The sequence below is a fragment of the Chrysemys picta genome, chromosome 2 (assembly GCF_011386835.1).
Source record: "Chrysemys picta bellii isolate R12L10 chromosome 2, ASM1138683v2, whole genome shotgun sequence".
NCBI classification, from domain to species: Eukaryota; Metazoa; Chordata; order Testudines; family Emydidae; genus Chrysemys; species Chrysemys picta.
The window spans coordinates 183,985,574-184,129,752 of record NC_088792.1 but is presented as its reverse complement, the minus strand read 5'-3'; the positions used below and the strand labels follow the sequence as shown (position 1 = coordinate 184,129,752).

The following is a 144,179-nucleotide window of genomic DNA, read 5'->3' as shown; positions in this document are numbered from 1 at the left end:
GTCCATGTCACAAAAATCACTATCTCAAAACACCAGAGCACTAACTGGGACCCTTGTTAGATGTCCCAGAAGATTGGGCATGGAGACTAAACTATTGTCTTGCTACTGTCTAGACATGCTGTCATGGTTGTGGCACATTAGCAGGAGGTGTAAGAAAGTTTGCATGGCTGGTACCAATGCTGTCCCTGCTGTATGGTTAGAGGGCTTCCACCACTGTGTGAACTGGGTTTCATTTTCTCTAGTTGTGTAGTAAGCTTCTTCTAGAAAACCTTTTTCTTTTTGGTGTTCTTTATGTAATCGGACTTGCTAGGGGAAAGAGGCCAGATTTCCTTTGTTTGTTTGTGCAGGTAAAGTGCCACGTTTATAAATTTAATGTCATATTTACCTCTTTGAATACATGTGAGAATATGGAGCAGGCAGACTTTATGCTCATATGATTTCATCACTTTGCATTACTGGGCATCCTCAAACCATAGGTTTCTTTTAAACTGTTGGGACTTGAAATCATGGACAATAGGAGTTCTCTTCACTTTCATAAGCAGCTAGTTTGGGGGTATAATATATGTAAATTGTAGTGAAATTTATGTTAATAACGTTGAAATTTATACTAGTAAAGGGTTCTTCCCACACTATTGCAGCGTATTTAGCCCTTTCCTCAATAACTGGGGAGGGAGGTATTCTTCTTACGCCAGGTTTAGATGGAACCCCGTCCAATTGTCTAAAGAAGGGTGTATGTGATCCAGTTGAAGGATTCAGTGTTGGGTCATATTTGCCTATCCTCTTCTCCCAATTAACTACGGGAAACATTGTGGAGCTGTATGTAGTGGAAGTGGTTTTATGGTGGGAGCTTTCTGTAGGTTTTTTGGGGGAGGGGTGGGGTGGTAGTGAAGGTTTTATGTTATTGGTTACTTCAGCTGGATTAGCACACAACCCTTTGCCTGGCTTATACTATTCTGTTGTATAAAGTATGTACATGTGACACCAAAACCATGTACACTATTGCTTGAGGAGTCTGTACACTGAACCTGCTTCGTATAATGCTCTGAAAGGCTTTGTATAGACTTCTGAGGCCGCTTCTGCATTTACAAACTTTGGCAAAATGGTTACATTTACTAATGATTGCTGGTAACCACAACCAATAGTTTTGCTCTTTGGAGGGGCATTGAGTTGCATTAGGGGTATGTTGTATCACCACAATTACAACAGGTTTCCTTTTGGGCAAGGAGTTTGTTCTTAATTTCTAGTGTCTGTAGTTGACCTTTATTGCCATTGCAGTTTCTGGAGAGGAATTGCTTGGTTTTCTGTGTTTCTGGCCTCTCAAACTTATTTTGTGTCAAGAAATTTTGTTAGGTTCATGTCTGGATCACATAAGATTTTGCATGTAAGTCTTGTTGATAGGCATTCCTGCACTCTGTTGTTTTTAATCTGTGTCCACAAACTTTCATGTGGCAATGAGTCTGTAAACTGAAGTGATAGTATTTCATAGCTTTATATTCTTGCTACTTATATATAAATATCAGTGTTTTGCTTTGGTTTGATATATTTTGTTAATACCAATTTTGTAACTGTAGTCCTAGTTCTCCTGTATATGACAGCATGTCAAATCTCAAACAATAGAGTAACAGCAAGGTATATTTTTTGGGTGTACTCAGAAATACCTAAAGCAAGTAATAGTAATTTCAAATATTTTTTGATAACTTTCCTCAGCAAATAGGTTGGCTTCATTAGCCCCCTATTTGCAGCCTGCTGGCAACCAGGTTTGTTTTAGGCAAGGGATAGAGACAGGGCCGGCGCAACCCATTAGACGACCTAGGCGGTCACCTAGGGCACTAACATTTGGGGGACAGTGACCGTGGCAGCCGAATCTTTGGCCGCCCCTGTTGTTGTCGGTATTTTGAAGGTGGGACCTTCCGCCGCCTCTGTCGGGAGCGGTATTTTGGGGGCGGGACCTTCCGCCGCCTAGGGCGGCAAAAAAGCTGGCGGTGCTCCTGGATAGAGAAGTTGCACTTATTTGAATAGATTGTATGCTCTTTGGGTTGGGGGTTTTATTGTGTGCATGTACAGTATGTACCAAAATGGGATCTGTAATGGGCTATACTGGCCCAGACAGAGGGGGAAGTCTGAGAGGCTGGGCTACCCCATTCCAGAAATTCTGGAGCAGACTAGGGCCAAGGAAACAGCAGAAGTAGATACTGAGAGAGAAGAAGTGATCCTGGGGTAATAGTTGGGGAAAGATGGGAGGTGGGGGAGTAAGGCAACAGGCTACTAGGCCTGGAACCAGGAGCTTTGTAGTGTAGGATGGGACGATGCTCCCCTCTCTCTCAGCTGACCAGGACAAGTTCGGTGAAGGAGGGCAACATGTAATCTGCCTCTTCTTCATAGTGGGGAGAGACATTAGTAGGAAAAGGACTTCTTGCCTCTCCCAGCCCAGGTGAAAAAGAATTGAGATGGTTTGACCTGACCCTTCCGGAGGTGGAGGAAGATTGCACCCTTGCAGAGATGCCTAGAGGAAAGGACTTTTTTATTAATTAAAAAAAAAGTGTTTGAATTCTGTTTGTCAGCAAGTCTTTTTTAATCACTGTGGAACTGGGTGAGGTTAATTTAAAGGGGCCAGCTGGGAGAAGCTGGCTTTAAAACTGTGTTCTGGTGCAGGATCCACATACCTGACTGGAATCTTTCGCTGTTGTGGAATATTATTTTTAATACCCTTTTTTGGATTTCTCCTTTCCTAATTTCTACGCTATAGTTGGTATAGACTGATATATTTACCACCTTCATCACTGTAGTATATGAGCACCTTCTAGGACAGGGGTAGGCAACCTATGGCACGCTTGCCGAAGGCGGCATACGAGCTGATTTTCAGTGGTACTCACACTGCCTGGGTCCTGGCCACCGGTTCGGGGGGCTCTGCATTTTAATTTAATTTTAAATGAAGCTTCTTAAACATTTTAAAAACCTTATTTACTTTACAGACAACAATAGTTTAGTTATATATTATAGACTTCTAGAAAGAGACCTTCTAAAAACTTTAAAATGTATTATTGGCACATGAAACCTTAAATCAGAGTGAATAAATGAAGACTCGGCACACCCCTTCTGAAAGGTTGCCAACCCCTGTTCTAGGAAGTGCTGTAAATGACTTGACTAGCATTTGTCATGTGTGATTTGTTCTTTAATACCTGAATTACTCCCCCCTTTACTGAACAGTAATGGGCAGGTGAGTTTAAAGTTGCTGCTACCATTGTTCTATAGGTCCAGCTCCCCTGGTCTGCCCTGGTCGGACTCTGCCCCATTGGTCAGACAGTGAGAGCTTAAGGAAGGATGGGAAGTAACTACAGACAACAGCTGTTGCTTACTCTCTAAGCAGAACAGTGGACTCTAGTGGCCAGAAGGAAAACTGCAGGCAGCTCTGCCAAAATTGAGCAAGCTGCTGCAACATCATGACATTCACTGAACTGCCCTACTGCATAGGCTTTTCTCTGAATTATTGACAGGCGGAGAAAATGACAAGCAGTATGTTGGCTGACAAGCAGTGACTTTGTGATACTAGGTGTAGATAGTGCCGAGATTTACAGAATGTTGCTGCGTGGGGGAGGGGATTGCTATGTCCAATAGGGGTTGCCCTGGTTCTGCAAAAGAATCTTGGGATTTGGTCCCTAGAATGACAATCAATCCTATTAAATAGCCTACATAACAACGTTTGATTAATGTGAATTTTTATAGAAATCAGACATCAAAATTATAGGAGTATTGGGCAGAACTATTGAAAAATTGTCAGTGGCTTGTGATGCTTCTTTTATATACATCAGGCTTAACAGAACAGAAATTTTCCTCTAATCCTAACACAACTTTTTAAATCACTAAATCTCTAAACAAACGTGGTATGTTGTCTGACTTAGCCATATCTGGATATAAATGTGGTTTTGTCTCGACCCTCAAATTCACTTCTTACGTCTGTTTCACTTTCGAAATAACTAATCTCATTGAAAAGCAGACACTTAAGACCTAGTCACTGAGCACAGCAAGTTTTCTAGACCTAGCACCTGCCTGTTTCCTCCCCGCCTTCATCTTTAGGACTTACTATGAATTTTCTAAGACAAGTCTACCATACTTTTTTCTGTATCTGAACTGTAATGCAAGACTCCTCTCAATATGACAAGGCCCCACCAGCACCTGCCTATGTTGGAGCAGAGCTTTATAACTCCTCACATCAGCCAGAGCAGCCACACCTGGAACTCCTGTTCTTCTGATGTAAGTTACTACCTCGTTCCAACAATTGCTTCCATCCTCCTTCTCCCTCCCTTCCCTCCCTCCTCATGTGCCCCTCCCCCATATGACCTGTACCAGCAGTGAGGGTGTTGATGGCACCAGGCTGAGAGAGATCCCTGAAGTACTTGCTCACTTCCTTCACATGTGCCCAGGGTATAAATACCTTCATTGCAGCTGTAACTGAAATTACTGTACTCTTCTTGAGTTAGCCTAGCTCGAGTGAGAGCAGCCACACGTCCAATTATACTCAAGCTGCAATGTCCACACTGGCACTGTTACATACTAGCGAGTGGCACTAAGACTTCTGGAGGCACATTCCATGGTCCTCTGTGCTGCAGTAAGCTGTGCTCCTCTGAATTCTTTCCTAGTGAATTGTGGGAGAACACGTCTGTCCTGTCTGGGCACATGGAGGGGAAGGCATTGGAGAACTAGCAGCACTCAAATGTAACTAGCCTGGGTCCATGCTACAAAGTGGTCATGTTAGCTGATAAGTTGTGCTAATTCAAGCTATAGCTTATGCCTTCTGGTGGGCCAACCAACTTGAATGAAAAGCACCACTGAACTTGAGATAAGGGTGAAGACAGGACTCATGTTAGGGGAAACACTCTTGTTATAACTTGAGTTAACTTTTCAGTGGGGAAAAAAGCCCTCACATAGGAGCAGCCTTCAGACTTTCAGCCTCTTGATGTCACCCAACAGCTTTGACTTTTTTTCTATAAAAAGTGGTGATGATGCCTTATCCACCTGCTGCCCCTTTCCCTTGTTCTCCCATCAGTGTAGTAAATCCATCTCTCAGGTCTAGTCCACGGTCTGGTCTACTCGACAGCGTTAGGTCGACATATGCTGCGTTAGGTCGAATTTATAATGTGTGTTTCTACATTACCGAGCCCTTTCCGCTGACCTAAAGGGCTTGCAAAATCGATGCCTGTATTCCACCTCTGCGAGAGGTGTAGCACTAGAGTCGACCTTCCCAGGTTGAATTAGGGGTAGTGTAATTCAACGGGATTGGCCTCCAGGAGGTGTCCTAGGGCTGGTCCACACTAACCCCCCAGTTTGAACTAAGATACGCAACTTCAGCTACGTGAATAACGTAGCTGAAGTCAAAGTATCTTAGTTCGAACTACAAGGTACTTACCGCGGGTCCAAACGCGGCAGGCAGGCTCCCCCGTCGACTCCGCATACTCCTCTCACGGTGAGCACTTGCGGGATCGATTTATCGCGTCTAGACAAGACGCAATAAATCGATCCCAGAAGATCGATTGCTTACCGCCGAACCCAGAGGTAAGTATAGACGTACCCCTAGAGTGCTCCAATGTGACCGCTCTGGACAACAATTTCAGCTCCACTGCACTTCAGCTAGGTACACAGGAAAAGCCTCAAACTTTTAAATTTCATTTCCTGTTTGATCAGCATGGAGAGCTCACCAGCACAGCTGACCATGACTGCCCAGGGCTGCAAACATGCTCCAGCATGGAGCATACAGGAGACACTGGATCGGATTGTTGTGTGCAGGCAGCAGAAGAAACACTGACATCTATGCCAAAATCCACAGGTCATGAGGGACAAAGGGACACACAGCAGTGCCACATGAAAATAAAGGCGTGCAGCAGGGCCGTCCCAAGCCATTTGGGTGCCCTACGCAGCCCGCCCCTCCCCAGGGTCTGGGAGGCAGGAACTGTAGGGGGGGGGCACTTTTGGGGGCCCCACAGGCCCAGAGTGCCCAGGGGATTAGCGGGGGGCCAGGAGCAGCCACCTGCTCTGCTTCCCTTGCCCTGGCCCCAGCTATGTTGCTCAGGGGAGGGGGTTTGGGGGAAGGGATCCCCCGCACTCACTGGCAGCGGCAGGAAGCGGAACAGCCCAGCCCCAGCCTGCTCTACTCCGCCAGCTCCCAGCCACGGTGCTCCGCTTCCCGCTGCCGGTCAGAGCCAGGGATGGTCCTTTTCCCCAGCCAGAGCGCAGGGCCGGTGCTACCATTTAGGCAAACTAGGTGGTTGCCTAGGGCGCCAAGATTTGGGGGTGCCAAAAAGCAGTGCCCCCAATTTTTTTACAGCGTTCCTATGCCCCCTCCCCGAGCGCGCAGTCGCCGGTCCACTTCTCCGGCCTCCCAGGCTTGCAGCGCCAATCAGCTGTTTGGCGCCGCAAGCCTGGGAGGGGAGGAGAATTAGAGCAGGGGCGGCATGCTTGGGGAAGAGGCGGAGCAGAGGTGAGCTGGGGTGGGAAGCTGCCACACGGCTCCCCGGGCTGGGGGGATGGGGAGCTGCCGCAGGGGTGCCTCAGGGCAGGGGGAGCTGCCGTGGGGAGGGGGTGTGCCTCTGGGTAGGGGGGGGGCAGGGAGCTGCCACAGGGCTCGGGGGGGGGGGGTGCAAGGTGGAAGTTTTGCCTAGGGTGTGAAACTTCCTTGCACCGGCCCTGCCTGAGCGACATGGCTGGGGCTGGGGCAAGGGAAGTGGAGTGGGCTGGGGCCGTATCTCTCCGCTTCCTGCTGCTGGTGAGTGCGGGGGGCAATCCTTTCCCCGCACTCACTGGCACGGGAAGCGGAGCGCTGTGGCTGGGAGCTGGTGGAGTAGAGCAGGCTGGGGCTGGGCTGCTCCACTTCCCGCTGCTGCTGGTGAGTGTGGGGACACCAGGGCCAGCTCTAGGCATCAGCAAACCAAGAACGTGCTTGGAGCAGCACAATTTCAGGGATGGCATTCCGGACACTTTTTTGCTTCGGCAGTTGCACTCTCTGAGGTGGTTTGTTTGTTTGTTTTTTGTTTTTGCTTGGGGCGGCAAAAAACCTAGACCCAGCTCTGGGGGTCGCTGGAGGAAGAGGTGGAATGGGGGCAGGCTGGGGGCAGAGCAGGGGGGAAGGGTAAGAGGCAGGGCAGAGAGTTGTCTGGGGCCCCACACCCCCGTAGGGACGGCCCTGCCACTTTCGGGGGGCGGGGGAGGCTGGCCGAGGGATAGGGCTGGTCGCCAGGGCTGATGCTGCCACATATGCAGCACACAGCTGCCTAGGGCACCATGAAATTTGCGGCAATTTGGCGCCCCAAATTTCATGGTGCCCTATACAGCCGAGTATGCTGCGTATGCCTAAGGACGGCCCTGCGCGCAGGCAAGCATACCAGAAGACAAGGGAGGCAAAGAGTTGCTCTGGTTCTGAGCCACAGACATGCTGCTTCTATGAGCAGCTGCATGCAATTCTAGGTGGGGACCCCACCAGTACCCCAACACTCTCCGTGGATACCTCCTAGGGGCCCCTGCTGGCCTCTGGCAACAATGAGGAGGACATTGTTGAGGAGGAGGAGGAGAATGCACAGCAGACAAACGGAGGATCCATTCTCCCTGACAGCCAGGACCTTTTCCTAACTCTGGAGCCAATCTCCGCCCAGGACCTATTGTTGCAGGACTGTGTTGGCGGGGAAGGCACCTCTGGTGAGTGCACACTTGTAATAACACTACAGGGGTTAAATGCAATTGTGTTTAATGTTTAATTTGAGGTAAATAATTGGGATACAGTGGCGGCCAGTCCAGCTACGCAAAGGGTGCTCCCAGAACAGCCTGTTTATGTGCCTGGGGATGGACCGGGAATCCTCCACGGATATCTCTAGGAAGCTCTCCTGGAGGTACTCTGCAATACTTTGCAGAAGGTTTCTGGGGAGGGCTGCCTTATTCCGTCCACCGCGGTAGGACACTTTCCCACGCCACGCTAGTATTAAGTGATCTTCCATCATTGCAGCACAGATAGCAGCAAAAGGTCCTGGTCTCTGCCCAGATTCCTGGAGCAACTGCTCCCTTTCCAGCTCTGTTACCCTCAAGAGACTGATATCGCACATGGTTACCTGGGTAAAATGGGGGAAGTTTCATAAGTGATTGCCCTGAAATAATCTGCCACTGTTTGCTGATCCCCACCAAAAAATGTCCCCGGGTATGCCCTGACACCTCCTACCCTTTCTTGTGTGCTTACCATGCCTGCCTGCAAATCAAAATCTGCTGCCCAGCGCTCTGCTATGTGTTGTACCTTACTGTAGGCACTTCTTTTAAAAGAAAAAATGTGGTCTGGTACCTCAGGGAATGTATTTACTGCTGTGAAGTGTTTCATTCATTGCAAGAGTTAATCTTCTGTTTTCAACAATGTCTGTTCTGTAAGTATCAGGGGGTAGCCGTGTTAGTCTGTATCTACAAAAACAACAAGGAGTCTGGTAGCACCTTAAAGACTAACAGATTTATTTGGGCATAAGCTTTCATGGGTAAAAACCTCTCTTCTTCAGATGATAGGATGTGCATCTGAAGAAGTGAGGTTTTTACCCACGAAAGCTTATGCCCAAATAAATCTGTTAGTCTTTAAGGTGCTACCAGACTCCTTGTTGTTTCTGTTCTGTAAGGCTATCCTTGTGGTTTTTTCCCTTGCAGCTGCAACCTTGTCTGTGGGTGCTTCCTCCACTCCAGCACAAAGACTGTCCCAGATTAGAAGACAAAAAAAGCAGACAAGGGAAGACATGTTCTGTGATTTGATGCATTCCTCTGAGACTGACAGGACCCAGCTGAATGCATGGAGGCTTACAATGTCAGAGAGCATGTGCACTGACCAAGAGGGCAGGAAAGCATTCAGGGAACAAGAGCGTAACACACAAGAGAAGATGTTGCGGCTTATGGGAGAGCAAACAGACATGTTGAGGTGCAGGAAAGGCAGCTGGACCTTAGAGTCCCGCTGATGAAGCAGCTGCCCTCCTCATCAAGTTCCATATCCTCCTCTCCCAGACGTCCTAGAATGCGGCGGGGAGGGGAGTTCCATTATCCCTTGAACTCAACTCCAGGGGATGGTTCATGGAGCAGAAGGCTTTCATTCCCACAGCTTTGATTGCTACACAGTGCAATTGTAATAAGCTACGTGTCCTTGCCCTTCCCCCCTCCCCCCGTGTTATCAGGCCCTTAGACCCAGGTTATCTTTGCTATTCATTGCTGTCTCTGTTCCATGTTTGTTAGCATAATAGAAATGTATGGATTGAGGACAAGAGGCTCTTTATTCACTGTGCACACTGTGGTTGGTAGGGGTTTAGTTTACAGGGCAGTACATGCAAAAAAGGGGCAGCTTGGTAAAGAACAACACACAACTGTCACATCAGTGTTGGATCATTCATGAAACTGGTTTTCAAAGCCTCTCAGAGACAGTGCGCTTCGATGTACTCTTCTTATTGCCCTGATGTCTGGCTGCTCGTAATTGTCAACAGGGTGATCTGCCTCAACCCCCCACCCTGCCAGAAACTTTTCTCCCTTACGTTCACAGATATTATGGAGCACACAGCAAGCAGCAACAACAATGGGAATATTGCTTTCACTGAGGTCTAACCTAGTGAGTAAACTGCGCCAGCACCCCTTTAAACGTCCAAAGGCACATTCTACTACCATTCTGCACTTGCTCAGCCTATGGTTGAACTGCTGCTTACTGCTGTCCAGGCTGCCTGTTACAGCTTCATGAGCCATGGGAACAAGGGGTAGTCTGGGTCTCCAAGGATAACTCAACATCCCAAATGGTAATTTTCCAGTCTGGGAAGAAAGTTCCTTCTTGCAGCTTTCTGAAGAGACCAGAGTTCCTAAAGATGTGTGGGTCATGTACCTTTCCCGACCGTCTGATGTCGGTGAAATGGCCCTTGTGCTCCACTAGCGCTTGCAACACTATTGAGAAGTACCCCTTCCGGTTTATGTTCTTTTTGGCAAGGTGGTCTGGTGCCAAGATAGGGATGTGCATTCTGTCTATCACCCTGACACAGTTGGGAACCCCATCGTGGCAAAGCCATCCACTATGTCCTGCACGTTTCCCAGAGTCACCACCCTTCTTAGCAGAAGTGAATTGATTACCCTGGCTACTTGGATCACAATAGATTTACCTGCTCCAAATTGATTCCCGACTGACCGGTAGCAATCTGGCATTGCAAGCTTCCACAAGGCTATTGCCTCTCACTTCTCAACTGTTAGAGCAGGTCTCATTTTGGTATTTCTGTGCTTCAGGGCTGGAGAAAAGTTTGCAAAGTTCCATGAAAGTGGCCTTACGCATTCGAAAGTTCTGCAGCCACTGCTCCTCACCACTGCATCACGATGTGGTCCCACCAGTCTGTGCTTGTTTCCTGGGCCCAGAAGTGGCATTCCACCATGTCATCAAGCCCAACTGCTGCCGCCAGCATGTGCAAATTGCTCCATTCCATGGCTTCCAGCACAGCTATTTGCGTGGCATCACATTCTTCTGCGCGGCAGCTCCTGGCTAGGCTCTGCAAATACCGCAGGACAATGCGCAAGGTGTTTGCAACGCTCACAAGTGTACAGCTGAGTGGGGTCCATGCTTGCCATGCTATGGTGTCTGCATGGGTAACCCAGGCTTAGGGAAAAAACAAAATCATGAAAATGATTGTTTGCCGTTGCTTTCAGGGATGTTTTTGTCCCATCAGGCATTGGGAGCCTAATCCAGAATTCCAATCAACAGCAGGAACTGTGGGATAGCTGCCCACGGTGCATCGCTCCGTCAGTCGATGCTACCCATTGTAGTGAGGATGTGCTCTGCTGACAGACTGTGCATCGACTTTGTAAAATTGGAGGTTAAATGTTGACTTAAATAAATTTGACCTAATTTAGTAGTGTAGACATGCCCTCAGCTACAGACCTATAGTGGTATAACTATGTTGCTCCGGGGTGTGAAAAATCCACACCCCCGAGCGACAGTTATATTCACCTAGCCCCCTGTGTAGACAGCGCTATGTTGGCGGAAGAGCTTCTCCCACTGACACAGCTACTGCCTCTTGGGGAGGTGGATTAACTACACTGATGGGAAAGCTCTCTCCCATAGGCTTAGAGCACCTCTTCATTCAAACGTTACAGTAGTGCAACTGCGCTGATGCAGCATTTTAAATATAGACTTGCCCACAGAGGTCTCAAACACACTAGAACTTACTTTGGTATAACTTAAGTTGCTCGGGGAGTGAAAAAGCCACCCCCCCGAGTGACATAAGTTACACCGAACTAAGTGCCAGTGTGGACAGCTCTCCCATCAGCATAGAGCGTCTGCACTAGCAGCACTACAGTGGTGCAGCTACATCAGTACAGCTGGCCGCTGAGCTGTAGCGATTCTAGTGTTGACTAGTCCAGAGAGGCAAGAGCTAAACTGACAGAAGCAGAGTCTATACCAGGACTTAGGTAGGCTTAATTACATCACACAGGGTGTGGAAAGTTCCATATCCTTGAGTGATGTAGTTAAGCTGAACTAACTTTGTAGTGGAGACCAACCCTTAGCTTTAAATAAAGGAAATGGTAGGAATAAGCCTGATGTTAGCAGGCTGTGAAGTGGCTGTATAATAGGTAACAAACTCTTGATTTGGACTTTCTGAGGCGTGCTGTTTCCTTGTGTTCTGCTTATATAAGAACCATTTTACATGCCTTTGAAGTATATTGGAACCAGTATCAACAGACAGGGAATTTCAAGAGGCTCAGGAGCTCTGGTGTACAAATGGAAAACGGGGGCTTGGAGGGAACTGGGGATAGAAACAATTTTGTCTGGAGAGAGATGAGTGTCTCTGGCTAGAGGCAATACTAGGAAGGGTGGGATGGGGAGCAGGATCTGTGGGCGGGATAATCATATGTGCTGCACTCATCCATTTACACCTGTGTAATTTTCTCCTTTGATTCTCATGTATTTAATAGGGCCATTGGGGAAGGCATCCTCATACTCTTTATTTTAATCTGTTTGATGTTACTGTACTCCATTTCTTTTGGAATTGAATTCCAAAAATGGATCAGCTCATGCCTCTCCCCCACTCCCCCACAAAAAAGTCTTTCAAGGGTTAATGTCTTCCAAAGCTATTTTTACTCTGTTCATGTGTTAAAGTTTATACAGCAAAACTTATCCTTAAGTGACTATACAAGGGGCCAATGCTTAACAGACATGGTCTTGTCATACAAGTGGAGCTGAATTGTACACAATGGGCCAGATCCTCAACTTCGGTAAATTGGTGTAGCTCCTCTAAAGTTGATTTACAGTAGCTGAGGTTCTGGCCCCTTTATGGTTGAAGCAGTTTCTCAACACAGGAAGTTTCTTAATAAAAGTGGCTTCCTGAACAGGCTTCACTGTAAAATAAACTGGGCCTTAAGAGGGGGCAGTCTGGCACTGTGAACAGCCTGCTTTTGCTTTGCCTTACCTGTCCACTATCTGATATCTTTTTTAAATGATGCCCCTGTCTCATACCCATAAACAATGTGATATAAAACAAAAGTGCTTTACACCAAATATCATAGGTGAATGACTGGCTGGAAAGGTACTACAATCTGCAGAAATAAAACTCTGCATTCATTCACTCTGATATATGGAATCGTAACATGTAATAGACTCAGGCTGATCACACTATATATAAAGGCTGTATTTATACTGAGTTTATAAAGGTTTAATAAATGATCAATAGAGATTTAAAATAAATACTCAATCAACTGTCATTGATTATTATAGAATCAATCAACTGTCATTGATTATTATAGAATCCAATTGGTTACAATTGGTTCTGTTAACCATCTATAACACCTTCTACTGATGAGCTCATAACCATTTATTACATATACTATTTGTATGTAACATAGATACATCTATTAATAATTTATTTACCTTTTATGAGGGAGTCTCATGTATGAAGATGCAGAGAAAACATATATGTGAAGTCAGACCAATGCGAAAATCACAAACATGGTGAGATATGGGACAGACAAGATTGTTTATGACCATTGCAGGCTTGTTTTGCACTGCTCATGTTTTTCGCATAAGGTATTAATGTGCCTTGCTTCCAGTTGGTTAACAGCAACATAATAAATCTAACGCTACCTAGCTCTGTCATGGACTATAGCTTCCCAGTTGCTGGGGTCAATCTGACAGGCTTTGAAGTTTGATTTCAGTGTATCTTTATACTGTTTTCATGGTAGCCAGTACCTCACATCTGACAATAATTAAAGATTTTGATATTGGGAATCTTGTCCCACCATTTGACCCTGCAAACAGACCAAAGCTGGCACATATAGAACTGATCAAGTTTCCTAATGTGGCAGCAATATGTTGTCCATGTCTCACAATCACACAGAAGTGTTCCAAGGATTACTAACTAACAGACATGTAGTTTAGTGCTGGTTTTGATGCTGCTATCATTCCATCGGCAGTGTGACAGCATTCCAAATGCAGAGCTGGCCTTGGCTATGTGAGGGGTGATCTTCTAATCCAGTGTGGCATTGTGTGACAGCATAATCCCTAACTAGCAAAACTTCTCCACAAACTTGAAGAGTATTGTTGATCTTAATAATTGGGCAGACATGTCCAGTTTGGTATAGAACTTCAGTTTTCTTTAAGCTGATTGTTAAACCAAAATGATTACTTTGCTCATGCAGTCAATCAGTTGTACTGAATGCCAGTAATCGAGTGAGCAACCAATGTGCAGTCCTCAGCAAATAAAAGCTCTTGAGTAAATATATGTATGAGCACAGAAGCAATGCAGATTGAACAACTTCCCATTAGTGCAGAACTGGATAAATATGCCTGTCAATGTCATGAAATGTTGTGAGTACAGCTGGAAAAAGGGCAGAAAAGAGCATGGGAGTCAGCACACAACTTTGTTTGGTGACTGAAAAGTGTGTGTGATACCTTGCTATTTTCCACCACTTGGGCCATCATTCCATCATAGATGGACCAAATGACAAAAATAAACTTTTCAGGGCATCCAAAGCCTAACAAGTTTCCAGCGTCCATCACTATTTGCAGAGTCAAAAGCTTCAACTGAGTTGAATACCACATAAAGACCATAGTTTTGCTACTCCTGAAGCTGATAGACTGTGAGGATCATGTCTATAGTGCCCTGTTCAGATGAAAATCCACACTGACACTCTGAGATGTTGGCTTCCACAAGATAGATATCAAGTCCATTCAATATGACCATTACAAGCATTTGCCCAGCAACAGAAAGTAGGGAAATGCTCCAGTGTCTATCACAGTTTGCCCTATGACCCTTATATTGATGGAGGTGGACAATATTGGCATACTTAAAATCCTGTGACATCAACTCTTGCTCTCAGATAGTGCAGAAGAGCCACGTGAGGTGCCTTGCAATGTGGTAGCAAGCCTGCTTATTGATCTCTGCTGGAATGCTGTCCAGTCCAGATACTTTCTCTGGTGACATCTGCTTGATTGCTGTTATGGTCTCTCATAAGATGGTGGCTAGTGCAAGTTCTTCTTTTAAAGGGCATTGGGAAGAGCAGGGGTGAAAGTAACTTAAAGGACTTACCGGTACACCGGAGTCCTGAGCAGGGGTGTGGCCTCAACTGGAAGAGGCAGGCCTTTCAAGATTGAAAGGCCCAGGGCAACGGTTGTGGCTGAGAGCCCCAGGGCCTTTAAATCACCCCAGAGCTACCAGCTGCAGAGGTGGCTGGGAGCCCCGGGGCTCAGGGGTGAATTAAAGGGCCCGGGGCTCTGGACGCCGGGGGAACCCTGCCACTGCTACCCGGGGGCTCCGGCAGCGGGCTCCGGCAGTGATTTAAAGGGCCCAGGGCTCCCTGCAGTGGCAGGAGCCCCGGGCCCTTTAAATCCCCACCAGAACCCAGCTGCCAGAGCTCTGGCGATGATTTAAAGGGCCCAGGGCTCCCCACAGCGGCTGGAGCCCTGGGCCCTTTAAATCACTGCTGGGGAAGCCGGTCCGGTCCAGCCGGTCCATACCGGCTTACTTTCACCTCTGGGGAAGAGTATTAATTACTTCCTCAGAAATGTTGGAAGGGTGACTAAGAAGTGAACTGAAATGTTTGGTCCATCAGTCAAGTATTTCTTTTTTGTCAGTTAAAAGCGAATTGCTGTCCAGTGTGCATACAGTGGTTATCCTGTTGCACCTGGGGTCATAAACACATGAAGGCTAGCTGAAAAGCTTCTGGTGTCTTTGTGGTCTGCTGCCAGTTGTAATTCTGCTGCTTTCTTTTCCCACCACTGGTTTTTCATTTGCTGAAGTCTGGTTTGAATCATCCGTTTTGCTCAATGATATGCAGTCTTCCTAACTGCCAAATCCATCTACTATGTTGATGCATAGTATGCAGTGAGTTTGAGAGCTGATATATTTTTGGAGTCATTCTCCTCAAACCCATCTTGATGTTTCCTCTTAACAAAGCAGAGAGCTTCAACAGCCATATTATATGTTGTGTCCCAAAAATATTTCCAGGCTGTCTGAACTTCCACTGAAGCTTCTGTAAGTGAGGGAAATACTTCAATGAGTTTCTATTGGAATTCAGACTTTGTCAGAGTTTTCCAGGCTTTAAATATTGGGGTTTTTATTTCACTGTCTTGAGTCACTATCTATGCTGTTGGAGAGCAATACAGAGGGACATTTAACTTCTCAGCAGTCTATGGTCTGACCAGCAGTGGATGCTTCTCCTGATATGACTGAACCTGAAATTGCAGAGATCTTTTTGCCATACAATAACATAATCGATGATGTACCAATGTTTTGAATGAGGGTGAATCCAAGTCATCTTATACTTGTTGGCCTGTTGAAACACTGTATTGGTGATGACTAGGTTGTATGTGGCGCATTTGGAAAGTGGTAGCAAGCTGTTAAGCTGTCATGAAGTTGGTAGTGGAAACTGTATCACATTGCCCCATGATGCGTAGTTACAACCAACCCTGGCATTGAAATTACCTAAAATGGTCAGCTTATAAAGTGGGACTGACCTGATGATGTTCTCGAGGGTTTGATAGACGTCCTCCTTATCCTCATCTGGATGGATCATTGTCAGTGCCTATGCACTGGTGACAGAAGCATAACATTGGCCTTGCTAAAGGTTGCAGAAGAGCATAAGTCGGTCATCGGTACCCTTTGGCTGTGACTTAAGTTTGTGAGAAATCAAAGAGGGCATGGCAAACCCCACCCAGTCATGATGCTTTTATTATGATCATATGTTTCCTGCTCATGAAGAGCTGTTGTAGGGCTGTATATAGTATTATAGTCAACAAAACAATTCACACTACTGTGGTTCTTTTGGGTAATGTTGATTGCTAATTTGGCTTCTGAACCCTTGAGGTCTGAGGATCACTGCAGTAAAGTGTAACCAGCACCCACTTCTTATAACTGTGACTCACCAGTAAGTCTTGTCTCACTGAATGCAGCAATATCTACATTGTACCACACCTATACTCTACAACCATGATACTCAGACCGCAGTGGTTTAGGAGCCAAATTAGTGATCAACATTACTCGAAAGAGCCACAGTAGTAGCTGGCTATACAGTAGAACCTCAGAGTTATGAACACCAGAGTTACGAACTGACCGGGTCAACCCCACACCTCATTTGGAACTGGAAGTACTCAATCAGGCAGCAGCAGAGACAAAAAAAGCAAATACAGTACAGTACTGTGTTAATTTAAACTACTAAAAAAAAAGGGAAAGTGTTTTAAAAAGACTTGACAAGGTAAGGAAATTTTCTGTCCTTGTTTCATTTAAAATAAGATGGTTAAAACAGCATTTTTCTTCTGCATCATAAAGTTTCTAAGCTGTAGTAAGTCAATGTTCAGTTGTAAACTTTTGAAATAACAATCATAACACTTTGTTCAGAGTTACAAACAACCTCCATTCCAGAGGAGTTCAGAACTCTGAGGTTCGATTGTAATACTATATATTCATATTTAAACAGTAGGACAGGAAATATTTAGTTTATATATCACAGCAAATAAGTTAATAACTCAGTGCGAGTTGATAATAGAATTGGTTAATAACATAGTCAAAGCATCCTGGTTGCTTAATAACTTAGATTGGTTAATTATTAAATCACACAGTGCTTTATTATCATGTGCTGCACAGAGCTACAAGAGACCTGTTAAAGAGCCACCTGCAGCTTCCGAGCCTCAGTGTGAGTATCACTGCTCTACAGAATATAGCAGTTCTACGCTCAGGTCCATTGCCTCCATTGAAGAGTGTGAGAACATTCCAAGTTGCAAGATATATTTGGGTCTTCCTTCCATTTAGACAGCAGACAAGCTAGATGACCACTCAGAGTACCATACCTGAGAGATATGGGTGGATTAAGCATTTTTTCTGGATCTTTTTTTCCATCCCCTTTCCCATTTGAGAAGAGTAACACTGTTCCTAGCTAGGGCTACTCTGACAGATATGAATGTGGGATCTGCTCCAGTTGATGCTGAATGACCATTAATCCCGGGCCTCCTGTGTGCAGGATTGTGATGAAGGACTTCACCAGTATCCTCTGCCTGTTCCCATCACCTCACCATAAGATTTGGATTAAGAGGTTGCAGAGTCAGTGTTGTGTTGCTGAATCACCTGCACTGTGCTGGATCATAGTGGGAAAGATGTGTGCAGTCCAGTCCACTCTCTCATCCACACAAGCCATGTACCATGCTGCTGTAGAAACTGTAATGAGTAGGGTAACAAACACGGATGCAGACTCAGGTTCGGAGTCCCTTCTTCTAGCAGATGCCATTGACCATTCATTCATGGTTCCTCTTTCTTTATGGAGTTACTTCTGGAAGGGCAATTGCATGCCCCTGTACTCTGCAGGCTTATTTGATGGCAGCCTACCTCTGGGTTCTGGGTCACCTTCCCAGGAGCAGCACCATCTGTCTTTGAGCGCATCCCCAGGTTGTGGATAGTAGAATGCTCTCTATATCTGGAGGGCAGCTATGCTATAAACAGGGAAACCTGTCAAGTAAGCAGTCCCGGACAATCTTATGGCAGCACCAACAGTGTGTGGTGGAGCAACAAGTGGTGCTGCTGATCTATAAAATATCACAGAGGCCCAATGACTAATTAACCCTTTATAAACAGTTAATAAATGTACCATTAATATAAAGGGTGTCCCTCCCAGGGTTTTAATTGTTAAATAGCTTTTTTTTCTATATTTTGGTGGAATAATAAGCATTTTTCAGGCTTCTGAAAACATAACCCCCTCCCCCCATGCTTCTGAAAACATAAAACTTTAAGTGGCATCTGCTGATTAGATTTTATTTAATCGGTAATAATCCAGATATCCCATCTTAATTCCACCAGCAAAAAAGATAAGAAAAATAATCAGTCCCTTTTTAATATTTTTTAAAAGAAAGGGGAGTTTTTGTTTGGTGCTGTGATGCTCCCAACAGTGACACAAGAACGTGAGTACGAACCTCAAGGCAGACTGTTAAAAGCCAGGGCACAAACCTCTAATTGGTTGTGAGTTCTAAACTTAGATTTCACCAACCAACTGCATCAAGAGCAAACTCCTCAGGCACTTTAACAGTCATAACACAGAGAGACAGACGGTCTCCTTGGGTGGGTACTCCGGTATGTCCTGCCACCCACCTGAGTGCATCTCTGTGATAGATGGGCCCTTACAGCAAGAATCACAGCAATATTCAGGTTGCTCCTGATCCCAAAAGACCAGTCACTTTTCCCAGGGCAAGTGCACCAAAGACAATGCTTGCAGCTAATCATATAGTAAACTATATGAAGACTTATTAAATAGGAAAAGGAAATTAGAGAATTATTTACAAGGTTAAAGCCAGCAGACAGACAAATGAATTAGTTACAGTCTTAGGTTTCAAAAGAAACTATAGGCTTTTATAATCGGCAAGTGCTATTTGACCTTTAGGGCTAACCCAAGCTAAGCAGCTGGGGATCTCTTACTCATGCCTGGAAACACCTTGTGCCTTCCCCTCCCCATCAGAGTCCAAGCATAGAGATACCTAATTCCTGTTTTTAATCCCCCTCCTGCCATGTGCTCTGACCTGCAAAGTCACTGCTGGGAGGAGTCCACGTGGACAGCAGAACAATAATAAGCATCTTTTGTCCTTTTGTTGACAATTCCTCAATCCAACTGTAAGGAGTTACCAGTTGTAAGATCCCCTCATAGCCTGTCTCCTCTTTTGGGAGGGGCATAGCAATTTCTGCAGAAGAGTAGCTCTTTATACTAATTACATCCCTCTCCTGTATGGCAATTCATACAGAGGCTCACAATATAACCACTCAACTATTACTTTACAGTATGGAACACAGCTATTATAAGTAAGATTAATGCATGCAACAACTCACAAGCATTCAGTTAAGTCTAAACATTAAACACTTCCTTATAAGTCTAATGCCTGTTATCAATATTAACCCGTAAGTGAGCCAGACTGATTGCAGCTACATATCCGTCAGTGTCCAGACATGGGGACCTTTGCACGCCTGCCAGTGTCAGAGGCACTGTGCTGAAGATGCAGGTTTAAATGTTATGTACGAGTCAAAATAAGGGAGTAAATAATTCTATGAGATCCCATTCTTTTTTCTTAACTTGTTTGGCATCTTTATGTCTTTGGATAAACAGTCTTTGCGTTGTACTGCATGTGCCAGAGCCTGTGTGACAGCATGACCTTTTATGTGGGTGAGGTAGTTTTTTCTGTAAAGCCAGGAACTACTGTGTACACTAATTATGTCATTGTCAAGAAAGGGATTGCCACTCAGCAATTTAAGCATGGCAGAGAGATCTCATCCAAGCTATAGAACACTGCACTGTGTAAAACAAGTTAACCAAATTGTGATTTCAGTATTTGTCAACCCCTGATGTTCAAAAAGCATGAGTCAGTCCCCCCAAAAATCATGAGATAAAAAAATGGTGGCTTTTGGCCTGTCTTTTCTGTTTTTAACTCTCCATGCCCATCCCTGTGTGTGTGAGAGAGACAATTAGTGCTGCTTGTGCTCCCAAATATATTGGGTAAGGTGATTTTGGCCCTTGCTGCAGGAGCTGTCACCCCGCAACTCCTGCCCCCTGTCCACCAATTAATTCTGGCCCTCAGCCTCCTAATCAATCCTATCTCCCCAGGCTCCCATCAGTTCAGCTGGCCAACCTCACCTCTGTTCCTCCTGGGGCCCTTCACCCTCCTGTCCCAGGCCTGGGATGGAGGGCTACAGTGGAGTTCTGTTCTCCCCCCTTCTTGGTTGAGGGGACAGCTCCAGGGGATCTTCACCCCCTTCCCACCTGCCCCCTTCACAGGCTGGGTGTTGCAGGGAGAAGCAGAGGAGCTATTCCATTGCTCATATTGGGAGGGGAGGGAACGGAGATGCCCTGAGTTGCTGGGCTCTTTCTGGTCCCTCCTCCCCATACACTTCTTGTGAGAATGGCTTCCAATTGCTGGAAAAAGTGGACAAGACCAGTGATAGGGGAAGAGCCAGGGCTGCTAAGTAGGAAAACTCAGAGTTAATGTACCTTGCGCAGCACTAATTTTTCACTGCAAGCTCTGTTACAGCTCTTCTAGGAGTCAGAGTACGCAAGGGGGCAGTGAGGCAATGGCAACGTGGTCACAGATCCTGTTGTGCAGTGGCTAGGGAGAGAGCTGTGGACTAAACATTGCATAGTTGCCTGGAGTTTCTGCGATTAGGGTCTGGAATGCATGGCCATTGTTGTTTTTCACGTCCTGCCCCCACCTGTTCCCTATTGTCTCAATCCTCTATGGACTGGGTGGGAGAGAAGAATGTGCTGAGTCAGTAGCTAGATTGGCGCTGTAGAGTTTGCACCTGTGACGCATGGCCAGAAAGGGTTAAACATCCTGCAAAATAAATGACTCAAGTTCAACCCTTAAATACATGTGGGGAGATAACGTGTGTGTTTACATATGTATGGGCAGTTGTCAACAAGGTAATCAATAGTCCCTGTCTATGCTGTATTCTGATAATTCAAAGATCAAAAGAACATGCTAACATTTAAATGAATTGCAAGCATGGGATATCTCTGTATTCATCTCTCTTTGAAATGTATAGGAAATCATCAGTGAATGGTGGAGGAACAGGTGAGTGTCATATGTTAATTCGTAAAGCTAAGTACCAGTGACAGACTGCTTTATGTTAATCTGTGTGAATAAGTAACAACAATGTTTAGGAAATAAGGGCCTATTGTTCCCTGAGGGACTCCAACTTCTCGAAGAAGACCTGAAATTGTATAAAAGATCCTTGGGTTCTGATCCTTTTTATCTCAGATCTGCTTAAACTTCATCAGGGGAAGTTTGACTCGCAAGATAAGATCCCAGTTAAGCTGGTACACCCTAGATATGATATTGGACATTGGACTATAACCTATGAACTAAATTCTAAAGGAACTCTGCAACTACAAAGCTCACCATCTCTGTTATGTATCTGAACCTCAAGAATTGAACTGATGTCTGTATGTATATTGCTCTTTTAACCATACCCTCTCCCTTTTCTTTTGTAATAAATTTTAGTTTAGTTAATAAGAATTGGCTGTAGTGTGTATTTGGGTAAGATCTGGAATATTCATTAGCCTGGGAGGTAATATCTCTGATCCTTTGGGATTGGTAGAACCTTTTCTTCTATATGATGAAATAAGATTTTCAGAAATCTTCATCATATTTGACTTGGGTACCTGGATGGAGACCTGAGGCTGGGTTACTTTAAGGAACTGTGTTGTTGGTTTCTGGACAACCAGTGAGGTAATAAAGAAGCTGTTCTATGCTGGCTTGGTAAATCTAAGTATTGAAAATATCCATCAGCTTTGGGGATTATCTGCAGTTCACCCTAATCAAGTGACCTCAGCTGGCCCCCACTGGGACCCCGGTCACAGCACCCCTCTGCATGTTTCCGGACAGGAGGCAGGACGTGTCTGACCTTGTCTACGTGGGAAAGTTGCACTGTTATAACCTAATGTGTCCATTTATATTGATATAGTTAAACTGGTGTAACCCTCTTTGTGAACTGTTTAGCTTAACACAACTGGGAACAGGGTGCTTAGCATGTTCTGAAAACCTTTATGGTGCCTCAGAGTGGACATCCAAAATCACTAGTCACTTTGAAAATATACATAGCCAGAGGGAGTTTTGCCCACAGTAGCACCCACAACAGTGAGCCAGAGTTGCAATCTGTAAGGCATAGTCACAGTCTAAACTATGAGCCACATTGTAGATTAAAACAAAACCCTCTCCGATCTCCCAGAAGATTGTCTCATAATAATCAGCTGGCAAGTGCACTGTGCACTGTCCATCTGTTACTGTGAAATGGGGTCATCTACTTCAGAAGCTGTTTTGCCTCTGGAGTGATAAAAGCAATGACCTTATATGAAGACAGCCTATTTCTGACAAGAGATTTTTAATAGTGAAATTTATTTTTGTTACCATTACATTGACTAAAATTGACAGAATTATGTCAGCCATTTGGACAGCTTTATCCTGGACAAATTTTGATCATGGAGCAGAAATTATGATGAAGAAAAGCTCTAGGACAGAAGTTCTCAAGTTCTTTCATGTCATGGACCACATCTTAATAGGAAGTCAGTCTCATGGGCCACTTCCCTTCTATTCACAACTATTCAGACCACCTCTCCTTGTATGTAGCTGCATAATATTCCTATGTCAGCTCCAGCAATTGCTTACATGGAAAAGTTATATTGGGATAGCGTTTGTGTATTTTTTGACAGCTTTACGGTGGTAAGCATCCTGTCCTTTGTGAAAAGAATTAAACACAGAGGGTCTGATTCTCTTCTCACATTTTACATAGATAAAACTCAATTGACGTCAGTACAATAGCTCCTCATTTACCCCTGCATGGGAGGAGAATCAGGCCGCCTGTTGTCTACTTCTGGTGTTCATTTCCTCTTCAATCTGTTCTGACTTTCTCAGCTGGAAACAAAGAGGGCCATCACTGTGTGAACAGAATGTGCTCCTCAGAACTTCTTGAGAACTTCTGCTGTAGAAAGCTCTCACTAAGATGTCCTTTGTGACTTGGCCATCTTTGCAAAAATAAAATGGTTGGGGTTTTTTCGGGTGCTGAAACTCCACAGCTTGTCAGTGATAGATATAAAAATATATGGTCTGTGCATATATGTATGCAGGTTTTTTTTCCAAATAATGTGTACAGTAGACTGAAAAGCTTTGTAAAACTTACCTCTTCTGCAAGGGTAGCATCATCTAGCTCAGCTGAAGATCATGCACTGAAAAGGGACACCCATTCTCAGAATCTACCTTAGTTCCAAAGGTGGTTTAGTGAAAAATGCTAACACAGGAAGACAGAGTGGTGGAATGATTCCAGAACAAAGTTTTATTTGCTATACCTGTATTACAGCTTTGCCAGTATTTTGACAGTTAGATCCCCTTTTCTCATGCACTAGATTTCTCTAATCCCCAAAGTATGTGATAGCGTCATGGCTTTAATAAGACAATAGTTGCTGAAACTTGTTAAATTGGAGTTAATCAGCAGGCTGCGTCACTGCTCAACAACCCTTTCTCCGGTGATCTTATAAAATAAAGAGCAGAGACAAGCGCACCACATTCCTACTGGCTTGGACAGAGGGATGGTCCCTTTTGGCTAAGGTTGAGCAAACTAGTTTTTGATAAAATAAGAGTTAGTTATGAGTGGACAGACTGCTATTCAGATGTCATTCCTATGTTAGGGTCATATTAGTCAGATGATAGTGAGCCTTATAATAAAAATATAATCCAATTCCCACAATCAACCTGTCCCTATTCCCAGCAGCCCTTGGACCTCCTCTGTGATTCCTGCTCCCTGGTGCTGTTTCTGGGGGAGTCTCAGTAACATTAATGCCTCCTTCCTGGTGTTTTCAACAGGTAGTCAGCTGGCCCTCTAACAACTTCAAGGAGCAGCTGACTAGCCCACTTCCCCACACTCCATTCTGTTTTTTGTGAGGACCAGCAGGATAGACTAGTCACCCCTCAAATCTGATGGGGCCCCCTGACACCCCCTTATTCAAATAATTGTTAAATAATTAGGATATGTTTTGCACAAAGTATGCCTTGTGAGGTATCATTCTAAAAGTCTTGATCTGCTAGACATTAATATCTCTTTGGATTGTATGTGCTAGCATTGTATGTGAAGTTATGAAGTTTGGCTATGTATGCTCAGTGGTTTGAGCATTGGCCTGCTAAACCCAGCATTGTGAGTTCAATCCTTGAGGGGGCCATATAGGGCTCAGGGGCAAAAATCTGTCTGGGGATTGGTCCTGCTTTGAGCAGGGGGTTGGACTAGATGACCTCCTGAGGTCCCTTCCAACCCTGATATTCTATGATTCTATGTGTTACTGAAACATGTTGTGAGGTGTGTCGGAGAAAAACAGAGTTCTCACTATTTGTTTAGGTATAGCAAGTCAGATGCTTTATTAACTCTCACAATTGCGCAGAGGGAGAGAGCTAAGCAGGTCTCTCAACAGGTAAACAATTACAGCAAGCATTTATACCTTTTGTTACAGACAATAATGAGCAACAGTTGCATTTTGTTTATACATAGGTCATTCTGATATCTTGTTTTGCTCACTAATGTAGACTCTTAGTCTACATTCCATATTATCTACACAAGGTCGCAACAACTTCTCACACAGTTCTTTCCCACTCGCCTCACACATTCCTCGCTTCTACAAATCTCGCGTTATTAGGGTTCCAGTTAGCCTAACTCTTGCTAACGAACTGTCATGCATTGCATCCCCTTCCTGTCAGTTCTTTCTCTGCTTCCACAGGTGGAAAACACCCAAAAGCAGACTTTCAGATACAACAGTAAAAAGGCCAAACAATGTTAATGGCTTATTGAGGAAATGCACACAAGCACAAGGATTACCCCAGGAACTGTGTACAATAGAAAACTCTCAGAGCTAGCACTACGCAATGGGAACTGTTTGACCCAGGTCACAGCAAAAGAGCTTTCCAGCAAGTTGGAAGATATAAAAGGGGGAAAATGACATCATGGGGGGACCTCACTCTCCCTGCAAGAGCACATCTGGAAACATCTGAGAAATAAAGACTGAACAGGGGGGAATTGATGGTCCCAGGCTAAAGGGATTTCTAGCCTGTGTATGAAAACCTGGGAAACCCAAGCTGCAAAGCCGAGGCACCTTGTGCCTTAAGAATCTGCCAGCCTGTTATCACTCAGGTAGGATATGAATTAGCAAATTCTCACCCTATCTAGTATGTTAAGATCAGTTTGTGGTTTTGTTTATTTACTAGGTAATCTGCTTTGATCTGTTTGCTGTCACTTAAAATCTGTACTTTTGTAGTTAATAAACTTATTTTATGTTTTAATCCAAACCAGTGTGCGTTTGACTAAGGTGTCTGGGGAAAATCTCAGCTTGGCTACCACAAGTGTGCATGGTCCTCTTCACATTGAGGGAGAGGCGGACCGGGTGTTAAACCCATATACTGGCCAGATTTGACCAGGGCAGGATGGTACTGCTCTGGGGTCCTAGGCTGGGAGGCTAGAGACCCTGCATGTGACTGCAGCTGGATGTGTCCCTACCAGTGTGAGTGCTAGTGAAGGTGAAAGCTTGGAGGACTTTGCAACTTGTCACAGCAGCACAGTGAGAGAGAGAGCCCAGGCAAGTGGGTCAGAGGGCTCAGTGGTACCCCATTTCCAGGTGGCACCCCGGGGGGAACTTGTCAGACCCCCAAACAGCAATTCTAGCCAAACTCTGCTCTGGAGGCAGGAAGAGACGTTGGCTTTGAACTACATTTGCACTTGCCCATATTCTGAGACTTACTGGCCCCACAGCATAAGTTAGGGCAGTGGCTCTCAAACTTTTTTCACACAGCAAGCCTCTGAGTGCAACCCCCTTATAAATTATAAACACTTTTTATATATTTTACACCATTATAAATGCTGGAGGTAAAGCGGGGTTTGGGGTGGAGGTTGACAGCTTGCAACCCCCCATGTAATAACCTCATGACCCCCAGAGGGGTCCCGACCCCCAGTTTGAGAACCCCTGAGTTAGGGCAATTTGGTGATTTCCCATGGCCCCAAGGGCCATTGCAGCTGCCAAGAATAACCAGCATGTAGTGGTAGTCTGACCACACCCATTCCCCTGAACAGGGCCCCTTTGCAGGGCAGGGCGAAGTTGTCTACACTGGCTCTACCCATGTAAGGAGAATTCCCTGGTGGGGAATTTTCAGCTAGCTCTTCGCTGTTTTTATAGCTATCAGGGCCGGCTCTAGGCACCAGCAAACCAAGCATGTGCTTGGGGCGGCACATTTTCAAGGGCGGCATTCTGGCCACTTTTTTTTTTTTTTGCTTCCGGCAGCAAAAGCCTAGAGCCGGCCCTGGCAGCAGCAGCGTGTCGTGCGCGGGGGGCGCCCTGCGGCCGCTGTGGTTCGTGCCGTGAGGGAGCAGTGCCCGCACCTTGTGGCTGGGCCGGGCAGGCTCAGAGCGGGGGACACTCGGGCTGGGGGCCGCCCCGCAGGGCGCACGGAGCCACCTGAAGGTGCCGCAGGGCGGCTGCCCCCCAGCACCGCAGCCGGGGCTGGGTGAAGCAGCCTGAGCCGCCCAGGGACCGCGGCAGGGCAGCCAGAAGCAGCAGCAGCAGCGGGGCCATAGAGGGCGGAGCGCTGCCGTGCGGGGCCCATGTCTCGCTGTCCGGGGCTCCACTCCCTCTGGGGCTGCCCTGCCGCGGCTCCTCAGCCCCCTGCCAGGGCGGTCCCCCGGCTCTGCCCTCCCGGGTCCTGGCTGATCCTGGAGGTGGGAGCCCTGGCTGGAGGGACCCTGGGCTGAGGCGCGGCCCGGGAGCCCCGCTGCTTACCCCGACCCTGCCAGTGCCGGACCGGCTGGAGGCGAGGGGGGAGCGGGCGGAGTCAGCACTGGTAAGGGGGAGCCCAGGGCTGGGGCAGCAGGGAGTGCAGGTGGGGGGGAGGGAAGAGAGAGCCCAGGGCTGGAGCGGCAGGGGGTGCGGGTGGGGGGGGGGAAGAGAGAGCCCAGGGCTGGGGTGGCAGGGGGTGCGGGTGGTGGAGGGAGAGAGAGCCCAGGGCTGGGGCGGCAGGGGGTGCGGGTGGGGGGGGGAAGAGAGAGCTCAGGGCTGGGGTGGGGGGCAGCCAAAAATTTTTTTGCTTGGGGTGGCAAAAAACTAGAGCTGGCCCTGATAGCTATCACATAAATACATGGCTTGCCTCTTCTTTTTCTAGCATATTTGTTTTTACCATCTGAAATATCTTGGATGAGATCATAGATAACTGAGAAAATGAGATTATTCCGGCTACTGTACCACATCTCAAACTGTGATGCTTTCCTCTCAGATCAATGAATTACTCTGCAATGTGTTTCAAGAGATGTAAATAGTTAATAGGTAAGGTGCCAGTAGATGGCATGCGAGTTTCTGTAGAGTAGTTCCTGAGTTTTGCAGGACCAATAAAACTTTTTGTGCATGGTAAATGGTTTCCTTTGTGCAGCTCTTTGCATCAGCTCTTAACACTTTGGTTTAAAGCATTCGCTGCTATATGAATAACAGGCTGATATAAGGCAGGTTTAATGAATGGTGTAGCAGCTTCTAGGCTTGGAACAAAGAGGCTCAGTCTCCAGAAAAATTAAACCAAAGAATGACGTCCTCTCTGCTAGAAGAGAGGACACAGGCAGCTCACCTGTTGCTGCAGGCAGTGCTGATAACTTTTGCATTTTCTCTCAGAGCAGCAGTAGAACATACACAATGTCTCACTGTGATGGGCTTTACAGACTCCACACTAAACTAGAGCAAGGCATGGAGCCATACTGGGCTGGAGAGGCCCTGCCCCACCCCAGCTGCAGGGCATGCTCCAGGTGCAGGGACAATTTAAAAAGGACACTGGTAGCCCAGTGGGACGGGAAAGGAGTTACAGGCTGCACCAGGAAGTGAGATTGATGCCTGGAGCTGTGGGCAAAGAACCAGTAGCCATGGTATGATTGCTCCGAGAGCAGTAATCTGTGTTCTCCCCATCCTCCTTTGGAGCCAAGAACCCATGAGAGGCCCTAAAGAATGGGACATTGTTCCCTGGCAGTCAAAGCAGATACTACTAAGGCTGTGACCATGCCCAAAATGGAGGAGTCACAGCCCGGTAGGAAGTGACCCAGGGGAATTTAACTTTCTTGGCATGGACCAACAAGTGATCCAGAGACTGCAACACCCCTTTTGGGCCTTGGTAGGGTGACTAAGTGTCCCGATTTTATTGGGACAGTCCTGATATATGGGACTTTTTCTTATGTAGGCACCTATTACTCCCCACCCCCATCCTGATTTTGCTATCTGGTCACCCTAGGTCCTGGGTTGGAACCTGGTGGAATGGGAGGGCCTGCATGCCCCTCCCCTGCTCCCTGTCCTCTCTGTTGTGATAGAATCCTGAATGGGGGGATGATGGGGGGCACGGGAGAGACTAAGGCCCACCATATATAACCTGGCATGGCCCCCTCCAGGAAAGACAGACTGAAAAGAACTGTAAAGCCACTTCCTGACTACTAGGCCAGCTGGCTACTGGACTGACTTGCTACGCTGATTTTCTTTCAAACTTACTTCCTGAGCCAGGTGCCCACTTGTTTGAAAACTTAACAAGCAGGTGAAGGAGGCTGGGAATTAGTATCTTAATAGTGAATGAGACATCGCTATAGGCCGTGAAACACCTTCAAAGAGAAGAGAAGCAACTTATGTGGGATGTGATTTTTAAAAAGGGGGAGCCAGTGGAGGGATGCAAAGAGAGAGATGGCATTGCCAAAGCAACAAGCTAGGAAAATGATCTTTGCATCAGCATTCTGAATGGATATGAGTGGGGCACGGCTGCATTTATCAAGGCCGGAGAGAAGAATGCTGCAGTAATCGAGATGTGATAGGATGAGAGCCTGAACAAGAGTTTTGGTTGTGTGGATGGATAGTAAAGGCTATATTTTAGAGAGGATATGCAGAAAGAATCTGCAAAATTTATCAATAGCTTGAATGTGAGTACCTATACAAGAGAAGTCTGAGTCGAAGATGCCAGGTTAAGGATCTGAGTGAGGGACAGGATGGTGATATTGTCGACAGTGATCAAGAAAGAAGATACCAGAGAGGGCTTGTGGGGGAAAATAAGACTCATAGACTTTAGGGTCAGAAGAGATCATCGTGATCACCTATATTCTGAACTCCTGCACATTGCAGGCCACAGACCCTCACCCGCCCACTCCTTTAATAGACCCCTGATCTCTGGCTGAGTTACTTCACGGGTTAAAGATTTCAAGTTGCAAAGAATCCACCATTTACACCAGTTTAAACCTAAAAGTGACCCATGCTGCAGAGGAAGGAGAATCTGCCAATTTGACCTGGGGGGAAATTCCTTCCCGACCCCAGATGTGGCAATCGGTTAGACCCTGTTCTTATTTGGTTTTCCAAAGTTTCAGTTTTCCTTTCTACAGTTATACTGTAACTCACATGACTACATATTTTAAAAAACCACCAGGATATATTTCTGCTAAATATAAACTTAGACTCATTTCAATATCTTTTAGCCACTGCTATTGGTTTTGGTGCAAAAGGAATCAATGGACAATAATATTACAGAAAAACAAATAAAAATGCAACCCTACTGAAAAGCCACTAGAAATACACAAACATACATACAAACACTATAAATGCAGTTCCCTCTTTTCATTCATTTTGAGAAAAAATGTAATAAACAATATTACAAAGAACGAGAGTTATTTCTTTACCTGAAGATGAAAACTTGCCCTGCAAAGCTCAAATTTATTTCCTGCATGTTTTACAATTTCACCTCTAGGTGGTAGAAGACAACAAACTCTAAGGTGCCTGTTTCCTGAAGGATAGCATAGTGGCTGAATGAAGAATAACTTCACCTATGGAAATACAGTGCAGAGAGGTTGAAAGTTGTGTTATGTCAATGGGGATGCAGTAAGAATACAAGTATCAGAGGGGTAGCCATGTTAGTCTGAATCTGTAAAAAGCAACAGAGGGTCCTGTGGCACCTTTAAGACTAACAGAAGTAGTGGGAGCATAAGCTTTCGTGGGTAAGAACCTCACTTCTTCAGATGCATCTGTCTAATTTACTCTCATGTGAACTAAACTGATGCTGGTAGCTTTACCCTGGAAAAATGAATCCTGTGAAAGGTAGAATGTATTCTTACTGAGGGTCCTGTGGCACCTTTAAGACCCTCAGTAAGAATACATTTTACCTTTCACAGGATTCATTTTTCCAGGGTAAAGCTACCAGCATCAGTTTAGTTCACATGAGAGTAAATTAGACATAAAAAATAACAATCAAAGTTTCTCTGCATTTTGCTGTCCCTCAAAGCGTTTCCCTCACCAGTTCTGAATAGCCAAGTCTGAGCAGCCTTTACTTGCCCTTGAGCTGCCTATGGACATCTTCTCATGTCTACACTTTCACCATTATTGTGATATGTGACCTGACCGCCCCCAGTGATGACTTTGTTGGCTCTATTGCTCCTGTATCCTTTCCTTCTGAGGGACATTCAGTTAATAGGGTATGTTTCCTAAAACCCTGGCTCCTTCTCCAAAAGGTCTGCTTTTAGGAACTTCAGCTTCTCATCGCTGTAGTTTGGCTTTAATCTTCAAATCACTTCCCCTTGTGCTGCTCTCTTCAGCACCACCATCACCTCAGGCTATCTTGTCAGATTTTTTTTATCTGCTCCACTTGACATAGAAGTAAAAAACAACCTCTGCAGTATTATTTGTATTACAGTAGTGTCAATGTGTAAAAACACATAGGAAGAGACTGTCCCTGCCCTGAAGAGATCACAATCTAAGTGGACAAGACAAACAAAAAAAGAAGAAAGGAAGTACTATTATCCTCATTTTGCAGATGGGAAACTGAGGCACACAGAAATTCAGTGACTTGCCAAAGTCACACAGGAAATCTTTGACAGAGTGGGGCATTGGACCCTGAGTTTCAGACCATCATTCCTTTCTTGCAAGTTTGGGAACAATTTGCATATGTTAATATACTCATTAGCAAAGGATAATGATATCTAGGGGCATGACCATATAGGGCAATGTGGGCACATGCTGTAAAATGTGGGCACATGCTGTAAAAATGACCATGTGCCCTGAGCAGGACACCTGCAGACCACTGCCACCAGAGAGTGATTCTCACTTGCAGGCAGGCGAGTGAGGATCTGGCTACCTAATTAACACTGTACATAGGCTGCTTTAAAGGAAAATGTTCAGATCTGTTGATAAATGCAAAATAGCCACATTAACCAGTGGATCTAATTTCCTAGAAACCTCAAAATAGCATGTGGTTTGGGGAACGGCTGCCCAGGGGATATATATTTTCTTTTTAGGGAAAAAGTGAGAGTATGATGAGGAGGAGGAAGAGTAAGAATTGATGTTTGGCTTGTAAGTTTGGCTTATACCCAACAGAGTATACTGCTACCAAGAACATCGGCTACTGCCACAAGAAGTATTTACACTGTAACTAGACAATGCAGTACTGTGTTGAAAGGGGAACTTGCTGTTCTTTTTTGTTCTGCTGACACATTTTCAGAACCTGACTTACCCTGAAGGTTCCTGGCTGACTCAGTTTCAGGCTCTGTGATGGGCTATCATTTTCTCCTCTTGAAATAATTACCAGTTGTGGTAGTTGAAACTGCAGTAATGGCCTAAAAATGGTGGTATGCAATGTTCAAAATCCTGTTTTATAATGTGTGAGTGCTACCATTTACAAGTCCAGGCAGAACTGTGCCCTTTTTTGCTTCATTATGATGCATGAAGCAGGCTGTTTTTATTTGGTTTCTAAATTTTGCTTCTTTTTTAATATTAGAAGTTCTGGCCCTGAAGCCCTATGGATGATTTCAGAACTTGTGATTGTGATTGTGACGTCACAGGAACCTGAAAGTTGAGCAACTGAGAGAAGTGATTGTTAGGTCTTGTGTACACTGTTTTTTTGCACCAGTCATCATCAATCCCAAGCACAGACATGCTATATCAATCGAGTGGTAATCTATGATGGTAAAGCAAATACTCACCAGCAACCACACACCACACAACAAAAACACTAACCCAGGAACCTATCCTTGCAACAAAGCCTGTTGCCAGCTCTGTCCACATATCTATTCAGGGGATACCATCATAGGACCTAATCACATCAGCCACACTATCAGAGGCTCATTCACCTGCACATCTACCAATGTGATATATGCCATCATGTGCCAGCAATGCCCCTCTGCCATGTACATTGGCCAAACCGGACAGTCTCTACATAAAAGAATAAATGGACACAAATCAGACATCAAGAATTATAACATTCAAAAACCAGTTGGAGAACACTTCAATCTCCCTGGCCACTCAATTACAGACCTAAAAGTCGCAATATTACAACAAAAAAACTTCAAAAACAGACTCCAACGAGACACTGCTGAATTGGAATTAATTTGCAATTTGGATACCATTAAATTAGGCTTGAACAAAGACTGGGAGTGGATGGGCCATTACGCAAAGTAAAACTATTTCCCCATGCTTATTCCCCCGCCCCCCCCCAGTTCCTCATATCTCCTTGTCAATTGCTGAAAATGGGCCATTTTCATTACCACTACAAACAGTTCTTTTTCCCTCCTGCTCACAAAAGCTCACCTTAACTGATCACCCTCCTTATAGTATGTATAGTAACACACATTGTTTCACGTTCTCTGTGTATATATATATCTACCTACTGTATTTTCCACTACATGCATCCGATGAAGTAGGCTGTAGCCCACGAAAGCTTATGCTCAAATAAATTTGTTAGTCTCTAAGGTGCCACAAGTACTCCTGTTCTTTTTTTGAATGGAGCTTGCGGACCACTGGTGGTCCACGGACCACAGTTTGAGAACCTCTGTACTAAAGCTTATCTTAAGCTGAAGACAAAACTATATTCCTTAGTAGAAACTTTCTAACTATAAGGATAGTTAAGCACTGGAAAAGTTTACTGAGGGAGGGATGCTTGTGGAATCCCCATCACTGGAGCTTTTTAAGAACAGGTTAGAAAAACACATGTCAGAGATTGTGTAGGTGTACGTGGTCCTACCTCAGCATGTGTGTGTGTGAACTAGACTAGATGACCTTTTGAGGGCCCTTATAGTCCTACATTTCTATAGGCCAAATGTGCTGAACATTTTAATTTTATTTATATTCTGGGTTGAATGTGTGGATCACATGGTGTTTATCAGTACAAGCTTGGTGTCATTAATAAAGTCAGGGGTAACAAGAAAAATACATAATGTGTCAGCTGTTTCCCAAAAAGTAGAAGTGTCATCTGACAGTAGGGATGAATAAACACCAACAATGACTAACTTTTGCAGAAGTGGGAGATAGCTCTTTCTGGTTATTCTCTCCATGCCATTTTAAAAAATGGAATCCCTTGGCATTTTTTTTGTACAATTTCCAATCCTGAAAAATTACTCTTCAGCCGTATATACCTAAATTGTGTGACAGTTTCTCCAGGTCCCATATTCCCTAGGGATTTTTGCCACACACAAATCGTGACGCTAGGCAGCTGCAAGGTGAGCATTTACCCTTCAAGAGAAGGAAAGAGAACTGTATGAACAGCACGGGACAATTTTATATGGCAAGGACACCCTTTCCCTAGTGGTTTATTTTTGATAAAGTTGTGTCACAACATATGATCCTTTGCACGATTAGTCCTAGAATTTTTTTATGACTCAGTGATTTACGCTGGATACAGGGCAGGGGGCATTAGATGCCAGTTTCCAAGCGAAGGGCATCCCTCGCTCCACCCGCCAGGCGGGCACCCCTCAGCCGCTGCTCCAGGATCATTTTGCCCAGGGGCGGACAAGCTGCCCAGAGACGCCTGCCAGGCAGCCCCCACTCTCTAATGGCGTGTGCTGGAGCTGGGGAGGGTCTGTGCTTCCCCAGAGGCGGGCGCAGCCGCCGCAGCAGTAACCGGGGCGGCTTGCGTTACGTTTCAGCGGGAGGGGGAATGGGCAGGAGCCCGGCGTGTGTTCAGCGCGAAGGGAAGCCAGGGGCCCGCGGCTCCGCTCGCTTTCTGCGAGCATCCAGCCGCACCCGCTGCCCTCTGCGCGCTTCGACTTACTGAGGCTCTCGGCTCCCGCCCTGCCCGGCCTCCGCCCAGCGCCCAGCGCGGAGTGATTGGCGGCTCCGCCTATGGGCACGTCCCTGCTGGCTGTGGCGGTGGGGTCTGGACGGGAGCCAGCTCCCCCTCCCGCCCCGGGCTGTTGGCTTGAGGCTCCGCCTGGAGGATGCTGCTTGGGCCGCCGCCGCCCTCCCAAGTTCCCCCCGCCGAGTAGGAAGCGGGGAGCGGGCATCGCAACCAACCCGCAGCCGCCGGAGGGGCAGAGCCTAAGCTCCGCCGCCGCTGCATTGGCCGGGCGCACGTGTGTGTGTGTGCGAGGCTCCCGGCTGGTCCCAGCGCTGCTGTGGCTCGGAGCGGAGGGAGGCCCAGGCGGGAGGGATGCAGGATGGCAGAGACACCCAGCGTCCCCTACCGAACCACGGGCTCCACCTTGCTGCACCCGCTCAGCCAGCTCCTGGGCATCCCGCTGGACCAGGTAAAACCGACACACATGACAGGGATCGGGGGTGCCCCAGCAAGGGGCCAGTTGTCCCTGGGGAACGGGAGGGAGAAGACGTGGGGAGGAACTAATAAACTTCAGTATGATGCGATTGGAAATCTGGGCTATACAAGGCTTGTTGGGGGCTCACTTAAACGTTTTGCAAGGTTATATGTATATCAGTACATGTGTGTCAGACCAGGCGTACAAGAGTAATTTGCAACCTATTAGATACACTGCATGGGGTATTTTACATAGGGCACTGTATAGGAGGTCAGTTTTCAGCAGATCAGTTATTTCGTATGACATTTTGCCAAGGTAGTCTGTATCAGAACCTCAAGAAACAAACCTATGCAAGGTCAAAGTGTGCAGATCAGATATCTTGTAATGGACATATATGTTAAAAGACATATAAGGTCAATTTGCAAGGGCAGCCAGCAGAGATCAGAAAGTCAAGAATCTTTGTGGTTTTTGTTTTTTTAAGAAAAAAGGAAAATGGACACAACATGTGCACAGATTGCAGAGCAGACACTACTGTGTAATAGAAAGCAAAGTGATCAAGCATTGAAGTTTAGCAGGTGTTTGGTTAGTTCCACAATTTTTGTTTATACTTTAAAATACATTCTGTTATCTGTCTTGTTAACACTTATTTGAGCTATTATTTACTTAGGTAGCTGTACATGGCTCTTTCCACTATTCTGAGTCATAGTATTCTTTAGGGCTAATGCTGCTCCAAGTAGTGATATTGACCTAAATAAGGGAAAGTTTAAAACTTTTTGGGGGATGGTAATGGTGTTGTTTGCCTCATAGTCACTTAGCAGCTGACTAACCAAAGCAGCTATTTGAATACATTTTGTGTCAGGGGACAGGGGTTGAGTGTTGTAGCTCATAAAATGCCAATTAATTCAGCTATCAGGGGGTAGCCATGTTAGTCTGTGTCCACAAAAACAACAAGGAGTCCGGTGGCACCTTAACCGGACTCCTTGTAATTAATTCAGCTGTTATTCCTTAGATTATACCTACTTGGAAGGGAGATTAGGGAAAGAGACTTCCGTAATAACAAGGGACTGTTGATCCCAAAAATACCTGTGTTGAGATGTGTAGTCAATTCTCAAAATAAAAAAATAGAAGAAAGGCATCTTACAGGAATGCAAGGGTGTTCAGAGCACTCATGGCATGATATATGTGGTTGTGCTGTCACACGTTAATTTATAGGCTCATTGTGAAATTGACCTCTAACAGGTAGAGAAAACATTGGTTGGTCTTTTCTGTTTATCATTTTTCAAGCATACACACACCTATTGCCCTTTCTGCATTCTTTCAGCAATGAGGAAGTTCAGCCTGGAAGTTTGCTATACCAGCCTACTGATGTGTTCAGTAGTTGAGATTGTGCTGTGAGATAAACCAGGGCAACAAAGATTTACTGTAGGTTTTGAAATCAACAAAAACCAGGATATTCTAGATTAAGATTGACTTGTTCTCTTTTACTCATTCAGTAGCTATGCACCGTTTTGGCTATTTTTTTTTTATAAATTAATAATAAAAAAGACATTTTCAGCCCCTTCTCCCTTCCCCCTCAACTTAAAACATGCAACTTTAAATTTGTGCAGGCTTACAGTTAATGTGGTTTTTTAAAGTAAAAAATAATGTTTTTAAAAGATTGGTATTTCTAGTATTTAGTAACTACAGGAAAAAACAGGATTTATTGTAAATTCTACCTGTAAACCTATCTGTGAACGTATCTGCTAGTCCAGTCTGCTTAGAGGCAGGACAAAGAGTTTCTTTCTTTTTCTTCCTTTCTTATTTTTAAAGATATTATGGGCTGGAAACATTTTAAAACAGTGTTAAAGGAACCATAGACAGACACTATGTATTGGCTGGGACGGCATACATCAATATACAGTACAAAGAGTATTAGATAGACTGGCTGACTGAAAAGTGAATAGCTTTCAAAAATATATTCCTCCCTTCAGTGAAGATGACATAAAGACTATATTCTCTATAGACAAAATTCACCACTTATCCCCCTCATTGCCCAAAGCCTGAATGGTCATTGTGTAGGGAACTTTATAGGGATTGTAGTGGGCATAATGAAACACACATACACACAAGAGGGAGTGGGGTAGCAGGTAGGGTGACCACCTTTGTTGGCTGGAAATAAGAGAAAAACACATGAAAAATAAGGGACAACACTTTATTTCACACTATTTCCCTTAGCATATCATATACTTGTCTCTCAAGCGTATGCTTGAGGGCAACAGAAAAGTACAAAGCAATTATCATAAGCTTCAAATGAATGTGTAAAATGGTCAGTGTCCCTTTAAATAAGGAATTGGGTGGTCACCCTATCAGCTGTGATGAGAGGGGCTCTTGAGGGTTCATGAAAGCCCCGTGTTATAATTCCTCCAGAAATTTTCAGAAAGATTGGGGTGATATGCTTTCCTCTTATGGAATCTGCTTAAATATTTCTGCAAGAAGACTGCTCCATGGGACTTATAAGAATACTTCTAAGATCTGATTTCAGAGTGGTAGCGTGTTAGTCTGTATCAGCAAAAAGAATGAGGAGTACTTGTGGCACCTTAGAGACTAACAATTTTATTTGGGCATAAGCTTTTGTGGACTAAAATCCACTTCATCGAATGCCTGCAGTGGAAAATACAGTAGGAAGATATATTTACAGAGAACATGAAAAAATGGGTGTTGCCATACCAACTATAACGAGACTAATCAATTAAGCCCACCGAGACTAATCAATTAAGGTGGGCCTAATTGATTAGTCTTGTTATAGTTGGTATGGCAACACCCATTTTTTCATGTTCTCTGTGTATATATATCTTCCTACCATATTTTTCACTGCATGCATCCGATGAAGTGGGTTTTAGCCCACAAAAGCTTATGCCTAAATAAATTTGTTAGTCTCTAAGGTGCCACAAGTACTCCTCATTCTTTTTTCTCAGATCTGATTATTATTATTATTTTTGCCTTTTGAATGCACCAGCTTGTGCCAAGTGTCAAAGATTTTCAGTTTCCCTGAGGTGGGACGTGCCCAGAGCTCTCCACAAGAGCTTTACACACCTAGCCTCACTTTAAATTACATAGATTGAGCTCTGTGCAATAGTGTCAATATAGATAAGAACAAAATGCAAACACCTCCAACCTTTGTGCTAAATATAAGCTTGTTTGTCAGGTGGTGTTGCCTCCTTCCTTTGTTGGGGGGAGAGGGATTTGTGTAAATGAAAAAATAAATACGGATTGTTCAGTTTTTAACCCCTTCTTTATGCAGAACTTGCCTCCCTGGCTAAAAGAATATAGTGTTTATTATAAATCCTATGTATAAAGGGAAACATCTTGTGGGAATCCTTTATTAAAATAGTAATGATCCCTCCATGGCTTCTAAAGGCTCTGGGCTGCTATAGGGGAAATTAACCTTCTGTGTCCTCTACATGCATCTGTGGCTATGGGTTCAGTGCGGCTCTTCACCCATCCTGCTCTTCTAGTGCCTGTCTGGAGCTCAACACTGCTACTAAAAAGGATTCTGGGAGTCTCCTGCATGCCTGCTGTGCATCCCCCACCAGAGCACAATGGAATTGTGGTAGTTTCTTTATATTGGGGCTCGTCCCTGGCCCATCTGCCCCTGGGAGAATTTCACCCTGCGATAAATGCCAGCACCACAAGCTGAGCTGGGGATGTGAAAATCAGGCTGTTTTTGTTTTCTAACTTTCACATGACTAGTAATAAAGATTCTGCAGTCTTCCCTCAGCTGGCCATTCTGTTGATGAAGCCTGAGTTAGAGTAGAATCTGGCATGTTCTTTCATAGCTGTATTGACTCTGTTGTAACAACAATAGGGGGAAAATGTATGTAGGTAAAATAATCAACTTGAACAAGTGCATGGAGCATATATGTAGAGTAAAAGAATGACATTTTTATATAGTTTTTTCCTCCTTTTTAAAAATGAAAATGATGAATTATGTTTCAAAATAATGCAGAGTTCTAAAGAGCATCTAATTAGTCAACACATCTAGAAATTATACAGTACTAAAACTATTACTGACTAAACACTATATTAATGAGAGATGCTAGCAAGGTTTGCTGGTTTACATACATAATAAAGAGTTGCCATGTCTCCGTATAAATGGTATATATTCTTTTTTCCACTAGATAACATATTCTTGTATTTAACAAACCTTTCACTAATTGGAGCATGATTCTGTGGCAGTACTTCTTTAGCTGCAAGAGTACCAGATGCAAAAGGGGATAAAAATAATACAGTGTTTAGGACATCATTATATCCCAGTAAAGGAAGCCTTGAAGTGTAGCTGATTTCTGTTTTAAAAATATTGGGCAACTACAATATACACCTCCAATAACATCAGGCAAAAGAACACTTTCACCTGGTATGCTGAAAGTCACCAGTTCTACCACAGCCCCTCAGCGTAAATCTGAGTCAGATACAGCAAATTAAAGAGCAGACTTGGAGTAATAGAAATGTTGTAGACAATATTAAATTATATAAGTAGATGTGCTTAACTGCACTGTACAGGTATGTTAAATGTATGTCTTCAAGGACTTGATTGTGTATTTTTATCCATGTACATGCCTAACCCATGTACAAATGTTGCAAATACAAACAAAAGATAAATATCGTCATTAGAAAAAACGTTACCACTCAAGACTCCTTCACACTATAGCCTATTTGATACCCAAATTCCTTTTTCAGCAGCCCCCTCCACCCACCATAAATGCCCATCTCAAAACCTCAGTTTAATCCTCCCTGATGAGTCTTTTAGCGTGCCCCCAACTTAGTTGGACAGTGCCTGCATTTGTTGACATTTAGCAAAGTGAGTTACAGAGTCAAGACCTCTTCACAGAGAATGCAGTGCCACAGCTTCCCCTCCTTTTTAAACCAGGGGGCTTTTAGCTTGAGTACCTCCATTGACTGCAGTTGCTGTGATATCACTAGGGAAGCAAGATGATCTTTCAGCCGGGGTTCAAACTGTTTAGGATTTGACTGTGTCCCTTTATCTGTGGAATTATTGATGTTTTCTATGTGTCATACATTGTTATTCACACACCTATTTTTTACTTGAATTCATTCACTGCAGCTGGACTTCGTGTTTCTGTCTTGGCAGCAGTTTAAATTGAACATTCACACAAATGATTACAGGCCAAGCATACTTCCATCTAAGTGTCTGAACAAAATGTATCGGGGACATCTTCCTGATAGTGATTTGAATGGCTTTTCCACTAAAACTGCTTAGTTGGAAAACAGTTGTGGAGAGGATGTGTGTTAGAGATTTTCCATTTGGATAAAGTATAAATCATCCTAAACTTTGGTCTCAAATGTGAAGTGAGCCCCCATACCAAATCTTTGTGGAAGCTCAGAAAACTTCAGTTAAATCTGTAGCTATCAGTTTTCAGTTTTGCCTCTATTCTGGCAACCTCCTGGTTCTTGCCAGGACTACAAGAGAGTGAGCTGAATTAACATCCACAAGCCTATTTATGTGACTTTTGTAGCCCAGCTTTTGAGGTCTAAGAGACCAGTTAAGAATCTAGTCTTTCGTAAGCTTGTTGAAATTCAAGCTGAACTGCCCATATTTTGAGGTTCATCTGTCACTAAGTTGTTTAGATTTTTTCTTCCAGGCAGTGTAGCATAGAGCAGGATGAAATGAATCCTGCCTTAATACCATGGAATGGACTAGATAACCCACTAGAGATTCTTTTTGCCTAAATGAATCTAAAATAATCTTAATTGGGATGCTGTGTATCAAAACAAGGAGTAATTGGAGAAAAAATGCAACAATTTATGACTGATCAAATTAACTGAGTTTAGGACTCTAGTCTTGTTGTAGGAGGGTTGGTCCCAGGATATTAGACAGACAAGGTGGGTGAGGGAATATCTTTTATTGGTCCAACTTCTGTTGGGGGAAAGAGACAAGCTGAAGAAGAGCTCTGTGTAGCTCGAAAGCTTCTCTCTTTCACTAACAGAAGTTGATCCAATAAAAATTATCTCACCCACCTTGTGTCTTTAGGATTCTAAACAGACCAGGATTTTTGACAGAGACGTGAGTGAGTTAGTAGATGACTTTAACATGAAACATACAAATACATTTTGTGGCTAAAAATTAAATTTTGTAATGGGTTCAAGTGGGACTGAGTTATATGACCCATACACAAATTTTAATACTGTTTTTTTTTAATACAGGAACTGTTAATGTCTGTCCTGAACTGTTACATTTCATTTAATTTTTAAGTTTAATGCGTTGCACTCTGAAAATGAAAACTTGATTTGTTATTTTGAATAGCAGTAGCACTGTTAGGTTTAAGGGTGAATAAAAATCAATGATTTAAAAAAAATAATTAAAAAATCGGATTTTTTTTATTTAAATTGGATTTTTTTGATAAAATGCTTTTTGAGGAAAAACCTATCTAAAGATAGTTAATATTAATGATTAACCTGTTGAATTGGAGATAGTTCACCTCCCAATGACTTCATAAATATCTGCTTCAGTTACCTTTGATAAATGAAATAACCAATCATTCATTTTCTGATATAGCTCTAAAACTAATCTGAAAAGTTTTCAAAATAAATCACTGTTTAAAAATGTATAGTGTGTACCTTCTAAAAAGGAAACCTACAGCTATCTCTGAGTTGTGAAGAATATGTATTAAGGTTATAACAACCAACAAGAATTCACTTTTATGTAGAAAACCATGATTAAATCGAGTCTTCCTGACTAGTGATTTAAATCAATTTGATTTAAATCAGATCCATCCTGTTAGATTTATTATTTCATTGCAAGACTCACACTCAGCTGGCTATAAAAAACTTGTCTGATATTCAGTTATTTGAGGAACAGTGTGTGCTAATGTAATCTAAAGACTGTATCCTGCATGTATATTCACAGAGAGGTACTGCTAAGCGTTCATTTGCTAGCTTTTGAGTGCTCAGCTGTGTAGCATTGATGCTATTTTAATGTAGTTAAAATGGAAGTATTGTTTATTTTTTTTTATATAATGCCATAGAGGTATATAGTATTTTACAGGAAGAATGAGGCTATGTTCCCTGCCGGGGATTGAGGTTACCCCCTGAGAATTATTCCCTATGCATGCCAATATAATCCTCTGTAATATTATAAAATGTTATACAGAAGACTAGAAGCCTTTGAAAATAAATGCCTATGGAAGATTCTGGGCATTTGTTGGAAAGATTTAATCACCAGCAAAGAGATACAAAAAAATCACCAACTAGAAGCTCATTTCCACCAGAATCAGAGAGAAAAGGTGGACTTATTTGAGCTATGTATTCTGTATGCCAACACACATGATATGTCTACGCAATTAAAAACCTGCGGCTGGCCTGTGCCAACTGATGGGCTTGCAGGGCTGAGGCTAAGGGGCTCTTTAATTGCGGTGTAAACATTCAGGTTTGAGCTGGAGCCTGGGGACTGGGACCCTCCCTCCTCATAGGGTCCCAGAGCCTCTCCTCCAGCCAGAGCCCAGCTGTCTACACTGCAATTAAACTGCCCCTTAGCCTCAGCCCTGTGAGCCCATCAGCTTGCATAGGCCAGCCACGGGTGTGTAATTGCAGTGTAGACATATTAACAGACTCCTGCATGCAGCTGTCAAGTGGAAATCCAACTGGTGTGAGGAAACAAAGGCATCTAAGAGAAACCTTAAGAAGAGCTCTTATCAGGGAGAGCTTAACAGTCAATATCAACACCGTAAAGCTGTCTGCAAATGACGGAGAGGAATGGAAGAGACTAACTTCCACTCTGTGTACCAATATCAGTTTGAGAAGGATGTAATAATAATAATAATAAGGTAACAATACAAACCTCTCTCTGACTTAGCAATATGTGCCCCATCTCTACATTGTTCTCATTCAGATGGTAATTTCAGCCTCAGAGTTCTTAGCCAGCATCTTGATATTATGCAAGTAAATATTTCCATGTCTCCTTATTCATTGAAAACAAAGTCTTTGTCCTGATAAATTTTCCATTTGGCAGGGAACAAAATTGCAATTGGGAAATAGCCTCTCATGAATTTTCCTACTTTGTGCACTTTCCTTTCCTTCTCATTTGTATTACATAAGATCTGGAAAAATAAATGTTAGGGATTTTGTATAGAATTTCCTGAAGTCCTCTCTCTACGTTAATCATAGTAGGACTGATTCACCAGTGCAAAGTGACCCCAAAGCCACTCTATGGCCTCCTCCAGTGTAGGGGCCTCCATGGCAAGCACAGTGCTATCTATACTTGCCCTGCTCCCCACTCCAGTTCCACAGGAGATGCCAATACTGGGGACTTGTTGGGTGCAGGAAGAGGTCTGGTTGTGGCTTTCCTATGCTCCGAATTCCCAGGTTCTGCAAGACCCATATGGATGGGCAGCTCTCAGGATAGCCAAACTAACTCCCAGTAGACCCAGGATAAAGGAGGTGCAAGTCTGGTTCCTGCGCCAGGGTCTCCACCAGTGTAGCGATGAATGTAGCCCTCCATTCTTATCTAAAATGATAAAATCATCTGCAAGGTACAAATGATGTCAACAAACTAGATTTCCTTCTGGAACCTAAGGCCTATTCAATGTCTAATGTACCATATGACCTAATCGCTTTTAAAAGTACTGGAAAGTATTTACATGCCAAAGTTACTAGGTCCCCTCCTCCTTGCCCAGTTAGTCTAAGGGCTGGTCTACACTGGGGGGGAGGGGGGATCGATCTAAGATATGCAACTTCAGCTATGCGAATAGCATAGCTGAAGTCGAAGTATCCAAGATCGAATTACCTGGGGTCCACATGGCGCGGGATCGACGGCCGCGGCTCCCCCGTTGACTGCGCTACCACCGCTCGCTCTGGTGGAGTTCCGGAGTCGATGGTGAGCGTATTCGGGGATCGATATATCGCGTCTTAATGAGACGCGATATATCGATCCCGGATAAATCGATTGCTACCCGCTGATATGGTGGGTAGTGAAGACATACCCTAACAAGTGGACTTAAATTGTAAGAGCCTGCTTGACATTCTAGAAGTTCAATTACATTCTGGCATGAAAGCTGCCATTGTCCTTCAGTAACGCCTCTGACATTCATTTAGCTCTTTCTTCAGAATATTTCACTGGCTGATCTGTACTTTACTTCTGTCAACATGGTGGATTTCAGTCTCTCCTCTGTAAGGGTTGTTTCAGTTGGTTCACACATCTTGTGCAATTTACTGTCAATTTGCAGGGTCACTTTGAAAAATAACTACAGGGAAATCGCTTGATCAGATGTTTCCTGCCCCAGAGCAAGAGGGCATCCAGTCATGCTCTTCTCATCTATTGATGATCTTAGTTTGAAAAATTCCTTTTCTGTAATCCTTGCTTTTGTGGTTTAGGACATTTTAAAACGGCTCTGCAATCTTATAGGTGAAGTGTGAAGCAAAAATGAAGGCACAATAAATTGAATTTGCCACTTCTGAGCTACAAGGACTTTAACTTTAACTTTAAAAGGACTTTAACTCAAACTTTAAAAGAATAGAAAACTTTTTTTTACTTTTTTCCTCACTTGAAATATATTGGGCCCTTACTAAAGTTAGGTGGGAAATAGTTTTCTTATCCTACAAGAATTTTCAAAATTTTAACATATTTTTTCCATCCTGAATTGGGATGAAAATTTGAAATCTCAAACATCTTCATAAAACAAAAATCCAAAACTTTGTTTTGTGTTGGGTCAATAGAAACATTTGTAAATATTTTGATTTTGACCTTTAAACATTGGTTTAATTTTTTTTTACTATAAACTAACTTAAATTTCAAAATAAAAAATCATTTCAAACAGAAAAAATATTGACATTTTGAAAATGTCGATAAGGGGTGTTTTGACAATTTCAAAACTTTTTTTTAATAAATTTTTCTAACCAGGAAAGTTACCTTTTCCTTAAATAGTTTGTTTTGACTAATTGGCGTTTTCCAATAAAAAACATTTAGCTGAAAAACTAGCTTTAGTCCTTAGTTTGCTTGATTTGCTGGAGGAGCCTGAGTTGGTTGATCAGAATGTCTATATATAGCGTGACCACCACCACAGTGTTTAGGCACCAAACACCGAAACTTTAAAAAGCATTGTTGCTGTTCAGAATCAGACTGTTCTCTCCAGTCTTCACTCAGTTATGTCATAGATCTGTGGGTTGTTTTGGAGGATGACATCTTGGGGTGGGTGGAGAGAGAAACTCACTGGCCATATTATTTCTTTGTGCTTGAGGGAGATTGTGCGGTTATCTTTTGTTCGGCTTTGTCTCTTTTAGGGCTCATAGATATATCCTAGCTTCCAGTGGCAGGAAACTCCAGAGCAAGTGACCTCTGCTGAAGATGCGCTGCCCCTGGTTCCCAAGTTTTACTAGGGGCTCTGAGACCCATGATACCCTTGTGTGTTATAGTTCTTACGTGTGGTGTGAAAAGAGAGAGAGGGACCCTGAACCCTAGTGAGGGCTTTGACAATAGAGTTCCATTTTCAATGTAGCCCTGCCCTTCATATCTGCATTTTTCACTGAATTCTTGTGATTAGCCCATTTTTACATCTGGGTTGCCTGAGATCTTAAACAGCTTAAAATAATTCTTAGTGAGAGAATGAAACTTTTTTACACTGAAAACCATACGTGAAGGCTTGTAACTTTGTGACATCATAATGGATTTTTTTTTTCCTGGTGAGTCTATTTTCTTCCCGGAAAACACTCTCTCTTGTATTCTGTGTAACCCAGACTAGACATCCAGGCCACTCTCCCTTTTTCTGAGGAGGGTTGCTGATTTCCTCTTGGGCCAGTCACACCTGCTTTAGTTGCTGGGGAGAGAGGGTTTCTGACGTATGAAATAAAGTGCTCCTTGTCCCCTGGGATGAGCCTCAGTAGCATTTCTGGCACTCAGTGTAACTGAGCACTGTACTGCCAGCCAGTGTGGCAGGCTTCTTAGTGAAGGGGGTGTTTTTATATAAGCAGAAATACAATTGCTGAAATGGAAATTGAGGAATCTGGATTAGTGATCTCACAAAAATGTTTTGGAGTTGTTTCAGTGTTTGGCTTAAACACAAAACATTAAAAGTAGCTTATTCAGGCCCAGAAAGGAACTTCAGCCACTGGTTGTATACATTTTCCCTGTGCTGCATGTCCGAGACCCATGATGATAGCTCTAATCGGACCGGAGCTCTTTTTTTCATTAATGTTCTCTTGTCCAAGGCTGTGTTTGGCATTGGTGTGTACATAGGATAGGAATGTGGAGATGTAGGGAGATATGAAAGTGGACATTTTTAAGGGCCATTTTTATATAACTTCCATGAATTGACATTTATATATACCTTTTCAACTGTACTTAAAAAAATATTTTTAGACAGATGTGGTTAATTAGTTTAAATCTTCTCAAATAACTGTACTTTTAAAGAGTACCGTAGTTTTTTCCCCTTGTTGTGGACACAAGGAGTGTTAAAGAATAGTTCAATGTTGACTTTCTTTATCTCTCACATACATACTATTTCTTATCACTAGCCTGTTGAGGCTAGTAGTAAGCATTCACACCAAGTCTGAGGAGCTGTGATTCATCGATCGGGATTATATGTTACCACCACTGTTTTCCCTCCCTGCAACTCCCATTGGTACTGCAGCTTCTTACTTTTATTAAATTATCTTAGCTTTACATAGCACTTTTCATTCTGAAGAGTCTTTAAAAATGCTCTGCAAACTACATTAAATGCAAAAACTGTACACTAATGTAGCACTAGGGATGAGGAAATTAAATGCAGAAAAGTCAGGTGATTTGGAAGTTGAAGGGCCTGGTCTCCAAGTGAAGCCTCCATTTTTGATAGCAGAGTTTTTGAACTCAGATTGAATTGGGGGCACTATTTTTCACCCACAACTCATTCATGTTTTTTTCTTGTAATTCTCTGCTGGCTAAATTGGGACTACTGATTTGAAAATCGGGCCTAATATTCCTAGAACAACGTTAACTTGCCCACACTATACTCAATGTTTACTTTGTACATTTAACAGTCTAAGCAGTATATTAACATTTAGTCATATTCCCTACCTACCTACACTGTTAAACTTTAATAGGCTTCCAAGACATTAAATAATTTGTGGGGTTTTTATTTAAGTATAATAGTCACACATACATATATAGTATATGCAAACACAAACACATGGAGACTATCCCCAGTTGCTCCATAACAACACCTTTGTTAGCTAATTTCTTATAGTCATCACAAAACTTGTGGGACTTCCAGAGCATTTTGGGTGAGGAGAGGGTGGTGGTTTTGCTGATCAGCTCAGGAAAGGCATTCCATTCTGAAGGAGCAGCTGAATTCTCCTTCATGTAGTTGGGAGTATTTGGTTGAGCAAGTCAAGATGTAATATTCAAACCAAACAGAGCTGTAACTAGTACACAAGGGTCGATTTGCATCCTTGTTCTTTACATTCTGAGACAGCTTTTTCCAGTCAGCTATGGAAACAGTATTATTATTCTGAAGGTGATATTTTTGCTAGCTGTCACTGTTTTCTTCAGAAGTGTCAGTTAAAAGATGACAATAATTGACATCTTTGTATTTTTTAAATTTCATTTTTATGGCAATCAACATAAAAAAAAAAAGAGGAACAATTACATGGGAAACTATTTTTACTTAACCATAGAAAGAAAGATTGAAAAGATTGGGATTGTTACTTTAGAAGGGGGACTAATGAAAGGGGACAGGATGAAAGTATATAAAATAATGAATGATATAGCGAAAGTAGACTGGGACTTCTGTTCTTCCTGTCTCATAACACAAGAACATGGGGATATTTAATGAAATTGAAAGGTTGTAAATGCAATCATGGTAAAAGGAAGTACTTTTTCCACATAACACTCCATTGGAATGTGAAACTCATTGCCACAGGGTGTCACTGAGGCTAGGGACTTGTCAGGATTCAAAGAGGGATAACAGGACCATCCAGAGTTATACTAGTTAATGCTAAAAAAGAGTATTGGGAAGGCCATAAAACTTCATATTGGGGATTAGGTTGAGACCTTAACGAAGGGCTGATTATTTCTTGCACCTTCCCCTGAAGCTTCTGGTGCTGGTCACTGTTGGAGACAGGATATTGGACCATGGGTCTGATCCAGTATGGCAGCTCCTATGTTCTTACAGTGGCTATTTCTGTGTGCCTTCTAGTAAAGTCACATCCCTCACAGTAGAATGATCTTTACCGCTTCATCTGATTTTTATATATATATTGCTTACTGGCTGTGTGGGAGACTATTGATTGCTGATTGCAGGATGGGCGGCTCAAGTTCAAAGTTCATCTAGATCAGTCTAGTTCTCAGCTACTTTGTGCCATTGGAATGGCCCAGAGCAGCCAGAGTGAACCCCAAAATTTGGCTCATCAACCTGGGGCTAGCAGCAGGAACTTCTCAAATTCCTGTCTCCATCTGATGAAAAAATCCTATACTATCAGTTATACCAGGGATCGGCAACCTTTGGCATGTGGCCAGCCAGGGTAAGCACCCTGGTGGGCCAGGCTGGTTTGTTTACCTGCCGCATCCGCAGGTTCGGCCGATTGTGGTTCCCACTGGCCGAGGTTCGCTGCTCCAGGCCAATGGGGGCGGCGGGAAGCAGCAGCCAGCACATCCCTCGGCCTGCACCATTTCCCGCAGTCCCCATTGGCCTGGGACGTCCAAACCGGCCCGGCCCACCGGGGTGCTTACTCTGGCGGGCTGCGTGCCAAAGGTTGCCGATCCCTGAGTTATACAATCAGCTCAGACTCATTTTAGGGATGGTAGGGAAAAACTGAAGTATCGTACCACATTCTGTACTTATGTTAGCCTTTCAGCAATGGCAAACTTTTGTCCGTGTTGTTTTAGGGCTCTTTTAAAAGATTTCTATACTGAATTATTCCATTAAAAGGAATTTTTATTATAACTGGATGGTATTGGTCTAAAGCCTTATTATACAAGGAAATATAGAGAGAATTCAGGTTGGCAACCCAAGTATTTAGAAAGGAGATGTTCCAGGTCTTCTAAAGCATATTTTTATGACTGTGGATAAGACTTATTTGAAAGAAATGTTAAAATCATTCATGCAACTTAAAGCATAACAAACTCCTCTCCCAATATATTTTTCTCTCCAATATGTTCAGATTTGATATAGTTTGAGGAAAGACGTGGAAAGGTACAGTTCTGAGTTTGTGATGTTGAATCCTAATACTACCCTTAACATTTTCTCTTTCTAAAATATATTCTCAAACAACTCTTCTCTTAGTACATATGTTGTTGGTGTGTTCATGGCAGGACAGGTTGTTTTTATTCAATGATTAAGAGTGGTCACTTTAAAAGTACTCCTAAAACGTAAGGATTGTCTTCTACTCTTCAATAGTCATGAAATAGAAAATGAGATTGGTTCATATACAAAGGAAAAGAGCGCATAGCTTCTTCTATATCTGACTAGATAAACGTGGCAAAGATACTGTCCCCCTTGAAAAAGTATATGACTGTGCTAAAGGCAAAGATGCACGTTTGTTTGTTTTTGATATTTTTTACTGATATGGCAATTTTTTATTGACAAGTACAATGTCTGGGTTGTAATCTTCAAGCTATGCCATATTACAAATAAAAAGTACAGAGTATTGTTTTTAGGAAGGCAGTGTGATCTAGCAGGTAGAGCACTGGACTGGGACTTGGGAGACCTGTATTCTATTCCTGGCTCGGCCACTGGCCTGCTGTGTGACCTGGGGCAAGTTGTTTCATCTCCAGGTGCCTCAGTTTCCTTAACTACAAAATGGGGATCATGATACTTGCCACCTTTGAGTTCTACCGATTAAAAATATTAGACAAGAGCTAGGTATTGTTATTATTCATTATAAATGAGTGCCTTTGCTGTATTGTGATACAATGGATTATCAAGGTGCAAATATATTTTTTAATTAGTCAAAGAAATGAAAAGCAAAATAATCCCCTTCCTTCAAATTTAGAGTATAAAATGTGGATTTCTAAGTTGTTTTCTTCATGCTGTTGCACTCCAAACTGATTATTGCTCATGGTGTGTGTGTTTTCCTGTTTTTCTTTATGATTTTGGTTACTAAGTTTGAAACCAGAAAAAAAAGAGTGGATTTTTTCTTTGCCTAAACAACAACAACAGCAACAACAAATCTTTTGTGTAAGCTTCTACAAATCACTTAAGACAAGATTTTTCAAAAGCAACTCGTAATTCTGAGGTGGGCAACTTGAGATACATAAAAGAGGCCTGGCTTTCAGAAAGAGCTGAGTACCTGCCTGTGAAAGTCAGGTTATTCTTAGGTGTGTCAGGTTGGGCACCCAAAAGTGGAGGTACCCTAGTCACCTCTGAAATTCTTTTCTTCTGTTTTTTTTTTTAATCCCTTTTTGGTCCTCTTTTTTGGTAGTATGATGGATTGTAAATGTGTTTGTAGTTATTAACTGAATTTAGCTGAGGAATCTTAGATGGACCAAGATCTAGAGTCAACTGCTGTAAAGTCTGAGTATGCCCAGAAAAGAAATGTATGCTGCTGGCAATGTCAGATCATGAGCAGAAATAGGAAAAAAAAATAACCACAACAGGATATTGCAGATGTTCACATCTTCTGTAGTGGTTTCTTTTTCTGCTATGGTACTAAAGGAGTTAAAAAAAATTAGTTAAATTCTGGTACATAAGTAAACTCTGGTGCATAAGTAAAATATAAACAAAGATATATCATTTTAAGTGCAGTAGCAAGATAATTTTATCCTTAAGCCAGAGGACAACAGGAAAGGGTAATATTTTAAGACCGTGGATGCTCTATTCAGCACTTTTGTAGGCATTTGCTTGACATTGGCAGTTATGACTGACATCGGATGCTGGCTAATTCTGCACAGTCACCATCACATTGGAAGCATGAAACAAAGTTACGGCTGCTAGGATATGTAAGAGGCCCTTCAAAAGAGGGTTAAACTGTTGAGAGAGAAGCTTGCACTCAGGACTTGGAAAAATTAACTTGCCAGTGGTGAGCAGGCAGATTCCTTTAGTGAGGGTGAAGGTCTGCACCATCAATTTAGGGATAATTTAAGCTTTCTTTATTAAAAAAAGTTATTAGCCCTTATGTTTGCAAAAATAACCTTCCAAATGTTAACTGATGTATGGCATTATCTTTTTGGAGTTTGCATGCCAGACAGCTCAGGTGCCTCTGCTCTTAGCTTTGCCATGTGCAGCAGAGGGAAATTAATAAGTCTGACGTTAGTTTTACTGCTGCTTTTTAGCATTTTGAAGGCCTCATTGAAACTGCCAAGATTCACTTGTTTCCCATTGCTACTTTGGGAAGGCTCTAATCAGCAGCAAAGGTATGTACTAGAATTACGAGGGTGGATTAGAATCACAAGACCCTGGCAGAAATATCAATACCCCTTCCCTTTCTTACACCTGTGGCTGGATGGCGACAGGGCTCCTTACCAGAATGTTATCTCTGGCCCTCACTGGAGGCTCCTCCATACCCTTGTGTCCATATCTGCTCCTAGTTGGAAGCTTTCTCTCTGAGGCTAGAAAGGTGTTTGGTAAAATTTTAATCCCCATTTTCAAGAATGTTATTCTTTGTGGAATATTTCTGAATCAGCCTTTAAAATGCAATTATAAACCGTTGTTTAAGAGAGTTCTCCTCCTCTGCTTCTTCCATAAACTCTGTTGGTTTGTGTCTTTGGGGGAGTAAGATTACTGAAACGATGAAGAGAACAGGAAGGATAGAGGTTTACCAAAGCCTTCTCATTGCAGATGCAGGAAGTTGATCATGTAGACTACGCCCACCAGATCAGAACAGTGGCACACTAATTGCTTAAAAATAACATTTTAAAACACATAACAAAGATATTTTGGATAAGATTTTCAGAAGTGACTAGTGATTTTGGTTCCTCAATTTTTGGATGCCCTTTTAGATACCTTAAATGGGCCTGATTTTTAGAGAGTGCAAAGTACCAACCTCTGAAAAATCAGGCCCCTTTAAGATATCTCAGTTTGAGTACCCCAAAATTGAGACACCCCAAATCACCAGTTACTTCTGAAAATCTTTGCTCTCTCACTTTAGTTGAAGCAATATGCTACAGAATGTGGCTGCTTCTCTCGCTTCTGTTAATGCTCACACACATGCAGTGTGTTATAACCTTCCTTGAGTGTAGCCCTCTTGAGCCCTTTAAAATGTGTTCTACGCAGCTAACTCTTGCAATGTTCTCCCTGATGTTTTAAGTAATTAAAAGCCATAATTTTTCTGATTGATGTACTGTGGCCAAGGTTTGAAAACAACAAGAGCCAAAGTTAGATTCACAAATCCATATTTACTAGCCTTACCACATCTCAGAGATTTATTTTTCATCAAATAACTTTCTTCCCAGAATGGTGTGCTTAAATTTTACACAGTGACAACAGCTTCATCATTTTAAAAACACACAGTTTAGAGCCGTGGTGGGCAAACTTTTTGGCTCGAGGGCCACATCTGGGTATAGAAATTGTATGGCGGGCCATGAATGCTCACGAAATTGGGGTTGGGGTATGTGTGTGCGGGGGTGAGGGCTCTGGATGGGCCTGCGGGCTCCAGGGTGGGGCCAGAAATGAGGAGTTCAGGGTGCGGGAGGGGGCCCCGGGCTGGGGTATGGGGGGCCTGAGGGCTTCTGCTAGGGGTGTGGGCTCTGGGGTGGGGCTGGGGATGAGAGGGTTGGGGTGTAGGATGGTGCTCCAGGCTGGGACTGAGGGGTTGGAGGGTGGGAGGGGGATCAGGGCTGGGGCAGAGGGTTGGGGCGCATGGGGGTGGCTCAGGGGTGCAGGCTCCGGGCAGCACTTACCTCAAGCGGCTCCCAGAAGCAGCGGCATGTCTCCCCTACGGCTCTTATGTGGCGGCACGGCCAGGCGGCTCAGCTGCGCGCTGGCCTGTCCTCAGGCACCACCCCTGCAGCTCCCATTGGCCGGGAATGGGAGCAACAGGGGCGGCGCTTGGGACAGGGGCAGCATGGGGAGCAGAGCCCCCTGGCCACACCTCCGCGTAGGAGCCGAAAGGGGAACATGCCGCTGCTTCGGGAGCCGTGCGGAGCAGCCCCAACCCTGTTCCTTGGCTGGAGCACTGGAGCGGGGCAAGCCCCAGTCCCTGCTCCCCAGCGGGAGCTCAAGGGCTGGATTAAAATGGCTGGTGGGCCGGATGCGGCCTGCGGGCCGTAGTTTGCCCACCACTGATTTAGAGCAACCTCCTGAAAATGCTTCTTTCCCTACTGATCTTTCTGCTGTGTGCACACATTGGCTGTTGTTGCAGGGAGGATAATGAGTGTTGCAGTTTTGGGTATTGATGGTCGTTGGTGTGTGTTTTTTTTTTTTAAGGCATTAAAGTATTTGTTATAGAAAGAAAAATTCAAATAGAATTGCATTGACTTTGAAAACGGATGCAATACAGGAAAATGGTAGACAAAATTTTAGACTTATCAACTTTGGCCCCAGCTAAGGAATGTACTTTATGGTTAAACGTTTTAAGCATGTGAATAATCTCATTGAAATCAATAAGACCACACACATGCTTAAAGTTTGGCACATTTGTGAATTGGGGCCTATTATTACTTGAAAGATCATGCAGTCCTTACCTGTATCTCCCATTGGGGCTTGGGGAATTTAATTTGAGTCATGACTAAAGGAATGGGCCCCAACTGGGAGGGGCAAATACATGTTGTTTGTTCATTTCTGAAAGAAAATCGAAGTGTATGCTGTATTCTTGTCTGCGTGGCATAGTCCGATATTACAAGGAAATATTTGACCTGCCATACTCCAACCTGCTGCCTGAAATAAACCCTTAATACTGAACCAACATTGCAGATCTCTTTTGCACTACCACTCTAGTGCATTGTTACTTATAACTGTTTACCAAAGAATCTTGAGAAAATAAAAGCCCCAGAGGGTAATCATCTGGAGGCTGTATTTAGATAAATATCCTCCCAAGGACTTGGGTGGCTGGCAGGAGTTCTAGGTTCTAGGAGTTAAAGAACCTTCAGTCTGTTTGACTTGTATCAAGCTCTTACCTGACAAAACCTGTCCAAGATATCTAGCTAGTGCTTGGCTGCCTGTTTCCTTTTCATTACTGAGGGCATGTCTACACTACAGCCCTAAGTCAACCTATATTAGGGCGACTTATAGCCACCACGTTAATTACTGCAATGGCTGATGTCCATTCTACCCTTCTTCTGTTGGTGGTGTGCATCCTCACCAGGAGCGTTTCCACCGACTGAAGAGGGGCAGAGTGGGGGGCTGAGAGCCAGGACTCCCTGCGGGGAGCCCAGCTGCCCTGTCCCTCCAGCTCTCGCCTCCCTACTCCCAGCTGGGACTGTGGGGCAGCTGCCCACTGGCTTCTTGCTTCCCTTAGTGTGGAGCCTCCAGGCAGCAGCCCAGCTGGGAGTGGGGAGCCTGGGGGCAGCCAGCCTCTAGCTGCCTGGCTTCCTTGTCAATTTCCAGCATGGATCTGTGAAATTGACAAGACAGCCAACAGCCCATGTAAATAACCCAGTGTGTACACAGACATTGCATTGCCCTAAGTACACTGACATAAGCCCTATGCCTCTCATGGAGCTGGAGTTACTATGTCAGTGCAGTACGGCGCTTAAATCGGTGGGACAAGGCTGTAGTGTGTACACTGACATAATTGGGTCAAAGCTGTCTTATGTGGACCTAACTGTGTAGACCAGGACTGAGTGCTGCCTGGTTGCTATGGTTCCTGTGGCAGTGGTGATGGAGGAACAGGGTTAAGTAAACACTTTTGAGGATTCCTATGAAGATAAAAGCCCTTTGCTTTGTTGGAGACCTTATCAGATGTGAAGAGACCACTCAGGTACTGTATTTACCAGCCAGGTATTCACTTATAGGAAATGGCCAGTTAAATCTGTTAAATTTTATGACAAGCCAGGACCTGTGTAATCTAAGGGAATGTGTACACTAAAGTTATACCACTTTTATTAAAACGCTGGAATTAAACCGCTATTGCATGTCCACACTGTGCTCCTTGTGACGCTGGAGCGCATCCACATTAGCAGCTCTTGCAATGGCAAAGAGAGCAGTGCATTGTGGTAGCTATTCCACTGTGCAACTGGCCGCAGGGTGCTTTGGGAAGGGTTTGCAATGCCACATGGGGCAGGCACAGTGTCACACGATGCAGGTTTCCCAATCCCATTGTTCCATGGGCATCCTACTACATTGCCAGCTGCTTTTCAACTGAAGTGCGGGGGAGGGAGATTGTGTGACAGGAACGTGTATGTGTATGGAGCGGGGGAGAGAGACACTGTGTTTTGGGGGACAGAGTGTGTCAGCATGCTGTCTTGTAAGTTCAGACAGTGGCAGGAAGCAACTAGTCCTGAGGCAGGGGAAGGGGGAAACCACGACATCAGCCCCTGACTCCCTCCCTGGGCTCTCTGCACAGCAATCTCTCTCTTCTCTCACACACACGGACACCTGCCTCTGTGTTCAACAGCACAAGCATTTCACATTAATGGTTTACTTTGTGTCCCGGAGCAGATCAGCACAGCACACGACTGTCAGAAATGGTGCTTTGAAAAGGGAGGGGTGCATGTCTCTAGGGCAGCCGAGTTCAAAACAATGTGCAGAACGGTCATTTGAGGCATTATGGGACAGCTCTGGAGGTCAATTACAGTGCAGAAAGCAATCAAATGTCTACATGGGCAACAGAGCGCTGGAGCCTCTTTGCAAATAGCCTTACTACTCTCGTTTGAGGTTTTTTTGGGTTTTTTTTGCAGCGCTGCAACTGAGGAGTTTCTGCGCACAAAGTGGCTTGGCAGAGTGTACACGTCTGCAGTTTGAGTGCAAAAAGCTGCTTTACTGCGCAGAAACTTGTCAGTGTAGACAAGCCCTAAGGGTCAGAGCGTCAGCTGCTGCCTGAGTCTGCCTCTGACCACATGGAAAAGAACAATTTGGCACTGTTTGTCCAGCACACGGGATTCGCTGGTGCTCTGTGGGATTTTGGGGATGGCTCAGGATGGGGCAAGGCAGGGTTGACTGCTCTTCACGTTACTATCTCTTGCAGAGCCCCTAGATTTCCACCAGTTAGAAGTTAGAGCTCGCAACAAGTCTCCTCTGCATTGTTACTGAGCAGTAAGAGGGGGTCCCAGGCTGCCTTGGCGGCGGGGGAGAGGGGGTGAGAAAGGGGGGCAACAGAACACTGCACATTGGCTGCTGGCAGTGTAGCTGTCTCTTGCTTCTGAATCCTGAGGAGCCACATAGCTGGGAGGCCCTGTCACACCATCCAAGCTCTGTGCCCTTTTACCTAAAAGGATTATTTACAGGATATATACCACAACGTAAACCTCCCAATGTTTCTTTTGATTGCTTCCTGGTAATAGTATTTTAATCTTTGTTAATCAGGAGGCATGGGGCGGGCTCTACTGGGGAGCAAGTACGTAGATAAAAATGCTGACGCTCAGAAGTATGTTGGTTACTATGATATTCTTCTAAATCTTTGGCTCAAATTTGGATTTCTGTAATGCAACATGGACAATTTGGTTAAAACTCAAATCGAGTTATTTAAGGAAAGGCTATCTCAGTGGGCCTTGTAATTCCATTAATGCAACTCAGATGCATTTCTAGTGATGAAAGGGCTTTCATGACCTAGCTAAACTATGTTGTAAAATGAAATGTTGTATAACAAGTGTTTTGTTGGTTTGGGTTGCTAGGCGTGGGTGCTTCTGAATTTTAAGTTAGCAAGGTGGGGAAGTGACTACCAAGAGGGTGAAATGAAAGCTTCTCCTTTTCTGGAAAATCAAGAGCTGCCACTGGTGCAGTCTTTGAGCCATTTCTAAGTAGGTACGTCCTCTTGAGTTGTCACTTTTCTCTTCCTTTTCACAATTCCAAAACCATTTCACTTCAAGTTACACATCATCATTTAAGCAGGATAAGTCTGGTCATCAGTACTTCAAAAGGAGACCCACAGAGAAAAGCCAGTGAAGGTAGCACACTTCCCTCTGATTCAGCATTGAACCAGTGTTCCAGCACCATGGTTAGGGAGACAGGAGATGCCATCTTTCAGGTGATTTGTGAAATCAAGGTCCCAACTACGTGGGGTCATTAACAATCCTATAGCACTTTTTGCAAAAGTTAGGGTGTTAGTCCTGTTTTCCTGGCACAGTTCCAGTTTGGATAATTATATTTTACGTATGTTTTTCCTTCAAGTATTCTTCACTTTCTGTCCTGTGTTGTGAATTGGCTTGTAGTATTGCTCTTAAACATCTGCCACAAGAGGTGGCAGCATTTCAGATGTGTGGAATTAATATTATTTTATTGTTACTATTCTTTTATTTGTAAACCACTTTTGAAGATGAAAGTTTCTATTATTAGTATAAAACACTGGTATTATCACAGTCTGGGCAACCAATATGCTTCATAGCTAATGTCTTAAGGTGTCTTGATTAGAAAACCCCTGAATTACTGAAGTTTTCTAAGTACTCCTGGCTATCTCAGAATTCCTTTGTATCTATCATAGTAAGTTACTGTGTCATAACTATAAAGGGAAGGGTAACAGCTCTCCTGTGTACAATACTATAAAATCCCTCCTGGCCAGAGACTCCAAAATCCTTTTACCTGTAAAGGGTTAAGAAGGTCAGGTAACCTGGCTGACACCTGACCCAAAGGACCAATAAGGGGACAAGATACTTTCAAATCTTGGCGGGGGGAAGGCTTTTGTTTGTGTTCTTTGTTTGGGAAGTTGTTCGCTCTTGGGACTGAGAGGGACCAGACATCAATCCAGGTTCTCCAAATCTTTCTGAACAAGTCTCTCATATTTCAAACTTGTAAGTAAACAGCCAGGCAAGGCGTGTTAGTTTATCTTTGTTTTTTCAACTTGTAAATGTACCTTTTACTAGGGTGTTTACCTCTGTTTGCTGTAACTTTAAAGTTATTTTCCATCCTGATTTTACAGAGATGATTTTTACCTTTTTCTTTAATTAAAAGCCTTCTTTTTAAGAACCTGATTGATTTTTCCTTGTTTTTAGATCCAAGGGGGTTAGATCTTGATCCACCAGGAGTTGGTGGGAGGAAGGAGGGGGGATGGTTAATTTCTCCTTGTTTTAAGATCGAAGGGGTTTGGATCTGTATTCACCAGGGAATTGATGAAGGTCTCTCAAGGCTACCCAGGGAAGGGAATTAGCATTGAGAGTGGTGGCAGCGGACCAGATCTAAGCTGGTAGTTAAGCTTAGAAGTTTTCATGCAGGCCCCCACATTTGTACCCTAAAGTTCAAAGTGGGGAAGCAGCCTTGACACTGGGATTATCCATTGAGAGAACGGGGTTGTGGCAGAACATCATTGCTCATAACTGAGCACTACTTAAACATCTGTGCAGTATACAGAATAGTTACAGTTCAATATAAGAGTTGTTGAGAGCAAAATACAGCCTTGGATCAATGAGCCGTTAAAAGTAAGCATACAGGCTTGCACGATTTCTAACCTAGAATTTAGTTACAGGTTAGATTTTTCAAGACTACTTTTCATTTAATTATTTTCCTTTCCAAATTTCCGATGACTGCAGATTTAATCTATTCCACAGCTATATCACATGTCCTACTAGTGATTATTCCTTTAATGGCTTCTTAAAGGTAATCCAGAAAGAACATCTGTTTCAACTTTAGAGTCTAAACAACAAAGATTATTGATCCCGTAAGTAGGAAATCAGCAGAATTTACTCATGAAAACAGCATCACAGGCCAACATTCTTGAGATATGTGCATGGAGATAAGCTGTACAGCTCCTGTTAGTGCACACAGCCCCATTTTAAAATTTCCCCTCCCGGTAGCAGGGGTAGATATGGTGATTTCCCTGCTTTGGGTGGAATTCACCCTCTCTCTGGATAGAGTTAAATCATCCCTGCCAGAGAGAATTTGTCCTTTGAGCTCATAAAAATGCTTCAGAAGAGAAAAATATTTTTCCTTTGGAATGGCCCAGATTCCAGGAAGTGTCAGGTATGTTTAAGAAATTCCTTTTGGGTATATCCCAACTCTCCAGACAGGTGCACACACGTCCAATTTCAAATATCACAATTTGGATGTTGTTCGATGCTATCAAAATACTCTGTTTAATTTTCAGTATCAAAGTATAAACATTTCCACCAAAGTGCACTTAATTATATTTGTTTGCCAAGTGGCGCCCTCGGTTATGTATATAAGAAGCCTTATGGAGAAAACAAATGATTACACTTCCAAATCCCTTGCTTTTCCTCTGCAGAAATACACATATCTATGACTAATGGGGAAATTTCTATGGTGGCCCCTTATTAAAATGTTAACCAAACAATGCTGCCTGGCGTTTGAGTTAAGAATGAACGCCTGCAACCTTTAGTCTTATTCACCTTCACTGATTCTTAATGCTTTCCTGAGCACTGAGAACATCTGTTTGGTGGCCTATGAGAAGTTACTTGCTAGATACAGCACTGGTATCAACATCGTAACTGGGACTAAATAGCTCCGTTGTAGGCAGAGCCAACATTAACATGTCTTGAAGCATGGATTACCTGCTTGTCCCAAGGATCAAGGCATACTGGCAGCTCTGCTGCTGACCGTGCTGTACCTGCTTAGTAAGTAAAACAGCTTTAGAGCCTGATCTTCAGGTCTGGCTGAATACTGTTCAGCACAGGACCTTAGGGCAAGAAGTAAAAGTGACTTTCTGCCACATTTGCATTCTTGTAATTTGGGGCCAGTTCAGAGCAGACTCCAGCCTGAATGCTAATTGCCACTGTTTAGCTGGGACTATTTTGGCAGCCAGAGATCACCGATTCTATCTAGATGGGCCTCTGTGTGCTGCATTTTGAGTTTGGAGAGAATTATAGTCAATCTAGTCCGTCCTCCTACATTTTGGCAAGTGAGGTCAGTTTTTGAGCAAGTATAAGGGGAAAAAATAATAAAGGAAAAGCAAGGTATTTTGTGGTCAGACTTGTGGGCGATTTGCGTATGCCAGGATTACTGCAGGATCAATGGAAAGAAACTCTTTTTTTTTTTTTTTTTTTTTGAAGTGAGAGATGAGTAACCCAATATGACCTGGGTGAAGCAGTGACCAGGAGTATTTCTAGTGATTTATTATAAAGGTGAAGCCAGGGAATTACCAGCTCTAAATCTTCTGTGTCCTGACTCTAAATGTTCCAAGAACTTCCTAGCAAGGGAACGTATTTTCCCTCTTCTCCTTTATAGGCTTTTCTGTGGTTTGAACGATCATTTTCAAGAGAGAGGACAACACACTATTTACTTCTCTGTGGAGCTGTCATACCTCTCTGCCGCTTTCCTTCTGTTGTAGGAATGTGATGAATCACTAATTATTCTGGTCATGGGGCCAGTTTATCTACTACTTAGGAAAAAACTGTGCAGGGAACAGGAAAATTTGGATTCCCTTTGGCGTTGTTTCAACCTCATAATTCCATTGGATGAGCCGGGTTTGTTTCTTGGTGGGAAAGGCAGCAGTTTCCATTTACTACATCTTCCAATGTCCTGAGGTCTGTAGAGATCTTGGGACACCTGTCTGAGGCCAGGATCTCTGCACATTGCTGTCTCGGACCCTTCTTTTGGCTCCTTGCCCACTGACTGCTGTCCCTAAAATCATCCTGCTGTGGGTGTTGAATGTAAGGGAAACACATACAGGGTAGCGCAAAAGGGGTCAGCTTTATCCTACGGAGTGTCTGTGGGAATTAAATTTAAATTAAATTAAATTAAATTAATGGAGATATCCCATCTCCTAGAACTGGAAGGGACCTTGAAAGGTCATCGAGTCCAGCCCCCTGCCTTCACTAGCAGGACCAAGTACTGATTTTGCCCCAGATCCCCAAGTGGCCCCCTCAAGGATTGAACTCACAACCCTGGGTTTAGCAGGCCAATGCTCAAACCACTGAGCTATCCCTCCCCCCCTCTGAGCTATCCCTCCCCCCCTGATAAGGGGGAGCATGGCCCTCTTGCATCATATGCCCTCTCTCTTCTCAGACATGGCCATGTAGGGGCTCCAAAACCTGGGGATAGGGGGTGGATGCCTGGAAGTGATCACTTCTCTCCCTTCTGCCAGACCAGCCACATCTGCCAGATCACTGTCTCCTCTTATTAAAAATAAAGTGTGGATGACTGGGCCCTTTAAAGGTGACCTTTTTTTGGTAATGATGACCTACCTACAGTATTGTATGTTCAGGAGAATCACATAATCAGTAGTAGTATGCTTGGATAATGTCATTCACAGAGTCCAGACAGTGGGCTGTTGGTCGTTTGGTTTGATTTGGTTAGTAGGTTTTTAGATGCAGTTTGGATTTCAGGGCCCTATGACAAACACAATTAATAAGTAATTGTTCATGGGGAAAAATAGAATGAATATAGGAAAAAACATGAAATGTAATTCCTTTCTTCACCACACATGCTATGAACTGACGATTCCCTTGGTCTGTCAAAGATAAAGTAGATAAGGAAATGTTATTTACTCCTTCTCATAGCACAAGAATTAGGGGTCACCAAATGAAATTAATAGGCAGCAGGTTTAAAACAAACAAAAGGAAGTATTTCTTTATACTATGCACAGTCAACCTGTGGAACTCCTTGCCAGAGGATGTTGAGAAGACCAAGGCTATAACAGGGTTCAAAAAAGAACTAGATACGTTCATGGAGGATAAGTGCATCAGTGGCTACTAATTTGGATGGGCAGGGATGGTGTCCCTAGCCTCTGTTTGCCAGAAGCTGATAATGGGCAACAGGGGATGGATCACTTGATGATTACCTGTTCTGTTCATTCTCTCTGGGGTACCTGGCATTGGCCACTGCCGGAAGACAGGATACTGAGCTAGATGGACCTTTGGTCTGACCTAGTATGGCCGTTCTTATATCACCTACAGCTTCCCCAGACTTGAGGCTTAGCTTTGCAGCTACTATTCTCTGGTTGAGGAGCTCTCAATAACAGTCCATCCAGTTCCATTCCTTTATTAACTGCATGGTTGGAGTTGCCCCAACTTCTCTCTTTCTTCAGTGGCAGAATGCCTTGCTGCTGCATTATATTGCTGCCTTCACCAGCTGACTGATGGACCAAGAGACAAGTTGAATAATGAAAACTGAGGGGATGGTGGTATCTTTCCAAGGCTGGTCTTGGCAGCATACTGTGTGCTCTGATGGCTCATTTATTGTATCTTATTCAGTAGAAATTGGCTTTGTAGAAAGCCAATGCATTTCTTTCATGTTGTCAAGGCTGAAGAAGTTTGAAATGAAAAGATCCGAAGGCAACCTTGAATGGGCATGTGCAGTTAAAAGATGGGTTATGTAATATACAAATAGTTATAGGTTTGAAACAGAAGGGATCAGTTTTAAGATAAGTGAATAATTATTTTCCTAAGTCAACATTCAGAATCCCCTAATTCATTATTTCCACTGTGCTGTTAGCAACACCAACAACAGAAATGGTATGAACCAAAAGGAGGGTGGTTTTATGCTCTTCTGCCAATGTGGCAATTCCCACAGTCAGGGATTTTTGGGGTCAGGGAGAAAGAATGAACTTTCCTTCTTTGTGGTCCAGCACTGAGTGCACACAAATTGTATCATATAAAGTTACTTTAAATCATAGGCATGTGCTCAGTTTTGAAAATTAGGGGGAATGTTTGTTCTTCATAGCAACCTTACTTAACTACCTCAAATATATATGGTAAGCAAAGGGTCCCAAAGGAATCTGCATAATAAACTGCAGTATGCTTATTGTGTTATAACCCCACTCTCTCTCTCTGTATGTATGTGATACACACACACACACACACAACATATGATATGCATGTGATAATTTATTATGCACTGTTGACTGTTTCTCTTCCTCTTCTCCTGAGATGTAGAATTCTCCCCTCCCTTAGAATTAGTTTCCCTGATGCAGAGAATGGACAAGATTCAGTCTGGCATGAAAACCAATTTTTCTAGACAATAAAAAGCTGCAGCTTTAAACCACACTACATGGTTAGAAATGGGAATTTTATACCATTGGGAAAAGGATTCCCAGCTTTCTAATGGGGCCCAGCATTTGCATCAAGCCCTGGAAGATCCTGTGAAAAATGACTTGAAATCTGTGACAATTTTAAGTTTAGAAAAGATTGTGGATAAATTTTTAGATTTTTTGAACCTTGCACAGCTGAACTCATGGGTAGTGATTTGTAGAAGTGTTGAGCACCTGCCACTCCGGCTGGCAGTCAGTGGGAGCTGTGAGCATTCATGACCTCTGAAAATCAGTCTCATGGTAACTAAGGCCCTGATCCTGCAATGCGGATAAAACCTTTATACCACACCATGTTGTGCATACCCTTGTAGGTACAGTAGAACCTCAGAGTTACAAACACCAGAGTTATGAACTGACCAGTAAACCACAGACCTCATTTGGAACTGGAAGTACACAATCAGGCAGAGGGAGGAGGGAGGCAAATGTAGTACAGTACTGTGTTAAAAGTAAATTACTAAAAAAAAAGGGGGGGGGGAAGCAGCATTTTTCTTCTGCATAGTAAAGTTTCAAAGCTGAATTAAGTCAATGTTCAGTTGTAAACTTTTGGAAGAACAACCGTAATGTTTTGTTCAGAGTTAGTTATGAACAACCTCCATTCCAGAGGCGTTTGTGATTCTGAGGTTCTACTGTATTAAATATACATAGAGATTGCATGAGTGTTTTCTCTAATAAAATTGCAAACAAACAATGCTTAGTGTTATGTTTTATCATGGTATAGTTAGAGGGGGTGAAAAACCATGCATATATTTAAGGCATCACATTACATATTGCCCAAGATGCAGAAGAAGAAAATGGTACAAGTATAATTTATGCACAGTGGTTTCTTTGTTGATAGAAAACCTGTGAGGAACAGATTTTAGATAATTATGCACATTAGCAGTAAACAAAATGAAACAAAAATACAGCATATTCTTGCTGGAGTAACTTTATCAGTTGGATAAGGATATGGAGGAAAGGATGTTGAATGCCTGCATTAGAGTTTGGGTCATAGCAGGTGAGAAGAAGGAGATGACCAGGGTAGGGGTGAGTGTGCCCTCAGTCAGTGAAGAGGCAGACTCTTAACATTATAAACCACATCCTCTGCTTCTGTGAAATAGTTAGAAAACAAGTGTTTGATCTTGAAAACCATGCCATTTATACTGCTTTCTCATTCCCTTTAGAGTAGTGCTTAGTCATTTACTTTCAAAATGACTTTCAGGGGTGCTGCTATTTCAATTTGTTCTTCTTTGATTCCCTCACTGTAACCTTCCTTTTCAGATACTGTAAATTACTTCTGAATTGTTAGCTCTCTAAATTAGATTTCCTGCCTTAATGGCATGTTGTAACCATGGTGCTGCAGGCAACTGTTAGTTTAATTCAGGGCAAGAGGGTTAAGTGAAAATTACAATTCCAAGATTATCACTCTCCATGTAAATTAGATCTATGGCATTAGAGCTTCTTATAAAGAAATTGCCTTTAAGCATTGAAAGTAGAATGAAAGTTCGAGCTAGAGTTTGCTTTTACTTTTATCCCAGTGTAAGGAGCAACATGTAGCTGTACTGTCCCAAAAGCAGCACAGGGAGGGAATTGTGACTCTGAAGGTCTAAGGCACAACCAAGATCTTGGATTGAATGGTCAATGAAATCGTGAGTGGGCTTTGCTGGTGAGTTTTCCATGACTAACGCACCCACAAAATGGGGTGTTATTTTTCTTTTAAACAGATACGCAGGTCAAAGTCCATGTCCTCTCCCTCTCTGTCCATCATGGGTAGGTGGGGTGGGCTTTGAGGAGCCTGCATAGTGGTTCAGCATTCCAGCCTGCCATGCAGCTTAGCTCCATCAAAGCTTACCTATGTACAGCCCCAAAAGAGAGGGGTTGGGGCAGGCTTTGAGGGCAAGTACATTGGCAAGTAGGCATATCCATGTGGTCCCACATACATGGGGCACAACCTGAGTCTTTGGGCTGTAGCAGTGGCCATGGAGTGGCTATACTGCCACTTTGCAGACCTGTGGAGCAGATGTCCTCCTCCACTTCCAGATCCCTTTGGACCCCCCACACTCTATGCTAAGCCTGACTATGTGAGGTTGGTGTTCCAGGAGTGCTCTAAATGTAAACAGTGTTAATACATAATGTCACAGCAGCCTGTGCTCAAGAATTTGTACAATAGTTCCTGGGTTTTATAGGACCAATAAAGTCATCTTGCTGTACACTGCAAATGGCTTTCTCTGAGATCCTCTTTATATCTGCTTTTAATGCTTGATACAGACGGAAGGAGTAATTCCCTTATTCAAACAGGCTTAAAGTATTGTCATGGTGAGAGAAGCCTCCTATATTCATTCCTGAGTTGTAATCATATGATGCCTTTCATTGTTTAAGTGCTGACTATATTACTAGGTTGTACAAGACACAAGTGGAGACTGGCCCTGTCGAAAGAGCTTGCAGTCTAAAATCCTACATGTTTTGAACTTTAGACCTGCAGCAGTATCCGTTTTATAAATACTGAAATAAATAGAATCATAGAATCATAGAATATCAGAGTTGGAAGGGACCTCAAGAGGTCATCTAGTCCAACCCCCTGCTCAAAGCAGGACCAATTCCCAGCTAAATCATCCCAGCCAGGGCTTTGTCAAGCTGGGCCTTAAAAACCTCCAAGGAAGGAGACTCCACCACCTCCCTAGGTAATGCATTCCAGTGTTTCACCACCCTCCTAGTGAAATAGTTTTTCCTGATATCCAACCTGGACTTCCCCCACCGCAACTTGAGACCATTGCTCCTTGTTCTGTCATCTGCCACCACTGAGAACAGCCGAGCTCCATCCTCTTTGGAACCCCCCTTCAGGTAGTTGAAGGCTGCTATCAAATCCCCCCTCATTCTTCTCTTCTGGAGACTAAACAATCCCAGTTCTCTCAGCCTCTCCTCATAAGTCATATGCTCCAGACCCCTAATCATTTTTGTTGCCCTCCGCTGGACTCTTTCCAATTTTTCCACATCCTTCTTGTAGTGTGGGGCCCAAAACTGGACACAGTATTCCAGATGAGGCCTCACCAATGTCGAATAAAGGGGAACGATCACGTTCCTCGATCTGCTGGCAATGCCCCTACTTATACAGCCCAAAATGCCGTTAGCCTTCTTGGCAACAAGAGCACACTGTTGACTCATATCCAGCTTCTCGTCCACTGTGACCCCTAGGTCCTTTTCAGCAGAACTGCTACCTAGCCATTCGGTCCCTAGTCTGTAGCAGTGCATGGGATTCTTCCGTCCTAAGTGCAGGACTCTGCACTTGTCCTTGTTGAACCTCATCAGGTTTTTTTCTGCCCAATCCTAAAAATAGTTTTGTTTAATAATTGAACCAACAAATATTTACAGAAATCCATCATTGTAACAAGACCATTCTGAATATGAATGTGATCTGCCATGCCAAAGACCTTAAGGGTATGTCTATACTGCAGTGTAACCCCAGGGTTCAAACTGAGGCTCAAGCCTAACCCCCCTTCTGTATACACACAAATAGTGCTAGCCCAGGGCTTGGACCAGGGTTCTGGGACGCCATGGGGGTGGAGGGTCTGAGCCTGAGTCAAGCCAGGAATTTGCAACGTAGATGCAGCCCTATTGGACTCAGAGTCTGGGAGTCTGTCAAAAGTATTTCACAACCACACAGGCCAACTTTCTTTGTTCTCTGGACAGTCAAGTTTTCCCACACTGTACCAGAAAGAAAGGGCTAGCGTGGCCACATTTTGGGAGATGCTAGGAAGGCTGGGATATGGGTGGCTGGAGTCGGGCACGCATAATGAGATATAGATATTGGAGCCCGAGGTTGGGTCCCAGGTTTCAACAATTCCTAACCTAAAGTTACAAATGAGTGTAGATGCTCAAGCCCTAGGTTAATAAACCCAGGGTCTGCTAACTTGAGTTCTACTAACCCTGGGCTTATTTTGCAGTGTAGACATACCCTAAGAGATCACAGTCCTGAACTGTTTATTTAATATGTGACTTTCATGTGGAAAATAAGTCAGACCCAGGCAGCCTTAGTTCAAAGGATTTCCCAATGAGGTATGCTAACTTGGTCTAGATTCACAGCTTAGTACAGGGGTTGGCAACCTTTCAGAAGGGGTGTGCCGAGTCTTCATTTATTCACTCTAATTTAAGGTTTCGCGTGCCAGTAATACATTTTAACGTTTTTAGAAGGTCTCTTTCTATAAGTCTGTAATCTATAACTAAACAGTTATTGTATGTAAAGTAAATAAGATTTTTAAAATGTTTAAGAAGCTTCATTTAAAATTAAATTAAAATGCAGAGTCCCCCAGACTGATGGCCAGGACCCAGGCAGTGTGCCACTGAAAATCAGCTCGCGTGCCGCCTTCGGCACACGTGCCATAGGTTGCCTACCCCTGGCTTAGTATGTTGCCAAAGAGCTTGAGGTGAATGTTCAAGAAAAGGTCTGCAGCAAAATAATGTAAATCTAATCTTATCTGTCTAGGTTCCCATATTCTGTCCATCATTGAGGTATCTGAGCACCTTACACATTTATTAGAAAGAACAAAAGAGCTTTATTTGTTTTAACTTTGTGGGTTTTGTGGGGCAATTGAGGGGAAGGGCAGTGGAAAAAGCAAGCTTTGTGTTTTGCTTTGAATACACGGAGGCTTGTGGCTATTCTGGGCTCTTCTGGGAGTGAATTCCACTTGTGGGCTCTGTCTCCTGCACACACAAGCCTCACTCTTGAGGTTGGCAGTTCCCATTACCGTAGCTAATTTCTGTTTTAATGAGCAGAACTCCTTATTATGGACCTCATTGTTTCCAGCCTCTGCTGCTTGGGCATGCACTGGGAGAAGAGGCCTCAAGGAGGTTGGTGCATTATGGGGAGTGGTGGGCAGAACCAAGATTCTACCCATTTCCACCACTGCCCATCTGTGTGGAAGGATAAAAAACAGCCATGCAGGGGCTGCTGTTACTTCTGGATGGGACTGTTAAATGACCCACACTCTGGCCCATAGGTTTTGATCCTTTTGTCCTTAGTCAAGCAAAGCTCCCATGGACTTTACTGGGAGCTTTGCCCAGGAAACAAGGTCAACCCCTTTATTCTTTTTCCTCCTGGATCTACTCTAGTTTCTTGTCATAGGTGAGAAATTCTATATAGCTTTTTCCAGAGTCACAAAAGGAAGCTGTTGTGATCTCCAGCAATGAAGTCTGTGGCTAGGTAACATTCCAAATTTCTTTGTTTGTTTGTTTTAGGTCAATTTTGTAGCCTGTCAGCTGTTTGCCTTGTTGGCTGCTTTTTGGTTTCGCATTTATTTGAGCCCCAGCAATGTCAGTTCCGTTGTTCGTCATGCATTTGCCACTCTCTTTGGAATATACTTTGCTGTTTTCTGTTTTGGATGGTGAGTATTTAACTTTCAGATAAACAAATTATGCTAGCAATTATGTTTTATTTCATGTCAGTTTTCCTAGATTATTTGTGTTCTGTCCTGAGACAACTTGTGTGTTGCAGTCAGGGCCGGCTCTGGCTTTTTTGCTGCCCTAGGCAAAAAAGCCACCTGCAGCCCCCCCGCCCCCGAGTGTGGCAGGGGAGGGCGCCGAGCCCTGCCGCAGGCCCGCAATCCCCGACCGGCCGGAGCGCCGAGAGCAGGGCGGAGAGCCCGACTGGGGCTCTCCGCTCGCCCCAGCAGCCAGAGCGCCGGGAGGAGGGCAGAGAGCCCGGCCGGGGCTATCCGCTCTCCCCGGTGGCCAGAGTGCCGGGGGGAGGGCGGAGAGCCCCCGGCGGCCAGAGCGCCGGGAGGAGGGCGGAGAAGGGGCTCTCCGCTCTCCCCGGCGGCCAGAGCGCCGGGGGGAGGGCGGCAAGCCCGGCCGGGTCTCTCCGCTCTCCCCGGCGGCCACAGCGCTGGGGGGAGGGCGGCGAGCCTTCCGCAGCTCTCCCCGACCGTCCGGAGCGCCGGGGGGAGGGCGGCGAGCCCGGCTGGGGCCCCGCTCTCGGGCCGGAGCGCCCCGCCGCGCCGCCCCCTCCAGGTGCCGCCCCAAGCACATGCTTGGTGGGCTGGTGCCTGGAGCCGGCCCTGGTTGCAGCCCTGCAAAACAACGACCACCTAACCGCCACAAAGCCCGGAACAAACTGAAATGACTTGTAGATGTTTATTTGCAGTGTTGTTGTAGACCTGTTGATCCCACGACATTAGAGAGACAAGGTGGGTGAGGTAATATCTTCTATTGGTCCAACTTCTGTTGGTGAGAGACACAAGCTGAAGAAAAGCTCTATGTAGCTCTAGAGCTTGTCTCTCTCTCCAACAGATGTCGGTCCAATAAAAAATATTCCCTCCCCACCTTGTCTCTCTTGTAGATGTATGTTGTATTTATCTATGGCAAGTTTACTGCAGTCATCAAAGAGACACCATCACCCAAGAAGACATAAAAATATATCTTCATTAGAGGAGATGCATTCATTTTTGAGTATTTTTTTTAAAAAAAGAACATTTTAGACCCAAACTGGTTGACAGGATTCTTACTTGAAGCACTGTTCTCTTCACTCTGTAAAAACTGCATTGTGGGGTGGCTCCATGTTTACTGGCTCTATTTCAAATTTAGTTAGCTTACATGGTAGAAAAGGGATTTTTTTTCCCATCAGCCCTGCAGTCTTACTCTGAGACTATCTAAATATTTATCTTTTTGTTTTCAAGGTACTCGATCCATATTTTTGTACTGGTGATGATGAGCTATGGCATCATGAACATTGCAAGTATTCCCAACATCCACAGGTAAAGTTACATGAGGGCAAGAATTCAATTACCCTGTTCCATCCAGAGGCTGGCAGCAACACAAGTTCATTTTGGTACTTTATCTCTCTCACCACCTGAGTTCTCACTCAGTTGCAGCAGTTTTATGGATTTAACTACAGTATCCACTGTATTGTCTAAATTTTGTGGATTTTTAGTTAGTGTATCACATCTGCCTACCAAAGAGAGGGAAGGCGTTTTGTACTTTGCCCAGTTTAAGCCTCCTGCAGCTTCAGCAATTTACGTGGAGACCTCTTGTCTTTAAGTTGTTATTGGAGATTATGTCAAGCCACACACTCTTCAGTGTTGTGTCCTGGAGAATGGGTTTTAAAAACCCTATTTTTAATTTTTCTCTCTTGCTGTTTGGCCTGTATGCATTTCCCATTTACCCTTGAGTTAGATAGTCAGAATAAGATCACAGGCAGTTCAAAATCTGTGTTTTGTGAAACAAGTCAGTATTTTGGTACAGTAACTCCTCACTTAAAGACATCCCGGTTAATGTTGTTTCATTGTTATGTTGCTGATCAGTTAGGGAACATGCTCGTTCAAAGTTGTGCAGTGCTCCCTTCTAACGTCGTTTGGCAGCCGCCTGCTTTGTCCACTGCTTGCAAGAAGAGCAGCCCGTTGCAGCTAGCTGGTGGGGGCTTGGAACCAGGGTGGACCAGCAGCCCCCCTATCAGCTCCCTGCTCCCCTAAATTCCCTGTGCTGCAGCTGCCCAGCAGGCTATCAATTGCCAGCAGTTCAGCTGTCCCTCCCCCCACTGCCATGTGTTGCTCCTGCCCTCTGCCTTGGAGCTGCTCCCCGAGACTTCTGCTTGCCGTTCTGGGGGGTAGGGGACTAAGAGGGGGGCAGTCAGATTGTCCCTCTCCACCCCTGCTCTCCACTTACCCCATCTTCCATAGCACAGGGGGGACACACGACAGGGCTCAGGACAGAGGGAGCTTGCTGGCAGCAGCTGCGGTCTCAGCAAGCTGATCTAATTAACAAGGCAGTGTTCTTAAGAATAGGGTCAGTGTACTTAAAGGGGAAATGTGCATCTCTCTCTCTCTCTCTCTCTCTCTCTCACATATGGTGGGTGTCTCTGTCTCTGTCTGCGATGCTGTCTCCCCTCCCTCCATTCCTGCTGCCTTGTAGAGTGTGAGAGTTAACCCTTGAGGGCTCAGCCAATTGCTAGTTCATCATTTAGCAGTAAGGCATTCTCTGGGAAATATCCCACCCTCTGACTCCCCCACCTCAACCAAGCTTCACAATCATCATCACTGTGTAGCCCACGAAAGCTTATGCTCAAATAAATTTGTTAGTCTCTAAGGTGCCACAAGTACTCCTGTTATTTTTGCAGTATTAAATTGTTTGATTAAAACTTATACTGTATGTGTGTGTGTGTGTGTGAGAGAGTGTGTGTGTATGTATATATATATATATATATATATATATATATATTAGTCTTTTGTCTGGTGAAAAAAATTTCCCTGGAACCTAACCCCCGCATTTACATTAATTCTTATGGGGAAATTGGATTAGCTTAACATCGTTTTGCTTAAAGTCGCATTTTTCAGAAACATAACTACAATGTTAAGTGAGGAGTTACTGTACTGGACACAGAGCTTCACAGAACTGCAAATATAGGAAATGCCATTGACTTGATGACAAGAGAGCATTAAACCATCACCAGCCCAAAAGTAAAAGTTATAGACTGTCAGATTTTATTTGTTCCTTATGCTAAGGTCAAAAAGAAAGGTACTGAAACTACCGTAGTTTCCAGGTGTATGTTTAGTGCAGGGGTCGGCAACCTACGGCACGTGTGCCAAACACGGCACGCGAGCCGATTCTGAATGGCACGCAGCCTGCCGGTGAGAGGAGGAGGGGCGGAGGGGCCGGAAAGCACCACGCTAGGGGAAGAAGCAGGGGAGGAGGGAAGCTTGGCTGCGGCAGGACCAAACTTCTGCCTCCTGCCCCGGCAGGAGGTCCTGGCCCCCCACCCCACTCAGCCCCCCCGCCCACCGCTCTTCCCTGCGGGGGCAGGAGGCAAAAGCTTGGTACTGCGGCAGCCAAGCTTCCCTCCTCCCCCCGCTTTTTCCCACAGCTTGTTGCATTCCGGCCCCTCTGCCCCTCCTCCTCCCTCTCCCTGCCGGGATGGCCCTTGCAAGGGGGAGGGGGAAGAGCTGCAGGCTGCACACAGCTCTGTAGAGCAGGCAGAGAGAGGTAGGGATGGGCCTGGGGGAAGGGGGTGGAACAGGGCATATCCCTCCCAGCCCCCTGCCATGAGCCGCTCAGGGCAGGGGGATGGGAGCACCCCCACGAGCCGAGCACCCCAGCCTTCTGCCCTGCACCCCCCCACACACCCTCCAGCCCTCTGCCCTGACCTCCCCCCAACACCCACCCAGCCTTCTGCCCTGCACCCCCCACACACCCAGCCTTCTACCCTGCACCCCCCACGCCCCTCAGCCCTCTGCCCTGACCTCGAGTTGCCCCCAACACCCAGCCTTCTGCCCTGCACCCCCCACACACCCAGCCTTCTACCCTGCACTCCCCACACCCCTCAGCCCTCTGCCCTGACCTCGAGTCACCCCCAACACCCAGCCGTCTGCCCTGCACCTCCACACACCCCCAGCCCTCTGCCCTGACCTTGAATCGCCCCCAACACCCAGCCTTCTGCCCTGCACCCGCACCCCCCCCAGCCCTCTGCCCTGACCTCCCCCCAACACCCAGCCTTCTGCCCTGCACCTCCACACACCCCCAGCCATCTGCCCTGACCTCGAGTCGCCCTGCTCAGCCCGCTGCAGGCCTAGGTGAACAGAACCCCAGGCTGGAAGCGGGTTGAGCAGACTGGCGGTGTAAGATCAGCATTTTAATTTAATTTTAAATGAAGCTTCTTAAACATTTTGAAAACCTTGTTTACTTTCATACAACAATAGTTTAGTTATATAACTTATAGAGAGAGAGACCTTCTAAAAAACGTTAACATGTATTATCGGCACGCGAAACCTTAAATTAAAGAGAATAAATGAAGACTCGGCACACCACTTCTGAAAGGTTGCCTACCCCTGGTTTAGTGTCTCACTGAACCTTATTGGGCAGATGGTACCTTGATCAGAATTGGCAAACTCTGTTGAAACCGTAGCTGATTCTTGTACGAAGATAGGAAGCATCTATAGAAGAGATTTACAGGGCAGTAGAGTAGTTCTCTTTGTAATATTTTGCAAAACATAATCACAGATAATGTATTGTCTCAGAGTTCTCCAAGCAGTAGTTCTTTGTTAGGGTTCAGCATGCTGAGCATTTCTTTCTCTGCATGTGGAATTGCTTTTCACTTGCTGTTATTTTGAGCCCTTAGTTGAAGATATGGAGATAGTAATGTTACCTGGAAAATTGGTTTCTGTAAGTAATCCAGAGGAACATGCCAGCTGGCAGCCTGAGAGTTATTCCACTTTTTTGTTTTGGGTTGACTTGGGCATTGCTTAGACCATTGGATTAATGCTCCCGTTAGGTCTAGTTTTGGTTTGTAACATATATCCTTTTGCCCTACTCTCTTTGTGCAAGTTTTTTAACTCACCTTCATTGGCTTAGACATACTCCCGTGGCCACTGCAGTTGTACCTGAAGACAGAATCCCTATGCTTACTTATCATTTGGTAGGGGCTTTCTGAGGGTCAACGATAGTTATGTGTGCATCAACCATCTCCCCTTCTGTCTTGTCAGTTCTTCAGACAATCTCTCTCCAGTGAGTCTAATGTCCAGTCTAGTACATTTTTAAAGTAGGATTTATTTATAAATATCTTACAGTGGCAGGCAATAAAATTAAATAAGTGACGTGCAAAGTACAAATTGTTGCTAGAGGTAGATGACTTGCAACTGTACGCGGTGGCTCTTCTATGAAGTACCCCTCATGTAACAGCCAATGGGAAAACATGCAAAGGAGAAGGCATCCAGCCTAGGATCCATGATTGTTCCAAACAGGCAGGGGCAGGCAGCAGGGAACACTGGTAGCACTGAAGCAAGATTTTCATGGAGAGGGTATGAGAGAGTGGCATAATGAGAGGCCACTTTTGACAATTTGATCCTAAATGAGTTTCCCAAGGTGGCCACATAGGACAGTCACACGGCAGAGCCAGAACTAGAACCTAGAAATCCTGATATAGTTGATAACTAGCACTACGCTGCCTGTGTGAGAAGAGATCAGAGAGAAAAGGTGCTAAAATACGCTTTGTTTCTTTCTTGATCAGTACTGTTGCCTGTGTCTTGGGGAAAGAAGGGAGCAATCTATTGTTCTGGATCAGTGGACCAAGTTGTAAAAACCAAATCTACAGCTAGAAATCCAATATTTATTCATGCCTGCATAGGAGAATGAGAAGAAATGGGCATACATTCAAGTTAAAGGATTTTCCTCTCACTCTTACTGTTTAGCCAATTATTCATGATGGAAAAAATAGCATATGTTGCAGCACAAATGAAGCCAGTTTACATAATGTTGTTGGCTATTAGAGTGCAAGAGTGAGTCATACTCTGAACTGCATTGGTTTGAAATTGTGATGGAACATGCTGAAAATCTTAGCAGGGCTGGGGAAGTTGGAACAGTGCCAGTCCTCATTCTTAGCAATAGCTTTGTGGCTCACACATAACATGTTCAAATTAATTGAGGCAACATGAAAAGTAACGTAAATGATAAATGTTATGGGCTAAAACAGGGCTTGAAAACTGCAGCCAACAACTGCTGGCTTAAAGACTGAGCCTATTCATAGTGTTTAATACACTGTGTCCCCAAGCCATGCCCCGTTCCTTCAGCAATGTACGAGAATATTGATAATAGGAATATAAAAAAGTATATTTTCTCAGGGGAGAGATTTCTCATGGAGTGAGGTGAAAAAGAGAGTAAGGGAAATAACGAAAGTATGAATGCATGAATGAATCTAATCTGCACCCTTCCTATTCCCCATTAGGCCAGTCTCTACATAGGCTGTTCTGTCTTCCTCAACTGGTTTGAGCCAGGAGGGCTGTAGTAGGTCAAACCCAGGCATGGGTTTGTTTTTTAAAATCAATACTCAAAACAGATAAATAAGGTCCTGCTGCCTGGCTCCTCCTAAAGCCTCTTCCACATAAGGTTTCTTTCCCTGCTCATACAACAGATGTCTCTAGCTAGGTTTTACACCTAGCTAGTGTGGAGAATCGCCTTCCAGGACTTTCATCCTAACATTGGGTCTCCTACAGGAGCCTTCCTGCTACCTGCAGGTCCCTCTCCCTAACCAAGCTACTTGCTGACCTTTTATCTGAGAACCAGGTGACCCTGCAGGCTGTCACCTGATCCCGCACCTGAACCCATCACCCGGGTTGTAAGTAATCAGTCACTGGTGGGCCTAAACACACCTCCCTTAAAGGGACAAAGGCCTGGCTCCGCCCCCTCCCACCTGGCCAGTTCTTTTGCCATTTCATCTTCTGTTCTGTTCCCCATTCTGGTTTGTCCTGACTTGGGCCTGGTGGCCACAGCCTCACACTCGCCAGTCTGCCTGCCTGGTCTTCTACTGGCCAATTTGTGCCACTGCTGTTTGGGTGTGAAGGCCTTGATTTCCCAATCATTAGGTTCCTGCCTGCCCCCTACTGCTAGGGCTCTATGGTCCTGGGCTGCAGTTGGCTGGTTTTGCTGATATGATGTTGGACCCTGATGGCCTCAGTTCTAGATGGGGTCTTAGGATCACCTGCTGTTCTCTTCTCAATTTGGTGTTCCAGCCTTCTGGTGCTCTGCTGCACCCTTCTGGTCTGCTGAATCTTGGTTCTGTTGGTCTCCTTCCTGCTCTTCTCTGTCTCAATTGGCAACCTACATCTGCTGTTCTGTTATGGATGGGGATGATGAGGAGAGGGAGAGGAAGTAACAGGGTTTAAAGATCACCCCTCCGTGTGCTGCACTGAGGATCGGCAACACTGCACTCCTTAAACCAGCGATACTCAGACTGCGGCCCATGAGCAGCATTCCCATGTGGCCCATGAGCTCTTTAATGTGTCTCCTGCATGTCTTTGCAGCACATGATATCATAACACAGTGTGATTTAATTATTAACCAATCAGGATGCTTTTACTATGTTATTAACCAATTAAGTTATGAACTTGCACTAAGTTATTAACTTACTTGCTGTAAGAACTATATATATGGCAGACCTCTGTGGTTCGGGAGCCAAATTAGCCATCAGCAGTACAAGAGCCACAGTAGTGTGAAATATTTCCCCTCTCATACTGTTTTACTATAGTACTATTCATATTTAATGAAATAATGAATTCATGCTACTGTGACTCTTTTGGGTACTGTTGATCGCTAATTTGGCTCCTGAACCACTGAGATCTGAGAATCACTGCCTTAAACTATTAGAATGTCAGAATCCAGGATACCACTAGCCTTCCTGCCTAACCTAATTTTACATTCACACAGGACACAAACCAGAGAGTGGATTTTTTCAAACCCTAGTTAAAAAATACTTCCGGTGTGAAAAACTTTGCATAACGGCCTATTTGAGCACGTAAAGCCAAAAGAAATTGTCTTCCAAATGTTACTGAAAACAATGTACAGCGATTGTGTACTCTTAAACAGGGCCGGCTCCTGGCACCAGCTTGTCAAGCAGGTGCTTGGGGCGGCCACTTCAGAGAGGGGCGGCAAGTCCCGCTATTCGGCAGCAATTTGGCGGATGGTCCCTCACTCCGGCTCAGAGCGAAGGACCTCCCGCCGAATTGCCACCGCAGATCGCGATCGCGGCCTTTTTTTTTTGGCTGCTTGGGGGGCCAAAACCCTGGAGCCGGCCCTGCTCTTAAAGCATAATTATATTCTCTCTCTCCTGTTTTCTACAGACTTGCAATATGAGTGTCTCAAGTATTTCTGGTGTGTATTTATGTACATAGAACAGAAAGGAGAATGAATAATCTCAGCAGTATGTTAAATGTTATCTGGCTTCAGACACTTGAATTCTAGGACATAATTTTCCAAAGTGACTAGTAATTTTGAGTGTCTCAATTTTGATTATCATCCTGACATGTATAAATTTACTCTCATTTTTTGTTTTGCCTGTATGAGGTGAATGTAAAGTCTTGACTCTGCTTCGGTTGGTAACTGTTCTGTTTGTTTGTATGTTCTGTTTAGGTACTCCTTTGTGGTAGCCATGGGATACCTCACATTGTGTCACATTAGCCGAATATACATATTTAATTATGGTATTCTCACTACAGATTTCTCTGGGTGAGTATCCAGCTCATATACTATGTCTGTTGATAAATTGTATAGTCAATTGCTTGATCACACTTTGGTTCATTATGAAATATATTCAAGAGGCAAATTAACTAATATCACTCAAGTTTATTGATATAAGCCAATAATAATATAGAAGAGGAAAAAACATTCAATATGATACCAGTTTCTGGGAAGCCACCTCGTGTAGTGTTGTTACATTCACTTTCCACAGAAGGTGTGTTTCCCAAATTTACACTCCTAAAGCCATCTTTTTATCCCCTACCCGTTGACAAGTAAAAGGTACGGTGTACATCATCCGAAACTAGATTCAACCAATCCGCTTTCTACCTTGTTTTTTCGGTAACATGATGTACCCCTTATCTCATTGTTCTGAACGCATGCACTCCAGGTATCAAGGGGCATGAAGAAACCTCTTAGGTTTATACCAGGGTAGAATATTCATATGTCTTGTCCTTTTCCTTTGGGACATTTCAGTATTAGCTTGTGAGAATAACTCCCTACCTGTTAATATGGAAAAATACTCATATGTCCTGACCCAGACCATTTTCTTATCTCCTTAAGCCAAAGCTTACTTCAACTAATGCATGGTCTTATGGGATACCTGACATGGGTGGACAGAATTGTAGGGAGAGTATAATACATTCAGTTAACATAACTTCCCAATACTTATATTAACACTAAGCCTACCATATATGTATTGGCTAACAATATAATTTATTATTAAATTATTGTAGGACTGTAATTTAGAACAATTAAAAGAATGTCACAAAGGGCGGTCCTGCAATCTTGTTTACTTAATCTTTCAAGAAATACTTGTTCAAAGTAAATAATGCATGATGTTAGACTGACTCAGTATTTCCATTAGCCAGCGAGGTGTGCCTGTGTGTGTTCTTGCACAATAGCACCTTGCCAGAGGTGGGGAGGGTCTGCTTATCTGCTTCTCCACCTTGAGTGGGGATGGGAGAGTAAGTTCCAAAGTTACTCTTTGGTGGTGGAGTGGGTCCTAGCTTATCTTCCTATCTGCCAATCCCTCAGTGTCCAAGGAAGCAGCAAGTCAGGTTGGCCCAAGCTGCTTCTTCCTTAAGTTTGTCTGGTTGGGTGGGACAGACTGTTGCTCTCTTTATTCCTTTCTTGAGAGTGCAATAGACCAGTATTGCCAGTCCCGGTGAGTGGCCCCAAGCCTTCTCTTTCCTCATTCTGATTCTACTCTGGGGGAGACGGTCCTTGGATTTTCCCAAAGCCCTTTCTTGCCAAGCTGGGAAAACAATGTGAGAGGAGCCATCTGCCCCTCTCCTGCTGAAAGGGAGAGAACTTCCAGAATAGCTGTAGCTGGTTGTTTCTTCCAGCTTTAAAGGGCCAGCTACCAGCAAAGCTGTTTTATCCCATTTTTGAAAGAGTGAAACATGCATGTTTTATTATAAGTCCTTTTCTGGATGCTTTGCTTTGGCATTTATAAACTGTTCTTAGGATTATTTAGGTTTTTTTAACTCTTTCTTACCCCAGTTACATATTTTTTCCCTTCTTCTTTATGCTAAGAGGATTATGCTGGTGAGTTGATTTTTGGTGTTTTTTAATACTTTATAAGAATGGCACTACTAATAATACATCATCCTCTTTTATAGCATATGTAGACTGTCAGTGTAGTCATATTATAGTTTTTACCAGAAATGGATTAGTTTAAAAAGAAAAAAATCAAAGGAATATGATAGCTCAGGAGGCTAGTAATGGGCATGGGTCCCAATCCAGTAAACTATTCAAACATGTGCCTAACTTTGTGCACATGAACAGTATGAATGAAGTCAGTGTGACTACTCATGGATTAAATTATGGACAAGCTTAAATCCTTTGCTGGACTGGGGCCACGGTGCCTCTCACTTTTTGGTTACGGGTTTGAGTTCAACCAGTTTGTTATGAGCAAAAACCACTACCATTTGAAGAATATTCATTGCAGGCCTGTGGGTGACACAAATTGCTTATCTGAAATTCTAGGGGCCTCCGCACTATTCCTAGTGGAAAAATTCACAGCACAAAAATCACCATAAAATTGGCACTAGTTACCACCCTTATTAACAGTCTTATATGAGAGTCAAATGCTTGAATTGGCTTGGAGACTGACCCACCTTTTCACCCTGAAAGGTGGTATTTTCCATGTGTAAATTGGAGCCTTTTGGCTGACAGATACACAATCTTGCACTTTTTACTGCATGTGCCATATTTCTGCTGTAGATAAATGGAAGATTTCATTCTCCAGGGCTGTTGGGCTAAAACATTTTATCAGCCTAACTTTACTCCAAAGGAAAAAATGGCAGCATTTCTAGCAAACCACCCTAAAAATGAACATAGTTAAATGTGAAATCTCGAAAAGCTTTATAAAGCAATTTTTTAGCAATGAGTGTCACTGAAGGCAGTTATTTATCTTCTAATGCTTAATGCTTTGCTGTGTTTTCTTTCCTCTGCTGGTTTTATTTCAATCCCCAAAGTTAGCAACAATGGTAGAATAGCCAATTTGTAAAAAGAAAATATATTTGACAATGGAATCTGACCTAGATGTATTCTTTTTTGTTACACCATTGCAGAACAAAGTACAGAAGTATTAAACACTCCAAAGAGTTAGATGGAAACATTTGTTTTCCTTGAAAATATATTAAGGAAATTCTTTTTTGGCATTGTAAGTGATGGGACGACAGCTCTGGGGACTGAAGTCCTCTGTGTATCCACAGACCACGTACAACATGGGTAGTAGCAGTGCAAGACATGGCTCTGCCAATAAGCCTCTTTTCTGTAGTATGAAGATAGCACTCTCTTCATTCACTCCGTGCTCATTCATTGCTTGACTACTCTGTTTAGCATTTGTCCACTTGAAATTGGACACCACTAACTGATTACACATAAGCTGATAAGGAACCGTGGGTGGTAACTACCAACCAGCTTAAATTCAAACCAGTGAATCAGAATTGAAAAGCTTGATATCCCATTAATATCCCACGCAATTCCCTCAGAAACATTTTTCTGAATGAAAACTTTCAGCTGTAAAGAATGGTTATCTAATAGATGCTACCAACTAAACATATTGTTTAGAATTGGGGATGGGTGAAGTAAGTGGTTCTGATTTTAAGTTAGGAAGTGACTTGAATTTCTGCCTAAACATGAAACAAACTGAAAACTGATTTGAGGTGTGTAAAATTCAGTTTGTATCTTCTTCTGTGTGCTGCTGCACTTCCTGGTTTCTGTTGAAAACAGAAGTAACAAAATACAGCAAGAGATGTTGATATGGAGTTTCTAGTACAATAGTAAAAAAACATAGACAATCTGAACAATCTCATGAGAGCCCTTGATCGTGTGAGGTTTTCCACACTGATTTCCAGACCAAGGAAATAAATTCACAAAAAGTATAAAAAATATTAGAAATAAATCATAGCATGAGGAAATTGAGTTTCTGTTTCTCTGGTCTGGTTTTAGCAATGGTGTTGATATGTTTTATTTTGTATGATATTCACAGATTAGGCATTGTGGGATAATATCCTTTAGTTTGCAGCTGCAAAGCATGAGGAGCTCTTTTTAGTCACAGTTAAACAGAGCTCAAATGATCTGGGATTTGGGAATAAATGGCTTTATTTCAAATGTCTTCCTTTAGGTTTCCTCTGTAAATGTAAGTATCATCTGTAGGCTTTATTCTCATAGAATATTGTGATTTTCTTTTAAAGTCTACCTACTTCTTCGCTTCTTTTCAATAAACCGTGTCAACATTTTGAACAAAATAATAGGTTCTGACCTTCACTTGTGGGTATACAGTAGATTTTATTAATGTCTATTTTTGTGCACACCTCTGCAGCCTTCTCAAACTGAGTCACATTTTTATTACTTATATGTCAAAAACATTTGACCTTGCATGACATAGGCACCATGTTTAACATACTAATTTAGTCAACATTTTTGTGCCATTTATAATTAGATGTTACCTGAAAGTTAAAAAAAAAATAGCAATTTATTCCTTCAGTATTGCCAGGCCTAAGTGTTCAAATATCCTGAGTCTGACTTAGTAATTATGGGATTTTAAAAGTAAGCTTTGGGTTCTTTTTATTTTGGCTCTGTTTTTGAGCTTGGAGGATTCATGTTTCCAATGTTCTCTACAGTCAGTAGGGCTAGGAACTTATTTAAAAAAACAAACAACCAACAAAAGCTGAGGTTCTCGTATAATCACATGATTCAGGGAGCTGGGGTTTTAAAAACATATCAAATATCGTAAGACCTGCAATAAAATCCTGAGAGTTGGCAACGCTTCTTTTTAATACTTTAAATATCCAAATCAGACTTCTAACCTGGCAACTAATCACACACAATGGAGACCGGCAGATATTAAACACAATGTTCTGGCATTTACCTGCAAAGCTGATCTTCAAGGACACGTTGAAAGAGCTCTCTGTGTGTCAAGAGGCAGAGATTGCTGATCTCTGCTGTGCTGTTTATTTTATTACTAGGCTTGAAATCTCAACGTACCAGCATCTCCTGACTCAGCATTTCAACTTTAAAACAGAGAACTATTTTAGGTGGGAGGAAGGTATGAAGTGTCTGTCCAGGTGCTATAGTGGACCCATATAGAACAGTAGTTGCATAATGTGCTTCAGTGTGCCAAGTTAGGCATCTCATTAGGACTTCTCATTCTGTAAACTGAATGGCAATCTATGTGGTACCCATCACCAGGATGTGTGAGCAACATATGGATTCAAAGGTTGGAAGCCAGAAGGGTTTAGCATATGATGTAGGTGAAGCACTTGGATTTCAGGGCACCAAGTGAAACATGCAAAGTTTTCAGTTACTCTGTCCACGCTGTAAATTTCCTAAGCTGACATCAAGACATCAAGACATGAAGTCGGTGGCCGGGTAGGAGGGGCAGGGGGACGGCGGACCTGTTCATCCTATTTTTACAGCTGGAGGAGAGATTACAGTACCAGGCACTACAGAAGTATGGATATGTGCTTTCAAGTATGGACATGTGTATGGGAAAGGCTGATATCCCATAAGAACCCACAAGGACTTATTCTTTTCTTGGCTGGGACACGATATGGGCAGATTTCTGCTTAGGGGACGTTGCAAGACAGTTTTCCACCTTCCTGAGGAAGGTTACAGAATAGACTAGACAATTTGAGTCTGTTTGAATATTGGAGGCTTTAGCTGAGCTGTTATTCTATACACTGTTTTTCCTCTCTAGCACCCTTAATTCCCTCTCTTGCTGTCATTGTATAGTAAGCATCTTGAACCCAGGAGGAAAATAAAGACTCCTATTGGTTTTTCAGAAAGGGCTTTGTATGATATGTTGTATTTTTCTGCATCAGGAGTGTCATTTCTATCAATCTTTATGTCTTATTTAGAGTTCAAATTTGGGATGGAAGGGAGAGAATGTTAGTTTTTTCAGATTAAATTGTAGCAGTGTTCTAATACAGGCTGTTTTTGTGCATGACCTTCAGTCCATCTGAATTGTTTGGATTTCAGTGCTCGGTGGTTTACAGCAGGGGGCCCAATTTTCAAATGCAGGTGCCTAAATGCAGGCAATTAAAGGGACATCAGTTGGGCTTTGATTCTCTGGTTTGAAGTTACTTACTTAAACATTAGCATAAAATAAATCAGTTTTGTCATTAGCAAGAATCATGCCTGACAAAAGTTTGCTTTTAAAATGAAAAATTGTTGCTGAACCAATGTGACATGGTGGGATAATACACGTGACTGGAATATTGTTATAGAAGGGTACAGCTTGCTCAGGAAGGACAGGCAAGGAAAAAAGGGAGGAGGTGTTGCCTTATATATTAAAAAGGTATACATTTGGACTGAGGTTGAGATGGAAATAGGAGACAGACTTGTTGAAAGTCTCTGGGTAAGGATAAAAGGGGTAAAAAACAAGGATGATGTCATGGTAGGGGTCTACTACAGACCACCTAACCAGGAAGAAGAGGTGGATGTGGCTTTTTTTAAACAACTAACAAAATCATCCAAAGCACAGGACTTGGTGGTGATGGGAGACTTCAACTACTCAGACATCTTCTGGGAAAATAACACAGCAGGGCACAGATTATCCAAGTTCTTGGAATGTATTGGAATGTATGATTTTTTATTTCAGAAGGTGGAGAAAGGTACGAGGGAGAGAGGCTGTTCTAGATTTCATTTTGACAAATAGGGAGAAACTGGTTGAGAATTTGAAAGTGGAAGATAGCTTGGGTGAAAGTGATCATGACATGATAGAGTTTGTGATTCTAAGGAATGGTAGCTTGGAGAACAGCAAAATCAAGACAATGGATTTCAAGAAGGCAGACTTTAGCAAACTCAGGGAGTTGGTAGGTAAGATCCCATGGGAAGCAATCTAAACAATTGAAGACAGTTGGCAGTTTTTCAAAGACACATTATTAAGGGCACAAGAGCAAACTATCCCACTGTGTAGGAAAGATAGGAAGTATGGCAAGAGACCACTGTGGCTTAACCAGGAGATCCTCAATGATCTAAAAATAAAAAAGAGCCCTACAAAAAGTACTACAAAAAGTGGAAACTAGGTCAAATTATAAAAGATGAATATAAACAAATAACACAAGTATGTAGGGACAATTAGAAAGGCCAAGGTACAAAACAAGATCAAACTAGCTAGAGACATAAAGGGTAACGAAAACATTCTACAATACATTAGAAGCAAGAGGAAGACCAAGGAAAGGGTAGGACCGTTACTCAACGAAGGGGGAAAAAAGAATAACAGAAAATGTGGAAATGGCAGAGGTGCTTAATAACTTCTTTGTTTCGGTTTTCACCAAGAAAGTTGGTGGTGATTGGACATCTAACATAGTGAATGCCAGTGAAAATGAGGTAGGATCAGAGGCTAATATATGAATAGAACAAGTTAAACATTACTTAGACAAATTAGATGTCTTCAAGTCACCAGGGCCTGATGAAATGCATCCTAGAATACTCAAGGAGCTGACTAAGGAGATATCTGAGCCATTGGCGATTATCTTTGAAAAGTCATAGAAGACAGGAGAGATTCCAGAAGACTGGAAAAGGGCAAATATAGTGCCAATCTATAAAAAGGGAAATAAGGACAACCCAGGCAATTACAGACCAGTCAGCTTAACTTCCGTACCTGGAAAGATAATGGAGCAAATAACTAAGCAATCAATCTGCAAACATCTAGAAGATAATAAGGTGATAAGTAACAGTCAGCACGGATTTGTCAAGAACAAATCATGTCAAACCAATCTGATAGCTTTCTTTGACAGGGTAACAAGACTTGTGGATGGGAGAAGTGGTAGACATGGTATATCTTGACTTTAAGCTTTTGATACTGTCTCGCATGAGCTTTTCATAAACAAACTAGGGAAATGCAACCTAGATGGGGCTACTATAAGGTGGGTGCAAAACTGGTTGGAAAACCGTTCCTAGCAGGAGTGCAAGTAGGCTGGTATGTTCCAGTACACCGTACCAGCAAGCTAATTATAGCCGGTACAGCGTACCAGGAAGACACAGCAGCAGCATCTCCGTCTGTGTACCACAGCAAGCAGCCCCGCTGTAGGAGAGGACTGGGGGGTGGGGCTGGGAGTTCTGCTCCTTTCCCCACTGGAAGGGGCAGCAGCGGGGAAAGAAGCTGAACGCCGGCGGCTCCTCTGGCAGCTGTACTGCCCCCTCCCCAGCCCTGTCTCTGGCACAGCGGGAGGAGGACAGAACCCCCCCCACCTTCTGCCCCACGTAACATGGGATGGATGTGTGATGGGGACGGGGAGAGCGTAGGGTTACCATACATCCATATTTTCCTGGAAATGTCCGGCTTTTTGGTTCTCAAATCGCCGTCTGGGAGGAATTTCCAAAAAGCGGAACATGTCTGGGAAAATAGGGAGGCATGGTAAGCCTAGAGTTACCTGCAGGAGCTGCGTGTCTGGGATGCTCGCCCGGCCCCGGCTAAACGTGTAACCCGCTTCCCTCCGCTGTGTGAGGGAGCGCTGCGGCTTTGATGGGCTCCGGCCGGCCAGGAAGTCATGTCATTCCTCTTCCGGCCCCACCCCGGCCAGGGGCCCGGCGCTGTGGGAGCGGGAGCCATGCAGGCCGCCGCCTGGCCCTGGGGACGGGCCCTGTTGCTGTGCTGCTTCCCTTGGCCCTGGGACTCCCTCTGCTGGTGCTGCCCGGCGGGTCCCCGGCTGCTCTGCTGGCCTGGGCCGAGTCCTGCTGCTCTGCTCGGGCTGCTCCGTGCGCTGCTGACCCGAGCCGCTCTCCCTGCGAGTACCTGCCACCCTGCCTGCAGCCAGCCCCTGTCTCCAACCCCTGCCGCACCCCCTGCCCGCAGCTAGCCCCTGTCTCCAGCCCCTGCCGCACTCCTGCCCTGCCTGCAGGCAGCCCCTACCTCCAGTCAGCCCCTGCCCTGCCTCCAGCCAGCCCTGCCCCGTGCCCCTATCTGCAGCTGGCCCCACGTCCACTGGTGCCCTGCAGTTCCCAGGGCAGTAACCCTGCACACCTGCTTCAATAAGCGGGGCAGGGAGCAGCTGGGACCCACACTTGTGAAACGGAGCTCATTTCTAGTTCAGGCCCATCTTTTTAAAAAAGAACTTTAGGTAGGGTTACCATGCGTCTGTATTTTCCTGGACATCTCAGGCTTTTTGGTTCTTAAATCGCCGTCCCGGGAAAATACGGATGTATGGTAACTCTATTTAAATATCTAAAAATGTCCGGGAGGGCAGCTGCAACAGCGAAGGTTACCCCCCCGCCTCCCCGTGGAGTGTCCTCTTTTTTGAATGTTCAAATATGGTAACACTAGGAGAGCGTGAGGGCCCTGGACTGGGGGCGGGGCGGTGAGGAGTCACATGGGGAGGTCACGTGCCCTCCTTCGCTGGTCGCCCTCCCCCCGCTGTACTGGTAAGACATGGATTTTACTTGCACCAGTGGTTCCCAGAGAGTAATCAGTGGTTCACAGTCATGCTGGAAAGGTGTAACAAGTGGGGTCCCTCAGGGATCAGTTCTGGGTCCGGTTCTGTTCAATATCTTAGACTCATAGACTCATAGACTTTAAGGTCAGAAGGGACCATTATGATCATCTAGTCTGACCTCCCGCATGATGCAGGCCACAAAGCCGTCCCAACCCCTTTCCCTTGACTCTGCTGTTGAAGTCCCCAAATCCTGTGGTTTAGAGACTTCAAGTAGCAGAGAATCCTCCAGCTAGTGACCCCTGCCCCATGCTGCGGAGGAAGGCGAAAAACCTCCAGGGCCTCTGCCAATCTACCCTGGAGAAAAATTCCTTCCCGACCCCAAATATGGCGATCAGTAGAACCCCGAGCATGTAGGCAAGATTCTCCAGCCAGACCCTCATTGGCCATTGATACTATTTACCAGCGATGGCACGCTGTTCATTTGACTAAAATCATGTTATCCCATTAAACCATTCCCTCCATAAACTTACCTATCTTAATCTTAAAGCCAGACAGGTCCTTCGCCCCCACCGTTTCCCTCGGAAGGCTGTTCCAATATTTCACCCCTCTGACGGTCAGAAACCTTCGTCTAATTTCAAGCCTAAACTTCCCCACGGCCAGTTTATATCCATTCGTTCTCATGTCCACGTTAGTACTGAGCTGAAATAATTCCTCTCCCTCCCTGGTATTTATTCCTCTGATATATTTAAAGAGAGCAATCATATCCCCCCTCAGCCTTCTTTTGGTTAGGCTAAACAACCCAAGCTCCTCGAGTCTCCTTTCATACGACAGGTTTTCCATTCCTCTGATCATCCTAGTTGCCCTTCTCTGTACCCGTTCCAGTTTGAGTTCATCTTTTTTAAACATGGGAGACCAGAACTGCACACAGTACTCCAAATGAGGTCTCACCAGTGCCTTGTACAACGGAAGCAGCACCTCCTTATCCCTACTAGATATGCCTCGCCTAATGCATCCCAAGACCGCATTGGCTTTTTTCACCGCCACGTCACATTGTGGACTCATAGTCATCCTGCGGTCTACCAGGATTCCGAGGTCTTTCTCCTCCTCTGTTATTTCTAACTGATGCATCCCCAGCTTGTAACTAAATTTCTTGTTAGTCATCCCTAAATGCATCACCTTACACTTTTCACTATTAAATTTCATCCTATTTCTGTTACTCCAATTTACAAGGTCATTCAAGTCTCCCTGCAGAATATCCCGATCCTCCTCCGAATTGGCAATACCTCCCAACTTTGTGTCATCCACAAACTTTATCAGCCCACTCCTACAATTGGTTCCGAGGTCAGTAATAAATTGATTAAATAAAATCGGTCCCAAAACTGAACCTTGAGGAACTCCACTGGTGACCTCCCTTCAACCTGACAGTTCACCTTTCAATACGACCTGCTGCAGTCTCCCCATTAACCAGTTCCTTATCCACCTCTGGATTTTCATATCAATCCCCATCTTTTCCAATTTAACCAATAATTGCTCGTGCGGTACCGTATCAAACGCTTTACTGAAATCGAGGTATATTAGGTCCACCGCATTTCCCTTATCTAATAAGTCTGTTACTTTCTCAAAGAAGGAGATCAGATTGGTTTGGCACGATCTGCCTTTGTTAAAACCATGTTGTAATTTGTCGGAATTGCCATTGACCTCAAGGTCCTTAACTACTTTCTCCTTCAGAATTTTCTCCAGGACCTTGCACACTACAGATGTTAAACTGACAGGCCTGTAGTTACCGGGTCACTTTTTTTCCCTTTCTTGAAAATAGGAACCACATTAGCTATTCTCCAGTCCAACGGTACCACCCCCGAGTTTAAAGATTCATTAAAAATTATCGCTAAGGGGCCTGCTATTTCTCGCGCCAGTTCCTTCAATATTCTTGGATGAAGATCATCCGGTCCGCCCGACTTAGTCCCGTTAAGGTGTTCAAGTTTGGTTTCTACCTCGGATACGGTAATCCCCCCTCCTGTATCCCCTTCTGTCATGCTGCCAATATTCCTAAGCCCTTCATTGGCCTCATTGAACACCGATGCAAAATATTCGTTTAGATATTGTACCATGCCTAGATTACCCTTAATCTCCACTCCAGCTATAGTCTTCAGCGGTCCCACTTCTTCTTTCTTTGCTTTCTTCCTATTTATATGGCTATAAAACCTCTTACTATTGGTTTTAATTCCCCAATATGATTTAGATAATGACATAGAGAGTACACTTATAAAGTTTGCGGACGATATCAAGCTGGGAGGGGTTGCAAGGGCTTTGGAGGATAGGATTAAAATTCAAAATGATCTGGAAAAACTGGAGAAATGGTCTGAAGTAAATAGGATGAAATTCAATAAGGACAAATGCAAAGTACTCCACTTAGGAAGGAACAATCAGTTGCACAAATACAAAATGGGAAATGACTGCGGAAAGGGATCTAGGGGAAGTGGACCACGAGCTAAATATGAGTCAACAGTGTAACGCTGTTACAAAAAAAGCAAACATCATTCTGGGATGTATAAGCAGGAGTGTTGTAAGCAAGACACGAGAAGTAATTCTTCCGCTCTACTCCACGCTGATTAGGCCCCAACTGGAGTATTGTGTCAGGAAAGATGTGGACAAATTGGAGAAGGTCCAGAGAAGAGTGACAAAAATAATTAAAGGTCTAGAAAACATGACCTTTGAGGGAAGATTGAAAATCTGGGTTTGTTTAGTCTGGAAAAGAGAAGATAGAGGAGACATGATTACAGTTTTCAAGTACATAAAAGGTTGTTACAAGGAGGAGGGAGAAGAATTGTTCTTCTTAACCTCTGAGGCTAGGACAAGAAGCAATGGACTTAAATTGCAGCAAGGGCGGTTTAGGTTGGACATTAGGAAAATCTTCCTAACTGTCAGAGTGGTTATGCACTGGAATAAATTGCCCAGGGAGGTTGTGGAATCTTCATCGTTGGAGATTTTTAAGAGCAGGTTAGACAAACGCCTGTCAGATAATACTTAGTCCTGCCATGAGTGCAGGGGACTGGACTAGATGACCTCTCGAGGTCCCTTCCAGTCCTATGATTCTATGATTTTCACTAACTGCAGAAAACTGTGCCTGCTTGTGGATTCCCTTTGGATGTCGATGTCTGAGGAGGATGAGGATAAAGCATATTCTTTGTGTATAAAATTATTACAGTGATATTGATATACATTTAGGGTTTAAAATACAATTGAATTTCAGTTCGCTGAATCTACAGTATCTAAACCTCTCAGTCTACTGAACTGCCATCATGACTACCTGGTCTATTGAAACCTGATTATGTGAACATAATCTTTTGAGTGGTTCAGATAATCGGGATTCTACTGTACCTTCGACACTTTTTTCAACACGTTGAGTATTTAGAAAAATCACTTAAACTTTTATATTGAGGCAACCAAAAGGCAAATAGTTAATCTTAACCATCAGGTCTGATTTTGAATTGGGAGATTTTTGAATACAATGTTGCCTGGTGGGTAGAGCAATGGACTGGGGCTCAAGAGACCTCAGTTCTATTCTCTGCTCTGCCACTGGCCTACTGGGTGACCCTGGGCAAGTCGCAGCCCCTCTGTGCTTCAGTTTCCCCATTTGGATAATGGTAATAATTATACTTGCCTCCTTTATAAACCCCTTTGAGAATTACTGATGAAAAGCTCCATATAAGAACTAGGTGGTAGTTTTATTCTGCCTAAAAATGTTTGCTAGGCACAGTCCCCACTCCAAAGGGATTAAAACCAGATGAGCTGCAACAAGGGTGATGGTATTTCATACTGAGGTATTATTTATTCCAGAATGACACCCTTAGCATAGTATACGCTGTACTGGTTGAGGTACCATCTTTTGGATGAGACTTACAATAAGGTTCTGACTGCATTTGGTAATTAAAGATTTCACAGCATTCTACTGTAGGGTTGTTAACTTTGCTGTTTTGGCCCAGTTTCTACCATGGATAATTATGTTCTGCCTACTTAAATTCCTCATGCAGTTTTGGGATTTATATGGCATTTTCCACTTTTTGTTCTAAACTGTGACAACGATACCTTTCATCCCAGAGGTGGTTACATTTCATTGACTAATTAAGTGAATTGGGATCCTTTAAGATGAAAGACATTATATAAGTGTAAGATTATTATCACTCAATCCAATAATCCATATAAAAATAAGATGAAAGGATTTGCACTGTATTATGAAAAGGCATTCATCGCTTTCTATATCTTTACGTTATAGCCCACTGATGATTATTACACAGAAGATAACAACTCTTGCATTCCAAGTGCACGATGGTAAGCAAACAAACCCTCTGATATCCTAAAGGCAGCACTTCCATTCCAGTCCACTGTCTTTAGTGGAGTTACCCCAGGGATGAATTTAGTTCACTGTGTTTCTCCAAGCAAGGCAGGGCAGTGCTTTCTGAAAAACAGACAGATTTTGCTGCATTTTTCCTGATTCTAAACCTTCTTTTTATAATAAAGATGCTTTTATACCTCAGAGAAGATTACCTCCAGGGTATTGAAAATTACACTGGTTTGAAGTCCATGGGCCTAAGTCTGATCTCATTTAATATTTGTTTGACACCTGTGTAACTCCACAGACTTCCCTCAAGTTACCCTTGATTCTCACTGATGTGAGATCAGAATCAGGCCCTAGGACTTAATATGTTCAGTCCTGAATCTGTGCGAGACCAAGGCATGAGTTTAAGGACTTGTCTATACAAACAAACAATTTGCGGCAAGCTGGGGTGTGAATCTACCCTGTGCTAGCCTGCTGCAGACTAACTGTCTGCATAGATTAGAAGTCTGCTCGAGCCTAATTTTTAGGTCTGACCCTGACCCGAACTGGGTCCATCCCTACCTGACCCAAGTCTCTTTGACACTGCTAGAGTCACAAATGGCATCATTTTCCAGAAAGATGCCTGCCTCCAGTACAATAAAAGGCTCAAACATTGAAATTGTAATTAGTGGTGGTGGTGTTTATTTCTATAGCGGTTAGGGTTGCCAACTTTCTGATTGCAGAAAACCGAATACCCTTGCCCTGCCCCACCCTTCCCTGAGGCCCTGCCCCGCCCCTTCTCCAAGGCCCCACCCACTCCATTCCCCCTCCCTCCCTCACTCGCTCTCCCTCACCTTTGCTCATTTTCACTAGGCTGGGGCAAGGGGTGAGGGTGCAGAAGGGGGTGAGGGCTCCAGCTGGGGGTGCGGGTTCTGGGGTGGGGCTGGGGATGAGGGGTGTGGTATGCAGGAGGGGCTCTGGTCTGGGGGTGGGGCTGAGGGATTCAGAGTGTGGGAGGAGGCTTTGGGCTGGGGCAGGGGGTTGGGGTGTGTGGGGGGGGTGAGGGCTCCTGCTGGGGGTGTGGGCTCTGAGGTGGGGCCAGGGATGAGAGGTTTGGGGTGCAGGAGGGGACTCTGGGCTGGGGCAGGGAGTTGGAGTGTGGGAGGGGGTGTGGGAGAGGACTCAGGGCTGGGGCAGGGGGTTTGGGTGCAGGAGGGGGTGACGCATGCGGGCACCAGGCAACACTTATCTTAGGCGGCTCCCAGAAGCAGCCAGCATGTCCCTGCGGCCCCTAGGCAGAGGCACAGCCAAGCGGCTCTGCATGCTGCTCAAGCCCGCAGCGCCCATTGGCTGAAGTTCGGGGTGGGGACAGCGTGCGGAGCCTCCCTAGCCGGCCCTGAGACTAGAGGCTGCAGAGACATGCTGGGTGCTTCCAGGAGCTGCAGGGAGCTTGCCTTAGCTTTGCTGCGCCGCTGACTGTACTTTTAATGGTCCGGTCAGCGGTGCTGACCGGAGCCGCCAGGGTCCCTTTTTGACCGGGCGTTACGGTCGAAAACCTGATGCCTGGCAATCCTACCTGGGGACTCCACGCAGGGATCTGAGCCCCATTGCGCTAAGCACTGTACAAACAAATAACACAGAGACAGTCTGCTTCAGAGAGAGTAGTAATCTAGGGTTTAGGTAATATCCAACAGGTGTAAATAAACAGACACGTGAGGGGGGAAGACATGGTAACAGCAGAGACGGATGCATTTGAAATTAATCTTTTTAAAAGTCCTACAGATTAATTGTAGTGGTAACTGCTTATTACCTTACAAACTTTCATACTAGTGGAGTGGATAAAATGGATGCAGTTTCCATTTTCAAGCAGTTGTGACTTTATCTAGAAAATACGTACAACTCCCTTCCAAACGAAACCAACCCTGCCCCCAACCCCAAAGGAAAAAAAGAGGTTAAATATGCTGGTGCAGCCATGATGGGTGTGCACATAAATATATCAGTGTTTGTTGTTAAATGCATGCTATGAAATATACAGGCTGTACAGTGTTACATAGTTAATGTTAATATGATAACCTTAACTTTTGCATTTGAGTGTTCAAAATAACATAATTAATGTTCTGTTAATCATACGGGTTTTTACATAAGAGTGTTTAAGCGCACTAGTCAAGGGTCTATTTTACAGTGGTGGATATAGTCTGAGCCCAGGAGTTTAGTGGTTAGAGTGCATTGCCTGGGCAGAAGGAAACTCAGCTGGAACTCTTGACTATAGTTGAGTCCTGACCAACCCCTTCTTTCCCATGCCAGCAGCCAGTTCCTCTCCTTTGGTCAGTCTTCTTGCTGTGAATTGCCCCTTTCCTCACATGGGAATAAGGAGGCTTGTGGCTAAGAGGACCAGCATTTTCTGGGAACAGGGATTTCCTGGAACAGAGCTATAATAATAGCCACTGGGGATGAATGCTGGTGGATGAGCATTATGCAGCTCACTGCCTACTTGGGAAGCTGTTTCAATAGGTACAGAGACAGTGAGGTTGTGGACTCATGTTGAAGAGGAGAGAATGAGGAAGGGAGATGGATCCAAAGGAGAAGGAGAGCCTTGTAGGGAGAGGGGGGAGGAACCGACCCTAAAGTACCCATTCTCAGTACTTCATGCAGTCTTTTGAGCATGAGCATGTTTGACTTAAAGGATGGAAAATGAAATCAAATTATTACTGTTGGTAACAATGAAACACAGGAAGGCCTGTGAATTTAAAATCTCCAATAACTGCCTACAGCATATAACCTTTGATCTTGGGATAGTTTTCTGCAGTTATTTTTGGAAGAGTCTAATTTGATTTTATCGTGTCATGCCTATTATTTATTCTTGCTAGGAATAGGCCGACAAGCTGAGGACCTCACTGCTGAGCAAAATCGTCTTGCCGTAAAGTAAGAATTTACTTCTCCCATTCAGTGTGTCTTTAACCTCATCTAAGTAATAGTGGTCTGTGGGGTTTTTAATTCCTCCCTGACTCATTACCAGGAGTCAGATTTTCCCCAATCATGTACGACTTTTAAAAAAAATTGTTGTTAATGTAGGTACTGCCTGCAATCCACCCAGTGCCAAAGGTAGATGCTTTAATACTCATTAAGGTAATTCTTTTTGTGATGTTCGTGTCCCAACCACCCACACATGAGTTCTTCATTTCCCCGCGACTGAACCATATACCAAGAGAGCCCTCGTTTCTCCAAGGCCAGGTTTAGACCCTGATTCAGCAAAGTACTTAAGCACATGCTTAAATCCCATTAACTTTAATGGGTGCCTGAAGTGCAGCAACTGCTTATGTGCTTTGCCGAACCAGGCCCTTTAATAAAGTTGTGCTACTTGGATCTTCAGGCTTTTATCTACCCTTTCATTGTGGTCTGCTATCTTTCACATTAGAATAGTCCCTTCCCCCCCCTCACCATCAATAGCTACATCAAAGCACTAATCCATGTTAAAACAGCAAGGATGAAGTTTGCTTCTGACACTTCAAATGCTGCTGGTTTTTTTTTTAAACCTACTACCAGCAGTTTCTGGACACTGATGCATGTTTCTCCTCCATCTCTTCAGCTTCCAAGTACAAACTTTGATACTACAGATTTGACTGTTTACCAAAAGAAAACGGATGCTGCTTATCTATTACAAGCATTTCCCCCCTCCCCCCATCTTGTTTTAATTCCACTCTAATTGTGGAATGAAAGCGAAATCTTTTTTGAATAGGCTGAAAGTTACAGCAGTAACTAACTTTGATCCTTGTGCTTAATACATTTCAAACTTTGCTTAGGGGCAAAATAATTAGTTCCTCAGTTTTCAAGGTTTAACTGTGAGCCATTGGAAAATTTACCTAATTATTAGATGATGGAACTATGATTGTCATCTCTTGAAAAATGAAAGTTTGTAGGGAGGTTTATATAACATTTCTACAGTAACCCGTTGCTTTGTGTCTCCATTTATCATTTAGTATACAGCTGGCTTTAAAAATGTAGAGTACTCATAATTGAGGTTCTGTTGTATGTAAAGTTTTAAATATACTCTGAATAATAATAATTCATGGAACTGGCAAATAGTATGTTACACAGTCTAATTCAAAAACTTATCAAAAGTACCCATGACATTTTTTTTTATATTTTACCTTGTTCTGTTTTGTGTGTGGATGTTTTGACAGAATAAGACCTTCCTTACTGGAATATTTGAGCTATCTCCTCAATTTTATGAGTGTCATAGCTGGACCTTGCAGCAATTACAAGGACTATATAGCCTTCATTGAAGGGAGGCATGTGCATATGAAACTTTTAGAAGTGAACTGGAAGCAAAAGGGTTATGACAGACTTCCCGATCCTTCTCCAACTGTAAGTTGTGAAAAGCCAAGTATTTATTGCAAAGGGCTAGAGAATACTGCTTTGCATGTCTGACTTCTATAACTGCACCTAGTTTAAAACCAAACAAGGAAAACTGCTTGAGGTATTGTGCCAGAAAATATAACTGTTTTCTGCTGTTTGTGTTGATAACAAAGCTAGGGGGAAGAGGGTTGGCATCATCCCTTTGTTCAGAAGAGCACATAGTAGCTCGTTGGTTGGTGAACATCATATGTGCAAGTCTCTCCGTTCACAGTGGGAACATACTATAGATTCTGATTATTATGAATTGTAATTCGGACTTAGACAAAAGAGAGAACATTTTACAAAAGAGAAAAGCTGAAAAAACTATTGTACTGTAGAGGACATGTTGGAAGCAGGAATCATAATTGATTAATTACAGTAGTTGCCCAGATGCATTTCAAGGAAACCTGGTGACTGTCTTAAAATATCTTTGAAGCCATCTTTTAAATCTGAAAAAGATAAATCCATTGCAAGGACTTTATAATTTTTGTTTTATATTATTAAATATTAACTGGATACTCCCTCAAGTGGCATTCATGTATTGCAGAAAAATGCATGGGCCAGATTCCGATGTTACATTGGAGTGACTCTGGATTTAAACCTTTGTAACTGACTGAGAGCAGAATTTGGTTCTGCATATTCTCTCTGTAACGTGGAATATGTATATATACAGGGCGTCATCCTGATCTCTCACTGTTGTAATCTGCTGACAGTGTAAGTGAAGTCAGAATCAGGCCCACATTGTGTCACTTGCATAAATTATATATGTGTAGTATAGAAAAATTAGTATTTTTCTTTAAAAAGTTAAGCTTTAAAATGACATTATGCATTTAAGTTTTACTGTATAGGGAGTGCATGTAAAAAAAAAAGTATTTAAGAGCTAAAAGTGAGTTAGTTACATCAGTGTTTAAATAATAATGGTATATTGTTTTTTATTCTCCTGATATTAGGAGTCTACTCTTACGGATTCACCTATTTGCAATATGAATGTATGAATGAATCTGTTTACTCACAATGGATATGTGAAAGCCAGTTACAAAGCATTCACATAGCTTACACCTATAATTCTGATTTCTGGAGTGCTAGGGCACTAGCTACACATTTTAAAAAATATATATTTGCTAGGTTAGGTGCAGGACAGTATCTGTCTAAGTCATTTTGAGAGGCACTTTCAGACACCTTGATGGGAGTGATGGAAGAACCTAGATATATAACAATCTAATTGTACTGGAAATCAGAATATTTGGTGCTTCCAGCAGGAATCCAATAATAAGTTCCTGTGCTTAACTGCATAGATAGGGAAACTCTCTGTTTCCCATCTTATTTCTCTGTCCTCTTCAGGGCACTTCCAGCAGATCATGTACAGTGCTTAGGTGAAAGAACATGACCCATTTTGGTTCTGAATAATTCTTTAATTTCTATTTGTAAGTATAATTAGTAAAATATGTTAAAGCCAACTTTGCATGGCTTTCACTGATTCATTATACCAGCTGGTCCTTGTTACAAATTAATTATGAGGAAAAGGAAGCTATTATTAGCTGTTACCAGTCTTGTTGGGTCCTTAGTCAATTTATTTTTGTAAGTGGGAAGCATTATTTTGCTTTTAGTCTATTCTGATAAATTATCACATCAATGTTTTATTATTCATTATGCTTTTCAGGGGACTGTGATATACAAACTGTGTATCACATTTGTATCTCTCCTTTTGTTCTTGACACTTACCAAGACCTATCCTGTTACATACATTGTTGATAGCCAGTTTATCAATAACACATCCTTCTTGTCAAGACTTGGCTACCTGTATATCGTTATGCAAGCATCGAAGCCAAAATATTACTTTGCATGGACATTAGGTAAGGATGACTAAATGGCTTATTTTGTGTCCAAAGAAATTTAATACATAAACAGTGGGGTGTATGAAATTGTCATAAAACAATTTTTTTAAAATTTGGGGCCCAATCCTGAAATTCCCACAGCACCCTTGCATCTGTGCAGAGCCCCACTGAAACCAGTGTGGGTGCAGCAGTCTGTCTGTGCGCTGCCAGTTGCAGAAGGAAAGAGATTTGGTGTGCTATGGGTATATTGACTATAAATCTCAAAAGGACACTGTCAAATAGTGTAGGCCAGACGTTTGATCTACTTTAAAACTGTTGTCAATTGGCAGCAAATGTCCCCTCCTCCCCCATACCTGGGGGCAGATCCTCAGCTGATGTCTATTTTAGTTCCATTGAACTCAGTGAGGAGTATGTAGCCTCTGGAATCTAGATGTGTAATATAATTGGTGTGAGTATGGGTATGTGTATGTAACACCTTCCCCTTACACCTGGACCTTGTTAATTGTACCTAAATTACTTTTATTGGTATTCTTAATACTTTAAGAAGAAAAGATTGTATCCTTTGTGCCATGATTGTATTCCCTGGTCCCAATCCTGTACTGCTCTGGTGCAGATGGGGGCTCATGGAGCCTGTGATCACCCTGGTAGTTACAAAGCCATTGTAGATGTGAACCAGCCTATCCAAAGCTGTGGGAATCGCTGTACAACCATTCTTAGGATGGTCTATAACTAGAAAGTTGTCCCGCTTTAACTATGCTAGGGAATAGGCTATGCCAGCATAAGGTGCCTTTATACCAGTATAACTGCATCCATATTAGGGGTTGTATTGGTATGACTATATTGCTAAAAAATCATACCCCTAACTGCCAATTATACTGGTACAAAATCTCTATGTGGACCTAGCCTCATTCAGTCCCCATCTCCTGTGGGTGACAATCCTACACCCTTACTTGCAAGGGAGAAAGGGAAGCAGGGTGTGGGCAGAGATAAGGATGGTCAGGAGTGGGCTAATTGACCTCTAACCCTGCCCTCCCCATTCACTTGGGTACAGAGCAGCCATAAGGCAGAAAAAGAGTTCCGTCTGCTATACTGAAGAGATAGCTCACCTGCATAGGATGAGGAGTAGCACTGTCAGCTGCTCAGGTGTAAAACTCCCTGGCTAATCAGTCTTGTAAAATTCTTCTCATCCACTCACCTGAAGCAAGCAACTTTTCCTGGCCAAATAAAGTTGTTACATTATCAACAGTCATTGCTATGAAAACAGATAGTCATTGCTATGATAATGGATAGTCAAGGGCTTTGGCTGGTCATAAATGTTAATAGAGTTGAACCTCAGAGTTATGAACACCTCGGAAGTGGAGGTTGTTCATAACTCTGAAATGTTGTAACTCTGAACAAAACATTATGGTTCTTTCAAAAGTTTAAAACTGAACATTGACTTAATACAGCTTTAAAACTTTACTGTGCATAAGAAAAATGCTGCTTTTAACCATCTTAATTTAAATGAAACAAGCACCGAAACAGTTTTCTTATATTGTCAAATCTTTTTTTTACACTTTCCCTTTTTTTTTTGTAGTTTATTTTTAACACAGTACTGTACTGTATTAGCTCTTTTTTTTTTTGGGTCTCTTCTTCTGCCTGATTGCGTACTTCCAGTTCCAAATGAGGTGTGTGGTTGACCAGTCAGTAGTAATTCTGGTGTTCGTAACTATGACATTCTACTTGTAACAATTTTGCAAGGCTATCTTCAATGTATTTCTTGCAATTTTGTCTTTATTAAGAGAAAATTCAGCAAAGAGGGAAATCTCAGGTAACACTGAGAGAAGGAAATAATAGGGGCAAACAATAGCTGCGAGACAGTATCTGAACACACTTGCAAACCTTGAGTGGCTTTTAGTATGTAGCTACTCTAAACATCAAAAAATACAAGGCTTTTAAGAAACTCGCTGTGTTACTAGTAACACCTTAAGTTGTTATATTGGAAAGCATTTAATACAATTTACTTTCCAACAATTAGGGTGAGGAAGATTGATCCTGTAGGTCAGGCATTGAATTTGGACTCAAGAGGACTCTGTTCCCAGCTCTACTTGAGACTTCTTGTATAAGCTTGAGCAAGTCACTCGTGATTATTCAGAAGGTTGAGACCCATTGTCTGCATGTGTTTGTGGACACCAGTTGTTACTATAAATTGGGCATTTGCTTGCCCTGGTGCATATTTAGACCAATTTTTGCAGCCAAAGAATTTGTACAGACCTTGGTCTTCAACCTTTTAAAAATCAATCTCTTATTACTGTGGCTACATTTCCTTATATGTAAAAGTGGGGATCATATTCTTGTCCACCTCACACCAGTGCTTGGAGGCTAAATTAATTAGCTGAAATGAAGCTCACTGAGATACTCAGATGGAAAGAACTTTATAAGTTGAAAGCATCCTTACTGTTTCACTACTAAATTGTCCCCCCTCCCCCGCCACTTTACTCTTGGATAATGAAAATAGACCATTTGTTTTTGCTTGTTCTTTTACAACCTTATTTCAGTGCTACCCTATTGAAGAGCAAACACAGCTAGGGCATGTTTGAAACCAAACCATATTTCCAATGATATTCTAAAAGGAAATAAAAAACAGTTATATTAAATTTTATGTAAACTGCCCACAGAAGACCCCCCCTTCCAATTCACGCACCTAAAATTGTTTCCTTTAACAAAACCTAAATTTTGGTTCTAAACCACGTACTACTTCCTTCTATTAAATGACATTAGCTTTCAGGACTATTGGGCAGATCCCAGGCAGAGTAAAAGCAAAGGGATTTTCTGACTGTTCACCCAAGAAAAGTAGCCTGTGTTGCAAAATATTAGAATAACCCTCATATCCCAGTGCAGCAATGTAAACACCATTATATTGAGATCACTGTCTACCAAGTCTTTGAATTTATTGATAGTTAAACCTTTTAAGACAATTCTTATTGAGTGAGAACTTGAAATAAGGGTTCTTATTTTCCCCCTGAAAAATGGATACTATCTTTCTCCGTGTTTTGGATATAAACAACCTCCTTTTCAGCAGCATTGACTAGAACAACAGCTCCCAAGTGGGACTGATGTCAGTTAGTGGGTTTCATTTTCAGCTTCTAGTGGGCCACAGGAAGAGCACAGACAAGATCTTTCAGTGTTGCTACTAGGTATATATGTGGAAATGAGGCAAGACACACACAAAGGAAACATGGGATGGTTGAAAGGATGTATAATGGTGTGGGGAGAGGGAGGGATGAAATCTTAGGAGGAGATAGGGGGATCTAAAACACTTCTGTAAGGAAAGGGAGAATCAAACATTCACAGAAGGGAGCAGGCCAGAGAGGCCTATAAAAAAGAAAGTAGTAAATGGCTTGGATTTTAGGGTGGGGAATGTGTTTCTTTGGCTATCAATTTATTTAATATTGAGAGTTAATTTGATTGGTGTCTAAAAATAACTTCAAACTAACACTCCGTTGCCCCCATCCCCATATATACTTTTCTTTAATCTTCTTCATTTGTGTGTCAGAGGAGATCCCTTGGCAGGCTATGGAAGGGTGAGAAAGACTGTGTTTGCTGAATAGAGAAGATCACCAAGATCTGCTACACAGAGGCACAGATACCTGGAAATTGGAGAGGAGCATCATGGAAGGGGATAGAAAGGGGACTGTGAGCATTCAGATTAAGGCAGTGATAAAGTGCAGGAAAATAATAAGTGGAAGAAAACAGTTGGGATTGGTATATGTGAAATAGAAATGGCTTTGGGATAATAAATCATTCAGAGAAATAATTTATTTTAGTTGGATATAGGTTTAGGTTATTAGAAAGCTGGAAAATGTGGGTATAAAGTAGAAACATTATTAGAGAGAGAAACTGCCTTTGGATTTATGACGTGACTTAATCTTGGAGACTGTGGAAAGATCTTGTAAGTGAGTTTTGGGAAAGCATGCTCTGTCTAGTGGTGGGCGAGGCTTCTTTTATCTATGTTGCAGATCCAAGCAACAAAATGGCATGATTCCTCCCCACCCTTTTAGTTAAGTTGTCCGTTGTGTGGAATAGGGCATTATATAATCATTTAATAAAACTGCCGATAAGCAGTTGCTGTTTCCAGAAAAGGACAGTCATGCTATTGTGTGAGGCACACTGTAGAATTCCTCCAGATTCATGAAAAGATAGAAAATTCAAGCATTCTGGTTGGTAGCATTAAACACTGGAACTTAGCTGTAAACTTGACTAAGGCTTAAAATACTTATTAGTAAAAACCATTTAGACCTGAATTCCACAATCTGATAGATGGGGTTTATCCCACATAAGCAACTAACCAAATAGGGTTAAATTCTGGCCCCGCTAAAGTTAATGACAAACCTCCAATTAGACTTCAGTAGGTCCAGGATTTTACCAGTAATTTGAGAACTGAAAGCTGGCAATTCTTCTGCACTCCAGAGTACTTTATGCTGCATCCAAACCACTTTTTCATTGGGGCTAACAGACCTGTTTTAATATTACACACTGGAATGCAGGTTTTGTCCACCTTTGCCTTTAATTAGGTGGTGCAGCCTGTGGAGACTAAAAGTCTCAGCATTCTGTTGAGATCAAGAAGTAGCAGAGCAGTTTGAAGTGTATGTGTGGGAGTTGATTCCCTACTGCATGGTGCACAGTTCTTCAAGGGGTTCTCTTGCTGCAGCATAGAGGGCAGGATAGGGCCAGAAGATTTATGCCTGTACAGATCCTCCAGTTCTTGGCTCTGTGAATACATTGGCAGCAAAGACGCCACTTCAGCCATTGTCTACAGCCATGTCCACTCCACAGCCTGTGGAGGGACATTTTTGACCTTCCTGCAGACATACTTAACACACCTGGGCTGGCTGTTGCGTCTCACGATTTGGGCCTATGGTACTGTAGCATGCAGAAAGCCCGAACAGTAGTAGGATAGAAGGGACTAAATATACATTTTCTTATTTAGTTCTAGCAATCTGGCACCAGCGGTTAGCACTTGTTATTGATCTAGTAGCAGACACTTTCTTGTTCAATAAAAAGTATAACAACAAGCAGGGTTGTTTTTAGATTGTTAGGATCAGAAATCAAGCCTCTATTTCCAGCAGCTTGTCAGTGAAGTGGAAGGTTAAGAGAAAGGTCCATATTTTTCTGGTTAGAATACTGCTTTTAGATTAGACTGCATCCCTGAGTTGTACTTCAGGGTTATCCCTGAATTTGTACCTAATCTCAGAACACTTTGTAAGAGAGACCAAGACCAATTTTGAATCCCGAGACACAAATGCTGACTTCATTTAATAAAAATGAAAAGCTCAGCTTTATCTTCAGTTTTCTTGATCAGACTTGTCATTTATAATGGAACTAGGCTGAAAAATCTAGCAGTGTTTATACTTTCATTTTTTTCCTTCCAATATTTATAGGCTTGGCTGTATTTAGAGACCTAGAGGTAATGAGTCCCTCCTGTCTTCTCAGTATGCACAGAGAAAGGGCTTTTGACAGAGGCAGATTAAAAGCAGGATCCTTGAAATCCAGACCCAATTATCAGAGGGGTTCCAGAGCAAGACAGAACCCTGATTGGCTCTGTGGGAAAGAATGCAGCGAGAGCTGCGGCCCATGGAATTCCACTGGGCTTACTGAATAAGGAAGAACAAAGAGTCTTCTAGGAAGAGCATAGTGTGTGAAAATGGGCCGGGTGAGTGTCCAACCTGACATGAACCAGGCCTCCATTTTTGCTCTTGCAATTATTTGCCCCTGCAATGTAAGTTATTTGTACATCTCAGTATTGGATGTGCAGAGACAGTCTGGTATTAAGTGAGTTGTGAGATCAGCACGGAACTTTGTACATGGGGTGTTCAAAAGTCATCGCTAAAACTTAACGTTGACTAAATCTTAATAAAAAACAGAAACTTGAATTTGAGACACGGCAGTATTTCCCCCCACAAGTACAAGGAACTAGCGCAGTATCACAGATACAACCATGTGGCAAATATTGATACATTTTAATTAGGGCTGTCGATTAATCGCAGTGAACTCACACGATTAACTCAAAAAAAGTAATCGCGATTAAAAAAATTAATCATGATTTAAATCGCACTGTTAAACAATAGAATACCAATTGAAAATTATTAACTATTTTGGATGTTTGTATACATTTTCAAATATAGTGATTTCAATTACAACATAGAATTCAAAGTGTATAGTGCTCACTTTATATTATGTTTACTACAAATAGTTGCACTGTAAAAATGATAAACAAAAGAAATAGTATTTTTCAATTCACCTCATACAAGTACTGTAGTGCAATCTCTGTCATGAAAGTGCAACTTACAAATGTAGATTTTTTTGTTTGTTACATAACTGCACTCAAAAACAAAACAAGGTCAAACTTTAGAGCCTACAAGTTTACTCAGTCCTACTTCTTGTTCAGCCAATCGCTCAGACAAACAAGTTTGTTTACATGTGTAGGAGATAATGCTGCCCAATTCTTGTTTACCTGAAAGTGAGAACAGGCGTTTGCATGGCACTTTTGTAGCCAGCATCGCAAGATATTTACATGCCAGATATGCTAAACATTCGTATGCCCCTTCATGCTTTGGCCCATTCTGGAGGACATGCTTCCATGCTGATGCACTCATTAAAAAATATGTTAATTAAATTTGTGACTGAACTACTTGGGGGAGAATAGTATGTCTCCTGCTTTGTGTATTACCCACATTCTGCCATATATTTCATGTTATAACAGTCTCGGATAATGACCCAGCATGTTGTTCGTTTTAAGAACACTTTCACTGCAGATTTGACAAAACACAAAGAAGGTAACAATGTGAGATTTCTAAAGATAGCTACAGCACTCGACCCCAGGTTTAAGAATCTGAAGTGCCTTCCAAAATCTGAGAGGGACGAGGTGTGGAGCATGTTTTCAGAAGTCTTAAAAAATCAACACTCTGATGCAGAAACTACAGAACCGAACCACCAAAAAAGAAAATCAACCTTCTGCTTGTGGCATCTGACTCAGAGGATGACAACGAACATGCATTAGTCCACACTGCTTTGGATCGTTATTGAGCAGAACCCATCATCAGCATGGACGCATGTCCTCTGGAATGGTGGTTGAAGCATGAAGAGAAATAGGAATCTTTAGTGCATCTGGCACATAAATATCGTGCGCCGCCAGCTACAACAGTGCCACGCAAACACCTGTTCTCACTTTCGGGTGACATAAACAAGAATTGGGCAGCATTATCTCCTGCACATATAAACAAACTTGTTTGTCTGAGCGATTGGCTGAACAAGAAGTAGGACTGAGTAGACTTGTAGGCTCTATAGTTTGACATTGTTTTATTTTTGAATGCAGTTATTTTTTGTGCATAATTCTACATTTGTAAGTTCAACTTTCATGATAAAGAGATTGCACAACAGTACTTGTATTAAGTGAATTGAAAAATACTATTTCTTTTATTTTTACAGTGCAAATATTTATAATAAAAATAAATATAAAGTGAGTACTGTATACTTTGTATTCTGTGTTGAAATTGAAATCAATATATTTGAAAATGTGGAAAACATCCAGAAATATTTAAATAAATGGTATTCTATTGTTTAACAGTGCAATTAATCACGATTAATTTTTTTAATCACTTGACAGCCCTAATTTTAATGCAGCCATGTTATATGTATGTTTTAGTTTCATAATGATTAGAAAAACCCTTTCTGTTCATTGTCCTTTACTAGATTTTTTTTCCACCCTAAGAGTTTTCTTATTATTGTTTATTGAGCATTATCATTGTGTTCAGTGTCCTTCAGACATGTAAAAAAAAATGACGCCTGCCACAGTCTAATTTGAATCGTTTGCGTTGATGTTACAGCTGACGCGATCAACAATGCAGCTGGCTATGGATTCAGTGGTGTTGATGATCAAGGCAATTTTCATTGGGACCTGCTATCCAACTTAAATATATGGAACATTGAGGTGAGTTAAAAGAAACAAAATCTTGGTATAATTATGGAGTGACGATTATGATGTGGTTCATTAGTAACAGGGATACATTTTTCTCTTCCAAAGGTGTGTCTAGAATTAGAGTGAGTTTTATCTTTTGGACAGATAAATTGTATTGGTCACACTTCATAGGAAGGTTACATTTGTAAATAGTTTCTAAAGAGCTAATAAACAATGTTTTAATAAACTATTAATTATTGTAGAGTTCAACAGGTCAATAGATTGCTTACAACAATGATTCATAACCATGATAGCATCTTCTATTTATGTGCTTATAACAATCTGTTATTACTCTTTTTAGTATTTGTATGGCAATAGCAGGTAGAGGACCCACCTGAGATTAGGGCTCGTCTATGCTAGGTAATGTACAAATACACAGTAAAAGACAGTCCAGGCCCCAAAGAGCATATGTTCTAAATGGAAAAGACAGACAAAAGGCAGAAGAGGAAACAGGTATAGAACAGTGAGGTGACCTGCCCAAAGTCACAGAATATGTCAGTGACAGAGCCAGAAATAGAATTAAGAGTTACTCCTAGCTCAGTTCCCTATCCATTAGACCACACTGTTTCTCAGAACATCTGTAACATATTCCTCAGGCCAGTGGCATGCTTTTAGCATCCTTTAGTCCCTTACAAAATATTTATAAAGGTACCTTTAACTATAAAGTGTGACCAACATATTTCCTGTTAGTTTGTTGCCTAAGATAAATATCTTCTGAGTGCCAATGGCATGAGAAAATGTCTAGGAGACTGGAGTAGGCCATTCTCAATTTCTTCTTCTACGGATTTATTTTCATACAATAACAAGAGCTCTCCACCTACAATCCATTATTTATTATTTTAGAAGGAAAAGCAAAGGAAACCAATGAGTTAATTGCATTGTAGCTTAGTGGTCTATCAAAAGACAGATTTTGGTAATTCATCTCTAAATTTTAGGGGCCCCTATAATTCTCAGTGGAAAAGTTGAGACCATCACTATACCCTCTCCCTTTCATCTTCCCTTATTTGTGCTTGTCTTAACCCTTGCCCGAGCTTGCATCTGTCATTCTTGGAGTGTTTTTCCTTGCTCCTTTTTTGCAGCATCCACAGTGGGTGCACAGCTCAAGTCTAGAAGCACTTGCAGCCAACTGCAGATGGAAATGCACTCAGCTTCCCCCTTTGCTCCCGGACTTGAGGGGGGAATCTAAAATAGATTGAAAACAGGAATGGGAGTGCTCACTGTACCACTCAGAGAGGAGGGGGAGTTGGGGAGGAATGTCGCTAAGCAGAGAGAAGCTGTGAGTTCCCCAGTACTTTAACCCATTCTCCTATCCTGTAGACCTCATTCACCCTTTCCCTCTCTGGGACATATGGGCTGCGGGGGGGGGGGGGGGGGGGGGGGGGAGGAGCTGGAAAGGGGATTTCTTTGGCAGCATAGGAGCAATGAGGCCATATCAGCCCCAGGACCCTTGTGATGCCATAGCCTCATTTCCATTTTGAACTTCCCTTTGAACTGGTGCTGTGTGGTCCAGCTTTCCTTATGGAGAACACTCCTCTAACAGCACAACCTGTCGGAAGAGTTCCATGGAGAGGCCCTGGTGGATGGAGGGAGGTATGAAATGATGGGAGGCCATAAGACTCAGGCTCATTTTTTCCCCTCAGAGTGGGGCAGGCTGGGTTAAATATTAAACGGACCAATGGGATTGTGGTTTATGACAAAATTTTAAAAGTCTAATTTTTTTATAAGCTGGTGACCTGGGCAGTACATGTCAAATAGTAAGAGCCACTTACGTGCATAAAGCACTTCTGCATTTGAGCCGATTGCTAAATGTGGCTGCTGTTGCACCATTTGGTCATGGCCAGGTGAAAATACACTCAGTGCAGGTAGCAGACTGTCAATTAGGAAGTGTTGTGAAGTCTTTTAGGCACAATGAAAGAGTAAGTATGTGTGGAAGGCATCAAAGATTTGAGGTAACTTCATCATTGATCCTCTCTATGGTCAGCCCAAAGAATGCCCTCTCAGGGCTCGGGTGTAGCCAGAACATGTCTCTCAGCAGGAGCCCACATCCGTCTCCCTTCTGACCAGTGATTTTAGGCTAGCAGCCCCCTTGCAGTCACTGGGATTCTCTCCAGCAGGTCATAGAATCATAGAATCATAGAATATCAGAGTTGGAAGGGACCTCAAGAGGTCATCTAGTCCAACCCCCTGCTCAAAGCAGGACCAATTCCCAGCTAAATCATCCCAGCCAGGGCTTTGTCAAGCCGGGCCTTAAAAACCTCCAAGGAAGGAGACTCCACCACCTCCCTAGGTAACGCATTCCAGTGTTTCACCACCCTCCTAGTGAAATAGTTTTTCCTGATATCCAACCTGGACTTCCCCCACCGCAACTTGAGACCATTGCTCCTTGTTCTGTCATCTGCCACCACTGAGAACAGCCGAGCTCCATCCTCTTTGGAACCCCCCTTCAGATAGTTGAAGGCTGCTATCAAATCCCCCCTCATTCTTCTCTTCTGGAGACTAAACAATCCCAGTTCTCTCAGCCTCTCCTCATAAGTCATATGCTCCAGACCCCTAATCATTTTTGTTGCCCTCCGCTGGACTCTTTCCAATTTTTCCACATCCTTCTTGTAGTGTGGGGCCCAAAACTGGACACAGTATTCCAGATGAGGCCTCACCAATGTCGAATAAAGGGGAACGATCACGTTCCTCGATCTGCTGGCAATGCCCCTACTTATACAGCCCAAAATGCCGTTAGCCTTCTTGGCAACAAGAGCACACTGTTGACTCATATCCAGCTTCTCGTCCACTGTGACCCCTAGGTCCTTTTCAGCAGAACTGCTACCTAGCCATTCGGTCCCTAGTCTGTAGCAGTGCATGGGATTCTTCCGTCCTAAGTGCAGGACTCTGCACTTGTCCTTGTTGAACCTCATCAGGTTTTTTTCGGCCCAATCCTCTAATTTGTCTAGGTCCCTCTGTATCCGATCCCTACCCTCTAGTGTATCTACCACGCCTCCTAGTTTAGTGTCATCTGCAAACTTGCTGAGAGTGCAGTCCACACCATCCTCCAGATCATTAATAAAGATATTAAACAAAACCGGCCCCAGGACCGACCCTTGGGGCACTCCACTTGAAACCGGCTGCCAACTAGACATGGAGCCATTGATCACTACCCATTGAGCCCGATGATCTAGCCAGCTTTCTATCCACCTTACAGTCCATTCATCCAGCCCATACTTCTTTAACTTGGCGGCAAGAATACTGTGGGAGACAGTATCAAAAGCTTTGCTAAAGTCAAGAAATAACACATCCACTGCTTTCCCCTCATCCACAGAGCCAGTTATCTCATCATAGAAGGCAATTAGGTTAGTCAGGCACGACTTCCCCTTCGTGAATCCATGCTGACTGTTCCTGATCACTTTCCTTTCCTCTAAATGTTTCATAATTGATTCCTTGAGGACCTGCTCCATAATTTTTCCAGGGACTGAGGTGAGGCTGACTGGCCTGTAGTTCCCCGGATCCTCCTTCTTCCCTTTTTTAAAGATGGGCACTACATTAGCCTTTTTCCAGTCATCTGGGACCTCCCCCGATCGCCATGAGTTTTCAAAAATAATGGCTAATGGCTCTGCGATCTCACCCGCCAACTCCTTTAGCACCCTCGGATGCAGCGCATCCGGCCCCATGGACTTGTGCACGTCCAGTTTTTCTAAATAGTCCCGAACCACTTCTTTCTCCACAGAGGGCTGGTCACCTTCTCCCCATGCTGTACTGCCCAGTGCAGCAATCTGGGAGCTGACCTTGTGCGTGAAAACAGAGGCAAAAAAATCATTGAGTACATTAGCTTTTTCCACATCCTCGGTCACTAGGTTGCCTCCCTCATTCAGTAAGGGGCCCACACTTTCCTTGATTTTCTTCTTGTTGCTAACATACCTGAAGAAACCCTTCTTGTTACTCTTAACATCTCTTGCTAACTGCAACTCCAAGTGTGATTTGGCCTTCCTGATTTCACTCCTGCACGCCTGAGCAATAGTTTTATACTCCTCCCTGGTCATTTGTCCAGTCTTCCACTTCTTATAAGCCTCTTTTTTGCGTTTAAGATTAGCAAGGATTTCACTGTTTAGCCAAGCTGGTCGCCTGCCATATTTACTATTCTTTCTACACATCGGGATGGTTTGTTCCTGCAACCTCAATAAGGATTCTTTAAAATACAGCCAGCTCTCCTGGACCCCTTTGCCCTTCATGTTATTCTCCCAGGGGATCCTGCCCATCTGTTCCCTGAGGGAGTCAAAGTCTGCTTTTCTGAAGTCCAGGGTCCATATTCTGCTGTTCTCCTTTCTTCCTTGTGTCAGGATCCTGAACTCGACCATCTCATGGTCACTGCCTCCCAGGTTCCCATCCACTTTTGCTTCCCCTACTAGTTCTTCCCTGTTTGTGAGCAGCAGGTCAAGAAAAGCTTTGCCCCTAGTTGGTTCCTCCAGCACTTGCACCAGGAAATTGTCCCCTACGCTTTCCAAAAATTTCCTGGATTGCCTGTGCACCGCTGTATTGCTCTCCCAGCAGATATCAGGGTGATTAAAGTCTCCCATGAGAACCAGGGCCTGCGATCTAGCAACTTCTGCTAGTTGCCAGAAGAAAGCCTCGTCCACCTCATCCCCCTGGTCTGGTGGTCTATAGCAGACTCCAACCACGACATCACCCTTGTTGCTCCCACTTCTCAACTTTATCCAGAGACACTCAGGTTTTTCTGCAGTATCATACCGGAGCTCTGAGCAGTCATACTCCTCTCTTACATACAGTGCAACTCCCCCACCTTTTCTGCCCTGCCTGTCCTTCCTGAACAGTTTATATCCATCCATGACAGTACTCCAGTCATGTGAGTTATCCCACCAAGTCTCTGTTATTCCAATCACATCATAGTTCCCTGACTGTGCCAGGACTTCCAGTTCTCCCTGCTTGTTTCCCAGGCTTCTTGCATTTGTGTATAGGCACTTAAGATAACTCAATGATCGTCCCTCTTTCTCAGCATGAGACAGGAGTCCTCCCCTCTTGCACTCTCCTGCTTGTGCTTCCTCCCAGGATCCCATTTCCCCACTTACCTCAGGGCTTTGGTCTCCTTCCCCCGGTGAACCTAGTTTAAAGCCCTCCTCACTAGGTTAGCCAGCCTGCTGGCGAAGATGCTCTTCCCTCTCTTCGTTAGGTGGAGCCCGTCTCTGCCTAGCACTCCTTCTTCTTGGAACACCATCCCATGGTCGAAGAATCCAAAGCCTTCTCTCCGACACCACCTGCGTAGCCATTCGTTGACTTCCACGATTCGACGGTCTCTACCCCGGCCTTTTCCTTGCACAGGGAGGATGGACGAGAACACCACTTGCGCCTCAAACTCCTTTATCCTTCTTCCCAGAGCCACGTAGTCTGCAGTGAACCACGTAGTCTGACCAAAAGTCCAGCCTCCTCACTTGCTTTCTCTCCAAGGGATATGGCCAGGGATTATATGTTGCAGATGGAGCCTTCACAGCAGAGTACATTTATTTAAGGATGAAAACATAAAAAGGTCTAATGCATACTAAGTGTACCCAGGAGGAGTCTGGAAGATCAGAATCTTTCCAATCCTTCAGCAGGGCTGGGTCCCCTTTGGACAAAAGGCTCGTGTCTGTTTGCTGAATCAAAAACAAGGCTCTTCTGTCAGGATAAACTCAGCCTTTTACATCAAAGGCCCTTTCTGTGTCTCCTTGCCTCTTGCACATGTCTGAACCAGTATATGCAAACCACCCCAGGGGGTGGTATTTCTCTGGAGCTGTTTATAGTCCCAAGAATTGCAGTAATTATGGCCCAGTGGTTTTAGTTTCTGGAGGAGCTTTTGTAACCTTCCTGCATGGAGTGGAGTACACTCCCTAGCTCACAATGATCCATATAACCTTCACGAAGTTAATACAGTAGTCCCCAAAAGATACTGCACGTGACTGCAATATCTGTAACAGAAGGTGTCAAGGCTGCTTCCCCACTCTGAACTTTAGGGTACAAATGTGGGGGCCTGCATGAAACTTCTAAGCTTAACTACCAGCTTAGATCTGGTCCGCTGCCACCACTCCCAAAGTGCTAATTCCCTTCCCTGGGAAGCCTTGAGAGACTCTTCACCAATTCCCTGGTGAATACAGATCCAACCCCCTTGGATCTTAAAACAAGGAGAAATTAACCATCCCTCCTCCTTTCTCCCACCAACTCCTGGTAGATCAAGATCCAACCCCCTTGGATCTAAAAACAAGGAAAAATCAATCAGGTTCTTAAAAAGAAGGCTTTTAATTAAAGAAAAAGGTAAAAATCATCTCTGTAAAATCAGGATGGGAAATAACTTTACAGAGTAATCAAACTTAAAGAGCCCAGAGGACCCCCCTCTAGCCTTAGGTTCAAAGTTACAGCAAACACAGGTAAACACCCTAGTAAAAAGGTACATTTACAAGTTGAGAAAACAAAGATAAAAACTAACACGCCTTGCCTGGCTGTTTATTTACAAGTTTGAAATATGAGAGACTTGTTCAGAAAGATTTGGAGAGCCTGGATTGATGTCTGGTCCCTCCTAGTCCCAAGAGCGAACAACCCCAAACCAAAGAGCACAAACCAAAGCCTTCCCCCCACCAAGATTTGAAAGTATCATGTCCCCTTATTGGTCCTTTGGGTCAGGTGTCCGCCAGGTTACCTGAGCTTCTTAACCCTTTACAGGTAAAAGGATTTTGGAGTCTCTGGCCAGGAGGGATTTTATAGTATTGTACACAGGAGGGCTGTTACCCTTCCCTTTATAGTTATGACAGAAGGTTTGAGGAGAACCCTGCCAGAGAGCATTCCATTTTGACAACCAGCTTGACTGGCTGCTCTCTTGGAAACACAGAGGGGAAAAAAATCAATGCTTGCCAAGTAAAAAAGGACAACATTGATAGAAACAAGGAAATACAGCTCCTTTCTCTAACTGATACTATAATGCAATTAAGTTGTGTTTCTCAGTTAGGGTTATTTTAATGTAACCCTTAAAACACTAATGAAGATTGTTCTAACCTCCAGTATTTTGGACTGAGGATCAAAAGCACTCAAGTACTCCTTTTTGGCCCCTCTCCTGCCCTACTCCAGGTCACACTTCCTTTGGCTCTCTTAGAAGACCTTGTGAGCTTTGGAAGAGCCCTTTGACCTTCTACTGGCATTGGTACAACTGCTGCTGGAATACTGTGTCCATTTCTGGTACCCACAATTCAAGCAGGGTGTTGATAAATTGGAGAGGGTTCAAAGAAGAGCCACAAGAATGATTAAAGGTTTAAAAAACATACCTTCCAGTGATAGACTTAAAGAGCTCAATCTATTTAACATAAAAAAGTGAAGGTTAAGGGGTGACTTCATTACAGTCTATAAGTATCTACATGGGGAACAAATATTTAACAATGGGCTCTTCAGTCTAGTAGAGAAAGGTATAACATGCTCCATGGCTGGAAATTGAAGCTAGACAAACTGAGGCTGAAAATAAGGCATACATTTTTACGGTGAGGGTACTTAACCATTGGAACAATTTACCAGGGGCATGGTAGATTCTCCATCACTGGCAATTTTTAAATCAAGACTGGATGTTTTTCTAAAAGTATGGAGTCCAGCTCCTCAGAAGCTTCTTGTCTCAGATAGCAAGCAGAGGACAAGTGGGGCCAGGGCATGTGCAGAGGTGGAACTGAGCAGGGCTAGAGGATCTGCTATTGGAGGGAACCCTGTGGTCCTCCAATCATGAGAGTGGCACACGGCTTACTGAGTCAACAGGTTGAAGTAGTCACTGCAGAGTGGTTATGTAACTGCTCTGTGGGCTTGCCTCCCCTTTCCCCATTGGTATCTCCCTACGGCCCAGCTCAGTTTCTCAAGCTGCACTCTGGGCTGAAGATTTGGCCCTAAGTTCATGTACTAAAAATACTTTCCATTGTTTCTTGAGAACAAGTTCATTTACCTGTCCCACTGCCCCCAATAATGCATTTCTTTTAGAAACCTTTTGTTTTCATAGCACTCTAGGGATTTCCAGCCCACCTAATGGACTGCAAGGTTTAAAGATTAAAAAGCAGTTGTTTGTAAGTTGAAGGGTTGGGGGTGGCATGAATATCTGAAATTAGAAAACCTTTTTTGGCTTTTTCCATAATTAGAAAGATAGCCAAACACTTTTATTTTGTTTTATAATAAAAAGTGAGATTTTAAAAGTGAGTGGCAAGTGTCAGCCATGGGTAAATTCTTATGGATGAGTTATAAACCCCAAAACATGTTTATAATGGAAATGTTGACACAGCCTTGACTGTAGCTAGCTACTACTCCTAGCATACTGCATGTAAACCTCTTCAGTTTAAAATCCAGGTAGAGACTGGTATTGTCCTGTACATTTCAAAGCCAGTGTGAGATGTTAACTTTCTTCTCTCTCTTAGACTGCAACAAGTTTCAAAATGTACATTGAAAACTGGAACATTCAGACGGCTGCCTGGCTAAAGCGGTAAGAACAGTAAAACAGTCAATTGCTGGTGAGACCCAGTTACTTTTAGGTGGTAATGTTGGCTAGTAATTCTAACTGGTGAATCTGATAAATACACAACAGCCTCTCGGTCTCTTTCATTTCTCCCTGTGTCTGTAAGAACTTGTGTGCTACTATGTTTTTGGTGCTCTGAAGTTTTTATTGCTACATTTTTGGAATGACCGCATTTACTCATGAGCAGCGAAGCCATGAGTGAGCTATACAGGTCTTCCTAAATAACATTTTTATAGCACCTCTCACTGTCCATATTTTCTTTGTTACCCATCTGTATTATTTTGCTAGGAGTTTATCATATTTTCTCTCTCTCTCCTTTGCACTCGAAATCGATTAATTACTATTGGAGATGGGCCTGAATTGGGTCCAAACTCCTTCTCCAATTGGAACTTTGGGAAACCTTGGTCCTCATTCAAACTTTAGTAGCCTCAATATAATCTATTGCAGAGGCACTGGTTACCACATACTTCAGGTGCCAATTTAGGTCTGTCTTTATAATATGCCAACTTGAGATGCAGAAAGTAAATTTTGTCCAACACTAGGGAATTTGATTTCAGACTGCATCACTATGACTCACTGTAAATAATAATATTAATCCAAATTTTGTAGCTCAGTCCTGTCTCTGGATACTGTGAAAACAAAGCCTTTGGTATGTGAAAAGTCCGGTTCAAGTCGATTGATGTGACCGCCAAAATACAAGAGTTTATATAATGTTTGTCCTAACTGTATTTTGTGTAAAAATATAGATCTGAAAAATCTGTTTCTATTGTTCTTCGTGAGTGAAGTAAACATAATGGTTTTGAGTAAATAAACTACCATGATCTTTTCTTAGGACCATTGCATTTTGAGTTAAAACTCAGATGTTGCAAGATTCTTAGGGTCCTGTTGCTGTGTTTCTGAATACGCACACGGAACCATTCACCTACGTCTTCCTTAGCTGCTAATGTAAATCAGCATAGGTCCATTGATTTACACTAGCTAAGGAACTGGCTGGCTGTGATGTAGAGTACGGGCAGTGGCTGTATAGTATTCTGCCTAAAGAATATTGAAATAGAAAAGGAAGTGTGGGTATGTCGCTTTTCATCCTCCCACCCACTCTTGAATATCCGTCAAGTTTCTCAGGATAAATACAGAGTTCCAGATGGGAAAATGCTGGCATGGTAAATGAGAACCTGCCTTATGCCAAATTATATATAGAGAGGGCATAAATAATATGGCATACAGTAGGTTCTCATTTACCATGCCTATATATATAGGTTTAAATTCCATGATAATTAATTAAGTCATGAGAGAATGCCTTACTCATGCAAGTAATTCAACTGACCCTCACGTAAATGAAGGTTTGCAGGACTGGGCCCCTGATACATAAAGGAGATCAGAATGGGATCTTTAAGATTCAAGGAGATCTGCAGTGCAATGAATATTTGTTACTTGTTCAATCTGCTGTTTTCTGTTTGTTTCATTTCTTCCCAGTGTTTGCTATGACAGGGCTCCATGGTACCCCACAGCCTTAACATTTATCCTGTCAGCCCTGTGGCATGGTGTCTATCCTGGATATTACTTTACATTCGTTACCGGAATCCTTATGACATTAGCATCCAGAGCAGTACGTAACCTTTATTGTTTTCTTCAGAGACTTATATTAGATTACTATAAAGCTTTCAGTGCTAGGGGTTTATGTACCCTTTGACATACTGAACCATTTTCATCCCTGGCATAACGCTGTTGACTGTACACGAGGGGATGAATCCACGTAATACCTTTTTCTTTTGAGATGATCCTCACTGAAACGTTGATCTGCACTGCAATAATTGTAGGTGCTTCCTATAATTACAACCAGCCATTGCTCTTATTGATTCAGCATAACAGGTACTGTGACGCTGGACTTGGCAACAGTCATAGAGGGAGAGGTGAGGGGCCGTGCAAAATACTAGTGGTCCGTCATACACGTTGCACATAGGTTCATTTGTCTCATAATTGACCTGGTCAGGTAGAAAGAGCCTCCATCTCATCTGTGTATTGTGATAATTCTGTGTAAAGTACAGACCTCATAGATTGGATTGAGCCAACAGTTGGTTTCAGGCTGTATAGGCATGTCTTTGTAGACCACACCAGTTTCTACAGAATATGTACTTTCATTTTTAACAAAAGAAAAGCTTCTGCCCTTTATGGTTGCAAAAAAAGAATTCTGAATGGGACCCCAGTGCATCTAAATCTGAAGATAGATCACACAAAATAGTATGTCTGAGAACTTTGAACTGGCTTCATTCTTTGCAGCAGAGTATTAACTTTGGATCCTAATGATGACAATTTAATTTCCCAGCATTAGTAACTATATCTGTGCTGGTCATTCTAGTGGAAACATCCACTGTGAAGAGATTGGAGAGCACCATCACTTTTACCCATAGTCTGACCTTGGGTATATATCCATATCAGTTTGACAAGTGAACAAAGCTGGCAATCAATAATAGTTACCATAATACTGTACCACAATAATATTTTGCATTTAATTTGCCCCTTCCCTATGAGGATGCATTCCACAGATTAAAACAAATAATCCACCCCCCAAAACATCAAAAAAAGAAACCCAACCCTGCAAATAAACCAACATCTGTAGAAATCCAAAATGCTTGCAGACATAATCAGCTGCTAGAGAGTGTAACTCCTCTCTCTGTTGTACATTTTATAAGCAGTGGCCTGATTCATCCGAAAAGAACAAAATTGCCCATAGATGCCCATACGAGAGAAAGCCTAGTCCCCTGGTTATAGAACACAGGAGATCTGGGATGTATTCCCAGTTCTATCACTGACCTGCTGTGGGACCTTGGGCATGTCATTTGGCATTTGCGGGCCTCCATTTCCTCTCCCACTTTTATTCTGGCCTGTCTATCCAAACCGTAAACTCTTTGGAGCATAAGTATGTGATATGTTGAGGCCTCTAGGTATTACTGTAATACAAATAATAATGGATGAGGAGTTTAATAGATGTGAAGTGAGTCTGCATGTGTTTACTAAGAAATTTTGGTGTTTTTTTTTTAATCCCCTTCTCCCTGATTTGTAGATAAGGAACAATTACAGACATTACTTCCTCTCTTCAAAGCCACTCAAGGTGATCTATGACATTGTCACGTGGTTTGTCACTCAACTGGCTGTCTGCTATACTGTTGCACCTTTTGTTATGCTGGCTGTTGAGCCCACGATTAAGTTATACAAGTAAGTTTCCCCCTTTTAACTCTTAAACTTGTATACCTTAGACCTGTAACCACTGGGCTTTGTTTAATAAGCCAACCTGTGATGGAAGCTGATTAGAATTTTGCCATCATTTAGAGGGAATCCAAGCAGGTTACTGAATAACATGAGTAGTGATTTCATCTGTATAACTTGATGAATTCATTTCACCATGCTAGAATAATTTTCCTTTTCTTTCTCAGTTTAGTTTAGTGGGTTTTTTAATTCTTGTTTGACCTGACTTTCCATGTGTCTGCTGCTGCCCTGTTCAAAGCCTCCCAGTGCCAATTATTAACAAGACCAGAGGATGGGGTGGGTAGGAATAAAATTAATCTTATATTTGGGAAATGTCTAGGTGAGAAAACAACTAACTTCCAGTTGTAAAATGCTCATGAGAAGGGATTCTGAATTGACCAGCAGGAGATAAAGAAGATACACAGCTGATTCATTGTGTATTAAAATCATTTTTTGCTTTGCACTCTTATTTTATATGCAGTTACTTCTGTATTTTAAAAATGAGGTAAAGGGAGATGAAGATTATATATAGTGAAGCATAAAATGAGTTGAAAAGAAAGACTTGACTAAATTACTTTACTTTTCTTCCATTTTTTGGTAAACCTTGTCAAACACAGAATAACAGTTTTTGGCTGAAAAAAGAGACATTCCATTACTTTGTCATAAAAGACTGAAAACTGTTAGTCAAAAGAGCAGCTGTGCATGAGTCTGTTTGAGGGATTTTGAATGCTGTCCTTTAAAAAAAAAAAATTAAAATGTTTAGCTAAGTTTTCTCCGTACTTAAACACAACTATTAAAATGCCAACACCAATCTGAAGCTTGTATCAGTGTTGGCAAGATTCATTCCCGGCTACTATTTTAATATCTCATTGTTCTGTCTTTAGCAACAGCAACAAATAAAAAAAGATAAGGGCTATCTCAGTGTAAAAATATTGAATGTGACAAACTCATGGACACTTATGAATTTGCTCAAAGGGCAAAATTTTGCCCTTTTTGCCACCAAAGGTCATTTGAGGTAACAAAATACCAACGTCTTAACCTAAGTTCCATTAATAAATACTTGTAAAGAGATTGCTGTTTCTATGCCAATACCTGTGAAGGAAAAACTGTCAGTTTAAGTTTAGCACAGCTGCGACCATAGATGGTACCTACACATTTCTGTGTGTTTCACTGACTCAGCACAAGAAGGTAATGTATGAATTGATGGGATTTTCAAACAAGGCGACTGAGCTAAGTGCAAGGTGAGTGTGTGCCTTTTGGAGTAGGACATTGTGGACATGTCTGTGGGTTCAGGCACCTTACAGGGATTTTAGAACTATGAGGGACTATTTTAGAACTATGCTCCATAGCAGGGGCAGGATATGCCTAAGTGGTCAGGTGCTGGACCCATGCACAGCTCCCTGACCTTCCTCAACCCATACTCTGTGGGCCCACCAAAACAGGTGTCCCATTTTCCATTTTAACTAACTGCTCATCCTGAACACTATCAGTTATAGAAATAAATATATGGAAGATGTTTTTATTTTATTTAACATTGTGTCATTCTCTCTCTAATTATGATGTCTTTTATTATGATTATTATATTTTATTAATGATCAGCAAACCTAAAAAATGTTCAGAGTTTTAACTCATTTCAGATAAGCAACCAAAAGTTTGGCTGGAAGCTCTTCTGTCCTTCAGTTGCTGGTGCCATTTTTTCAGGCACAAGCTGTGCTTGCTCAAAAAGGAGGCTTTCTGAAAATGTATCCCTGTATATTCTTTAACAGTGGGAGATAGGCTGAGAAGGCCATGTTTGGGTTTCTCAAACCATAATCATGGGTAGTTCACCTCTGAGTCCATTTCACCTGAATTGTCAAAGTTTGGGGCTAGGAATTTGGAAAAGGGTTCTGGGTTTGACCCCTTGTCTAGTAACAATATATGGGAAAATACTGGCCCTGTTGAAATCAATGCAAAACTTCCATTGACTTCAGTGGGTTTGGATGTCGCCATAGTATAAAGTAACATACTGCTGTAAAATCCAAAGGCATAAAAGCCTGTCATATATAAGACACTATCAGGTGCTCTGTTTTATGTCTAAACCTCTTGAATCTGATGGAGCTGGTTGTAGTGCTGAACTAATACAATTTGCAGCATTCATATGTTACTAACAAGCATGTTTTCTCTTTCTCTTTTCGTTTCTAGGTCAATGTACTTTCACATGCACATTCTAAGCCTCCTGCTGCTGCTGGTCCTACCAATCAAACCTCGAGACCACACCCTGAGGCAGCTTCAGAATCAAGTCACACACAACTCTGTTAAAAACAAGAAAGAAAAATGATACCTCAAAGAAAAACCACTGATATTGGGAAGTGAAGTGTCATACCAAAAACAAAAGGGAGAAAATAAAAAGACAATGGGATTGTTATTGCTTAATTTAAAACGCTTTGGAAAGGACAGACTGGAGCTTGGTTGACTGTATTCCAGATGACCCAGTAACAAAGATTTACAGGCTTGAGGAGCAGTGCTTTTGATTTTATAAATATAGGGACTATTTTTATATATTTAATTTTTTCACATGTACAGATGTTTTTGATCTTTTACAGAAATGTACATTTGATAAACACAAATTTTGAGATTAAGAAAATAATCATTAAAAAAAAAACCTAGCAAGAGTCAGATCAGCAGCTTAGCAGACTGGTGCTCTAGGCTGCGGAGTCTTTGGCTTCCTATCCTGGCTATGGCCGGAGGGGCTCTGGGGTGTAGAGCCACAGAATCTTGGCTCCTGAGACTGTTGGCATTGACTCCAGCAGGAGGAGGAGGGCCACAGCGCAGGGTGCAAGTGCTTCCCATGTGGTTGTGAAGCAGGGACCTGCTGCCTGAGTTCAGCAGCTTGGAGACTCCTAATCGCTCTCAGTGACACCTGCTGGTGTGAGGGCAAATTAGTCACTTGGAAATCATTCACATAGATTTCTGTGAACATCAGCCACTGGATTGGCCAAATTTATATATATATATATATATACATAAAAGGAACTTATATATATATATATATATATATATACACATAAAAGGAAAAATCAGAATATCCTATGATATGCAGATTAAAACTTCTCTAGCTGAGGCTACGTCTACACTACAAGTGCTCCAGTGGCCCAGCTACAGCACTGCAGCTAACCCTCTACAGCGACTGAAGGGGTTTTTCCATTGCTGTGGGGAATGCAGCCCCTTGAGAGGCAGTAGCTAGGTTGACAGAAGAATTCTGCTGTCAACATAGTGGTGTCTACACCAGGGCTTAAGTCATTTTAACTACATCTCTCAAGGGTGTGGATTTTTCACACCCTTGAGTGACATAGTTAGGTTGACCTAAGTTTTAGGTTTAGACCAGGCCTGAGAGACAAAGATAATTGGGATGTGGCTGATGTTCAGCACTGCCCTGCAGCTTTGGAGTGATATGTTTTGACGTGATACTTTTATGATCAATATAATGTAGCAATAGGGAAACCTTGCAGATTTAGTGCTTTAAAACAGTCAGTCACAGATCAAAAGCTGGAGGAAGGGTTGGGAATAGATCAACTTGTTCCTCATAGTATTATGTATTGGCAAATAGGAATTTTGTTCACACAAGGATAACAATCCATTAAAAATAAAATTAAAAGAGTACTATACAAGAGAAGGGTTGTGATATGATTAAGGGACTGAGAATCAGCAGCTCTGCTTCTGACTCACTGTGTGATCTTGGGAAAGTCACTTAACCTTTCTATGTTTCAGTTTCCTCATCTGTAAAATGGGGATAATAATACTTACCTACCTCACAGGAGTGTTGTGAGGTTACATTAATGTTTACACAGCGCTTTGAGAGAACAGGATGAAAAGTGCTATGTAAGTTTAAAAACTAAATATAGTCAGAGAGGACCTCTTAAAGGAACACATGAAAACGTGCACCAAATAATTCTGTATATATCTTTAAATGTTTTCTAAGTTGGTTTTCTCAGAATCATTTAGAAATGAAGCAGTTCCCTTACATACCATTGATTTTCCTCATCTGTCTGAAGTGTAAGTGAACAAAGAGTCTACCACATTTATTTTATTTTAATTTTTGTATCAGAACAAATTCAAATTCTGCAGAATCCTTACTATGGGGAGAAAAACGTAAGAAATCAAAACTGAAGGATGTAAACAGTTTCACTTTATTTTTCTTGACGGACTGATTTTGCTTTTCTCCCCTGCACCAACCTCCTACCCTCCCTCTCCCCCCCCCCCTCCGCAGAATCCCCAACAGCCTTTTAGTATAATGTCTATTTCATGGGAAAGTTTATTTGGTGATTTATTTTGGAGAAGAGATGGATTACTAAGATTGGTCTGAATAAACAAACTGTTTTTTGTCAGTGTGTGGCCTTATTAATGGGAGGGAATTATGAAAATCTGGGGAGAATGAGCCTGTGTCTCATGAAGCAAGGTGAAAGATCATTACACATATGGCAGGAACTAATCACATCTCTCAGTCTCGCATTTTACAAACACAGTGTGGTTCAGATGCTGCTGCTATTGAAATCCATGCTAAAAACTCCCATTTATTTCAATGAGAGCAGGATTCATCCCTAAATGGGTTTATTTTTTGTCATTTTTTTTTGTTCTGTTGTTCAGTCTTTTTATTTACATCTTTTTATTTAAGAACTTGCTGTGACATTTCTGTGGTGTGGTGAATCTATTCCTACATAGCCAGATCAAACCCCTACTCAGCCCATACAGGAACTAGGACGTTCTCCTTGGCATTCTTCTGTCAGAGAGGGGGTGACATTTGTGGAAATAAGAAAGGTCCTAGCTCAAAAACCAGCCGATAAGCAGGAAGACAAGGTGAATCCTTACAGAGGCCCAGTGTCCCTGCATGGTTTCTGGATACCCATCAGATCCTCACCTTCCTGCTTCTTGGCTGTATGACTCCAAATTTGCTGCATTGACAGGGCTGCTGCAGCTGGCCCCACCAGTGTTCCCTCTAATTTTTTCCACCCATATGCGTAATTAATTTTGTTATGTGCACATATGGAGGTGATGTGCACATTGGTGCACATAACAAAATTCACGTGGCAGGGTTCGGAGTGTGGGAGGGGGCTCAGGGCTGGGGCAGAGAGTTGGAGTGCAGGCTGTGGGGTGGGGCCAGGGCTGAGGGGCTCAGGGCTGGGGCACAGTGTTGGGGGTGAAGGCTCCAGCTGGGGGTGAGGGCTCTGGGGTGGGGTTGGGGATGAGTTTGGGGTGCAGTGGGGCTGCCTGGGGCTATGGTGGGGAGAGAGAGGACTCCCTCCCCCCTAGTTCTCTCTTCCCACAACAGCCCCTGGGCTGGAGGGGAGAGGCACATATCCCCCAGCCATGGCAGGTCCAGGCTGGGCTGCGTCTGTGCCAGGAGAGGGGCGCCTGTCCCCCCCGGCCACAGCAGGTCTGGGGCTGGGCTGGGTTGGGGGCGCCTGTCCCCCGGCCACGGCAGGTCCAGGCCGGGCTGGGGAGGGGCCTGGAGAGGGGTGCCTGTCTCTCAGCCGCAGCAGGTTTGGGGAGGGGGAGGGGCGCCATAGCAAGTCCGGGGCTTGCGGGGAGGCATCTCTCCCCACTGCAGCCCTGAGCGCCTGCGCAGTGCTAGAAAGGGAGGTACATAGGGCTGATCCAGGTCTCTGGATAGACATATGTATGTCTACCAGCATGGGTAGACATACATATGCTCTCTTTGCTTGATCTAGCATGCTAAATATAGCAGCATGGCTGCAGGGTCACAGGCAGTGGCCTAGGTTTACCATCCTGCCTGACCCTCCCGGGTATATACTTGGGATGAGGGTCTACCTTTTTTAAGTTTTGTGTACATATTGAGAGATGTTTATATGTAACGGGAATATAGAAAAAGTATTTTAGTAAATTACATGTCACGTGCACTTAAGTCCCAGAAATGCATCAGTGCAAATGCTTGCAGAACCGGTAAAGATTTTGGAAGCACTGGGCTTGGATCAGCGTAAACATTTTCAAACAAGTTAGTTTACATCCCAAGTCCATCAAAAATAAATAAGAAGTTCGACAGCTGGCCTACTGCCTGGTTTGCATATGATGCTCCTTGCAATGGGTTCTCAATTCAGGGCCGTGTCTCTGTTCCATACTCCTTATCTCACCCAGCATTTGATGCATGCTATATATCACATTGGGTTTTTTCAGCACTTCAGGAAGCAAAAGGTGCTTAACTCTAGTGCTTATCCTCTACTACTTTCTTACTGTATACTTGCTAGTGTATAAACCATCATTCTCCTGTCATAGTCCATCCTTAGAGTCATCACCATGATTAAAACTTGAACCCTGGAGTTTCACGTCTACTGAAAAATGTTCATATTGGCCCTGGAAATAGCCTTATAAATACAGTGTGTTTGGTCTTCCCTAATTTCTTTTCAGATTACAGATTTAGGATCCAATTCTCCATTGCCTTGCAAGTTTGTTGTTATTTACATCTGTGCCAAATCAATGTAAAAGTCGACCACTGGTATAAATAAGTGGAGAATTCTCATTTAGTTAGCAATTCATGCCCCATTTGCACAAGTGTAAATTACTGCATGATATGCAAGGCAGTAGAGAATCAGATCATTAATGCGCAATAGTGGAAAATCTGTTGAACCTAGTTATTGGCTTTGCATTGCTGGGCTCTAATTAGAAGGATGTAAATTGAGCATGGTCTTAAAAATACTGGCATTAAATAGGTTTATGATCTAAATCATATTCTAGTAGCCTGTAATCACTCTTTGGGCTCAGTTTGGTGCCGGAAGCAGAAAGAGATGGATATTGTAAAGAGATCCTCAAGACAGAGACAGATGATGCTTGTAGGAGAGAGAGAAATATGGAGCCCTGAAATGGAGACACAGAAACTAGATCCTAGAGGATGAGCAAGTGTTCTTATTCATGAATAACTTAGATGGAGCCCAAATTCCAACTGCTATTCATCAGCACATGTTCTTCTACATCAAACCTAACACAGAACTGGGATATGCTTAGGACGGGGAGGGAGAAAAAAAAGACTGAAACTGACATTTCAGTTCAGTAAACTGAACATTTAAAAAAATAGCCTGATGAATAAAAATCTTGCGGGACTGGCATTTCTGGAAGGAATTAACTCTTCTGAAACAATTTCCTCACTATATTAGAGGCACAAATGTACTTCATTTACCATTCAATATGCATGTTTCCTTCCCCCCTCCCCATTTGTGTTTGCTCTCTTGTAGCAATCCAGGGCAGGAAGGCAGAATTATATGGGAGAAAAGTGAGGCATATTTCTCTCCTGTTATGAGTGCTCCTTTTTAAATGAGTATGCTGCACATAGCTCAGATTTTAGAATCCTTTAAAGTGAAAGGAGGCTGTAGGTTACATTTCACCCTGTGATAAGTGCTTGTGAAACACGGCAACTATCTGGATGCTGTAACTGCAAAATTGATCTATCTTCTTTCTTAGAAATATTGAGTGAAATCCTGGCACCAGTTAGTCAATGGAAAAATTCCCGTTAACTTCATGGGGCCAGGATTTCACTGGTCTAAGGCACTTATCACCTTCCTGTCTATGTATCTTATATTTGTGAGCACAATTCAACATTGGCTGGATTTGCCGGTAATTTTTTGACTAACATTGAAGAGAATATTAAAGGAAATGCATTTGCTTGAGTAGTGTGGTACAGCCTGTATTTAAAGCTTTCCAAATGCATCTTGAAACAGTGCACTTCACACTTACACAGGATGTTGTGAGAGCCATTCCACCCTAACACAATGCTGTTCCTGTCTGATTTTCTCAACAGCCATAGTTAAAGCTTTTGGTTTTCAATTTTAACCATTAAACACTGGTAAAGCACCCCGATTTTAAAACAAAACAACAAGAACAAAAACCAAATACATCAGTGTTTATCTAATACACCCCAGAAAAACACCAGAAATTGTTACTTGTATCTAAGGGCTTGTTTACCTGGAACAAGTATCAAAGGGGTAGCCGTGTTAGTCTGAATCTGTAAAAAGCAAGAGAGGGTCCTGTGGCACCTTTAAGACTAACAGAAGTATTGGTATTGCATCTGAAGAAGTGAGGTTCTTACCCACGAAAGCTTATGCTCCCAATACTTCTGTTAGTCTTAAAGGTGCCACAGGACCCTCTGTTGCTTTTTACCTGAAACAGTAATTCGCTCTACAAGGGTATGATTTCTAAAGCGGACTGATGTCTTCCCATTAATTGGTTCAGGTGGATCCTGCTGGTGCACACAAAAGGTTTCCCAGTGCACTTTAACATAGTGCTCTTTGAAACAGTATTAAGTTAAAGTGCTTTAGGGAACATTACAACGAGATGACTCATTACTGTATATACTGCTGTAAAAAGTAATGTATATGTAATGTATATTGTCTTTACAGTATATAAAAGAGAGAGCCCTGAAAACCACCAATTTTTTTACCTCTACATAAAACTCAAAAATTGCTAAAAATAACCCCCCCAAATCATATTCCAATAAAAATCCAGTATGTATTTCAAATGAATTCTCAGATATAACCATCAGACAACTTCTCTCTTCCCTCCCAGAGAGGGCAATAATAACAGAGTATTTGAATTTGTTCTTGGAAAAAACTGCCTATCCATCTAATCTTGTGCTGAAATTACATAAAGTGGAAATATGCCTGTAAGTGACCTCTGTGAATAGGGCCCTTTGTGTATAAGTGTGTCAGGATAACATGAAAGTGGAAACTCAAATACCCTGGCTGGTTGTTAGTGGGTGACCCTAGCAAATCAGGCAGGAATGATTTTGCAGCTATCCAACCCAGCTAATAGTGCGGTCAGGGTGGTTTTCATATATGGTTTCTATGTGAAGGATTTTTGTAATGTTTTGCTGTGGGGGACAGTTAGATGTGAAAGCCATGACAGTAATCACAAAGGGGAATATGTTCACAGTCTTATCCATTCATCTAAAGGGAAGTGTGTGTTTGTCTAGTTCAGCGGTTCTCAACCCGGGTCCTGCGGCCCATCAGCCACATGCGGCCCAATTAGCACACAGCTGCAGCCCAAGTCATGCCGGCTAAGCAAAAAAAACCAAAAAAACAAAAAACCAAAAATCCAGTGCTGCCGGTGGATATCGGGACAAATTGCGTCCTGACCAGAGGGACACAGGACAGACACCGAAATATCGGGACGTCTAGTCACACTAAGTTTGTACTGGAAACTTGTGGTGATGGTTATTTTCTGCTTCACTCGACTACCATTTTGGTAATGGGGCCAGTGTGTTCCGAGGCACCAGGGACAGAGCTGTGAGCTTTTTTGAGCTTGAACCAGTCATTACTGAGGCTTGATGGAGAAAGAGAGAAACTCAGTCTGGGCCATCTAAAATGGCCCAAATTGTGAGGGAAAGAGTCTTCCATCAGCTAATGTACAATGTCTTGCAGATTTTGCACTGCATTCTGTTTTGATCAGATAAACTAATCAGTTCTGAAGTTAGGAGATGAAGTTAATCTATTTGCCTCTACAGTTTGAATTTGCAAGGTTCATGGGGATCACTGAATTCAGAATAAAAAATGTTAGTCACCTGGTAGCTCAGAGATGAGCCCAATCTCGCAGCCCTTATCCAGGCAAAACTCCCAATGATATGCAAAAGGTATTCTGAAGGTACTATAAGCAGTGAGGTTTACTTGATTCCATATTGTAGAATTGTAGCTTTGTTTCTTCATTTTTTTCTTCGTTCTACAGAAAAACGACAACCATCTGTGCAACCGTCTGTTGTCTGATTAACAAACGATGGGAGTGGATGCTAATTAAAGATAAAAAATGGCATAAAGTGTGTATGTCAGGTCAACAGAGGAACCTATTCACTGTTGTGCAGTATGTTATGAGATGGGTAAAACATGTTTTGGGGTTAGGTTAAACTTCGTTAAACTGATGGGCATGAACACATTCATTTAAGACAGCTGTAAGAGACAGTGAAGGGGACGCAAACTAAAACAAGGCAAAAAATAGCACCAGGTGAACAGAGGGTTCCATTGGGTATTGTTTTGAGAGAGAGAGAGAGAGAGAGAGAGAGAGAGAGAGACAAGCGGGAGTGCAGACCAGACTGAGACAGACAGAGGAACAGCCTGACCAAGCATGATGTGTGACCCTGGAAGAAGCTAGAGAAAGGACTTCTGGTCTGGTGCTGGCTAAAGAGGCTTCGGACTGTAAGCAAAGAAGTTCTTCCCTGTTTTTGGTTTCTCCTGCATTTGGAGAAGCAGGACTTTGAATGTTCCTTTGTAATAAACAAGATTGCATTAAAGAAAATACCAGATTCCCTCATCATTTTCTACTCCCAACTGTACCAACCTACAAGGTTTGAACTTTGACTAGCTGCTTGGTTCAAAAAGGGATAACCATAATAACTGATTTTCCTTCTTACTAACCCACACCTCCCCCCCCCATTTGACTTTTCTTGGGGATTCATGTGTTTTGTTGCCATGTCATTTTGAAGCGACATCTTCCATTGCTGGAGATGGTATATATATTCAAGAAGATTTCTAAAATAAATCACAAAACTGCAAAGCAACCTTCTCTTGTAGATGTATGTTTATGATTTTCTCATGTAATGCACTGAAGAAAACAGGAACAAAGTTGCAAAGGTCTACCTTCAATATACTAATATTTGTGTGTGTTTCTTCAGCCACATGAAATGAACCTGTTGTGCTCTTAGCACAAGGAACAGCTGTGACAGTTGAACAATTTTCTTTAATGGGGTGTCTAAGTAAGAGCTTTGTTTCTTACTAAGATGGTGCAGTTTAGATTCTTAAAGGCAAAGGCAGTTGGCAGCTCACTTGCAGTGTATGTGATGGTGTGCAGGATAAGTTTCACCCTTCTATAATACTTGAGCCCCATTCATTTTTCATTGGCTCACATGCCATCCTGGCATGGTTCATTTTAGAAAGCAGCACATAACAGATAGTTGAAAGGTCTAAACTAGGAACTGACATTGTATATCCGTTGGCTGAAAGCTGAGAATACACTCCCAACACAATGTGGGTGTGTGATTTCATTTTGCCTGTCTGTGATCACTCATCTTCCCTGAACTCATCTATTAATGAATATGCTGAGTACAACAGCAGCAGAAGATACGTCAATAAACATCGTGGACTGAAAAAAACAGCAGCATGACTCCAATTTTCACCAAATGCATTTTGGGAGGTGGCTTGGAGGGGAACTGATCTTGTCTTGCAAAACCAAAGTAATAGCTTTAAGCCAACTATTTTGTAAAGCAACTTTTAAGTTAGTTGTATGTGGTAATACTGTGAGTGAAGCAATGTAAAATGGACGAAAGATTTAGTGAATTTATTAGGCAGTTTAAAGTGGTCTGACTTGTTTTTGCTGAATCAGTTTAAAGACAATTTCTGCCATGTAGACATACTCTTTTGAGTCCTAGTTCACTCAATCAGGTTTAACGGGTGAGATGAATGGTGCTAGATGAAAAGGGGAAAATTACATTAACAATATTTAGCATATACTTATAAAGCACTTCACATCTTCAATGCATGTTGCAAATATTAACTAATTAATACCACCAGTGTCAATAATGGTGATGGTAATATTTGCAGATGAAAAACTGCATTTTTGTATTATCCTAAATACTCAGATGTTCCCATAGCACTGTGCAGCATGCTTCATGCTGCAACATATATACAGCTCTTCTGATTCAGCTTCCAAAATATGCCACCTAATTGCACAGATCTGTTTTGAAGGAGTACATCTCTACTTTTTCAACTATCGCATCTGGAGTACAAATGGTTCCTTAGAGCTACCTTAAGAGTGAAAAGTCTCATAAAGGCTCCCTGAAAAGCAATATCAATGTTCCAGCTAGAGTAACGGGTCAATTCTATGCTAAAAATAGCTAGATTAAAAAGTCTTCCTTTTGCAGTGTCCAACAAATGAAACAAGTATACATTGCCATATCTGACCACCTTCCTAGATTACACTTGTTGAGTAGATCTTAGTGTGAGGTTATGACTTGGGAGTCTTTTAAACTCTATCCTGCAATTTGGTATTGGCCTTATTGATTACATTTCATGGCTGCACCTTGGATGTGGTTCTTCATCTGGTTTTAGTTACCAGTGCCCTAGGTATCACTCTTTACCTTTTCTCTCTGATTTCTTGCTTTTCATTTTCTATTGTACAGGTTTAGCAGGTATGAATGCGCACATACACACACACACACACTGCACTCTGTTAATAACACTGTTATAGCATTAAAGCAGTGTCTCAGATAGAATGTATTATCAGCCTCACTGGCTGTATTAAGTGGAAAAAGTCTGTGCTTTTGCTTAGAAGCATGCTGTGTGTGTGTGTGTGTGTGTGTGTGTGTGTGTGTGTGTGTGTGTGTGTGTGTGTGTGTAAAAGCAGATCTGTTGTTAGCAATCTTCTGCATGCTAGTTCAGCATTCTGTTTATGTTTGCCCAATTTTTTTCTCACTCCTGGCTGATGGTGCTCCAGAATTTTTCATACAGGAGAAATTCAAAGCGATTGGTGGGCAAACTTCCCACGCCTGCCCTTCTAGCTTACTAGCCCTCTCCAGTCATTGATTTGCTGATCAGTCACTAGGTGATAAATATCTCCTAGATGTTTTTTTTAACCAGTGCCTGGAAAAATTCTTCTCTCTTCCAGTCTGGAATCTCCTGCAATCTCCCAATGCTACGGCTGCCTGAAATAGTGTTAAGATCATAATCCCCCAAACAGGCCCACAAAACTTTTCTTAAAATGTTTTAAATAGAAATATGAAATATGAAATACCTACCATAGTCTCCAAGGACTGGTAATCTGGCATGCAGCTGCTTCTAACCAGGCAAATGGGTTGAGATAAAATAAGAGCAACCAAGTATGTAAACACATTAACTGGTGGCCTTGCTGCGATACAGAATGTAAAAGGGGCGATTTTTATTTCTTTCCAGAGTCAAAACTATTAATTATTCTTTTATTATCTTGGCAGGACCTTCTACCTATGCTAGGGTGACTCAGCCTCCAAGGCCTATTGGGGAGAAAACACTGAACCAAGGAAAAGAAACAAGATCATGGATGACCTGCTGCAAGAAATTCATAATGACTTTGGATGCAGGCCAGCCAGGCACCTTAAGTTCCAACAGCTGGAGCAGGTGAGGGAGACAAAACTGGTGGTGGACAACCTTGAGCATGGCCGAGGATGAGGGAGCATGACTGACAGCAATAGAAGTATCTAGCATCAGTCGATTTTCTTCTACACTATCGTGTCTTGCAGCCATGGTAGGCATGGGACAGTTCTGGGGCAGGGTGGGCTATGAGTAAGTCAATGCTCTCCTGGAATGGGAGTGTGCCTGGGCAGATGTACCCTGTTCACTTGACTTCTGGGCCACTGTGGGATAAGGAGATAAGGTGTGCTGTCAATGTACAATTCCATTACCAGTGAGACTGCACTGATTGGCACTGTTAGTTTTCCTTGCACGTAGCACTTTTCAATTTTGTTGACATTTCACCTCCTGGCACCTGAGCTGACTGTATTGGTTCTTAATACAGTATTTTTTATTACTTTGATAATTTACTTTTAACAAAGGTTGTGATTGTACACTGCACGGATGTGTGAGTGCTTGAGGAAAAAAGGAAAAGGCATGAAATTTTATCCGAAGCTTTTAATAGGTCACACACACAACCATGTAAAAGCAATAACAAATGGATAAACTGATGTGTACTAAAACACTACACAGCGTGACATTTCCCCATCACAGCATGACATTTCCCCATGCGTCTCCCCCTGTAATCCCAGGCTTCTCTTGCTGTCCTGGACCCAGCCAAAGCTATCAGAGGTGTACTTTCTGATTGTCTGAACCAGGCCTGCAAATCAAGTGTCTTGAGCCCATTCCTGGTGAAATAGGAGAACACCAGATCTCCTGAACATTCCAGCAACATGCACACTGCCAGTGCATCCCACATTTGAGGTCCATGAACCAACTTTTTTGGTCAACCAAGGCTTGCATAACGATTAAGCAGTATCCTTTATGATTGACATAGTAATGAGCTTCTTGTAGCGGGCAAGCAATGGGCATGTGAATGCCATCCATGGCCCCAGCATAGTTCAGGAACACCATTCTGTCAAAACCAGCTATTATTTTGAGAACATTAGCAATGTCCACCACCCCTGGGTAAACCACAGTGATAGTCACCTCACAAACCTCCACAGCACTGACAGTTGACTTGTCAATGCCAAATTGGTTAGCCTCTGAACTACAGCAGCTTCCAGATTGCAATCACAGCCTGCTTCTGGGTTGGCATGGCCTCCCTCCTCTATGTGTCCTGATGCGGAAGGGCCTTCAGACAGCTCCATGAAGATGGCCTTCCTCATGCAAAAATTCTGGTGCCTCCTCTGGCCAGCCCAGCTCTGCATGACAATGCAGTCCACGCTGGCAGTTCTGGTGCAAGACCACAAGCACAGTCCCCATTGAGGGAATCCACAGTTATCACAACTAACATCATCTGTCGCCACTCTGCCATGACAGCATCTAGCCTGCATAATCTCCTTTCCAAGATCTGCCACTGCCACCTTCTGAGGGCCACTAGCTGCCACCAAAATGCCCTCCATCGTGTCTCCTACTCTGTGTCTGCATCCTGCTGCATTAACACTGCACTTCATAATGATCATAGGCCTTTTTTAAAAATAAATCAGGGGTGGCCAACCTGAGCCTGAGAAGGAGCCAGAATTTACCAATGTACATTGCCAAAGAGACACAGTAATACATCAGCAGCCCCCCATCAACTTCCCCAACCCGCTCCCCGCACCTCCCACCCACTGGCAGCCGCTGCCGATCAGCACCTCCCCATCCTCCCTGCACCTCCCGATCAGCTGTTTCGTGGTGTGCAGGGTACTCTAGGTGGGGTGGGAGAGGAGCGAGGGCACGGCAGGCTCAGGGAAGGGGGCGGGAAGGGGTGGAATGGGGACAGGGCCTGTGGCAGAGGCAGGGGTTGAGCAGTGAGCACCCCTCGGCACATTGGAAAGTTGGCGCCTGTAGCTCCAGCCCTGGAGTCGGTGCCTATACAAGGAGCTGCATATTAACTTCTGAAGAGCCGCATGTGGCTCCAGAGCCATAGGTTGGCCACCCCTGTAATAAATAGTCACATACTCAATTTATAATAAAATCATGCATTCCAGCCCCACTTACATCTTGGCTGTCACATCACCCTAAGAGTCCCCTTTTCCTTATGTTCCCTCTTCTCTCACATCTGCTCCCTTTTGGCTTCTCTTAGCTTTGTACTTTCATTCAGCATCCCACATCCTGTGTCAAGAACCTTTCTTCTCCTTCTCCTTAACCACCACTTCTTTCATTCCAACAGTGAACTCTCCCCTGACAGTGGCCAGACCCTGTGCTTTTTACTGCTGTTCTATGTGTATTGTAATTTAGATTGTCTGGCAGTAGACATGTCATTGACATGGGAGATAATTTTTTATACCTCTAAACATGTGGCAGACTCACTAGAACTCTTGATGGCTGAACTGCTTTAATGTTGTGCGAATCAGATTTATTATCCCAGTGAGTCTTTGCTCTGCAAATGTATGGAGCAGCGACATCTAGGGGTGAATACGTAGAAGTTCAGGATGGAAAAGAAGAACAGGAGTACTTGTGGCACCTTAGAGACTAACAAATTTATTAGAGCATAAGCTTTCGTGGACTACAGCCCACTTCTTCGGATTCTTCTTCTTTCGTGGGCTGTAGTCCACGAAAGCTTATGCTCTAATAAATTTGTTAGTCTCTAAGGTGCCACAAGTACTTCTGTTCTTCTTTTTGCGGATACAGACTAACACGGCTGCTACTCTGAAACCTGTCAGGATGGAAAAGGGCAACTTTGTGAGACTGACATCTAAGTCATTTCAGCTGTCAGTGAAGGATTGGTTTCTACCATATGGTTTGTTGTACTGTGTCCAGTATAGTTTTAAGTTATGAGGTCCCATTATTTCCTTTGGAAAAGTACTTCATGGTTGGGTATATGTGCTTCAAAATGCTTGTAAAATGCAGTGCACATTTAGAGCTCCACATATACGTTTTAATTATAATAAATAATTACAGTACATCACACCATTTTGAAATTTCCTAGAAACTTAGCCTAACTTTTCTTTCCTTAATATCATCCCATTTAGAGCTGAGCAAACAGTTGATTTTTTTGGCTTGGTGGCTGCAAAAAAGTCAGTTTGTTTAGAACTTAAACTGATTTTTATTTTTTGTTTTTTCTTGCCAGGATGACCCCACCCCCCCCCCCCCCGATTTGTTTGGCTCAAAATGAAACATCTTGAAAAGGCCAAATCATCTTGACTTTTCAGTCAGGAAATGTTCATTTGAAATTAAAGGTTGGAAAAGTTCATTTCAACCTTTTCAAAATGAACCGCCCTGACATTTCTGAAATTTCGTTTTCGGGTTTTTTTTGTGTGTGGCTGAAACTCTTTGCCAAATCCATGAATAGCTTTGGTGCTTCCTAAATGCGATGTCTGCTCCAGGGCTGTGCCCTGCTGAGAGCACGCATGGGTGCACCCCCCGCTGCACAGCGATCTCTAGCTGCCTAAAGGGAAAACTGAAAGTGACATGAGTGAAATTCCTGAGCTGCCTATGTCTTATCTCAGGAGCACAATAGCCCTCCCCAAACTCCACCAAATCATGACACTCACGATATTGAGTATTGGCAGCATTGTTCGACCTCCCCTTATGAACCAAGTTATACACTCTGCATTTAGTTCTTCTAATCTTTCCTTCTCACTCAGCCACTCCATCTGCTTCCTTGGGGAAATCAGGAGAAAATATTCTTTATTGGCATCCTAGAGAAATATACCTCGTACTTTCATCTCCAATGGTTCTTTATAGCTGGAACTAGGAAGTTGGTGGGCATCAAAATGTGTGTGTGTGTGTGTGTGTGTGTGTGTGTGTGTGTGTGTGTGTGTGTGTATATATATATATATATAATATATATAGAAACACATTGACAGATCTCCATGCATCTGTTTGTGGTCTCTTACTCAGTCAATCTGCATTGGAAAACTGTATTTCCTACTCTCCATATCGTTGCTCATTCTCTCTCTCTCCTGAGGCATTTTGTAGTCTACTCCTAATTCCCAGCTCTTTTGACACTTTTTAGAAATAAATATTGAGAATGAATCTCTCTGTGTTGCTAACTCTTGTGATTTTTATCACAAGTCTTGCAATATGTTGTGTTTTTTTCTTAAAGCCTTAGACCCCGGAATCATATGAATCCAATAGAATGTCAGCTTTCATTAAAATAAATACTAAGGTTCTAGCCCTCGTGGCTGTGGAGAAAAGCTTGAAAATGTGACTCATTAAGGTTCAAAGGCCAGAAACAAATAAACAGATCTCCTACCTATTATTTTTAAATCTCATGATTTTTAAAACAATCTCGCAATTTATTGGGGGGCCTCACTCGTGAATTTTGAGTGATTGTGGCTTGGCAATATTATTCACTCTCTCTCTTTCTCTCTCTCTCTCTGGCAGTTTTCCATGTCAGTTTCCATGTTTGAGTGTACAGTGGTTTCAGAAAATTGTGGGTCTGAGTCTCAGCTTGTGTAAATGAGTATCTCCACTGACTTCATGGTGCTGATTTACATTATCTCAGGATTTCGCCCCATGTGTTTTTGAAAACTGGCCATTATTTGTGTTAGTTGACTCCCAGAGGCCTTACTGAGATGAGGCACCCATTGTGCTAGGCACTGTACACTGTACACTCAGAGTAAGAGACAATTCCTGTCACCCAGAAGTTTAAAGCTTAAGCAGACTTGCCTAAGGTCATGCACAAAATCTGCAGTAGAGACAGGAATGGAATGCAGTCCCAGGCCAGTAGCTTAACTACAAGACCATCTCTCGTTTGACCACAGAAAGATCCATCTGGCACTATAAAAGTGACTCATGTGCAGTCCCAATATTTCCAACCCAGAGTTTTTTAAGACATGAGTCACCGCTCCCCAAAATTATGAGATTGTCTTAGAAATCCTGAAATTTAAAATATAGTAAACTTTGGGTTCTTTTTATTTGCCTTTAGGGTACGTTTTCAAACTTTTCTTTTCAACCATAAGAGCTAGAAGCCTTAAAAGAAAAAAAATCATGAGAGTTGGCAACACTGTCAGTTCCCTGTTCTCTTTCATAAATGATGGAAAGAAATGATGGGCCGGGGCCTCTTCTTTCCTTTCTCCTTCGTGGAAAGATATTACACTGGCATAGCAAAGGATGGTCCAAATTGCCTAACAGATAGAAAGTAGCACTGTCTAAACCTTGCAGGAAGTGAGCTTCTGCAGTGTAGCTTGGTTTGCAGAAAGCCACGCAGTCCCAATGGCATGCTACTGGCCTACTTCAATTAGACTTTTTGACTGATGGCCAATTTAATGAGCCTATATATACAGGGTCATTCAACATGGCAATTATACCTATAAATCTATTTGCAGCAGGATTCAAATAACCTGCACACAGCCCTTTATAAAATGACCGTCTGATTAATTAACATTAATTTATCCAGTGTTTGGAACTGGATGCGTCCATTATAATCTACAAGCAGTGTGGGAATTGGGAGATTTTTGGGGTGTGTGTGATATTGTTTAAAGAGTCTTCCAGCTTCTCTTTGATTTTTTTCCTTCCTTTCTCGCTTTGGTCCCAATTGATTAATGTTCCAAGGCAGCATCATATACGGGGGCAAAATTCAATTAATTGAATATGAAATATTTATAACCCTGCTCTGTGTGGCTATCAGAGAAGGGTCCTTAATAGATCTTCTCATTAGTATGGACTGGTGACTCGTTTCTCCGCTTTCACAGTCATTTGGAATTAAAATCCAATTAATCTAATGTCCCAGTGAATATTATTAAATTATTTGAAAAACTGCATTCAAGAGATATGAGGTAGGGGGGCGAGGCGGCTAGGAGAAGGAGAGAGAACATGGCTTGAGCTTAATTTCTTCTCTGGTAAACACATGGTCCAGGAAGACTACGGTAATTCCCTCAGTCCCAGAACTCCGGTTGCCAATGCTTTATGTTAAAATAGCCTCAGAATGAAAAAAATAATTTGTTTCCCATGGCCATAGTATAGAACTTTGTCATCTTTGTGAGGGCAAAGGAACAGCTCTGCACACTTGTGCTTTTTAGGTTGCTCCTTGGTTTTAGACTCTAACATTAGGCTGAATTAGCTGACAGAAGGGTGGGATAGAGCCAGATGTATAATGGTATTTAGGCACCTAAAGATGCAGATAAGCACCCAGTGGGATTACAAAAGTGCCTAAACAGGTTAGGTGCCTAACTCCTATTGGGACTTCAATGAAAGTTAGGCACCTAGCTCACTTAGGTGCTTTTGAAAATCCCACTTGGTGTCTATCTGCACAAATGGACAGGGAAGTGGCTTATACACAAGAGACGTTGGTTCAATTCCTAGCACAACCACAGAGTCGCTGTGTGACTTTGGGCAAATTACTTAGTCTATTCTATACCTCAATTTGCCATCTGTAAAATGGGGATAATATTTCTCTACCTCCCCAGGAAGTTGGGAGGGTAAAATCACTCATGATTTTGAGGCATTCAGATTCTATGGTGACAAAAGCCATTTAAGTATCTAGGTAGTAACACTTGCTAAATAGCCATGTAAGTATCTAGAGAGCAACACAAATGCTAAAAGGGTTAGAAAACCTGACCTCTGAGAAAAGGTTGAAAAACTGGGCATGTTTAGTCTTGAGAAAAGAAGACTCAGGGGAGACCCAATAACTGTCTTTAAATATGTTTAGGGCTGTTATATAGCACAGTGGTCTCCAAACTTTTTTGATCGTGCACCCCTATCAGTAAAAATTTTTTGAGCATGCGCCCCCAATATATGTATATTTATTTATGTATAAATTATATACATGTACTACTATACTAATATATTATGTACATTATAAAAAATACAAAAAATAGAAATTAAAAAAGGATGAGATAAAGATGAAACAAACAATATTTTTAAAATAATTTTTATTGTATTTGATTTATTAACAGTACAAAAAACCTTTTTGCTCTCACAAAAAAAATTATCAATAATAATATTTTTAGCGAGAGCAATGTGATTGAATATGCTTCATTATTTCTGCAAATCTTGGTTTAACACTTTGTGATACAGCGATTCGAAGGTCTGGATTAGGGTTAGGGTGCGGGAGGGGGCTCAGAGTGGGGGTGCACGGTCTGGGAGGGAGTTAGGGTGCAGGAGGGCGCTCAGGGTGGGGGTGCGGGAGAAGGCTCAGGGCTGGGGCAGGCAGGAGGTGCAGAGCACTTACCTGGGGCAGTTCCTGTTTGGTGCAGGGCGGGTGCAGGTGGCTCTGTGCAGCGCGGCACCGCCCCCATGGCCACAATTCTGGTAGCTGCCCCCACTGCCCCCACAGGGCCACCCGGAACGCAGGGGCTTTAGGGGCTGCAGGGCCCTGGGCTAAGGGAGCCCCGGGGCCCTGGCCTGCAGCTCTAAAGCCCCTTTCGGAATGTGGCCCTGCGAGCACGGGCCGGAGGACTCAGGAGGAACAGGGGCAGCCGCACAGCCAGCGGCTGGAGAGAAGTGGCGCTTTCCCCTTAAAGTGCCTCTTCTCTCCAGCCGGCTTTGAAGGGGAAAGCACTGCTTCTTTCTGGCTGCTGGCTGTGCGGCTGCCCCTGCTCCTCACGGGTTGGAGGACTCAGGGCCGCATTCCGAAAGGGGCTTTAGAGCTGCAGGGCAGGGCCCCGGGCTCTGCAGCCCCTGTGTTCCGGGTGGCCCTGCCTGCGGGGGAGGAGGGGGCAGCTTCCCCGCTAGCTTGTTCCCTCCCTCCTCTGGCCGCCCTTTCTCCCCCACCCCCCGCTCCAGCGGTGCTCCTCCTCCCGCGCTCCCCAAGGGATTGTCTTGCGCACCCCACTTGGAGACCACTGATATAGCAGATGGTGGTGGTCAATTGTTTTCCAAGTCCACTGAAGGTAGGACAAGAAATGATTGGCTTACTCTGTAGCAAATGAGATTTAGTTAGTTATTGGGAAAAGCTTTCTAACTATGAGGATAGTACTGGAATAGATTAACAAGGGAGGTTTTGGAATCACTGTCATTGGACAATTTCAGAAGAGTTTAGACAAACACCTCTTCAGGGATGATCGAGGTTTACTTTGTCCTGCCTCAGTGTGGGGGGGCTGGACTAGATGGCCTCTCAAAGTCCCTTCCAGCCCTACATTACTGTGATTCTATAGATACTTCTAAGCTAGAAAATCATGCTGGGTATGTGCATGTCAAGCCTCCCACTTCTACTTCAAAAATTCCATGTTTAATATTTAGACCCAATATGTAGGTTTTTTGGTTTGGTATTTTTAGTGGAATGAGGGTTACCTTGTTCCCCAGGCACTGGTCATTTAAATTTTTTTATAAACCTTAGGGCAAAGGGGGCATAGCAATAATATAGTATCTTAGGCCAGATCTACACTCAAAAGTTAAGTTGACCCAACTACATTGTTCAAGGCTGTGAAAAATCCACACCCGAGTGACGTAGTTAAGCTGACCTAACTTCTGGTGTAGACAGCACTAGGTTGATTGAAGAATTCTTCCGTCTACCTAGCTACCGCCTCTCAGGGAAATGGATTAAACTACGGCGATGTTGCTGTCGTGAGTGACTACACTGAAGCACTACAGAGGTGCAGTTGTAGCATTTTAAGTATAGACATAGCTTTACTATAGAGTGATGATAGCACATTTTACTGTATATTCATATAGGACCTTTAATCCCAGACTTCAAATATATAGAAATTACTTTCCCATCACTAGAAGGCAGTCACCTCTGGAGGAAACTGTGGCAGCTGTTTAACAATGCATAACAATGTTACAGTACAATTGAAAAACAAGAGGTGAGGAATACTTATGTCTAGCTGAAACTATAGGAGGAAGAATTGAATAGGTAGAATGTAGCTACCAGAACTACACTTTGACTAGGACCCCAGAGCTCCCCTACTCTTGAGAAAAGTGCCATGGTATTATTATCACAGTATCAGGATATTAGGGTTTTATTTCAGCCAAAGAATAGTGCATCCAGCAGCATGATGTTTGGGCATTGGCTGAGTCCTGGCTCAGAGGAAAGAGGTCGGGTCCACTTGCCACTTTCTTCTAGCACTTGTGTTTTTCTTGGAGGTTTTGCTATCCGCAGATTGACCAGATCTGTCTCTGATTAACCCTATCTGTTGTGGTAATAAACCTCAACATGCAAAACTCAACTGCTCTGGATGTCACACAAAAACAAAGATCATGTACAAATCAGAATGTAAGTAGATTTTACACTTTCACTTACTAAGGGACATTTGCCAGTCTTAGTTTTAACTCAGCAAATCAGCTTGACCTTTCTAACCTGATGTATATAATATAATACTGGAAATGGCTCCAGGGACTTCAATGGAGCTACACTGAGAAGAAGATCCAAGAATCAGACCTTGCAGAAAAAGTCTCCCCTTCATTCACTGCAAATCTGGCAAATTCCAGGCCAAACAAGTTTTCCAAAGCAAAAATGTATAGGGAGTGTAAAATAAATATTTTAAATGGAAGCTGGTTACAACCAAAATTCTGGAGAAATTACAGCACTTGAAGTATAGGAGGTGCCTTACAGAACATATAGAAAAGAGTGGTCCCGATTCACTGTTGCTCTGAGCCCTGTGCAATCATTTACCAGTACAGAATACTTACATTCTTATTTGGTAGGACCTTACACCCATTTTTGACTCACTGTACGCTGGCATAAAGGGACAGGACAATGGTGAATGTGGCCCACGTCCTTAAGATATTGCAACCTAAATTTTGATTGTGTCAATGCTTAACTTTAAGCGTATGAGGAGTTCAAAATCAATGGCCAATCAGTCACATGGTTAAAGTTAACCAGATGGGAAAGCATTTGCAGGCCTGGGGTCTAAGATAAGAGAAGATTTAGCATGTGAAAACAGACAGGAAGGTAGATGAATGGAAGGACAAGGGTTATAAGATTATGTAGATGTTTTTAATTAATTATGATTGCTTCTTGGTAAACATCCAACTTGTAAACATTTAATGTATTTATATATGATATGTTACAAAAATCTTAGAAGGCAGCAAAGTCTGGTAAGTCAGAAATGCAGCCTGAAGACTCCCAGTGTTTTGCAACATTGGATAATTTTTTCCATATACAGGATCAATTGTGCTGGTGGGGCAGGAGCTCCTAGCTAATCAAATGCTGCTTTATTGGCTATACAGCTTGAGTCCGCTCTCTCTTACACCAGGGTAACTTCGTGGACTGATATATCTGAAATTTTTGTCAGCTTACCAAATTTAGTGCCAATGCCACTCTTGCAATGAATGGAACCATGAAATTGATGCCATAGTTTTCTGCACACTGCACCTTTACATTGCTAAGCAATCTGCCCGTGTAGAGACAGTACCTGTTTTGTTCTCGGAGTTCCAGCCTGTAGCAGAAGACACACGCTTCTCTTTGCTCAGTAATGGAGACAGTGGCCCCAGTTCTCAGCTGCATTCCAGGCTCTTCATGCTGCTGGAGTAACTCGAGCTCCCCAGCGAGGCATTCCTCAAAGATTCTTCCACCAATTTCAGGCCAGTCAGAGGGGTGGTGTCGGGCATACAACGGGACTGTGGCCCATGAACTCTGCATTCGGAGTATTCTAGGCTGCAGAGCACACACAGGTGGCTCTGGTAAGCCACCTTGTACAAGCTAGAGCAGCTTCCTGTAACGTATCCCATTTAGCGTCAGCAAATCATTTAATTATGTGTAAACAAGTTAATAAAAGCATGACAACCAGTAACAGGCACTGAGCCCAATTCTAACACACACCAGTGGACAGTAGGACTAGCGTCACTGGACAGTGTTGCCAACTCTTACAGTTTGGCCAAGGCTGGAGCCAGTCTCTGACTGACACAAATCTCCAGTCCTCTGGGAAGTTTCAACCCTGCCTGGGGGAAAACCCCCCTCTCCTCGGGAGCTTTGCCCATCTGTCCTCTGTGGTAGAGCAGCATCTCAGGGCTGCTGCAGGCGCTAGCAGAGGCCCCTTAGGAGCAGGCACCATTCTCACAGGAGGTAGGGGGGAATCAGGACGACCCCAGCAGCTCTGCTCCCTCCCCTCCTGTGAGCAATAGGACAGCTCCTCCCCTTCCATCCCCCAGCAACACCCCATCTGGGAAGGGGTAGCAGGGACCTGCCCCTGGCTTGGGAAACGGGGGTGAAGAGCTACAGGAGCTGCAGTGAGACCTGGAGTGGGGGGCAGAATTAACATGAGTGCTGGGGGGTGGGAGGGGAGTGAGAGGGCAGGACTGATTTGGGACTTGGCGGAGCAGAATTAATTCCTGGGCAAGGGGATGGACAGATCTGGGTTTGGTGGACACAGAAATAATTAGTTTGAATTTTGAGGTTTGGGGAGCCTGGATGCTTGGCACTGCCAGGCAGCCAGAGAAAACATCTGCAGCAAGGTCCAGAATCACCTAACCCAATAAAATTAGGTGAACTGGATTTGTTTCTGTCTTTCTCACACACACACACTGAGGATGGGTGGAGGGAAGAGGAGGAGCAAAAATCAAAAGACACACCAAAAAAAACCTGCAATATAATCTTTTTCGTTTTAACTCGTGATTTTTAGGCGGCTGACTCATTGTGTGTTTTGAACATTTGGGGGTGGCGCTGCAGGTTAAGGTTTCAGTGGATGTCAGTATCCAAGTGATCCGAGAGCCAATGGATCGTAGTGAAGCACTTATCCAAGGCAAATCAAAATGAAAAGAGAAATATAGCCTCTGTAACCCTTTTATCTCCTTCTTTGGTAGCTGGTCTGTGCCCCTGATTTACTCTTATTTCCAAGCCTTGGTTGGGGATGCTGCTGGGGATCCAGGTAAATGCGGTTGCTTCTCTAAAAGGGTCCCATGCTTCCCCCTACTCTACCGTTGTCTGTTATCGTTTGTCTATGTCCAAACACAGATGGCGAGCTCCTGAGGTCAGGGATTGTGGGCTTGATTCTCCATTGCCCTGGGCCGTATGTTGTCCTCTGCACCAGGACACAGTGAGTGACGGGGAGCACAAAATACAATTCTGCTTTAGTAGCATTTTACACTCACTTTGTATTAGTATAAATGACTACACGCGATGCAGGGAAATGGAAGATTAGGCCTTCTATCTTTTGTAAAGTCCCTAGCACATGTCAGGCTCTATATTAATGATTATAATTTCTTCTACGTTGCTGCTTTGTCTGTGAGGTTTCCTTGAGCAGTATTTTTTCCAGCAGGCATCGGCCTATCTGGAACTCGGCTGCCTGAGATCTTTCCCAGGGCTCGGGTATGCCAGCCAGCACATCAATCCACTTTTGTTTTCATTACGCTGGCTTCCTGCGAAGTTTCAAATTAATTTTAATGTCTCCCTCACTTTTAAGGCCTGTAAAAAGGCACTGGTTCTGCCTATCTTGGTGAACTGGGGCCTGTTCATGAGTCCAGAATACAGCTTTGCAGATTGGCTGATGCTGTGTGGTTAACTGTTTCCTCAGTTTGCTTCCAGAGCCAGGGCTTTCAGTTGTTACTTATCTAGTTTCTGAAACTATCTGTTCAATAAAATCCAAACCCTTTCTTCCTCTCCAAAACCACAACAGGAATCAAATGCACCACAGGCTTTTAGATTTAGCATTAAAGTGTCTCTTTCACAAAAGTCACTAACTCTAATTATGTTTATGCAGTGTCTTGGATAGGCTAGTCTTGTAGTTCAGACAGTGCAGTAACACACAGGAGATTGGCATTTGTTCTCAGCTCTGCCACAGACTTCCTACATGACCTTGTGCAAGTCACTTAAACCTTTAGACAGCTAGCAAGTCTAAAATGGGGACAATAATAGCTCCCTACCTCACAGGACTGTTATTCAGAGAAACCTGTCAATGTTTGTGAGGTACTCATGAATTAAAGATATAATTAATACAGGGGGAATAAAAAACCTGATTGATTTATTAAACAGGCTGTAAGTCTTTGATTATTTCTCCCTCCCACAAGCATGACTAGTATCTCACATTAGGAGCCGCACATGTGGATATATCCTTAAGTGTGAAAACTGCTTCTGTTGTATGCTAAGCGATAAAAAAAATCATCGATGAACTCTAGCACAGGCTGCATTGCTGCTGACCAAGGCACCAGGGGGGCAGATTTCAAGAATACACTGATTAACCCCTTCCTTCCCATTTTCTAGTGTTTACACTTGTAAGCTCTTTACTAACGTCTCCAGCGTCTAATGAAGGCCACTGCGTGTAAGGTAAAGTGGTCTGGAAATCATTCTTTGGAGACAGAGTGGTGCTAGAGCCCATGGGCTCTCTCTTCCTTAGTATTTGTATCAAGGACTCTCCCACTGCCTGGGAGACAGGGATTCAAGGAATCAGAACAAGCTGCAGATAGGAGGCCCAATTCACCATTGCTTTGCCTCTGGTGTCACCATTTACACCAGAGCTGAATAGGTATAAAACCAGAATGACAATGTTTCAGAGCAGTGTCAGTGATTACACAATGGTGAGCCAGACCTGTAGAGTTCTCAGGCACCCTTCAAATACTGGCTTTCCTTTCTTTCACTCAGTAAGTTTCCTCCCTCTTTCCTATGCACATTCCATAGGCAGGAAGGTGGGCTTGGGCCTGATTCTCCCCTTAGTTACCCCTGTGTGAGCCAGTTGCAACTCCATTGCTGTGAATGAAGTAACACCGGTGCAAGGCAGAGGAGTCTCAGGGCCTGGCAAAGAAGTGATCGGAAAAACTTCTGAATTTCAAAATTTTTGATGATGAAAAATGGGACCAGTTTTCACATCAAATTTTTCTACTAAGTCTAGCCTGGCTATTGCCCCTCAAGCATCCCTTGGGCTGGGAGTGAGTCATTAGGTTTCACTCTCCCGCAGCTGCTGAAGGAATCACCTCTGAACCATTACCAGCACTCACCTGCTCACCTAATACCACAGAGCCTGAGATTAGGCTGAGACATGGGTCTTGTGTGTGGCAGCTGAGCCAGTAGGACTGGCTGTGAAATGCTTTTTTTTTTATTGGATATTTTTTTCCTCTCCTAACATCAGGCTGCAAATGAAAACACCTTTTCAGCCCTCGTATTATTTCCCCTATGGATGGCACCTTTAATGTGTGCTATTCATTGTTATAATGGCTGCACCTGTGTATAGCAAGAACACTGGAACTGCAGCAGCTGTGGACTGTAATTGCAAAACATTATTTTCTGTTTCTCCCTGAAAGCTTTTTTTGTTGTTGTGGCTGAGAAGGTCCATTTATAACGATTGCAGACCTCTTTTTTTCCTCAGCGTCCCCTGTAAATGTCTGACACCCATTGTGAAACACAGGATTTCTTCAAAGACCCACATGTGTGTGCGTGCATACACACTCCCGTGCGCACACAGACAGAGAGCGCATAATGACACGAAGCGTCTGTGGGATTCTTTGTGTGTGGTCAGTGGAAAGGTTAGAATTGTTCATGTTATCATCGCTGCTCTGAGCAGTAGTCTTTATGCGGGTTGGCATGGCGGTGCAGCAATGATTAATTCATTTCTTCCTTAGATATTCTGCCCCTGGGTGCCTGCAGTACTATGCATCAATTTAGCATCTCCAGGCCCGGATTAGCGCAGTGCCGATGGGGCACACACACACGTGTGTGTCCATGTCCATAGCAGAGGTTAAACAACTCCAAAAAAGAGCTTTTAAAAAGTGTACATTTTATTTTCAGTCATCTCAGCTATCATGTTATATTTAATCCACTGAATTGGTGCTAGCTGGTTGATGTTTCAGGTGGTGCTTTAAAAATCAACGGTGTAGCTAGGAATTCAAAATGTATATTGCCACTGACTGTTCTGTTACCTACCACTAAACAAACACACATACCACCCCACCCCCCACCCCCGGATTTAGAACTCTTGTCCTACTTCTTCCAATACAAGCCTCTGCCACCTGAACTAAAACGGAACTAAAAGTGGTAGGAGGTACAGTAGCCTCTCTGTGGGCCGGCCACCACAGGGCAAAATCATTCTCTCATCCATTTACACTGCGTACAGCCAGGACGTTACATCATCTACTCTAGTGGGTGCAGTGTGATGTGGAGAACTAGCAGCGTAGCTGATTTGCGGGGTGGGAATCGAGAACCTGCTAGCTACTCTAAGAAATGTTGCCCAAGACAATAAAAAAATTGTATGCAGTAGCATATGCAGTAGCATGCCAGCCTACACTCAGGATTTCAACAGAAAGGAAACAGAGTCAGGGCTCAAAGTGTGGGTGTTGTACCTTTCTGGGGCGTGACTAACAGAGAGAGTTGCTGAATAGGTGGATGATAAAAGTAAAAGAGAGGCTCCTATCTACCCTCATTCCTCTGCCACACATGCTTTGATCTATATTCCATAGGGCCCAATGAAACCTTAATCTTCCAATCCTACATTTTGTTCCCCAACCTGAAACCTAATCTGGATTATGGCCATTCTGTCACCTACAGACTGGAAGGATAAAGTACAAAGGGGGGAGGCATATACAGTATTATTTTATAGGTGCTGTGGTTCAGCAGCAGCAGCAGATGCTCAGGCTCATCTA

The 144,179-nt window shown here is 43.3% G+C and overlaps 1 protein-coding gene across 1 annotated transcript; it reads left to right on the top strand.

The window, feature by feature from the left end:
* The first annotated feature begins 34,175 nt into the window (after nt 1-34,175).
* Nucleotides 34,176-119,999, top strand: MBOAT1 (membrane bound O-acyltransferase domain containing 1). Its single transcript, XM_005281377.5, has 14 exons — nt 34,176-34,514; nt 67,701-67,846; nt 69,137-69,214; nt 76,350-76,445; nt 89,619-89,674; nt 92,528-92,582; nt 93,842-94,025; nt 95,716-95,908; nt 103,756-103,859; nt 112,295-112,359; nt 113,866-113,998; nt 115,454-115,605; nt 117,817-118,631; nt 118,677-119,999. Exons 1-13 carry the CDS (start codon nt 34,425-34,427, stop codon nt 117,950-117,952), a joined length of 1,488 nt encoding a protein of 495 aa, XP_005281434.2. The 5' UTR covers nt 34,176-34,424; the 3' UTR covers nt 117,953-118,631; nt 118,677-119,999.
* The last annotated feature ends 24,180 nt before the right edge of the window (nt 120,000-144,179 follow it).

Excerpts from the sequence above, each read along its gene's own strand:
- MBOAT1 (XM_005281377.5), top strand. The coding sequence starts at position 34,425 with ATGGCAGAGACACCCAGCGTCCCCTACCGAACCACGGGCTCCACCTTG. Across the intron at positions 76,446-89,618 it reads CTCACTACAGATTTCTCTGG|CCCACTGATGATTATTACAC; the intron begins GTGAGTATCCAG and ends TTTACGTTATAG. Across the intron at positions 115,606-117,816 it reads CCCACGATTAAGTTATACAA|GTCAATGTACTTTCACATGC; the intron begins GTAAGTTTCCCC and ends TTTCGTTTCTAG.